Below are 142560 nucleotides of genomic sequence, written 5' to 3'. Positions count from 1 at the left end.
CCTCAGGGACCCCCATCAGACTTTCCATCGCTCAGCCAGCCTGCCCCTGGTGAGGCCCCTCCCTGCTTCCCTGTAAGGATAGAATTCCATTTTCCTCTAGCCGCTTCCACCCTTCTCCCCAACCCCCACTCTACACACCTGCACCATCAAACGGGTTTGTCTTTAACCTCCAAACAGGGAACTTTAATTAAAGAGACAGTGACCCCTTTTATGAGTTTGGTCGAGTTGGGTTTCAGGGCCCTTGTCACTAGCGGCTCACATAACCCTAACAAAAGCTTGAAGGCCCCAAGAGGAGCCGGTCTCCCTCGTAGACATTGTGGTGGGGGCACGGGTGGGATGGGGGTGGGGGCATGGAGAAGGGGGAGGCATCCTTGGGTCAGGATCCCCAGTGACTGCATTGGTGAGGTTGAAGGTTGGGGGAGGGGACAGGTGAGGGGTATAGGGAGGGGGCACTGACACTGTGCAGTACCTTTGGAGCGCAACCTCCCCGCATAGGACAGCCGTCTGGACCCCAGCAGTGTAGCGGCTTCTCTCTGCTTGAAATGGTTAAGTTTCCAAGAGGGACTCCTGCGAATGTCCAGGGCTTGAATCCCATTTACCTATGGACTTGTATTATAAAACTTGAAGTCATCTCCAAGAGGAATAGACTGGATAGAACTCCAAGAAGAGCTGAATTTTTTTACCCACATACTTAAAGGAAAAGTGGTTTTATGATAAAACATAATTGCTAATAACTATAATAACACCATTCAACATCTGGCATGAAACACAAATTCTGTCCTGAACCTGAAGGTGCAAACACCGGACAGCATACACACTGCCAAGAAGGGAGCTGGCCCTCCACACGGAAGAGCTAAATTCAGGCCTCACTGTGCCCCCTGCTGTCCACATTCCCCACCCCCAGCTCCCTTAAGGACCCCAAGTGTAGACATCTAGTGGGTTCGTGTTGTGAGTTTGAAGGGCCCTTATCTTACATCCAATCACCTCTTGTTGATTTTTAACCAAGGGCTTCTCTAGGTCCTGTAAGGGATGTTTGCTTGCCCTTTGATCTGGTACTTTGATATCCTTTGTGAATTCTTCAGCCTGGAGAGGGCTGCCCAATCTGCCACACTTTTTCATTCAACAAACATCAGGGGCTGTTAAAAACAACCAGTGTGTAATTGATTATTTCCAAAGGGATGGGTTTTCATGAAGTGGGGTGCACTCCCATTAACCAGAGGCTGATACATTGTCAGTTATCTGCAAAAGGAATTAGCCACCTAAATGGTAATCCAGGGTTGCTCTGACCAGAAACTAAGGCTCAAACTAGCTAATTTGTGGAGATGAGACTCAAGGCCAAAACTGAATGAAGAAGATTCTCAGCACGCCCTCCACTTCCACCATCACCATGGGATCCTTGCTCCTCCTGGTGACAAGTGTCGTGACCGGATAGGGACACTTAGGTGGAATGTGGGGACACCTGTGGGGAGTCAAATGACCCACAAGGGCATACAGACCAGAACTTGCAATGTCATCACACCCCAGGTCTCCACATTCCCACGCGTGGACCTTCCCTTGTGCACATGCATTCCCATGTGTGGACCTTCCCCTGTGCACCTGCGGCGTCACCTACCCACGTGAGTGGCCTGTCTATGTGTGTGACCTCACCCACAGAGAGAGGTCACAGCCCCTTCCCTCCTCTCTAGGGGAGAGATCTGGAGGCCAGAGGGGCTGGGGAGTAATTGGTTTTGGCGTTTCCTACCTCCGCTGCCTGGGAAGCTTTCTCTGTTTCATCTTCAGCCTGATCAATCCCCAGTCATGTGCCTTTCCACATGGACGCCCCCGACCCCCCAATTCACCATGCTCTCGGAAACTTCGTTAGTGCCATTAATCTGCTGACCCAAGCAAATCACCAACTCTTCCTGCAACACAGCCTCTCAATCCCTCCCCCAGAGACCAGCCCCCCAGGATCTCCAGAGCTGGCTGACTCTCCTCTACCTCCTCATGTTCCCACTCACCCCTTTCTGTTTGGTACCCACCCCCAACCCCATCACTCCCAATCTGGGATTCTCCTTCCTCCTCATTCATGTCTGCACACTCAGCGCTTTCTGAGTCTTTTCCTGCATGTGTGTCCCAGCAGGAGCTTAGTCCATGTCGGCCACCGGCACCCTGAAGCTGAAAGGGTCCCACGCACCTGCTCCTTAGTAGTAGAGGGTGTAGGGTAAGGCTCTGGCCATAGGAACCATATAAGGAGGAAACTAACAGGTACTGAGCCCTTACTGTGTGCCAAGCACTGTGCCAGACCCTTTTACCCAGTTAGATTATTTAATCCTCACAACCCAAGAGGCAGTCATTATTTTCCCCATTTTATAGATGAGGGAAATTGAAGTTTGAGAGATTAATTATTTGCTCATGAGTAGTAGAGCTAAGATTGGGACCCAGATCTGCCTGACTCATAAACCATTTTTTCTGCTGTATAGAAAGGAAGAGCACCCCCATCCTTGAGCCAGGCCCTAAGACCTAGAAACTTCCTATGTGAAGGAGACCCTGACATGAGGTTTGTTTCTCCTTTTCCCTCTGTAATAGCTAGGTCTTGAGGGGTGTGTGTGTGTGTGTGTGTGTGTGTGTGTGTGTGTGTGTTCCTATCCTCTTCCTTTCAGCCTAGGAAGCATTCATGGTACCAGCCCCCTGTTGGGGGCCCCAGGTTGCAGGCTGGTGCCAGGATGCACCCCACTCAGCCGGCTCCTGGCCGCACAGGAGAAGGCCCTGTTTCCTCCGTGGCCTCCATGGCTGATGTGCTGGGCCCATTGTCCAGGCAGAAACAAAGACTGCGGATTTAAGCCGAGTGACCAGGCGGCTCTGCCAAGCAGAAAAGACCGCCCCCCTCGAAGCTGGGCCCAGCCGGGGGTTAGGAGGGGGACCTGAGAGAAAGGGGACAGGGAACCTTTGAAAGTAACTAATTAAAGGGCCTTTGCCTGCCCCCTCCCCCTGGGCGCCTAATCTCTCTGGGGCAGCAGCCAGACAATGTGCCCCTCCACCCTGCCCCCCTCACCCGAGTTTTAAAACAAGAGACAACTTGAAGTTAATGAGCGCCACCTGACGGGGGTCCCCTAATGAGAGGGGGCTGCTGGGCAGCTCACACATTCTCTAGTTCCATGAATAGCTCCCCCCACCCCCTGAGTTTTATTCATCTAGGGCCAGGGGCAGGGGGCAGAAAGGAAGGGGCCCTGCTCAGCTCGGAGCATGTGGACTGTGGTTCAGGGCAAGGAGGGGGCCCCACAACCCCCTCCCCCATGGCCCATGCCCAGCTCTGAGGCTGAGGCTTACCAGGCTTTGGCCTGAGACCTGGGTGGCCCAAGACCCAGCTGGGTAGCTCAGGGCCAGCCCTGCTGCATAGGCTCTTGGTCACTGGCATTGCCACTGGCTTTTCCCAACAGGGCAGTGAGGCGTAAGAGGCATTCTTTGGGACTGCTGTACTTGGTGGTGGGGACTGGGGTCAGGAGTCATTTGGGAGCCGGACTGAAAGCCTCACTTGCATATTTGGGCAGTTTCCACCATCTCTGCCTCATCCATCTAACTCCGAAGTCCTGGTCTTATCTCTGATTCCTCCATCTCTGATCCCTGCCTGGCTCCCATCCCTGAAGCCCTCATTTCCTGCTTCCCTAGATCTGTTCTCCATCTCTCACCCTTCCTTGCCCCCAACAGTTGTTCCTCTCCCAGACTTAGCACCTTTTGCTCCCAGAGTGGGTGGGCAGTTTGTAAACCTCAGGAGACAGGCCCAGCCTCCTCGACGGGGTGTGTGGGTCCTGCCGCTGTGAGTGTGGAACAGCCTGGGGAGTGAACAAGTGTGCAGAACTTTGGGGAAGATGGGAAAATTGTGAATGACTCCAACTCTCTGCCCTCGAACTTCTTCTGCCCCAAATAACTATCCTTAAACCCACTGCCCATCCCTGTTCCCCATCCCAACCTGCACTGTAGCCCGCAATGAGACGTAGAGAACCAAAGACCCTGACTTCTGATAAATCAGAGAAACGGGAACCCAGGGCAGCCTGGTCTTTGCTTTGAGACGAGGAGACAACCAGCAGGGCTCCTCATAGTGATACCACAGAATTCCCCCTACTACCCCAAAAAGGCAGGAGCTGTTGGGGTAGCATTTGAAAGGCCTGAGGTGGAGGTGAGACAGGAACCAGACAGCCTGGGGGTCTCCAGCCAGCAGAGAGCCATGGACAGAGGTGACTAATTTCCCAACTACTCATGGTGAAAATATCACATTTCATGCTTTGTTGCCGATTCATAGAAAAATCCTATTAAAACCCAGTAGATTATTTATACAGTTTAAACAAATGATGATCAAAGATTTTACATGTTTTTAAAAGAACCCAGAGTTATGCAGCCTGGCTGGGGCTTAGGCAGAGTGTGGTGGATAAATGTATGGTGTGTGTGGATGTCTTACTAGGGGAGGGTTGGGGTAAGATTAGCTGGGCAGGCTTGGATGGGGAAGTGGTTACAGTCGTCTTTCCAGCAGGGGGCGACCTCTCCCCGGTGTTGACACCCCCTCCCAACACCCGATGAGAGCCCCACAGATGGGCAATGATTTCATGTCCCTTTTTGTCTGGTCATCCTCCCTTATAGCTCCTGGACCTGATCCAAACTGCCCAAAAGTGTAGCTGTGGGGGATTGGCGATTTAGAGACCATGATTGTGTGGGACTGGGGCTTTGCAAGTGAATGTGCATGATGCAAGCACCATATGCGGCTGTGTGTCCAAGTCTGGCATCTGTGTATGGGGTCAGTGTGGTGCCCGTGAACCGGGCAGTGCATGTGGTGTGTCTCTCTTGTCCGCCTCTGTGATTTACCTTCCTCTTAGTCCCAGGCTGAAGGTCTCTCCATCCTACAATAACCCTGGCCTGTTGTTCCTATTACACATTCACATGCACAGGTCGCACCTGCTCAGAGAGATGCTTTTTGAGAGGCAGTTCCCAGTGGCTTAGCTTGGATGGTGGGCAGTGATAGATGAGTGGAAGAGGTGAGGGCCCCTTTGAACAAGCTTTGGGGAACCCCAGCCTGGGAAGAATTGTTCCCCTACCCAACCTCTGAAGGACCCATGGGAACCCCCTGAATCTGCCTAATCCCACCTGCCTTGGGGTTGTAGCTCCCGATCATGCATCCAAACCCTCCAATGCAGGAACCTCCAGGACTATCCATGGCCTGTCCTGGGGGACCCTAGTTAGGCCCCTCAGAATCTTTCTGACCAGAAATTGAACTAGGCCCTGGCCTGGCCCCTGAGACTAGAACACGTATTGGGGGTGCAGGGTACATTCCCTTTCAGAACAAGCTGCCTGCCCCCAGGGTCACTCCATCACAGGCTGAGGCCCTGCAGCAGGACCCCCCATCTTGAAGAAAGGTGTGCTAAGTGATTGCGATCCCAAGGTGGAGGTCAGCCTAGAGTCTTGTTGCCCTTGTCGTGAGAACTTGGAGCCTAGTTCAGCTCCAGGAGTTGGATGAGGGCCGGAGGGAGGGTGGATGAGCTGATGCCTGGGGCAGGGACAGAACAGCCCTGCATGCCGCACCCAGTGCTGCCTATGCCTGCCCACCAGGCCGTCCTGCCTCAGCAGTTTTATTACTCACAGGGAGATAACGCCCTGGGGGGAGGCAGCTTGTTCTGAAAGGGAATGTTCCCTGCACGCCATACGCGTTCCAGCCTCAGGGGCCAGGCAAGGGCCTAGTTCAATTTCTGGTCAGATGGATCCTGAGGGGGCTAAACTAGGGTCCCCCTGGGCAGGCCATGGATAGTCCTGGAGGTTCCTGCATCAGAGGGTTTGGAAGGGGCATGGCAGGGGGAGAAGAGGCAGAGTTAAGGGGAAGTGTGGTTCCTCCCTTGAAGGGAGGAGGAGCTAGAAACAGCAGGATATGGGGGCATCTGCCTCCTTGGAGAACCCCCCAGCTGGCACAGGGGAGAGCAGGAATCACGGAGGGCACCTCGCCTGGCGTGAGTGCTCAGGGCTGCTGATGGGCCTAGGGGACACGAAGTTTCTTCGCCACTTGGTTTGCTTATGTGTTTATTGCTCCTTCCGCAAAGCTGGCTGCAATAGTGACAGGAGTGCCCAGGGCCTGTGCAGCTAGCTAAGGAGCGAGACCCAGCCTTGGTATATTTAACCATCTCATCATGGAGACCCTGGCCTATTTGTTTTCTTCCCTGACTCTCTCTTTTCTTCTTTCTTTCTTTCTTTTTTTTTTTTGAAACAAAACAGGCCACATTTGGGAGCCTAGAATATCAGCGAGTAGAACAATCGCTTGTGACTGCCGCATCCATCACAGGCTGAGGTCCTGCAGCAGCCCGGCCTGGAGGAGCCGCCACCGGCCCCGCTGCCTTCACCATAGCCCGCACTTTATTAGAATTTATACGTTGCCCCGATTGAGGGGGAAAATAATTAACACCCCTACAAATATATCGTAAACAAAATATTTATTAGAAATAAATAACTCATTTATTTTACATATTTCATTTCAACAATAACATTACCCAATTTATCATTTAACATTTTTGCAAGACAATTTAACGACTACTTATTAGCATTTCCATTTTTCAACCGCGCACCATAAAGCACAGGCGCTCCCCAAATGGCCTGGCACAGGCCGAGCCAGGGGCTCAGAAGACCCTGGGGAGGGCTGTGGACGCCCTGGATCTCTCTCTCTCTCTCTCTCTCTTTTTCATTGAGATGGAGTCTCGCTCTGTCGCCCAGGCTGGAGTGCAGTGGCACGATCTCGGCTTGTTGCAACCTCTGCCTTCTGGGTTCAAGCGATTCTCCTGCCTCAGCCTCCTGAGCAGCTGGGACTACGTGTGCGTGCCATCATGCGCAGCTAATTTTTGTATTTTTAGTAGAGACGGGGTTTCACCATATTGGCCAGGCTGGTCATGAACTCCTGACCTCAGGTGATCCACCCGCCTCGGCCTCCCAAAGTGCTGAGATTACAGGCGTGAGCCACCACCGCACCCGGCCCCCTCTCTCTTATATACCCAAAAGTACGCAGGACAGACAGCCCACAACAAATACATGCAGTCACCTTCGACCATAGGCATCCTCGCCTCACATAAACTATGGAGCTGCTCTCCCCAGAGCAGACACCTCCAGAAGACACATATAAGTATACGATTGACACCCCAATGTTCATGCTCATGTGGACCCCATTATCACCCCCCTACACACATGCACGCACACACACTCACATTCCTAGTGGCCCACACCCAATTGCACACAGACGCAGTCACTGGCTGTGCACTTATGCCAACCTCAGTTCTCACATAAGTGGGTAATGGAGAGAAGGGCAGTGCGGTCTCTTCCCTCTAGCTCCACAGGGGTGGGGTGGGGCATGGACGAGAAGCCCAAGTGCAGGATGTGAGTCCCCTTCAGTCCCCACCTGTGGCCCTTGGGCTTCCCTCTATGTCCCTTTTCTGTTTTCCCCTGCGCAGCAAGGATTTCCTGGGATCATGTGCCCATTTTTACTTCAAACTTCTGCCCCAGGGAGGTCATCCTGAAGGCTGGGTCTCTCCAGTGCCCAACCCCAAGTATATTCTCTGGGAAGGAAGTGTGTAAGAACCAGGCCTCAGCTGCTTGGGTTCTGGGCTGTGAATCCAGGGCTGGGGCTCTGGGCTACAAAGGAGAGGTTAGAATCTGGGTGAAGTAAGGTTAAACACCTGCTGATATTTGGTGCATTTGCGTGTCTCTTCTTCACCCAGCGTCAAGGCCCAGCCTAGCTCCTCTGCCTGCTTCTTTCTGTGGGCAGAGAGAAGGCAGCAGGGAGAGTCAGTATCCTAAGTGACAGACGAAGCTGGAAGACGCTTCTCCATCCTCCTGCCCTCTAGTTCTGACCTGGTGCCTGGTGGAGGTGGAGGGTGTCCCTAAATGCTCATGGAATCAAACTGAAGCCCCCACCCTCTTCTCAATCCTTAAACAGTACTCATTCCTGTGTGTGTCTGTGTGAAGACACGGGCTGAGGGAACAGATGGGTATGCAGCCCTCAAGGACACACAAGGGTACACATATGTGCATGCGTGTGTGCCACTCAGTGTGCATTCTGCCCAGGCTGCCTCACTGCCTCACCCCCAGCACCAGTCACAACATCTGGGAGATTTGGGTCCATTTTGAGGTGTTGGAGGGCCAGGGCTGAGATGTTCCCCCGAGTGCATAGCCTTTCTGCCCTCTCTCTGGGAGGTGAAGGTGGGAGACTGGTGCCTGGGTTGGGGGGGTGGCTGGGGCCCAGGAGACAGAGCAGGGAGGCCCTTCAGAGTCATCTAGCCAGGGGATGGGGGCAGGGCCCAGGGCGAGCACACACAATGGCTGGAGGTTGGAGGGTCTGAAACTGGAGACTTTAATAAAAGCCACTGACAGCAAATAAAGCTGCCAGGGGAGTCCCATTACCCACAACAAGGACCCTTTGTGAGCTAAGCAGGACTGAACTGACCCTTCTCCACCAGCCTGGCCCCATACCCACCCACCCAGGCCCCGTCTCCCTGCAGGCTCCACAGTCCCCATCCCCAGCCCAACCCAATCCAGCTCAGGGGCTTGCCAATGCTGAGGGGATCGGGCTGGGGGATGCTCCACAGCCTGCAGGTCTTTCTCTACACCTACCCCAGTCTCCCTGGTTTCCAGTGCCACTGGCATTTGGTTGTTTAGTGCCCTTCACAAGTGTTCAGTAACTCCACTGCAGGATTACCTTTGGTTAAATAAGTGGGGAAACTGATCCCTGCTGTGGGATCCACTCACCCTGGTCCAGTTGTGGGGCAGGGGACTGATAGCGAAGATTGGCCTGGTCCTGATATGGACCCTGGTATGGGCCTTAACCCTAAGACGGCCCCGCTCCTCCCCAGAGACCAATGCTGACCCCGGTACTGTGGTATATCAGAAAGACTTCTGCACTTAGGGTCCGGCAGAGCTGGGTGGAGTCCTGGAGCTGCCCCTTACCAATCATTTGACCTTGGACAAATCATTTCTCCTCACTGAGCCCGTTTCCTCATCTTTTCAATGGAGCTGGTTTATTTGTTTATTTTTAATTTCTTGGGATTTTTAGACAGGGTCTTGCACTGTTGCCCAGCCTGGAGTGCAGTGGAGTGATCACGGCTCACTGCAGCTTTGACCTCCTGGACCGAAGTGATCCTCCCACCTAAGCCTCCCGAGTAGGTAGGACTATGCCCAGCTAATTTAGTATTTTTTGTAGAGATGGGGTCTCCCTATGTTGCCCAGGCTGGTTTTGAACTCATGGGCTCAAGTGATCCTCCTGTCTCGGCCTCCCAAAGTGCTAGGATTATAGGTGTGAGCCACCATGCCCGGCCCAGTGGGGCTGATTTAAAAGAGTTCCTCTCTGAAGGTTAGGATTAATGACCTAATAGATGTAACACATAAACTTTAAGGCGCCCCACAAATGAGGGTTGTTATAATCACTCACTTCAGCCCCACTTTGAAACCAAATTGTAAGTTGAACTTTGATCTCCACGCAGGTTCTGAGTCTTGCTCTGATTCCCAACCAGACAATGATATTGTTAGGGGCACAGGAAGCTCAATGAACGGCTGTTAAATGAAAAATTGAAGAAAGGGATGGAAGACATTCTAACCCCTGACCTCAGCTAGGAAGCCCACTGATTGCTGGAGGATCTGGGGGAGCCAGGCAGGGAATGGAGAAAGCTGGGGGTCAGAGCACAGGCCTGGAGTTTGGGGACACTTGGAGGAATGGGGGAAAGTGGATTCAGGGCAGTCGGGGTGCTCTGAAGCAGAGTTGGGGGTGCTCAAAGGGCAAGTTCTCTGAGGTTGGGTGCTGAGGAAGGAGGTAGAAAGGGGGCAACCCATGGGGCTTGGGGTTGCTGCTTTAAGGGCAAGGTGGGGCCTGAGATGGGGGCACCACACAGGGTTACAAGATGGGCATCCGCTATCACAAGTCCCTCCTTGGTCCGGCAGGAGGGGATTCTGGTGCAGGGCGGGGAGGGAGATTAGGAGGCGCTCTCAATTGCCTTAATGGGCTCTAAGAGGCGGGATCCTATTACAGCTCGGGGTGCCCCGGGGTGCCTTGCTGGGAAGACAAGCTAATCTGCCATGCAAATTAAATCCTGCCTCAAGACGCAAGGCCTGCTTAATGTGATCCATTACACAGTTTACTTGTTTATATCTAATATTGGAACAGGCAGCCCGGGCGGGCGGCAGCGGCAGGCGGAGCAGCCCAAAAGCAGGAGAGTAAATTACCAGCAAAATGAGCTTTTCCAGCCTCAGCCGCTGCCACCACCCGTGCCTTCCTGGCTTTCAGCGTCTTGGGCGCCCCCTCCCGCCCGCCCGCCCGCAGCGTCCCCTCACTCTTGCTTCCTCCTCATCGGCCTTCAAGTCTCCGTCTTCTCTTTGTCTTTCTCCTTCTTTTTCTGTCCCTTGGCCGCTGTCTCTGTCTCTGTCTGGTTCCTTGTTTCTTCCTGTCTGTCTTGTCTCAGCCTCATCTCTTGAGGCTATCTGGCTGCTTTTTTCCTCCTCCTGTTTGGATTTCCAGCGCTCACTTTGGGCTTTCCTCTGCAGTGCTTCATCTCTTCCTGCAACAGAGATAGAGACATGTGTCTCTGTGGGTGCCGGGTGGCTGTGTGACGCTGTGTGTGGGGAAGTGGAGGGTAAGCCCAAGCCTGGAGGACACGCTTGTGCACACACTCCTGGGGGAGAACTGCGAGAGGCTGGGCACTGGAATGCCCGACTTGCTGGCAACACTGTCCCTGATGGTGAGGGAGCACACTCAGTGACCTTGAGGTCTTTCTATGGCAAGTGTCATCGAGCCCTGTGCATGGGTATGGATGGGCTCCTGGGACCTGTCTCTCTATCTCTGTCTCGTGTGTGTGTGTGTGGTAGTGTTTTAATAAATCTTGCAAGAGGTTGCCTGCCGTCTTTCCCATGCACCCTTTGGCTGGGGCGTCCTTCCCTTACGCCGAAGCTTCCCTCACCTTCCTCACACTTCTTCACCCACAGGCCACACTCCTTCCAGCTCCTGGAGCAGCCCCAAGGCTTGCAGTGCCCCAGGGTCACCTGACTGTCCACCATCTGAGTCCCTGTGTGTCATGTTTTGCTCCGCTCTCTTCCTGGCCCACTTCTTCCACCCGACCTCCCACCTCTGTACTCCTCTGTGGAGTCACTATCCCTCTGGCTAGGTATCTCTGAGGCCCAAGCCTGTACCTCCAGGAGAGTCAGAGGCCAAAACAGAGCCAGAGACAGGCAGAAAGAGAGTGAGGTGAGAGAGACACACAGAGACCCTCACCATGGAAGAGGGGGTAGACAGGGGAGGTCAGACAGAGAGACCACAGGCGTGGACAGACACAGGTCAGGGCCAGGCAGCAGAGAGGCCCAAGAGGGTGGGATGGCCGCGGATCTGTGGCTGGGGGCTCACACTTAAGCTCACAGAGGCCCAGGCCTGGTGTTAAGGGGGCTATTTCAGACTCCAAAGCTGTTTGGGGTTGGAGGGGTATAGGGACGGGGGCTCCCTATCCTCTGGGCTTGATGGGGCACCTGCCCTGTGACCATACTTTGAGGAGGAGACATGAGTGACAATGGCCTAAGCCTCTGGCCCCCTGAACTGTGCCTGTGGTCCTGAGAGAAGCCAGCCCTCCTATCAGGCTCTGAGAGCCTTGGGCCCCCAGGACAAACAGGGGCAGAGGGAGAGACAGCTCCTACAGCTTTCTGTGATGTGCACAGCTGCAGCTCTTGTGCCTGCCCTGCACACACACTTACACACACGTGCCACGTGCCAGGCTGGAGGCTTGCCAGTGAGGCTCTCCTGGCTCTGGTCCATGGCCCTGTGCTGTGGCCCTAGCTACAGTCTTTATGCCTGGGACTCCTAGTTCCCTAACTTCCTGTTCCCCAAGGGTCTTGCCCCCTTTCGGGCCAATGAGCAGTTTTGACCCCCACTCTCCTATTCCTCAGCTCTCTGGGACTACTGGCCCCCCAGTTCCTTGCAGTTCCCAAGAACCCTGGAGCCCCTGGTTCTTCAACTACCTGGCACACGTCTTCTTGTCCCTGACCTCTGGCCCTGGTTGGGGGTGGGGGCTCCTGACGGGTGGAGGGTAGGAGGGAAGGTGTGAGTCTGTATGTCTGTGTGGAACGGGGGCTGTTTAGATAAACAGATGGCAACAAATGGCATAAAATTATATACCCATAATGTCAGTTCATAACATTTTGTTCGACATACTTGATTTAATCGCTTAGCTGACGATTTGGCTTTTGGGCCCATATGGTGGGGAATGAAGCTGCGTGGCACCCGCTCCAATCTGGCTCTTTTATCACCGAGGCTGGGGGGCGGGGATGGGGGGGGGTCAGTCGGGGGAGAAGAAGCGATGCAGATGGAAAGAGAATGAGCTGACAGGAGGGGGCCCAGGGAGGGGGTGACGGCAGGGACTGAAGGGGACTGGACCCTGGCAGGGTGGAGGAGGGCATCTGGAGACAGTGTGGGTGGGGCCGAATCATCCAGGATGGACAGGACTGTCCCCAAGGGACCTGAACCCTATGGCTGACCTCACTGGACTCTGCTAGGGCTGTGGCCCAGATCTGCCTCCATGAGCCCAGTGACCTGACACTGTCTTTTTCTCTCTTCAAAACGAAGACCCAGACCCCCGGGGCTATCCCCATCACTCCTGCCAAACTTAACAATTTGTGTGTGCACACATATGTGCATGCGTGTATGCCTGCCTGCTTGTGCGTATGTGCGAGGATGTCTGGGAGACCAAGAGATGCCTTGTGTGATGAGTTCTGTCTGTGCAAATTGCCTGACTTTCACTCTGAGCAACTGGGATGAGGTGAATCAGTGTTGTTGGGCTGAGATTGTTGCGGTGTGACTGAGTGAATGGGTGGTCCTGACGCACCGGGGCGCGCAGTAGGCATTCCAGCAGTGTGCTCAGTACGTGCCTCACAGAGGTTTCTTCTGGGTGTGAATGCTGGACTGGGGAATGACGTGTGTGTGTGTGTGTGTGTGTGTGTGTGTGTGTGTCCAGGCCCATCAGCGGACTCACCCTGCACTCTCTGCAAACAAGTCAAGCCCTGTGCAGAGTGCCCCCTCTTAGTTCTCTGGCTGTGGTCCCCAGTCGCCATTCACCTGGCCTCTGCTGGGCACTCAGAGAAAAGTCTGGCTCTTCCCCACAGAGATCTCCCTGCTTCCCCATCGCCAGTCCAGCCTGCTTACACCCTGCCCACCCCTCCTCCTGGTCTCAGAACTGCGCCAGCCCCCACAATTGTGGCAAATCTGGGGCTAAATCGGCACCCATCACTCATGTCGGAGTCTCATCTGCCCCCGGCAGGGTGCCACCTGCTGGCTCCAGAAAGGGTGGGGAGCTGGCCCAGGATGGGGGCTGGCACCTGCAGAGGGTTGGGAACCTGCTATCCTCTCCCCAATCCCCAGGACCCTGTCCCCCAACCCCAGCGTGGGCTTTGTGTGCATGGAGTCTCCTGGGCTGTGCTGGGGGCCTTGTCACCCATCTGCCCTTCTGGAGTCTCTGCCACTGTCTCCCCGTGTCTTCATAAGAGCCTCCTTCCCTCTGTCACTCGTTCTGTCTCTGCCTTTCTCCCACATCTCTGCTTCTCCCTCCCACTGCTTTTCTCTCCTTGCACCTCTGAGGATCTCTGAAGGTGGAGACCAGGATTGGGCTGGGGCTGGGGACCTATGCCAGCCCTCTCCACGTGGGAAGTTCTATTACCATCTTCCCCAATCCAGTGGGATCCTTCAGGAATGTTACCGGGCCTTGTGGCAGGGCTGACCCTGCTGGCTGCTCTCTACCTCCTGCAGATTGTGCCCTCAACACTCTGACTCCCATGGGATGTTGTGGTGTTTTTTTTGTTTGTTTGTTTTTGAGATGGAGTCTTGCTCTGTCACCCAGGCTGGAGTGCAATGGTGCCATCTCGGCTCACTGCAACCTCCACCTCCTGGGTTCAAGCGATTCTCCTGCCTCCACCTCCCAAGTAGCTGGGATTACAGGTGCCCACCACCATGCCCAGCTAAGTTTTTGAATTTTTGGTAGAGATGCGGTTTCATCATGTTGGCCAGGCTGGTCTCAAACTCCTGACCTCAGGTGATCTGCCCACCTCGGCCTCCCAAATTGTTGGGATTGTAGGTATGAGCCACCGCACCTGGCCCAATGCTGTGGTTTGACTAAACTCTCAGCTCTCTCAGGCTGCTTGGCCATTCACTTGTTCAACAATCATGGGGCAAATCTGATGTGCCTGACACTGTGCCAGCCAAGATCAGGAGGACACCCATTTGCCCTGCCCTCCAGAGCCTCACCATGTAAGGGAGACAAATATGCAAACACATCAGGCTGCTGGTGTTCCAGCAGGTGGAAGAGAGGTCCCAATGAGGCCCAACGAAAGGGGAATTCTGTGGGTAGGGATATGGAAGCCTGAGGAGAAGCTTTAGAGAGAAGGGGGTTCTCAGCTATATTAAAACATTTTCTTTCTCTAGTTACAAAAATGATATTTGCTCCATGCAGAATACATAGAAGGCACAGAAAAGCTCAAAGGAAAACAAAAATAAAATAGAACCTCTAAAGAAAATTTCAGGGAGTCTGGAAACATGATGGGGTGGTCAGGGGTGGGAGGAAGCCGGGGTCCAGTGGAGTTTGGAGAAGGGCATTCCAGACGGGCAAGGAACAAGGCACCCCAGCATGAATCTGGGACATTTGGTTGCTGTAAGAAGTCAGCTGTGGCTGAAGTCTGGGGTCCTGTAGGCTAGCTGAGGAGCTGACCTTTGCTTTATAAGGAATGATGAGCCTATGAGAATAGTAAGTAGATGAGTGATGTGTTCCTATTTTCCACTTCAGAACAATTGTTCTGGAGGATGGATTGGAAGTGGTGGAGACCCGAAGCAGAGAGACCAGCCAGGAAATCACAGAGAGCATGAGAGGTGGTGGCAGGGAATGTGTAGTGGGAGAGGAAAGAGGAGAAGCAGTAGGAAGGCAGAATGAATGGGAGTGGAGACTGCTGCGATGTGGGGGTAGGGGTGGTAGAGAAGGAAGGGCTGAGAATGAAGCCCAGGCTTTGGGCTTGTCCGTTGTGTGGCTGGTGGTGCCATTCACTAAAACAGGAAACCAAGCAGAGGAGCAGGATTCAGGTGGGCAAGCGGGGAGGAATGAGTTTGGTTTGGGACATGTTAAGTGTGAGATGGAAACGTGCAAGTGAAAAAGTTTAGTTGACAGTGGAATACACAGGTCTGGAGCTCGAGGGTGTAGATTTGTTCATTTCTTTGTATCAGTTAAAAAATATCTACTGAGCATCTACAATAGATTGGGCTGAGGATTCAACAGCGAATGAGACAGACTGCACCTTTCCCTTGTGGGGCTCACAGCTCCCCATGGAGAGGTAAGATCTGAAGCCATGGAAATGGATGGACTTTCCAGAGGGAGGGGAGAGGTAGGTGCCAAAATGCGAGCATCTCTGGGCTGGCAGCGGGACAGCACAGAGCAAGGGCCTCTTCCCTCTCTCAAATCACAGAAGGCCATCCCATGCACTTGCTCTGCTACCTTCTTAGACTCGCTTTGACTGGATGTCTCCTGGGGTCCCTGTTCCCCAGGCCTGCTCCTGCTAGTATGCTCATGGACACTTGCATATGTCTGCGATCCTCCCTGTGTCTGCCCTGCTCCCACATGTGGGGTAGTGGAAAAGAATTTCAACAAACTCTGGTTCTATGTGACAAGTAAATCCTATTTAGCACCTGACATTGTTTGAAAGAAACTGTCCGGGCATCATGGCTATTGCCTGTAATCCCAGCACTTTGGAAAGCCGAGGTGGGCAGATCATTTGAGGCCAGGAGTTCCAGACTAGCCTGGCCAACATGGTGAAACCCTCTCTCTACTTAAGAAATAAAAAAATTAACCGGGTGTGGTGGCGCATGCCTGTAATCTCAACTACTCGGGAGGCTGAGGCAGAAGAATTGCTTGAACCCTGTTGGCAGAGGTTGCAGTGAGCTGAGATTGAGCCACTGCACTCCAGCCTGGGCAACAGAATGAGACACTGTCTTAAAAAAAGAAAAAGAAACCAAGACTCCTTGCTATGGTCTTTAAAGCCCTTCATGGTCTGGCCTCTGCCCAATTACCCAGCCTCATCTGCAGCCAAGCCTCCCACATGGCCCAGGGGCTACCTTTGCAAACAAACTCCCAATCCCTGATCAGCTCTTGCTCTCTCCCACCTCCAAGCTTTGCAAATGCTCTTTCTCCTGACTCCATCTCCTTCTCCCAGCCAGTCAATCCAGCTGACTTTTTTTTTGAGACGGATCTCGCTCTGTCACCCGAGATGGAGTGCAGTAGTATGATCACAGCTCACTGCAGCCCCGACTTGCTGGGTTCAAGCGATCCTCCTGCCTCAACCACCCAAGTATCTGGGACTACAGGCATGCACCACTACTCTCGGCTAATTTTTAATTTTTTTGTACAGGCGAGGTCTTGCTATGTTGCCCAGGCTGGTCTCCAACTCCTGAACTCAAGCAATCGTCCCACCTTGGCCTCCCAAAGTGTTGGGATTACAGGTGTGAGCCACCATGCCCAACCTGCCCCAGCTAACACTTAATGACCTAGTCCAAGTGCTTCCCATCTGGAGCCTTCCCTAGTCTGCCAGAGTGCACTGGAGGCCCCTCTCATAGGTTTCTGTTATGGCACAAATGTTCACGTCTCCCCAAAATTTGTGTTGAAATTCTAATCCCAAGGTAGTGGCACTAGGAGGTGGGGTTTTTGGGAGGTGATTAGGTTGTAGAGGTGGAGACCCCATTCTCAAGCTGGTATTGCTATAAAAATAAACAAACAAGTCAGTAAATAAAAAGAGACACCAGAAAGCTAGCTAGTCCCTTTCACCATGTGAGGACACAGCAAGAAGGCACTATCTATGAGAAGTGGGACCTCACCAGACATGGAATCTGCTGGTGCTTTGATCTTGGACTTCCCAGCTTCCAGAGCTGGGACAAATAAATTTCTGTTGTTTATATGCCACCCAGTTTCTGGTATTCTCTTATAGCAGCCTGATGGACTAAGACAGCTTCGCTTTTGGAAGGCCTTATTTTCTCTACCTCCAGATAAGGAGATCCTTTAGGACAGGGCTTGTGTTGTTTTTGTTCATCTTTACACGCCAGTGCGTAGCATAGTTCTGGGTACATATTAGGTGTTCAGGATTATAAACTGTGCACTGAAGGCAGGCTGCTGTTGAGATTGAGCTCGAGGGGCAGGTGGCCTATGTGTTGGGCAGGGCCGATTTTAGAGACAGAGTTGGTTTTAGGGGGCTGATGTGGGGTGGAGGAAGCCTTGGCATTTGGGGTAACAGCTGGGTGCTGGGGTAGGTGGTGGGAGGTGGGCTGAATGTAGTAGGGGTGGATCTGGTGTTGGCGTAGTGTGGGGTGTTTGCAGGGGTGGTGGACGTTAGAAATGTGGTGTTGACAGCTAGGCAGGTAACTAGGTGTAGGAGAAAGGGGTGAGCAGAGGAGGGAAGGGGAGGGAGCTGAACGCAGGAGCACAGGAGTCCCCCGAGACCTCTCCAGGGTTCTGACTTTTAATGCTGCTGATCCAGCTCTTCCTCAGTAACCAGCTTCTCCCCAGAAGGAGAGGAGAGGAGAGGAGACCCGAGGAGAAGAGCCTAAAAGGGTGAAGAAGGATTTTCATTATGAAGTTAATTAGCTTCAGAGCCGCTGCACCTTTCAGGACGAGGAATTAGAGGGATTTAATTGCTTTATCAGCCTTCCCTTTGATTTTCAGCAATCAGGCCGATTCCATTTAATTTAACTGCCACAGACGAGGAGAAAATTGATGCGCTCACCTGCCTCGGAGCAGAAAGAGAGAGAGTGGGGAAGAGGGAGAGGGGGAGCCAGAGAGACTGGCAAACACAGAGCCTGCAGATTAATGAAAACCAACAGCATTTGCTCACAATTGGAGATGAAGTGTGCCCTCGAGGTGTTTGGAGCTGTACGTGTGGCCGTGTATCCGTGGCTCTGTGTGAGTTTGTGTGTGTGGCCGCGTGGGAGTTTGTGACATGCATGTGTGTGGGGACGTGACGATGAGTGCCTTGGTTGACATGGAGGTGGGTGTGTGGGTGAATGTTGGTATGTGGCTGTAGGTAAGTGATGATGGAGGCATGTGATTGACTGTTGAAGACTCTTCATACATTGAAACGACAGTGTGAGGGAGGATGGCTGTCTCTGTCTGCGTAACCATGAACACAGTGACTGTGTGTGTGTGTCATTACATAAATAAGAATTTTGCTCTGTGTGAAACTGCATACCTATTCATCCATTTGTTCAGCAAGCACTGAATAAACTTGTGCTAAGAAGCAGGCACAGTGCTATGGGGCAAAGGAGACTGAGATGGAGTCCCTGACCTCAAGGATTCCCAGTCTAACGAGGAGAAAGACTGGTAAATATGCATCATAGTTAGAGTACTGTGCTGCATGGGTTGCCCTGGAAACACTGTCTGGAAGGCCTCCAAGAAGAGGTGGCTTTAAAGATAAGAAAGTCTCTAAGTAGAGAAGGCATTGATGGGGTCGTGGTATAGGAAGCGCATTGCAACCAGATCAGACAGTACGGGTCACATAAAGGGAAGCTGGGGCTGCTCAGGTGGGCAGACCCCGAGAAGAAGGACTCTAGAACATGCTAAGAAACGTAGGATTTCCTTCAGTGGGTACTGAGTTGGAGGTATCTCTCAGATATATGTGATAGAAAGATTGTTGGCCGGGCGTGGTGGCTCACGCCTGTAATCCAGCACTTTGGGAGGCCAAGGCGGGCAGATCACTTGAGGTCAGGAGTTTGTAACCAGCCTGACCAACATGGTGAAACCCTGTCTCTATTAAAAATACAAAAATTAGCTGGGTGTGGTGGTGTGCACCTGTAATCCCAGCTACTCAGGAGGCTGAGTAGGAGGCAGGAGAATCGCTTGAACCCGGGAGGTGGAGGTTGCAGTGAGCCAAGATCATGCCACTGCACTCCAGCCTGGGTGACAGAGTGAGACTTCATAACAACAACAACAACAACAACAACAACAAAAGATTGCACTGATTCACTGACTGTTGTGTGGAGGCTAGACTGGAGAAGGCCATGGAATGATCTGGGGAGGGGACAGGGCAAAAGGAGGTGAATATTTCTGAACAGCTAGGTTGTAGATGATTCCATAAAGGGGAATATTAGAGGATGAGGAAGTTGAGGGATGATTCAGTCTGGAACATATAGAGTTCAAGTTGCTATGGGACATCCAGGTTGAGGTATCCAGTAGACAGCTGAATATGGGTTTGGAGCTTAGCAGAGAGGTGAGAGGTCCAGACTGGAGATGGAATTGTCCGCATATGTAGGCTGTAAACAATGCCTTAGGAAGGGATGAGGCGACTCAGGGAAAATGTTGAGATCAAGAAAAGAGGAGGGTCAAGGACGAAAGCCTGGAGATCAGTCATGTATATGAGACTGGAGAAAGAAAAAGAAACGGGAAAGATGGTGAAGAGTCAGACAAAACAAAGGAAAACTGAGAGAAAGTTAGAGAAAAGAGAACATTGCTGAGAAGTTGAGTTCCATTTTTAGACACGTTGAGCTTGAGGTTTGCTATGAGACATCCATGCAGAGATGGGCAGGATCTAGAACTCAGAGCTCTTAATGTGAGTGAATGCTTGGGGATGTGAGAGTTTATGGGGGAAATCTCGCATGGCTGGAGAATAGGATAAGTGGATGGATGCAGAAAATGATGAGATTGGAGAAGTGGGTAGGGTTATGTAGGGCTTTGAATACCAACCTCCAAGTTAGTACTTTAACCTGAGGGCAGGAGTTGTTTGCTGTCTTTAATAAGGAAAATGACTTGATCAGATTTTCATCTTAGAGATATGACTCTGTCTTAGTTTGATTTTCCCCTAGATCAGAGCTTGAGACAAGGACTTAGGTGAAGGCAGTTTATTTGGAAGGTGATCACAGGGAGCAGTAGTGAGGGAGTGGGGAGAGGGAAACAGAGAAGAAAGCTGGTTGTGGCCGGGTGCAGTGGCTCACGCTTGTAATCCCAGCACTTTGGGAGGCCGAGATGGGTGGATCACGAGGTCAGGAGATCGAGGCCATCCTGGCTAACACAGTGAAACCCCGTCTCTACTAAAAATACAAAAAAAAAAAAAAAAAAAAAATTAGCCGGGCGTGGTGGTGGGTGCCTGCAGTCCCAGCTACTAGGGAGGCTGAGGCAGGAGAATGGCGTGAACCCGGGAGGCGGAGGTTGCAGTGAGCCGAGATCACGCCACTGCACTCCAGCCTGGGCGACGGAGTGAGACTCTGTCTCAAAAAAAAAAAAAAAGAAAGCTTGTTGTCTCTATGGGCAACCAAAAAGCGATCCTTGGAGATCCTCTGAAGAATCATGTAGAATGCACTTCAGAATTGTCCCTTTAAAGGACAGGAAGCTGGGTACTTATCTATTACCGGGTACTCGAAGGAGGTCCCCACTGGTTGACAGTTGCTGCCAGGGTCATTACATTCCCTTTCCTGGGCTAGCTGCGCTGAAATCCGAGGTGGGCCAAGAGGAAGAGATGCTAGGAACAATAAAAGCATCTGCCTCATTCTGGCAGCCTCTTGGAAAGTGGATTAGAGAGGGAAAGGTTGGAAGTTGATGATTGTAATTGGAGAGGGAGAGGTTGAAGATAGATTATTGTAATGTCTAGACAATCCAAGATAAAGAACGCAGGAACTGATAGAAGGGCTGTCTTGGAGGCATAGAATTAACAGGACTTGAAGATCAATCTGATATTTGGGGTTTATGGCAGGCAGAATAATGGCTTCCCAAGTGTATTATTCTGTCTTCTGTTACTATAAAGGAATACCTGTTTAGAGGCTGGATAATTTATAAAGAAAAAAGTTTATTCGGCTCATAGTTCTGCAGGCTGCGCAACATGGCACCAGCATCCGCTCAGCTTCTGGTGAGGTCTCAGGAAGCTCTTACTCATGGTAGAAGGCAAACAGAATGGGCATGTCACATGGTGACAGAGGGAGCAAGAGAAATGTCACAGTCTTTTAAACAACCAGCCCTCACGTGAACTAATACAGGGAGAACTCACTCATTACTGTGGGGAGGGCACCAAGCCATTCATGAGGGATCCGTCCCAAACACCTCCCACTAGGCCCCACCTCCAACATTGGGGATTGTTGGAGGAATCTTCCACATTTTAATATGAGATTTGGAGGGAACATTCTAACTATATCATCAAGGTCTATATCCTAATTCCAAGAACCTGTGGATATGTTATATTGCAGAGCAAGGGGGAATTAAGGTTGCCAGTCAACTCCAGGAGATTTATCCTGGATTATCTGAGGAGATCCAATATACTCACAAGGGTTGGCCCTTACAAGTTAAAGAAGGCAGATGGGTCAGAATCAGAGAGAGACTTGAAGGTGCTATCCTGCTGGCTTTGAAGATGAAGGAAGGGGCCACAAGCCAAAGAATGCAGGCAGCCTCTAGCAGCTGGAAAAAGCAAGGTAGTAGATTCTCCTCTAGAGCCTCCAGAAGGAACCAGCCCAGTCAATACCTTGATCTGAGCTTAGAGTGAGACCCATGTTAGACTTCTAGCTTCCAGAACTGAAAAATAATAAACCCATGTTGTTTTAAGCCACTAAGTTTGTAATAATTTGTTACAGAAGCTATAGGAAACTAATAAAGGGTCCAAGAAGGATTCTCTAATAACTTTCAATATTTCTAGCTTGGCCCAGAGAGGGAGGAGGAATTCATGGAGAAAGGGAAGAGAAGTAAATTTGGGAGAGCAGCTTCTGAGCTATTTCATCCATGTTCTTTGTGCAACTGGAGGGATTTCCATGTGGAGCTATCCAAATGGAATATGAAGTCAGGGTGTAGGAAAGGTTTTGGGGGAAGGGGAGGGCCTCATCAACATGGTGATATTTGAAGCTGGGGAAGCAGATGACATTTCCCAGCAGAGGATGAGGACAGAACCTTGCAGAGATGCCAGAGTGTTGGGGCCAATGGAGAAGCTGCTGCTGCTGGAGGCTCATTCTCTTGATCTCTGTTTCGTCTTAATGAGCTTGTTGAGTTCCAGTGTTGGCTCCGTGGCCTCCACTCTGCCTTCTCCAGTATCCTCTGACCTTCCCCAGGACCTTGGTTTCTTAGGAGGTAACCTACAGGGCTGCTCTGCTCTGTTGTGCAGGTTGTACACTGCACAGCTCTAAGGGCATCATTCACATAGACTACAATATAAACGTGGTGCCCTCCTAGCATTGTCAGTGCACAACCTTGTGAACAGTACACGACGGCCTGGTTGGTCTGTTTAGAGAGACAGGGAATTGGAATTGGACTCTCCCTTGCCTCTAACTCTGTATCTAGAGTCTTAGCCCTGGCTTGAATCCAGGATGCAAAAGAGGTCTCAGGAGCAAGGCCCAGACAAAGTGGGAGCAGCCCCTGGAAAGATGGGGCTCTGGAGGCTAGGCTCTCAGGTGTCTAGGCCTGGGCCCTCCGTCAACCCCCCATTTCTTGGGTGGACAGCTCTTCCCTCTTCCACCAGCACCCCACCCTGTTGACTGCCTTTTGATTAGAATGTGGACTCTAACTTGGAATTAACCTGATTAATGTAATGAAGGCAGGGCCGGCTCAGCACCGCCTGGTGATGAGGGGAGATGGATTGGGAGCGAAGGCGCTGGGATGGAGGCGCGGCCGTAATTGCTGCGTTTACTGCTACCTGCCTCGCTGACCCTGCTGTTTAGCCCATTAATGATGATGCACAAGCTTCACTTTCCAGAGATAATGACAGAGAATCTTGGGGGAGGGAAACAGAAGTGGGGGTCTGAGGTCTGAGGGAGACATGGATCTGAGGATGGGGCCATGGTGAGGGTGAGGGGTTGAGGGGCCTGGGGCACAGAAGCATATGACGGGACAGGGTGCAACAGTACAAGTTGGGGGGCTTGCTCTAGGCTCCTGTCCCCTTAGGATAATTCAGGATAACTGCCCACCACTGAGCTTTGGGTAGGGGCTGCAGCAGCTGGCAGGGCTCTCTGTCTGGGCAGGAGGGCAGCACCACTGACTCCCCAATTCAGGAGGGCTTCCTGGAGAAGAATCTTGGAAAGAGGAAAAAAAACCCAGCGGGTGGGCATGAGCTGAGCAATGCTTCTCCCATGCCTTCAGCACCTGCCTGGGACAGGGAGGAGAGTGTGTGGGGGTCAAGGCAGAGCCTTGTAGGGCATGGTGTGGGCACACATATATGTACCCATGTACTGAGCACAAAGAACCTATGCATGTCAATAGGAAGACTTACCACTTCCATTAATTTCTGTTTGATGCCTCAAAGAAGATGAAATTGATGTCCCTAATCTCATCTGCTGCCCCTCTATGTACTTTATCCTTACCTATGTACATCATTCATTCATTCGAGATAGTGGAGAGCTGCCCTAGTTCTACTGCAAACTTGTTGACCCCACAAGGTAGACCCCTTCCCCTCTCTGGGCCTCAGTTGGCTGCTCTGTAAATGAAGGAGAGGGACCAGGTGGTCAGCCCTGATATGTGATGATGCAGAGATGCTGCCCGTCTTTCTCGACACCTGCAGCCTGCCTGGTGGCTCTGGGTGGATGGAGGGCCTTCTCAGAGCAGGCCCAAGGACCATGTGTTCCATGCTGTGATGGATTCCTTCAGAACTGCCCACACCTACATCCTAGCGTTCTGGTAGCCAGTTGGCTTTGTGGACCCACATGAAGCTCCTGGGCACCAGAATTACCTGCTTTTTCTCATACGAGCCACAGCAGCCAGGCCTCCCTCACTGTGCACTAGGGCAATTGATTTGTAAAACAAATTCAGGACTTGACATTTATCCCTTAAATTTCATTATGTTAGTTTTGACCCATTATTCCAAGCTGCCTGTGAGGCCCTAATTTTGTCCTCTGCCATTTAACAAGTTTTACATCTTCTGATGATCTGGCGAACCTGGAGGTCATTAACAAAAACAGGAACTAGGAACAGCTGAGGGTGGAGTCATGCAACAGAACCCTAGAAATTTCCTTTTGAGCTTACACTCATCTACTTTTTCAATACCTTTCTCCATTTTAACTAGTGGTTCTTGGTGAACCTACATTGGTTACTGCTGTGCATAAATGTTCTCTATTTAGTGCCCTTGCATTGTTAATAATGCATTTTCCAGAATGTAGACTCTATGAGGGCAAGAACCACATTTGTCTGGTTCACCACAGGATCTCCAGTGCCTGGCGATCTCTGTCTGAGATATAGACATAGAAGGTAGAGTACAGGCCAGCACGGTGGCTCACACCTGTAGTCCCAGCACTTTGGGACGCCGAGGCGGGTGGATCACCAGAGGTCAGGAGTTCGAGACCAGCCTGGTCAACATGGCGAAACCTCGTCTCTACTAAAAATACAAAAATTAGCCAGATGTGGTGGTGGGCGCCTGTAATCTCAGCTACTCAGGAGGCTGAGGGAGGAGAATTGCTTGAATCTGGTAGGTGGAGGTTGTGGTAAGCCAAGATTGCACCACTGCACCCCAGCCTGGGCAACAGAGTGAGACTCCTTCCCATAAAAAAAAAAAAAGAAGGTACAGAGTACACAGTCATTGAGAGAATAATTGGCTCCTCTAGAGAAATGAGGATGGCAGTTGTGTTCTCATGGAGTGACTAGGAATGTCTGTGCGTGTGACCGCCCCAGTGCTTGCCTTCTGTTCTCTCACATCAGGCTTTGACAGGAAGTGATGAAGAGGAGAGGGAGATTTGGTGGAAATTTTTAAGCAAGTACTGAGGTACTTCAAGAGAGAAATGTGGTGTGTGTGTGTGTGTGTGTGTGTGTGTATGTGTGAACTTTGGGGTCAGGAAGACCTGGATTTGCATTTTGCTTTAGTTATTTATTAGCTGCATGATTGGAGGTGATTGCTTATCATTTCAGAGCTTCAGTTTTTCATCTGTAAAATGGGGCAAATAATATCTAACCCCCCTCAGTTATAAGGATGAAATATAACTAGATGGACGGCGACTGGATGTGGTGGCTTACGCCTGTAATCCCAGCACTTTGGAAGGCCAAGGCAGGAGGAAGACTTGAGGCCAGGAGTTCAGGACCAGCCTGGGCAACATGACAAGACCCCATTTCTAAAAAAAAAATAAAATAAAATAAAATAAAAATTTTAAAATAAAATAAAATAAATGATGGAGGAAGCCCCTAGCACGTGGCTTGGCATTGTGCCTAGGAATGATAGTCTCACCCTCTTTGCCCCCTCCCTCTTCCTTATGTGGACTGAAACTCTCAGGGAGAAAGAGGGAGCATGAGGAATGTTATTTGTGCTCCAAAGTATCTCTGTACAATTACGGAGATACTGTAAAGCCAACCTTGACTTTTTATTAAAAGCTGTTTCCTTAGCTGGGTGTGGTTGTGAATGCCTGTTGTCCCAGCCACTCAGGAGGTTTAGGTGGAAGGATCACATGAGTCTAGGAGTTTGAGACCAGCCTGGGCAACATAGCAAGATCTTGTCTCTAAAATACATGCATAAATAAATTAAAATGAAAAGTTGTCTCCCCTTATTATATGGGTTATCAATGTTAATTGAGGAAAAGCTAGATTGAGATATGCAAAACACAGCATCGCCTGTAACCCTACTGCCCACACATGTGTGGATCTCTGTCTACAGGGGGCATGTTGTACTGTTTAGTTTTTAGATACACTGAATTAAAGTTTTCAGGAGAACTTCCAGGTGGAGGTGTCAGCTAGGCAGATGGAAATGTGAGTCTAAACTGTGGGAGAGTGATCTGAGCTAAAGACAACAGCCTGGGCAGTTGTCTGCTTGCATGTAAGTGGGCTGTTGCAGCTGTAGGAAGGAGTCTGGGGCCTGAAGGAGAGGGTTGGGCTGAAGGCTGAGGGCAGAACCCTGGAAAGCACCAGCATTTGAGGGTCAGGTGGAGTTAGAGGAGTCAATGATCAAGACAGAGAATCACCAGCAGAGAGGATGGAAGAAAGTCAGGGGAGAGTGTTGTCAGGAAGCCAAGTGCAGAGAGAGTTTCAAGACGGTGGAGTGGGCAGCTGCGTGACATGCTGCAGGGATGTCACACAGGATGAAGCCCCAGAGAGCCATGAGATGTGCAGCAGGAGGACATAAAGATCTTAGCTAAAGCAGCTTCCCTGGGGTGGTGGAGGCAGAAGCCAGGTGACAACGGGAATGGGGCTAGAGGTGGGAAGGAAAGTAACAAGTGTGGGCTACTCTTCCAGAAAGTGTGGTGAGGAAGGGAAAGGGTCCTATGGGGTCCTGGACTGTGGGGGTCAAGGGATGGTAAGGTGAGCACATGTGCACACTTGGAGGTGTAGAGGTGGGGAAGGGACAGTGGAGAGAGAGAAGAGAATAGTTGAAGCAGAGTCATTAAAAGCATGACTTAATGGTTTATAAAACACCTCTGAGGCTGGGCGCGGTGGCTCAAGCCTGTAATCCCAGCACTTTGGGAGGCCGAGGCGGGTGGATCAACTGAGGTCGGGACAGCCTGACCCACATGGAGAAACCCTGTCTCTACTAAAAATACAAAATTAGCCGGGCGTAGTGGCACATGCCTGTAATCCCAGCTACTTGGGAGACTGAGGCAGGAGAATCTCTTGAATCCAGGAGGCAGAGGTTGTGGTGAGCCGAGATCGCACCATTGCACTCCAGCCTGGACAACAAGAGCGAAACTCCGTCTCAAAAAGAAAGAAAGAAAGAAAGAAAGAAAAGTAAAGAAAAGAAAAAAATCTCTGTATCTTCCACAAAGTCTGCTGAGGATGTTGTCCATTACGTAGCTTCATCCCTTCCACAAGGAACCACATGAGCGGCGGGACGCACAGTGGTTAGGAGCACAAGCTCTGGAGTTTGCAAACCCTCATTTGAGTCAAGGCTCAGCCATTTACCGACGATGAACTCTTGGGCAACCTCTCTAATCCTTGGTTTCTTCACACGTAAATTGGGAAAATAATACCAAATTTATGTGATTGCCATGCAAATTAGATGGGATGATAGATATTTAACCTGTTATATAGCATCAGGTTCATAGAATTAAAAAGGGAGAAGTTATTACTATTATTATTTCTCATTAAGAGTTCAGTCACAGGAAACAGACACCCATTCTATATTAAGCAGAAAAGAATGTAATCCTGGGAACTGAGGGAGTTCTAGGCTGCTTCTCAGCAATGACTCCCAGGACCTTCTGTGGTTTGTCTCTGAGGTCTGGCTGAACTCTGTCCACACCCATTCATCCTTCTATATGCTGTCTGCAGAGCTTTGAGGCACTAGGTAAAGACACGGAAGAAATTTGGGTACAATAGGATGTGTTGGAAATGATGTTTCATTTTTTCTGGTTTTGGAGTTCATGCTTCCGGAGGGAAAGGTGAAGAAGGCATTTGAGCTGTGAGCTTAAAGATGGTTCTGAAGGCCTCAAGTGGTGGCTCACACCTGTAATCCCAGCACTTTGGGTGGCCACACCAGGAGGATTGCTTGAGCCTAGGAGTTTGGGACCAGCTGGGCAACATGGCGAAATCCTATCTCTACACAAAATCTAAAAAATTTGTCAGCTGTGGTTGCGCCTGTAGTCCCAGCTACTTGGGGGGCTGGGGCTGGAGAATCACTTGAGCCCAAGAGATCAAAGCTGTAGTAAGCTGTGACTGCACCACTGCGCTCCAGCCTAGGTGACAGAGTGAGACCCTGTCTCAAAAAAGAAAAAAAAGAGAAAACAAAACAAGAAGATGATTGTGAAGATTAAAAATTAGGATTTGCTTTTAGGTTCTGTGCAGGGGTGATCAGAGAAGTTTTAAGAAGAGATCTGCTGCCTGATTAAAAGAGCTTTAAACTGCAAGTTGATAATGGTATGTCAGGGAAGGAAAAACCAAAAATCTTTAAAATTGGATGCTATGGGGACTGCAGGTGTGATGGCTGCTGTGGTGTCATAAAACGAGGAAGGCTTTAGGGTCAGGCAGACCTGGGTTTGAATTTAGCTTTATTTACTAGCTGCGTGATTGATTGTCATTTTAGAAACTCAGTGTTTTCATCTCTAAAATGGGTTAGCTTCACCTCACCTTCCTTTGACCTTGTCTCTCCCCAGTCCAGGATCTCATGGTCTCCTTTCCCTTCATCACCCAACTTTCTGGAAGAGTTGATATTATTGGTAAAATTTACTCCTCTCAGTTGTGAGGATTAAATGCAGTGATGGAGATAAAACCCCTGCCCATGGCTTGGCATTGTGCCTACAAATGGCAGCCCCATCCTCTTTTTCTCTCCCCTCCCTCCTCCTTATATTACAGGAAAATGAAATTCTCAGGGAGAAGAGAGAAGCATGTGGAGGAATGTTATTTGTGCTCTAAGATAGCTCTGAATTACCAGAGTCTGGGAAGTCAACCTTGACTTTTTTTAAAAAAAGCTGTTTTCCTTCATTACATGAGTTATGAATGCTAATTGAAGAAGAACTGGAAAATTCAGATGTGCGAAATAAAACATCACCTGTAATTCTTCCACCCATATTACCGCTGTTAATATTTTGGTATGTAGACTTCTGGACTTTATTTTTATGTGTACATAATGAAGGTTTTTTGTTTTTGTTTTTGTTTTTTTACAAAAATGGAATTATAAAATCATATTGCTTTGTAAACTTTATTTTTCACTTAACAAGGTATGGTGGACACTTTTTCATGTCAGTGAATATAGCTCTACAATCCATACCAATATTGTTAATGGCAGCAGAGTAGTCTACTGTAAAAAGGTTCAGATAGGTGTCAAGATGATATGTAATCAGGAATCTGCTGTCAGTGACTTCAGGGGATCCTGGAAATTAGGAGGGGTGCTACGGGGTGGAGTTGGACGAATACTGCCATCATAGCAGCAAGGAGTAGGCTTTGGATATGGAAATTAAAGAGTGTCCAAAGTAATGCTGATTCCTGGCAAAATTCTAGAAATGATTATTATATATGAGGTCTGGCAATGCTTAGCAAGGAGAATGATGTTTGGCAGAAGCCAGCATGAGGTCTCTACAAACACATACCAAAGGACAGAAAGAATATCATGCTTCTTTTGTTGATAAGGATACAGAATGAAGAGGTTAGGGGAATGCAGAAGGCACTGTTTTTATACTTATAACAGGGCATAAAGCAGCTTATCATCGTATTCTTGTGTATGTGATGGGAAAATGTGGGCTGCATGATGGCCCTGCTTGGAAGATTCATAGCTGGTGACTCACTCTACCCAAAGAGACGTGATGACAGGTTTTCTGTCTTGCCAGCATGACGTCTCTGAGCCTGTGACTCAGCCCTGGCCACGCGATGTTTCTATCAGTGACTCAAATGAAGATGTAGGTGTCCAGCTCATCACACCTTCAGATGACACAAAGAGGAACAGGCTTACTAATAGATTGGGTGACAGAATTGAGGTTCAAAATGATCTTGGCAGGCTGGAATGATGACCCAACATGAGCAAATGACATTTGGAGAGCATGGATGTAGAGTCCTGCAGGCAGGTTAAAAAGATCAGAAGTGCAAATGTGGGCCCAGGAGTCTCGGCTTAGAAATGAATCATGTGAAAAAGACAAAGTTTATCTGACAGCGAATTCATTGTGAGTCAATTGTGTGGCACTACCAGGAGCCTGTTGACTCCCAGGCTGCCTTGGTAGATGCAGGAAGCCTGGAAGAAGAAAGGTCAGTGTTCCCACCGGGCCCCATAGTTTGCTAGGTTCAGGCCTGGGGACCCCTAAGAACAAAGTCCAGAGGAGGACAATCCCTATGGTGAAGGATCTAAACACAAAGTCTTGTTTTTTGTTTTGTTTTGTTTTGTTTTGTTTTGTTTTGTTTTTGAGACGGAGTCTCACTCTGTTGCCCAGGCTGGAGAGCAGTGGCACGATCTTGGCTCACTGCAACCTCCGCCTTCCAGGTTCAAGTGATTCTCCTGCCTCAGCCTCCTGAGTAGCTGGGACTACAGGTGTGCGCCATAACGTCCAGCTAATTTTTGTATTTTTAGTAGAGGAGGGTTTCACCATATTGGTCAGGCTAGTCTGAACTCTTGACCTCGTGATCCGCCCACCTTGGCCATCAAACCTGGCTAATTTTTGTATTTTTAGTAGAGATGGGGTTCTGCCATATTGGCCAGGCTGGTCTCAAACTCCTGACCTCAAGTGATCCACCCACCTTGGCCTCCCAAAGTGCTGGGATTACAGACGTGCACCACTGCGTCCAGCCCTAAACAGAAAGTCTTAACGTAGGGTGGTCATTCAAATTATTACCTAAACTGGGACAGATTGGGAGTGAAAGTGTTATTAATAACTAGAATGCATCATTCTACCTTGGAGGCATCTTTGGGACTGGGACTTTATATACTGGAGAAGAAATAACCAAAGAGTTATTATGTATTATATGAGTCAGGAAACTTGTTTTCATAGTTCATTATCTTTTAAAAAATTATTATTTACAGGTCAAGACTGGAGGATCACTTGAGGAGAGGAGTTCAATACCAACCTGGGCAACATAGTGAGACCCCATCTCTAAAAAAAAAAAAATTAAAATTGGCCAGGCATGGTGGCCCCTGCTTGTAGTCCCAGCTGCTTGGGAGACTAAAGTGGGAGAATCCCTTAAACACAGGAGTTTGAGGTTACAGTGAATCTTGGGCAACAGACGGAGACCCTGTCTCTAAAACAAACACATAAATAAATATTTAAAAAGGAATATCTGCTCACTGAAAAAAATTCAAATGATAAACAACTCTCTTCTATCGAATAAGAATAAAACTAGCACACACCTCATCGATTTGCTATGAGGATTAAATGAGTGTAAAGTGTTTAGAGCAGTGCATGGCATAAGTTTGCAAGATAAAAATAAAAATAAAACTGTTTAAAAAGGAAAAAAGCTCTTCTTTTCCTCACCCCTCCCATCTCTATATCAGTCATATGTTTCAGAGGTAGCCATATTATTAATTTATTGTGTATATTTCTAAAATTTTAAAAAAATTTTTTAAAAATTTAAAGTAATGTACTTACATGAAACAAGTGTGGCAAAATTTTGATAAATTGCTAATTCTCAGGGATTAGAATATGAGAGTTCATTGTACTATTTTCTCACTTTTGTGTATGTTTGAATTTTTCATTAAAAGTTAAATATAGGCCAGGCATGGTGGCTCATGCCTGTAATCCCAGCACTTTGGGAGGCCGAGGTCGGATCACCTGAGGTCAGGAGTTTGAGACCAGCCTGGCTAACATGGCAAAACCCTGTCTCTACTAAAAATACAAAAAAAATTAGCCAGGCATTGTGGCGGGTACCTGTACCCAGCTACTCGGGAGGCTGAGGCAGGAGAATCTCTTGAACCTGGAAGGTGGGTTGCAGTGAGCCAAGATGGCAGCACTGCACTCCAGCCTGGATAACAGAGTGAAACTCTGTCTCCAAAAATATATATATAAAAAATAAAAACAAATAAATAAAAGTTAAATATAGCTGGCTGCGAGTGGTAACTCACATGTGTAATCCCAGTACTTTGGGAGGCTGAGGCGGGAGGATGGGTTGAACCCAAGAGTTTGAGACCAGCCTGGGCAATATAGCAAGACCTCATTTCTACAAAAAATCAAAAACTTAGCCAGGCGTGGTGGTGTGTCCCTGTAGTCCCAGCTACTTGGGAGGATGAGGCAAGAGGATCACTTGAACCCATGAGGTTAAGGCTTCAGTGAGCCATGATTGTGACCCTGCCTCAAAAAAAAAAAAAGTTATATACAGTTGACCATTGAACAATGCAGGGGCTGGAGTGCTGACCCATCATGTAGTTGAAAATCCACGTGTAACTTTTCAAATGGCCAAAAAACATGAAAAAAATGCTCAACATCACTAATGATCAGGGAAATGCAAATCAAAACCACTATATGATACCACCTGACTTCCACAAGAATGGCCATAATAAAAAAAATTTAAAAAATAGATGTTGGCATGGATAAGGTGAAAAGGGAACACTTCTACACTGTTGGTGGGAATGTAAACTAGTACAACCACTATGGAAAACAGTGTGGACATTCCTTAAAGAACTAAAAGTAGAACTACCATTTGACCCAGAAATCCCACAACTGGGTATCTACCCAGAGGAAAAGAAGTCATTGTTGAAAAAGGTACTTGCACACACATGTTTATAGCAGCACAATTCACAACTGCAAAAATGTGGAACCAACTCAAATGCCCACCAATCAACGAATGGATAAAGAAACTGTGGTACATATATGATGGAATACTGCTCAGCCATAAAAAGAAATGAATTAATAGCATTTGCAGCAACCTGGATGGGATTGGAGACTATTATTCTAAGTGAGTAACTCAGGAATGGAAAACCAAACGTTGTATGTTCTCACTCATAGGTGGGAGCTAAGCTATGAGGATGCAAAGGCATAAGAATTATACAGGGGACTTTGGGGACTCAGGGGCAAAGGGTGAGAAGGGGTGAGGGGTAAAAGACTACACATTGGGTTCAGTGTACACTGCTCGAGTGATGGGTGCACCAAAATCTCACAAATCACCACTAAAGAAACTTACTCATGTAACCAAATAGCACCTGTTCCCTCAAAATCTATGGACATAAATAATTTTTTAAAAAATCTATGTATAACTTTTGACTCTCCCAAAACTTCACTACGAATAGCCTACTGTTGCCCAGAAGGCTTACCAATAACAAACTGTCGATTAACACATATTCTGTGTGTTATATGTATTATATACTGTATTCTTACAATAAAGTAAGCTAGAAAAAAGAAAATGCTATTAAGAAAATCATGAGGAAGAGAAAATATACTTACTATTCAATAAGTGGAAGTGGATCATCATAAAAGTCTTCATCCTCGTTGCCTTCACACTGAGTAGGCTGAGGAGAAGGAGGGAGGAAAGGGGTTAGTCTTGCTGTCTCGGGGTGGCAGAGGTCAAAGAGGTGGAGGTCAAAGAACAGGAGGCAGGAAAGGCAAGCACATTCAGTGTAACTTTTTTGGAAAAATTCTGCATATAAATGGATCCATGCAGTTCAAACCCATGTTGTTCAAGGGTCAACTGTATTTACATAGCTCAAAAAGCAACCAAATACAAGGTTATAGTTGTCTTCTATTAAGTCCCTATAGGCAACCTTTTTGAAAATGATTAGTTACATCTTCTGATATGTACTTCCCTACTTCTGTGGCCATATCATGCTTATATTGCTATTTTTGACTTTTCACTTTATCTCTAATATTATAGATATCATATATATTATGTGTACATATATATAAATTTTCGGGAACTTTAACAGTTATTATTCTCTGAATATACCTTAAAAACTCACCCTGGCCGGGTGAGGTGGCTCACACCTGTAATCCCAGCACTTTGGGAGGCCGAGGCAGGTGGATCACGAGGTAAGGAGATTGAGACAAGCCTGGCCAACATGGTGAAACCCCGTCTCTACTAAAAACACAAAAAATTAGCCGGGCATGGTGGCACGCGCCTGTAGTCCCAGCTACTCTGGAGGCCGAGGCAGGAGAATTGCTTAAACCCGGGAGGCAGAGGTTGCAGTGAGTTGAGATCACACTACTGCACTCCAGCCCGGGCAACAGAGCGAGACTCTGTCTCAGAAAAAAACAAAACAAAACAAAACAAACCACACCCTGTCTTTTTTTCATGGATGTGTTTCTTATACCTCTCTGAGGTTATTAATTGCAGGTTTGTTTGTTTTTTTAAGCTTTCTTCTCTTCTCTGAATATTCTTTGATTCTTTCAAGTTCTTTTTTTTTTCTTGAGATGGAGTTTCTGTCATCCAGGCTGTAGTGCAGTGGTGCAATCTCGGCTCACGGCAACCTCCACCTCCTGAGTTCAAGTGATTCTCATGCCTCAGCCTCCTGAGTAGCTGGGATTACAGGCATGTATCACCATGCCCAGCTATTAACTAATTATTATAGAAGATGAGGATTGGGATCTCTTATGTCACCACCTATAATCATTTTGTCTTTGGCCCAATATATTTATATCACAATTTGGGGTAAAAATCAATATATCACATTTATGTATATAAGTGTGTAAATTTTTTTTTGAGATGGAGTCTTGCTCTGTTGCTCAGGCTGGAGTGCAGTAGCGCAATCTCAGCTCACTGCAAGCTCCGCCTCCTGGGTTCAAGCAATTCTCCTGCCTCAGCCTCCTGAGTAGCTGGAATTACAGTCACCTGCCACCACGCCTGGCTAATTTTTGTATTTTTAGTAGAGACGGAGTTTCACCAAGATGGCCAGGCTGGTCTCGAACTCCTGACCTCAGGTGATCCACCCACCTTGGCCTCCCATAGTGCTGGGATTAGGGGCGTGAGCCACTGTGCCCGGCCTGGTCTTTATCTTTTATGTTAGAAACTTGTCCTAAATCATTAGCATCTTTTCCTGTCCATCAATACACAAAGGTAGGGCACTAAATGACCGCTTGAAAGCTCTGTGCTAATTTTAGGACCTGTTGATTAGTGGACATCACTGAAGAATGATCAGTTGGAGACCCGGATGTTTTGTGGGGGGACTCTATCAGTATTTAGAGGTCTTTTTTGGGGGGCTGGTCAGTTTGTTCAGTTTTCAGCTTGGAGGGCTGAACAATGGAAGACAGCTGCCAGCTTTCTGAAAGTCAAGATGGGGGAGATTAGCTACTCCCCAAATTTAACCAGCTCATTTCAATATAACACGGGTTAAACATTTTTTTTATTATTGAAAACTTCAAACATATGTAAAAGTAGAGAGGAGTATAATGAACCCAGCTCCAACGGTTATCAATTTATGGCCAGTCTTATTCTATATATTCCTCAGCCAACTCTACCCCCTAGATTATTTGATAGCAAATCCCAGATATCACATCATTTAATTTATAAATATTTCAGTTTATATTTTTAAAGTAAATGACTTTAAAATAACCATAATATCACTAGCACATCTAAAAACTTAATAGTGTCCAGTTAATGCAGTGCTTACATGTCCCTGATTGCCTCATAACATCTTCTACTCTTCTTTCTCTTCCTCCTCTTCCTGCTCCTTCTCCTCCTTTTAATTACTTGCAAGATTCAAATATAATGCAATTAGTTGATATATCTCTCAAGTCTGTTTTAGTCTATCCATTTTTTTCTCTCTTTCAATTTTTTAATTGAGGAAGCCAGGATATTTACCCATAACCTGGAGTTTTTGGATTGCATCCTTGAGGTTCCTCTGCTCACAGTATTTTCTGCAAGATAGTAGTTACATCTATAGGCTTGATTAGATTTAGATTAGATTTTTTTGAAATATCACTTTATTTATTTATTTATTTATTTATTTATTTATTTATTTATTTAAGATAGAGTCTCTCCCTGTTGCCCAGGCTGGAGTACAGTGGCGTGATCTTGGCTCACTGCAACCTCGGCCTCCTGGATTCAATCCAAGGTATATATAGCTCATATAAGAAAGGCAGTAGAAATGCTTGGTTTTTTTTCCGATCAGTTTACCAAATAATGAGTTGGCTCTCTACCATCCTTCAAAGAAGATTAGTAAGGTTTTTCTTTTAAGTATAATGATTATTCATGGATTTAAATTTATTAGATGAGTTTCAATCAATTGCAGTTATTATTCTCACTGATGCTCAATTGTATCATCTTTGGCAAATGGGAGCCTGTAATTAGTGCACAAGTCCTTTTGAAATGACCCTAGTAGTCTTTCATAGCTTCCTTGCTTTCTGGTATAAGATTTCCAGAATGATCTTGTACATGTCCTGTTTCAGATCTGAAATTTTTCATTTCCACCAAAGAGCCCTGGTTCTTTTTAATGCAAAATGGTATTTAAAGACCACAGTCTGGAGACTAGAGGTGCTTATTGCTACTGAGTTGTTTGGTTTCTTGTCTTTTTCAATGCATAAAGCCATGAAATACATTTTTTAAAGATAAAATACATCAACAGTTATTACTGATACTTCCAAATCAAATGCAAGACTATGGGGATTTTACTAATCACTATTGATCTTCCATCTGTTTTTGTTTGTTTATTTCTCCCTTACCAAAAAACTCTAAGAACATCAATCTCATTACTTATTGGCTTTATTAGTGTATATCCCACTAGGGATGTATGTAGAGTCAATTACTGGATTTTAAATTACTTGAAATAGTTTATCTATGTGATTATAATACCAACTTAACAGATAAGTTCATTTGTTTCATTTTGCTTTCGATTTTTTATGGATTACTTATTTACATACTTGATTTTATTGTGTTATTATATAAAGTATCTATATGGTTTTAATCTATTTTTAAAAATCTATTGAAAATTTATACTCAGTGATGTCTACCTTCTACCCCATCCTCTTCACTTTGTTTCCTCCTTTCTCCAATAATTATTTTTAAAACATTTTGTTTATCTTTTCATTTTGAGAAATGTAAGCAAATAAGAATATATACTCATATCCATCCTTTCTTTCTTAAACACTTGCCCATTACACACATTTTAATCCACCTTAATATTGACCTTTTAAAAAATGTATGTCTAGGAATATGTCACTTGTTTATCCTTTGGCTCAACCTGCTCCCTGGTTTTTTTCTCACTGGTTTGTCACACACTTCTAAAAGCAGATACCCAATGACAAGAGCAAGAATGTGTTTTAAAGGCAGGTGTGGATCTGAGTCTGAATTCCAGCTCCGCCCTTTACTTACTATGTGACTTTAGACAAATATGTTTAATCTCTCTGGATCTCATTGTCTTCATCTGTAAAACGAATAAAATAAAACCTTCTTCCTTGGGTTATGGTGAATAATCTGTGGAAGAACAGTGCCCAGCACATAGTAAAGATCAGATATGTGAGTTGTTTTCAATTGTGTTACTCTGGGTTTTCTTTTGTATTCTTGTCAATGTGATGATTCCAAGAATCTTACAAGTACTGAATATGATTTGCCTTATTTCAGCTCCTGAAGGAGCAGACACCTCTCAGGCTAAGTGAACAGTCAAGAGCACTGAAAGGGGTCAGGGCTGCTCAGATAGTATCCACAGTTGGGGGCTGGCTTGCTTTGATCCTGGCCAGCCTAACAGAGCTGCGTCCTGTTCTGCAAAGCCACCACCACTTCTTGCCTTCCTTCTTTTCTTTTCCCCCTCCCTTCCCTTCCCTTCCCTTCCCTTTCCTTTCTCCTCCCTCCCTCCCTCCCTCCCTCACTCCCTCCCTCCCTCCCTCCCTTCCTTCCTTCCTTCCTTCCTTCCTTCCTTCCTTCCTTCCTTCCTTCCTTCCTTCCTTTTTTTCTTGTTTTTAGAGTCTCACTCACTCTGTCGCCTAGGCTAGAGTGCAATGGCACGAACTCGGCTCACTGCAACCTCCGCCTCCTGAGTTAAGTGATTCTAGTGCCTCAGCCTCCTGAGTAGCTGGGATTACAGGCGTGCACCACCACACCTGGCTAATTTTTGTATTTTTTAGTAGAGACAGGATTTCACCATGTTTGGCCAGGCTGATCTTGAACTCCTGATCTCAAGTGATCCACCTGCCTCAGCCTTCCAAAGTACTGGGGTTACAGGCGTCAGCCACTGTGCCCAGCCCCCAGTTTTCTTTCTTGGCTGAGCTCTTTCCTATCCCAGGCTGCAACATCCCTCCAGAATCTTCTTCCAGCCTCTGCAGCATCCTGAGGAAGCTTCCTTTTAAACTTGGAAAGGGCTTTCTTACTCTATTCTCAGAGCCTTGGGGCTTAGGTTAAGAGCTCCATCCTCTTTCCTTCCACTGCCTTTGAGGTTTTATGATCATGTGACATCATTACCACACTCTGCCATCATGTGATTGCATCATTATATCGGTAACCATTACTAAGTTAACACAATTACACTGTCAGATTGTCATTTCAAGTTGCTGGGTTGTGTGCCTTGTTACAGTCATTTCAAGACTACAATATCACTGATTACATGGTTACCTCATTACAGCCCAGTACTGTTAACCTATAGTGCACTGACCCATCATTTCCTGGCTGACAGTAGCAAATTGCCATATGGTTATACTGTTTTTGGATTACATCGTTACAGCCCCACACTATCACTTGTATCTTGGCGGTGATACATCATCTTTACTGTGCTATGGTATTATAGGATTATTTTGGGTTAATACTATACTGTTACTTTGTTACAGAATTAAATTGGCCCATCCAAACTGCAATGCAAAACTGGAGACTAGGAGAATGGGGCAGGAGGGTATATCTCCCCATTCTGCATCCAGAGGCCAATTTACTCCCCTGAGCTACTTCCCTGTAATTCTGTCTATTGGCCATCATGCCCTGGCATGTCAGACTCAGGCACAAATACTCAACATGCAAAGGCATGTCATGATGTCTAGCCCCAAGTTAGCGTCTCTTCTTACCTCTGCTGGTGGCCCATCAGCTGCCAGGCTCTTGGAACACCCTTGGAGGCAATCGTCTTTGCCCTATCTCTCCTCCTCACCTTCATAACCAATTGGCAGCCAAGTCCAGATATGCTACCTCAGTGAGGCTACCACCAGGCCTTCTTGGGCCAGACACTTGGAGATGGAGCCCACCCAGCTTCCCTGTTCCCCTCTGTCCCTCAGGGAGACTTCCCTATCACAGATCTTCCTTCCACAGTTCAACCTGCATCTCTCTCTCTCTTTCTCTCTCTCTCTCTCTCACTCTCACTCCATTTCATCCCCCTATCTCATCATTGCACTAGCCTTCTAATAGTCTCCCTGCCTCAAACTTTCCCTTCAACCACCTTGTCTGGCAGCTAGAATTAACTTGTAAATAAAACTTTGCATCAGGTCACCTTAGAAGTAGTCAGTGCCCTCCCCCCAGTTAAGGATAGGAAAATGGTCAAACAGTCTGGCATTGATTGCCCTTCACAAACTGGTCTCCCTGGCCCTCATCTCTCTCATCCAGTCAGTACCCAAGTCTTGTCAGTTCAACCTCCAGCAAATATATGAGTATCAGTTTTGGAAAGTTCCCTTTCCAACTATTACCCAATATTTCCAACTATTACTTCTCCCTTGAACAACCCCATGCTTCAGCCAGCCCATGTTTGCAGAGAGCCTGCTTCTTTCAGACCCCACTTCCCTACTCTTCTGGGAAGTCCTCCTAACCATTCTCTCTGCCATTCTACTCTCCAGCCCTCAGCAGCCTCTCCCTGGTCTGAGCCCACAAGGCACAGCTGATTTGGGTCAGTTTGATGGGCTCACAAGTATTCTCTGAGGGTTTCTCAGCCTCCAGCCAACCCAGCTTGTCTTGGGCTATCAAGAGAGTTCTGACATTGGGGAACTTGGCCTCAGACAAGGGGGAGAGCCAAGACAGAGCTAGGCAATTCTTCATTCAGTACATTTATTCTGGTATCCATTAAATGCCAGGCTCTGAGAAAAAAGACATTGACTCCACTCTTGTGAAACAACATTTTTGTGGAAAGACAGATAATGCACAAGTACTTGCCAGATGACATGTTGATGAATGAAAAAGTTTGAGGAGCTGTAAAAGCATATCAAGCAGTCAGGGAGGGCTTCCTGGTGGAGGTGACATTTAATCTGCGATCTTAAGGATCATCAGGAGTTAGTCAAGTGAACGTGGGGGTTGCAGGGTAGGAGTACTTCATGCTGAGAGAACAGCCTGTGCAAAGGTCAGAAGGGAGGGGCAGTGGGGCTGGAGCAGAGAGCAAAGGAGCATGCTGGAGGCAAGGCCAGGGCACAGGCTGAAGCTTCGTGGCTTGTAAGTCAAGGCTTTGAACTTGATCTCTTGCAGGCCCATGATGATCCCCAGAAGAGTGTTAAGCTGGATGTTAGTATCAGGGAGGGAGGCGGTGCAGCAGGATGTTATTTGCATTTAAAAAAAAAATAACATTAGCCACAAGCAAGTGCCTGAATCAGGAGAGCAGGCAGAGCAGATGATGGCTCAGCCTTGACTGGTGGCAGAGAGCTAGAAGCAAGTGGACCAGATGTGATGTATTTACAGGAGGCTGAACTCTCAGGACTTGGATTCTGATTGGATGGGAGAGATGAGGGAGTGGGAGGAGTCAAGGATAATGATGGGATTCTGGCTTGAGCCATGGAGTGGATGATGGTGCTGTTCTCTCAGATTAGGATCAATGGATGGGACAAAATTGTGCCTTGGGTTCTGCACACATGTTCACCTAGGATGTTTGAGAATAATGACAGGGGAGTGTGGGGAGTTTGGGCCTCACCCAGTCAAGGGGTTGAAGAAGTCTTCCTGGTTGGACTAGCTGATGGCAAGGCCATGACTAAATGTGGCTGAGGGGCCAAGATAGGAGGTTGGGCCTACGACTGGGATCTGGGGGACCTGGAAGTCAGAGGAGCAGGAGGCCTGGAGGCTTGGAAGGGGACCCAGGGTGGCCCAAGGCTTGGGTGACTCCAGCATTGGTTGGTGACAGACGGCTAGGTTGGGCTGGGCTGCCCTCTCCTCCTCCGATAATTAATCCCGCACGGGGGCCGCGGGCGATGACAGGGCTGTCTAGCGTGCACTTAAGCATTAAATGACCAATTTCTGTCAGACTAACTTCCCCAGCCTCCCCATCCCCTCCCCTGCTGCCCACCCCCTGCCTGTACCCCCTCCTCCGCTCCCTGCACTCTGAGTTTTTCAGCAACTGATGGCTCTTGGTTCATTTCTGTGGAATTAATTGGTCCCTGAATGAATTCTGTTGACAGGGCAATTTATCATGTGTTTGGGCTGACAGTGCGGGTGTTGGGGGTAGGGGGTGGGGATATGGACTAGGGGGGACGGGATGAGGGGGAGGAGGGGGTTTGAGTTGGGGTGAATATTGACCCTAGATGGTACCAATGCAAGGGCTTGGGGTACCATAGAACACCCCAATTGTGGCTTCATCCTCGGCTACACATCCTGACCCCACAAGTTTAAGAGAAAACCCCAAATTGGAGAGGAGCCCCCAAACTTTGTCTGGTCTCTTTCTAACTCGTCAATCAACCCAAATGGGGATATGGTCACTGGGGAAATTCAGCACCACCCTACATTAACACTCATAAGGCTGGAATGGGGCCTGGGGTTCTGGGTGAGAATAAGGGAGAGTATGTGTGTGTGTGCGCATGCGTGTGTGATGAGGACGCTCATGCACTCAGAGTGAAGAACTGATTAGTCTGCGGGGTAAAGGGGCTGGTCCCCAGGGAGTTGGGCGCTCAGCCGGCCTGGCTAACAGGGGCCTAAGGGACTGGCTAATTAGGGTATTGGAATGGTTTGGTCATGCAGAGGTGTGGGGGGAGGCTGGAAATGTTCTGGGCCCCAAAGAGCAGCTTCCTTTGTCTCCCTCCCCTAGTGCCCTACCCTGCACCCTCAGGGGTCCCCTTAGATCACCATTCATCTGCCTCAAGGCTTACAGAGACCCACCCCAGAGACCTCTGGGCAGAGAGTGGGAAGAGAGATAGGAAAAGGCAGTCCTAACTCTCAGATGGGGAAAATGGCAACAATAAATAAATCCATGCCTCCTCCTTCTGTAGATTAAAGAGCTATCCCCCATCCCCTTCCCCATCTGAGTGCACCCACCTCACCTCTACAGAGCTTACTCGAACTCCTTCTGGCCACAGAGATTGCCTGAGCACCTACAGTCTAGAACTATGGAAGCCTAGAATGTCCAAGTGGGAAGGAGCCCTAGTGGTCATCTGGTTTTACATACAAGGAAACTGAGGCACAGAGAGAGTGAGGTCTGTTGAAGGTCATATAGTGACCTTGTGAGCCAGCCTTGTGACTCTCTTGTGGGTCCCTTTTGCCCTCAGTGTGGAGATGCCTCCATACACACATGGTTTTTCTTCTGCCTCTAGGTTGCATGGTGGGAATTCTTTGGGGGGCAGGTGGTGGCTTTCTCACATAAGACAGCTGAGGCTACACCTGGGCACTTGAGGATGAACAGTCACAGATATCAGACTGTGAGCATGGGCTCAAGGTTCTGCCGGAGTCCAGTCAGCTAGGGAGGCCCCTTGGAGAAGGGAGATGTGGATGGAGTTTGGGAGTGGGGGCAGTGTAATCTTGGGGGCCTGGCTTCTGTGTCTTGAAGGATGGAGCCCAGGACCTCCCCACAGTGTGAGCTCTCCCTGCTGCTGTTGGCCATGTGCTCCTGCTGCCCTCACAACTTCCTTCTGAATCCCCAGAAGAGATTCTTCCAAAATTCTCTACCCGCTCAAGGCAGGATCCAGTCCTGCTCCCCTCACTCTCAGCAGACAGCAGCTGCGGCTCCTACAATCTTTCTGAGCAAATCTAGTGGACCCTGTCCCTTCAAGACCTTCCTCTCCCAAGCAGAATTTTCCGGTTCCTCTCCACCCCTCCCCACATGCCTCCACCCCATTCTTTCAGGCCCCTCATGTCCATCATGAGCAGCTTCTCTTCACATCCCTGCCTTCCACCCTCTGCCTCAACCACAGGCTTGTCCACACAGCCCTCGGCCAAAAAGAACCTTCTCTTGAGCTCACAGACCATACAATCCCCAGGCCCCTCTCCTGTTCTCCTCCTTTCCAAATATTTGAAAAGAATCAGTTACACTCTGCCCCTTTCTACATCCTTACATTTTAGCCACCCCCCACTTCCATCTGCAGAAAACACTAGCTTGGAGGTCACCAGGTATCTGCTATTCTCCAAATCAAATGGCCTTTCCCTCAGTCATAATAGAACATCAAGAAAAGCCAAATTTGGCTTATTCATTATGCTTATATGTGTCAAGGACCTGGTTGTCTCTTTACTTTTCTTAATTGAAATTTTATTTTTCATTAAAGTCAAAATTAGGTTTTAAAAAATTATAGTCACAGAAATGACTATACTTGCCCTGTCCCCGTCCACATAGTTCCCAGCTCAGAGACACCATTTTATCTTTCTGTTTATGTGTATATAAGCAAATGTGAGAAAGATTCTTATTTTCTCTTTCTCATGCAGCAGGTCTTCTGATCTGCACTTGTCTTTCTTTTTTACCTAAAAATAAAACTGTGTCATGCTTCCTTGTCAGTTTCCTTCAGGAGCTAATCTAATCATTAGCATAGCTTCCCATCATCTCTTGCCTCGACCATGGTAGTGGTCTCTTACAGTTCTCCCTGCACCCACTGTCTCTCCTTTTATTCCACTTCTTCATTATGCATAGAGCACTCTTCCAAAAATGTGACTTATTAAGCTATTCTCTCTTGCTCAAAAACTTTCCATAGCTCTCGTTGCCTCTAGGGGAAAAAAATAAAAAATCCAAAGCTCTTAACAGAGCATGTGTGTCTTCCAGAACTGCTTAAATCAGAACTTTTTTGGTTGCAAATGACAGACCCAACAAATTTGTTTAAGCCAAGAAAGGAGAAGGTATTGAATTTTGATCCTGGAAATCCAAAAATGGGGCTTGCTTTGGGCCTAGCTGGCTCCAGAGGTTTGAATGATAGTACCAGAGTTGGTGTTTTTTTTTTGTTTTGTTTTGTTTTTTGTTTCTTTCCTCTACCTCTCAGCTCTGCTGGTCTCTGTTTGACTCTGAGCATGACTTCACCCTTGGGCAGACATTTTCCACGTGGAGTCTCAAGCCCTCATCATTGCAGCTCACAGGCCAAAAACCCCTCCTCTCTTCCAGGACTCCATAACAACGCTCCTGAGAGAACTCCCATTGTTTCTAACTTTTTATCTCTGTGCTGTGGCCAGGGACATGGGGTCCTCATTGGCCAGAGGAGCGTCACAAGACCAAATATGTGGTAGGAGCTGATGGGGCACTGTGATTGACAGTCCCACGAGAACTACACAGGATGGTAGAGGGGCAGCTTCCCAATGGAAGGAGGGATGCACTCTCGATGACCCCCACGGGGACTGTGAGAGGTGCTTTGAGTTGTAAGGAACAGAGAGTCACCCCAAGGAATGGTGGGAGTTATTTGAGGTGTTCAGTGCAGTTTGAGTCTCAATCCTCTGCACTGCAGGAGAGGCAGGAACATGTGCCCTCTCAGTCCTCCTCATTAGCAACTCAGCTACTCTCTCTGTGGGTCATCCTCCTCTTCACATGATTGAGGGCTCCTACCATCAGGCTCAGAGAGCACGGTGAGCCTAGGGAGGTGATGGGAGGTGAGTTAAGATGGTGGTGGCGATGGGGAGGGATTTTGACTTTGACGCTGAGAGAGATGGGGAGCCACCGAAGGTTTCTGGGCAGAGGAGGGACATGAATTGCCGTACATTTTGGGGGACCATTCTGGCTGCTGGAGGGAGGCAAAGATGGAAGCAGGAAGGCCAATTAGAACTTTCTGTTTGCAAGCTCAGGTGAAGGACCACAGTGGCTTGATCCCGGATAGTCCAGAACAGGTAGTTGGAAGAGGTCATGCTCTGGATAGATTTTAAAGGTAGAATTGTCTGGTTTTGCTGATGAATCAAACGTGGGATGCAAAAGACAGGAGGAGTCAGGGAAGATGTGGGTTTTTGGGCTTGAGTGATACAAATGGAGCTATCCTTTACTGAGGTGAGGAGGACTAGCGGATGCCCTCAGGGCCTCCTTTGGGCTTTTCTTTTCATGGTTAATGGCCTCTTTCTTTCCATACTTCCTAGTTTTGTTTTCCGAAAGAGGAGGATTGATTGGTTCAGCGTGGACTTGTGTTCCAGTCCAATTCTGTACCAGTAACAGAGTCACTGGTACAAATACATTGTCTACATGGGCAGGAAGTAGCTGTGGGTAGGGCAGCTTCCTTAAAGGAGCTGTGTGTGTGACAGGTACCATTTTGGAATGCCCACGACAGTGTTCTAATTACATTTGTAGCTTCATCTCCTGCCACCTCCCTCCACAACCCCCCCCTCCCCTGGCACCTGATACCCCAGCCACATTGTATCTGGTGTATTTTCATGACTTCCTGTCTTTGCTCCTGCTCTTCCCTCAACCCAGGACACTTTTGTTCATCTGTTTCTAACTGTCATACTTGGTGTGCCTCAGCTGGGAACTCTGTAGAGGTAGGATGGGGACAGAGCCAGCAGAGTCAAAATGACTTCTGGAGAAAACAAACTGAAGCAGGAGAGCAGGCCTTCTTTGTTTCTGGGGTGGGTGAGTGGGGTTGCAACTGGCCAAGGATGATAGATCATGTTTTCGGGCCCTCAGGCTGATTCCAAGCTGAAATCAGTATTCTAGGAGGGACACCATATGAAGCTTCTGGGCAGAGGTGCTTACTGTAAACAGTGGAATGTTTGCTGTCCATCCAGTTCAGTCTGGGAGAGACCAGAAATAGAACAGAAGAGGTTCCAGTGAGACCCACATAAGAGGCCATGGCTCCCAAATCGATGGAGTGGGCAGGGCAAGGCTCCCTGTCTGGGGTGGACCTGGAGGCAAAGCCAGGCACTGGGGGTCTGGTACCCACTATATATGATGAGGGCAGTGTTCACTGGGCTGCCCTGGCCCAAGCCAGTGCCCTGGCAACTTCCAGAAACGTACTCGCTGGGCACCAGGCAACAGTCAGGAGTTCTGCCATGCTGGGTTTTCATGGGTTATGACCAGGATCTCCAAAATGGGGTGCACGTCTTCCAGGGAGTGCAAGATAATCCATTTGGGTGTGAGAACATTAGAACTTCTATTTTCACATATTCCAAACTCGTTCTTTTAGTATTTTATCTTTTACACGATTCATAATATGTTAGTCCAGTAGTATATTTATGGAATTTGTAAATCAGTAAATATACTTATATTGGGAGTACACATTCAGAATTCTTTTGGCTGAGAGGGTGTATGACCAAAGAAGTTTGAAGGCCACTCTTCTAGGAGGCTGGCGGTCAAGACAGCCAACACCAGGCAGGGTGAAGGGTGCAACTGCCATTTGCTGAGATGAAGAATAGGGAGACACAGGTGCAGAGGGAGGGGGAAAGGAATGGACTTTATTGAAGGTTTGCTGATTTGTTGGGGTCCTGTACATCCCCTAGAGGGTGCCGTGATATGGGTGAGCCTGGGCAGATTGACTTGAAAGAAAGGTCTCTGGGATTCTGATGGGAAGGAGGTGTCTAGGAGACACTGTCCCAAGCCAAAGGGGAAGGTCACTTCTTAGTCTGCCTCAATGTCCTGCTTGCATCCCTGGCAGCTCAGAGATTCAAGAGCCTTTCAAGTGGGAGGAAGCTGTGGTAGAAGCTGGGCTGGGAAGGTGTCCCAGGGGCACAGAAGGAAAGTTTCCAGGTGGAAGCTGGGCCCTTTGTGTTGACAAGAGTGTGGGAGGACCAGAGCTGGGAAGCTGCTGAAGGGATGGAAAGGCGATCCTCCCAAGTATCTCTGATGCAGCAGAACAATCCTGGACAGTCACCACATCCCCCTTCCCCCTGCAACCTCTCCTAAACAGAGAACAGAGAGGTGGAGACATACAGATCTTTCACTGGACACCTGGACACAAGAACAGCAAGGATGGCTAAAAAAACAATTCTCCTACTACCACACCCCCAGACCCATCCAGGGACATGTAGACGAACACATAGATGAACAGAAAGCCATACCTATGCAGGAAGCCGCCGACCGTCCCGCGACAGACATAGGCGCCTGCGCGCCCTCTCTGGGACACACCCAGACCACAGCACAAGGCGCACCAATTTCAGCCGCTGCTTGCTGGGGCTCGGGGCTCCGCAAGACACTGGAGGCGCGTGAAGTCCCATGAACCAGCTCCTAGGGCCTCTGCGGGGCATTCTTCGGGCCCAGAAGTAAACGCAGAGCGAGGAAACTTGCGGCAAGCGTCTGCGGTCTTCGCGTTTCATTGCAGACTTCGGGGATAAAATTGCTGCTGCGCCCACGCGCAACTGCACTGGATGGGGAACGGAGGGAGGAGATAGGACAGACGCCCACCCCTCCACCCACGTGGAGAAGGCCTCAGACTTCGGGTTCTGAGAGCCAGCACCCTAAATCTGGGTGCGGGTGTACTGGTAGGACCACAGAGTTGGCCTAGTATAGGCAGGCGCCTAACTAGGAGTTATTCTGAAGTTTCGGAGAGTAAGAACTCCCTGTCCCCAGGGCCGGGGTGCGTGGGGGAGGGTGGCTACTAAAGGGCAGGCTAGTCTCGGCCTTCGCCGTGGTTCAGCTGCCGCCAAGGGGGTCTCGGCAAAGGAGTTGGAGGTCGCAGCGGGAGTGTAGTTGGGAGGATCATTGAAGGGGCTTTTGGGGATCGACCAATGGAGGGGAGGCCCATCTCAGAGACAGGGAGAGACAAACTTGGAGCCATGGGGAGTGACATACAAAATTTTATTCTTTATTTATTATTATTATTATTTATTTCTTATGTGCACAAAAGAAAAAGAATCAAAACGAACCGACCCACTGAAAGTGGCCGAGGAGACCAGAACCGTCCGGGGACATTTAGCAGGTTAGGCCTGGGCCTGGGTCCGGGGTCTCTGCTCGGCCAGCTCCACAGGACTGGGATGGGCCGGACCTCGGCGCCCTCGCCGCCCCGTTCGGGCCACTGGAGCCTGGCTGGGCGACGGGTTCCCTTAAACGATTCTCTTTTCTCTTTTTCCTTTTCAAATAAAAAAGGCTCGCAGGGGAGAGAGATCTGGGCGAGGACTCCAAGCCTTTTCTGATTTGTTCAAGGATTTTTATTTATTTTCACTTTATTGACTTTGTTTCTGTTATTTCGAGTCGTCACGATCCACGGGTGAAGAGACATGCAGGGCGCATCGCCACTACCGAAAGAGCAACTACGGGGCGGGACGGGGCGGCCCGGCCTTCAGCCGCCCGGGGCGCGCGGGGCACGGCCGCGAGGGGGCGAGCCCGGGGGCTGGAGCTGCCACCTCGGATCTAGCCTGCGGAGACAGGGCGGCCGGGCCAGGTCTGGGGAGAGAGGCCGAGGAAAGAGCAGAGACAGACAGACAAGAGCGACAGAGACGGAGAGAGACAGAGACAGAGGGGGAGAGAAGCGGAGAGGAGAGAGGGGCAGAGGGAGAGAGGGGCAGGGAGGAAAAAGCGAAAACACGGAATTACAGAGAAAGAGCCAACAAAACAGGCCAGAGGAGTCCACAGGACCATGTTCGTCATTTTGCATAGAGATTTCTTTTCTTTCGTAATTTTTTTTTGTAACATAAAAAATGCCCCCCTCCCCCAGGACGTGCTGTGCTTTAATGGGCGTGTAGCTGTGTCCCCCCCTCCCCCCCAGCGAGCGGCGACTCTCATAGCACAGACAGCGGGGCGTATCTACAGGCAGGGCCGGCGGGCGACAGGGACTCTACGGGGCCGGGCGGGGCGGGGCGGAGGGGGAGGGGTTATGTACACCGGGTTTCGCCTTCACACGACACACACCGTCTTTCCACAAAGCAGCAGCCTGGTAGGCTTTTGTGTTGTTTTGTTCCTTTTTGCAAAGACCATCATATTAAATAAATGTAGACTTTTTGTGGTTCTGTTCAGTTCCTGCCGGAGGAGGAGGCTGGGAGGGGATGGGAGGAGTGGAGTGGGCAGCCCCCCACTTCCACCCCGCAGCAGCTCAGACGCCAGCTCAGAACCGGTTCTTACCACCGGCAGATTGAGAGTCTGTGTCGGGGGAGGGGGCATCAAGTAACTGCTGGAGGAAGACCCCAGTCCGCAGTCTATGGAAACTGGTCCTGCGGCGGTCCCGGGAGAGCGTCCGATGGGGCTGCGAGTCAGGGAGGAGGATGCAGGGCGTCAAGGGACAGGCGAAGGACTGGCAGGAGGGGAAACTGGGAGGCCAGCAGGTGGAGAGACGCTGAGGTAGGGGCAAGGCAGGGCTGAGAGCCGGGTCTCGCAGCAGGAGGTGCCGGGCCCTGGGGAACTAGGCAGGCCAGGAGGAGCAGTGAAGAGCCGAGAGTCCGGCTCGATCGGTGCGGGCTGCTGGGCCCCCCGATCCTTGGGTCCCAACCTTGGAAAGACCTGACGCCCCCAAAGCCCGTTCCTAGAGCCGGACCCCCACACCCCCATTCCACCTTCTGGGACAGGGCACACCCGGAAGGCGAGGGCAGTCCGGCTGGCACTGGGGGAAAAGAATTTTTCCCAGGGATTCGGCAGCGGGCTCTTCCTCCTTCTGCAGAAAGTCGTTTTCTTCTTAATCTCCTTGGCCCAGCCCCTCCAGCGAAGCCTCCTGGCGCCCGAGCGTCCGAGGCGGGTGCCCGGGGCTGGGCCGCGCTGCGGTCCGCGCTGATTGTCACAGAAACATCCGGCGCGCGCCAGCAGGTCGCGCCCGAGTCCGGCGGGGTGGCTGGCGGGCTTCGGGGCTGGCTCGGTGGAGGCCGGGACGAGCTGGGCCGAATCCCCCTCACGGCGCCGCGCAGTCCAGGCAGGCGGGGAGGGGCGGCAGGCGGGGCTGGGGGCGGCGGGCCCGGGCCTGAGGGTCCCGCCCGCGGCTCCACCCGTCCTGTCCGACCTTCGAGGGGGTGATGTGAAGGGTTGCGGGGGTCGTGGGATGGGGTGAGGCTGGGGCGGTGGCAGGGAGGCATCGCGTCGCGTCGGTCCTCCCTCCCTCCGGGGTGGGGTCAGACGGGGACGATGTGGAGGCCGAAGCTGTCGGCCTGAAGCTTGATGTGGTCCCCGCGGTAACTAGTGGCGGTCATAGGCAGCGGCAGCAGCGGCAGGGGCGGAGCCCCGGGGGGCGGCACTATAATAATAAGGGGAACCTGGAAGTTAACACAGGAGAAGAATGGGCTGGGTGAGAGGACAAACAGGAGAACAAAAAAGGAAAGAAAAGCACAGAAAAGACCTCCCCTGGTTGGGGTCCAGCGGGATCCGGACTGGGAGACCTTGGCTGGGCAGTGGAGCCAGTTGCCCCGGAGAATAGTTGCGTTCACGGGGCATGAGAGGGACCCGATCTGGTGACGCCCGGCTGCGCACCCTCCAGGGGATCCGAGGGCGAGGGCCGCGCAGAGCCTTCGAGCGACCAGGGAGGGCACGGGAGGGCAGGAGGTGCGGGCGTCCTCGAGGGGTCCCCGGGCCTCAGTGCTGCACTAACAAGCCTGTCCCCCTGGCCCGGCCGGGTCCCCAGAGGTCGGGTCGCCGGGAGTGGGACCGTGCCCAGAAGCCGCGCGGCCGCGCTGAGCCGCCGGCCAGCCAGGTGGCGTACTCACTTAGTAAGGCGGGGTTGCTGAATCTCCAAGCCTCGTTGTAGGCCGTGTACTGGGGGTGGCTGTACGGGTTGCCGGAGAACTCGCTCCCTGCGGGAGGGTCGGGGAGTGGGGATCAGACGCCTGCAAGCCGGGGCGGACCCCACGAGTCCGGCCGGTGGCTTCTCCGCCCGCTCCTCCCGCCGGGTCTCAGGCGCAGGTGTCGCGGGCAGGGTAATGGCCGTGGCGGGCGGGCCGGGCGGAGGTGGGGCGATCACCGCGTCCGCGTGGGGAGAGCCCGGGGAGGCGGGAGGCACCGACGCGCTCGCACACCCACGGGCGGGACCTGTGGGCCGGTGCCCGCCCAGGGCTTCCCAGCGGAGGCGCTCGCGGCCACCCACGAAGGGTTTGTATTGGGGAGCGTCCACCCTGTCGCGCTGGGGGCCAGGGCCTTTATAGATGCCACTCCGGTTCTAGGAGGCATGGCCCCTAATGGGTGGAAATGGGAGTGGGGGGCGGTGGCGAAGAAAGGCCTTCGGGACATTTTTCTCCCAGAAAGTCCTAAGAATGGCATCAATGTGCGGTGCCAACACAAGAGGTGGGAGCTCTTTTGGGAGACACCGCCCTCCCGCCTTTCCCTCAAGAGGTTGGATGCGTGGGCTACGCGGCAGGGGATGGAGGCGGCGCAGGCGGACTGCCCGCTGGTCCGCTAGCGGTGAGCGGAGGGCCCGTGGGTTGGGAGCCGTCGTCGGAAGCTACCTCCCTCCCTCTGCGGGAGAAAGGCCAGGCCTCCAGGTTTCCCCCTCGCCCTTTCTCCTGTGTGATGACCCCAGACTGTTTACAGTGATCCCTAACCGCGGGTTAAGTAGAGGAGAAGGGGCCCCTCTCTGAGAGGGAGCTGGGGTGGGGGTGGGGGATGCAGCCACTGGAAAGCCTGTTTATTGACGAGGAGGGAAAGCATGCGTGCAGCAGGATAATGAGCTTCTGAGCTCAACTGTGACCAAGAGGAACTGAGCTATCTCCTTCCCCATCGCTAATGAAACAAGTGTAATTTCCTCATCAGCACTAGATTCTGTTTAACGACTCCCCCCTCGACACCACGAGCTCTCTGCGGCTCCCCTCTTCCCCACCTCCCTGCAGACTCCCTGCCCCCACCTCCCCACTCTTCCCTCACCCCACCTCTTTAAAACCTCCTCCAGCCCCCACCTGCTCACTGCTGGGAGCTTCTCCCTAAAATCTCCTTGCCTCCCAACAAGGCTTCTACTTCCCTTCCCCTAAATCTGGGCAGGAATCCCTTTACCCACACCTCTAACTCCCTTCAGCCCCTAGTCCATAAGACCCAGCAGCAATCTCCCTCTTTGCCGCTGCCCCTACCCCAAGCTCTGCTTACCCAGGGTTATACCTAAATGTCCCTGGATGGATGGGGCCAACCACTCTCTTCTATCCTCCCCATTCCCCATACCAATGAGAGTTGAACTTCAGGGAAAGGCCACATAGAGGGCGGCCAGAGGGAGTGAGTTGCTGGCTGAGTGAGTCTAACCCTCCTTAAGACAAGAGTGTTTTGGTGTTTGTGCACATAGGAACTTCAGCTCTCTTTGGCTTCAAGCCCCTGCTCCCAATCTGGGGTTAGGGGTTAGGTATAGTACAACCTCCAGCTGCAGTCACCAGACCTTAAATACAGCCTCTGTCTCTCTGATTCAAACAACCCAAACCCAACTCCTCTGATCAGGGATGGGTCAGAGCCCCAGGGAAGCAATGGAAGGCTGGGTGCCTCTGAAGAGGTATAGGGGTGTTCTAGCCTGTCTCACTGCAGCGAGTCTCCCTGCTTCCCGCCGCAGCCTGACCTCCATTCCTCTTAGGGACTAGCTCCCTACTCTCTCTGGGTTGGGGTTGGGGTTGGTTCTCAACATTGGTCTTCCCTTGTGTCTTGGTGTGGACCAGGGTGGCTTTGTCTGAGTGACTGACATGCCCCTGGAAATGGTTCTTGGCTCCAAGTTTCCATGGAAACCAGGGCAGGCTCTTCCAAGCAGTGTCAGCTGGCTGGGGTGGGCTGGGCACTGAGGGTGGAGCTGAGGCTGAGTGCTCCTCAGGCACAGACTTGGGTGGGTGGGCGCTGTGGAGGGGCCATGACATACAGTGGGTTGCACACAAGGGGGCACTTCTGCAAGCTTCCTCCCCGGCTTGCTCATGAGGGAGGATGAGGGACCAACTGCAGCCTCTAAGGAGAGAGAGGGACAGAATAGCAGTGGTTTGCAGGGAGGGGACATTGTGTCTCCCCCCACCCCAGCCTCAGACTACAGACCATTCAGCAGCTCACCCACAATTTAGTTCCCCCCACCTAGATTAGGCAGCTGCAGCATTGTCACCTACCAGGCACCATTCCTGCCAGGGTGGAGGTGGGGTAGCTTCCCTGGCCAGTGGGGGGCACGTGAGGGGGGTAACCAGGCAGAGTGGTGCTCGCCATGTCACGACCTGGAAAAACACAAAGGGGAAGGGGTGAGGCCTGGAAGAAAGGGGCCTGCCTCTACTCACACCAGGGTACTGCACGGAGAGGAAACTCTTGGAGAGGAAAGAGCTCTGTGCAGACATGCAGGGGTATGTGTGCCACTGTGCACCTGAATGCGCCATCTGAGTGTGCCTTTGCATGTGTCTAAGCTAAATGTCTATGATCAGCTGTGTGTACACATCTCTGTTTTGTGTAGCTCTTTGTGTCTCTGTGTATTTGTGTGTGTGTGTGTGTGTGTGTGTGTGTGTATCTGCCTTTGCCTGTGTCTCTGTGCATTCCAAACCCAGATGGAGATGGGAGGGAGATGACCTGGTTTTACTCCTCCTTCTCAGCAAGATATTCAGCTGTGGTCTCTCCAGCAGCCAAATGGACCTCTATCATCTTGCTTATCTTTCCTCTCCCTAACACCCCATCTTTCCTTCAGGCTTGGAGGATACCCCACCATCACCCCTACAGGGACTGATGGCTATTCCTTGTCCTCTCCAAGTGGAGCTGCAGGTCCTGGTCCTGGCAGGTGTGGAGAACAGGGGGGCAGCCAGTGGGCTATTTTGCTGTTAGTGTTTATGGCATTTACATGATAGAAAACCACCCTGAAGTGAATCAGGAGCTTTGAGCCAATAGTGCAAGTGGACCAGATAAAGTTCCAATGAGCAAAATCTGCTCCCCCACCAGCTGCTGGACTTCTGTCCCTGGAGGGCTCTATCAGCTAAAGCCTGGAGGGTGGGAGACAAAGCGAGTCAAGATGAGGGTGCTACCCCTGGTCCACCGACATGTCCTCTGGGACACAGCTGCACATGACTGGGCTCCTTACCTTGCCTGCATCCTCCATGGCTATGAAGGGGCCACCACCTCCCTTTGCAATTTAGCATGCTCTGATCTCTAATAATAATTTGCTTTCTCCCCCCTGCCATAATCTCTTTATCCTCTCCTGGACCTCCTGGAACCCCCTTAACCCCTCCAGATTCCCCTTATCCTCCTCACTAGCCAATGCCACTCTATTACTCTAATGCCTCTGTCTATCCTTGGGAAGGCAAGGCATGGCTGGAGAAAGTAACAGAACTATGCGTACCTGGGCCCGTTCACTTTCTTTTCATCAGCTGGGCCATAGTCATTATTCTCCCAATGGCTATTCCAAAGCATCTCTCTCTCTCTTTGCTACTCTCCCTTTGAAGATGGCCTCACCTCCCTGCATTCCAGAGCTGTATGAGTTTCCTCATCCCTACCTTGACACATCTGAGTGATTCATCCTTCCCTAGCTATACAGAGCTACAGCTCAGGTTTTTGCATTTCTAGTACCCTGCTGAACATTTTCCTTAGCTGTCCCTCTGTCACCTCAAACCTAACTGGAATAAAAACAGATTCATCTTCCCTCTGTCGGTTCTTATGATCTTGAAGATCATAAGACCAAAAACTTTGGAGTCCTTCTCGACATAGCCTTCTTCCTCCCATTCTAGATGAAGTCAGTCACCAAGTATTGTCAATTCTCCTTGGCAATGTCTGTTACATCTGCTCAATTTCCATTTCTTCCACTACCTTCCTAGCTCAGCTTCTAAGCACCTTCTTTTTGCCACAGAATATTTTTGCTTGCATTCCCTGACTCCACATTCTTCCCCTCCTGTCTGTCCTAAATGTGGCTGCTTGGCTAGTCCTCATGAAACTTTGCTTTCATCACACCACTTCCCTTGTAAAAACTATTACTGATTCCCTGTAGTCTATAGTTTGAAATGAAACTCTGTGGCTTTTAAAGCTGCTAAGGTACTCTCTCCATCCAACTTAAGATTCTCACCTCTCCTGGTTTAGTTTGACTGTTTTCATGGCTTGTGTGATGTGAACCCCCTATGCTTTTGCCATGACCTTTTCTTCTTCCTTATGGTTTTCCTCTCCTTCCCCACTGAAGCCTTAAAATCCCTACCATTCTACCCATCAGGGAAGTTTCTCTCTTCCAAACTTCCACAGCGTCTGTGCTGCATGGTTTACCATGCCATTATATTTCATAATATATGAGCCCTGATGTTTCATATCATAGCTTGCTTCTTCAAACAGATCATAAGCAACCTGAGGGCAGGACCCTGTCTTCTGCTTTATCCTGCATAGCTGAGAACGTGGTAGATGCTCAATAAACACTTGTTGATTAATCGTCCATCAATCTATTGCACTTAACAGCCAATTCCTGATGGGTTATAATTTTTTTTATTGTTTCATGTATATTGGTCTCATTAAAGAAGTAAAGGCTTGGATAAAATGTAAATATTAGAATATGCTTTTTCTTTAAAAAACAATTTAAACAATAGATTATGATTTTTTATAGGCTGATAAGAGGTTTACAGTGAGGGACTCATATATTGTGACTTTATTATGCAATAGAATGACTTTCCTCTATACCTGTCTAATATAGCCAATATCTTTCATTTCCTAAAACTCGAGAACAAGTAGAGTAGAACTGCCAAACAAGAGATCACTTTTGACTCCTAGAGAGACAGAATAAAGGATTTGTGTTTGCTTTGATGTGGGTTTTCTTTTATTGACTTCTGTTGTCAATGAAAGCTACACTCCTCCTGACTGTCTCTCAGTGGAGTGGACCTGAAGTAGACAATGACAGCAATATCAAAATCAATTCCTAGAGAGATTAATAATATGGCATTTATTGGTCAAAAAAAAGAGAAAGGCCCAGGACAGGATCGAGTTAGGGAAGATGCAGAAGTTTTGAAGCTGAACAGATATAGAAACCTAATTCCTCCTTCCCTGTCATCATAAAGTCTGCAAAGCAGCAGGAAAAGGGGTGTGCCTCTTTCTTAATAAACAGGAATTTAAATGCATCTGAATTCTGGTTTTCAGTTTTATGATTCCCACAATCTGTCACCACGAATTCCTTGTAATCTAAGGTTTTGTCACGGAATCTCCTACCTCACTTCAGGAGGAAGGAAGAAAGGCTGGATAACTAGAAAGATGTTTCCAGCTAACCTGGATGCAGTCCTATTGGAAAGTTTTATTTCTACTGGCTTTCTGTCTTGCAAAATGGCAACTTCCCTCAGGTAGGAACTTCTGCATGCTGAAAGTCACCCACTGAACAGCTGATTGAAAGGCACATTGCCAAATTCTATTTAGAAAACTGAAGCTGGGCAGTGCCATGTAGAAATTTTTAAAACGTGAAAGAAGAGTCCCAAGACAAGGAAAAAGCACGCAAGCTTCCTCGTGTTCTGCATACAGCTGTGCACCTGCTGCTGCGGAGTCTATAACACCAGTATCTCCACAAAGGAGTACCCTGTTCAGGACCCCTGAGCCAGCAAAGGTGCTGGCCACTGCATACAAAGCACTCTCAATTGCTTCATTAGCACACAGGTGACACTTAAAGAGCAGAAAAAATTGACCAAACTCTTGCCAGAGCCATATATTCTTCTGGAACACCATTGTCAATAATGGAAAACACATACTGCAGGAAGTTTTCAAATTACTAAGACTGTCATACCATTTGCCCAGCAGCATTCTTTGAGCAAGCCTCTTTTAGTGAAAGAATATGAATGGGTAATGGAATCTGTGCAAGCAAGAATCGACAGAGCACTGGGCCTTGCTGTACTATAGATGGATGGAAAAACATGAGTGCAGACAGACTCTAAAACTGTACAACAGCACAGCCACCTCCTTTATACAAACAAGCAGAAGCACAGAAAAAGGAGAAAACAGCTATGTGGCAGAATACATCAGTTATAAAATATGTGCCACCCAACAGAAAGCAGTAGAGGATTTTTGTTGCTCACTGACAATGGCCAGTAACATAAAAACAGCATCAGAAATTACAAATGGACAAAACCCCACATATTATTACAAGAAGATGGGCATTTCATGTTGGACACTTGCTTTCCAAGGTTACAAGGTTGTTTTTTGTTTTTCGTTTTTTGAGATGAAGTCTCGCTCTATCGCCCAGGCTGGAGTGCAGTGGTGCGATCTCGGCTCACTGCAACCTCCGCCTCCTGGGTTCAAGTGATTCTCATGCCTTAGCCTGTAGCTGGGACTATAGTTGTGTGCCACCATGCCCGTCTAATTTTTGTATTTTTAGTAGAGACAGGGTTTCACCATGTTGGCCAGGCTGGTCTCAAACTCCTGACCTCAAGTGATCTGCCTGCCTTGGCCTCCCAAAGTGCTGGGATTACAGGCGTAAGCCACCGCGCCTGCCCAAGGTTACAAAGTTTTTAAAGATGAATAGCCTTCCAGGTGATGAGGTAACTTCCTTGTTTCAAGGGTGAGACAATGAAGGCACAAGGATGCATCACAGTTTTCCCATGACTACACAGCTAGTAAATGATACAGCCAAAATTTGAAGCCATGTTTATACCACACTGCCTTTTAATAACACGAAGCCAGATACTCCCCAAAAGAGCCAAAGAAAAGGAAAAGAAGTCATCTGACAAACAAAGTCTCATATCGTCATGGCTGTGGATAAAAAGGACTCAGAGAATAAAATCCTGATGCCAAAAGTCTATAATAAAACTCCATGGGGTGGAGTATTAATCTCCTGTGAGAGTTTTCTGAAAAACAAAGAGGGTCTTCAAGAAACAGTGGTAGTGGAGAATCTTAAAGTCCCCAGAAGTGTTCAAAGCACTGTACTTGATGAGGATGTCTTCTCAGTTCAACTGCAGAAGTCCCTGAAGATTCTAAAGCCAATTTCTACAGCAATCACTACAACTGCATCAGACAGTGCACTTTCGTCAGACATTCCTTACCAAATGGGCCAGATCAAATCAACTGTTTTGGAGAATCTAAGTGCAGCTCCTCTTACAAGTACAGAGAAAAGCAAAGTGAAAGACTTTATTAAGAAAGTTGAAAAATTGTAGTCATCAGGTAATTTGTGCTACTTTCACCATCAGGTCTAAGATTCAAGGTCAGAGCTGTGTTTCTACTTGGGCCAGGACTACCTAGCATTCATTGAGCACCTTCTATATGCTGGGCGGTGTCCTTAACATTTTATATGATGTATTATCTCATTTAATCTTCATATCAACCCTATGATGTTGATGTTTTTATTTTTATTTTTATTAAGACGGAGTCTCGCTCTCGTCACCCAGGCTGGAGAGCAGTGGCACGATCTCGGCTCACTGCAACTTCTGCTTCCTGGGTTCAAGTGATTATCTTGCCTCAGCCTCCCAAGTAGCAGGGATTACAGGCACCTGTCACCACGCCTGGCTAATTTTTATATTTTTTAGTAGAGATGGGGTTTCACTATGTTGGCCAGGCTGGTCTCCAACTCCTGACCTCAGGTGCTCCGCCTGTCTCAGCCTCCCAAAGTGCTGGGATTACAGGCGTGAGCCACTGGGACCAGCCATTGATATGTTTTTAAACCCCCGCCCCCACCCCCTTTTTTTTTTTTTGAGACAGAGTCTTGCTCTGTCTCCCAGGCTGGAATGCAGTGGTGCAATCTCCACTCACTGCAACCTCTGCCTCCCAGGTTCAAGTGATTCTCCTGCCTCAGCCTCACGAGTAGCTGGGATTACAAGCGCCTGCCACTGCACCCAGCTAACTTTTGTATTTTTTAGTAGAGACGGGGTTTTGCCATGTTGACCAGGCTGGTCTCGAACTCCTGACCTGAGGTGATCCACCCACCTCGGCCTCCCAAAGGGCTGGGATAACAGGGTGAGCCACGACACCCGGCCTTTAATCCCCATTCTATAGATGAGAAATAAACTCAGAGGGGCCAAATATTACGTCTGAGATTTCACTGCTAGTAGATGGCAGAAACTGGATTACAGAACAGGCTGTATACTTGGGAATTGATCCTGGAATGATATTGTTCTCAAATAGTACAGACCCAGAAAATAGATAGGTGTTTGGTCCAGGAAAGTAATATGGGATCATGCTAAGTGAATCCTTCCTATAACAGAACATCTTGTCACTTCTTGTTTCTTATGTGTTTCAGTTTCTTCCACTTTTTTACAGTGGGGGTTTTAAATTGGGGTTAACTGATCCCTCAAGAACCCATAGATCACTTCAAGGGGTCTATATAAATCTATACATAAAATGTTATGGACATTGTATATCTGTATCTTTCTGTGTAGATGGTACATGACTTTTATCATATTCTCAAAAAATATGGTTTAAAGATTGATAAGCACTGTTTATAAAAAAGTGAAAGAGCCCCGTTCTTTGGCATAAGACACTGATTTGTTTGCAACTACTTGAATTGTATCAATAAACAGGATGATACAAAGCACAGCAAAATAACATGTGAAGTAGCAGGGAGTTGTATCTCAAGTCAAGGAAAATGTCAGCATTCAGAAGATCAAGGAAATAAAAAGGAAGCCACGAAAGAAGCAGAAACTGCTGCTCATGATGGCTCAGATGAGACTTATTAGACATAGATTTATATAGCAAAAGTTCTATCGAGGAGTTCAGAGATGCTTTTCCTCAGCATCTTTCTCTGAAAATGAGCACTTTTGCTACCCACTTGACACTGTGGAGGACCCTAAGGCCAGAAAACATAACTCTTGTTTTACTGCCCTATCCCCAAGTTCTGTCTGCTTCTCATAAGGTAGCGAAAATGAAGACATTAGATTTCTTCAAGGCTGGCAGTCTATGCCTGCATTTGACATAGGCATTTGTAATACTTACAAAAATACACAGTTATTAAATTTGTAATTGCTGCCTAAATATATAAATGCATAATTGGTATTTACTATAACAATTACGAGCACCTTATGACCAATTCAACGTATATCTATTACACTAAAGTAACAAACTTTAAATCCACACAAGATGTTTTAAAAGGAGAGGAAAATAACTATCTACATATTTCCTTTCATTTCTTATTTCCCAAGCTTCCAAATCCTCCCAGGATTTGAGTTGTCCTCTAGGGCAGAAGGGACTATGGGACAGCCCACAGCCCCAGGCTCTGCCTCAGCCCCATACCCCACCTGAGGCTTGCCTGCTCCAGGTTCCAGCAGAGGGGGCTGTGCCTGCAACTCAGGGTGGCTGCTCTTCCAGTTGATCTCAGCTCCCACTGACACCTTGAATCCCTGGTGTGTCCTAGGCAGGGATGTTACCCAGATCTGCAGGGGCTTAGTGAGGTCTACACCTTGACAGCCAACCGGCCGGACACAACCAGTCATGCTGTTTCCATCCCTTCTCCCAGCACCCCGCCCTCCTCTGGGCTGTGTAGCCTGTTGGCTCAGGGCCTCACAGGAGGTAGTTTCCTTCTAATTCAGCTGGACCATGGATGGAAATGCAGCTTCAGCATCCTAGGATAACACCAGGGAATGTTGGGGAGAATCACATTTTCAAAGGACTGAGAAGGAACTTGGCTATCTTCTAGTCCAACTCCCTTGTTTTACGGAGGAGGAAACTGAGGCTCAGAGAGAGGGGAAGACATTTCCAGTCCTCTTCCCAGTTGGCAACTTCCCAGTCCTCTTTCCAGAAGGCAACGTCCCTGTGTTGCCTTCTCTGGCTCCATGAGCAAATCACAAATGAAGATTGGAGTTGGGCAGGTACTGGCACTCAAGAGGTTGGGCCCAGGCTCAAAGATGGGCTCAGAGCATGAGAGACCCTCATGCTGGGTGGGCAGAGGTTAAGCCTGTTTGCACAGTCTTCTGATACTCCAGGCCTCCCAGTTCCTCTCTGGCTTTATTTTGTTCTCTGAGAGCACTGAATTGTCAGCTCTAATCCTTCCAAAAGCGCAGTGTTTTTCAGGCGCTCTGTGTAAGTGAAACCCTAATCCCAAGGAAAACGGCCACTTAAGCCTCTGCAGCATTAGGCTGTTCTCCGAGCCCTGCAGGATTTCCTCCTTCCCTGCCTGCCAGCCCAGCCGCCACCACCACTGGGGAGAAGAGGGGAGGATTCAGGCTGAAGGCATGCAAAGCCCTCTCAGAAGTGACAATAGTGGCGGAGCTTGTCTCCCAAAGCTCAGGGTTGCAAAAGCACTAGCTTGTTTGTCCTGAGGCTACAGCTAATTGTGGAGGTGGAAGGGATTCTGGCTACCCTGGGAAAAAAGTGGGGGGTCTTCCTGTCACCTTGGAGGTGGCCGGCCCTCTGGGGGAAACAGGTTTTCAGGTCTTGCCTAGGTGGCTTCGAGGCCACTGGGACATTTCTGAGCCCTTGGTACCAATACATACCTGTTTCATTGGGACAGCAGTCTTTAGGATTTCCGGTCATTCAAAAAATGTTGGGTTGACTGACCTTACTTTTACTTAGCCAACATTTTCTTCTTAAAAAGTACCAAATAACGGACTAAAAAGCTTAGTGCTGGGAGATCTCTTTTTTGGAGAATTCCTCTGTGGGACACATCAAGTATCTAAATGACATGTACAGAAACCGAAAGGGTCCCATAACCTGACGAATCATGAAAGCAGTGGCCAGTATTCTCAACTGGGCAATCCTTTATTGGCCTGAGTTGGCTATTGTTACGCACTTGATAGCAAGATCATTGATTTCTTAGAAAATATTTTGATTCAAATTCAGACTGGCCCCTTTCTCTCTCTCTCTGATCTCTGATGAACAAGTGAGGCCATCCTTGGAGGAATAAGCACTCCATTTGGCATGTTCAGGTTTTTGGGCCTCACGGACAGAGGGAGGAGATGAAGGGAGGAGGTAAGAAGAAAGGCCCAAGGTTAAGGGCCAAATTTGAGCTCAGCGTAGAAAACACCAGAACTACATCTTTGCTAAGACACCCCAAACCCTTCCTACCTTTGTCACCCTCCCTACAATGCTCCTCCCTCTGCAGCCCCATTCTCAGCCAGGGTACTTCTGCCATGGCACCCTCCTGGGAAGGGCAGCCCAGCAGCACAGGGTGGCCGGTAGGCACAGACAAGGACATGGGATTGGGACCTGAGATTGAGGTGGCACAGCTTTTATTCTGGTCAAATATGGCCTGACACTGATCCCGACAGTGGATTAGTGCCTCTTCTTTTCCATATCCTTTACCTCTAGCAGTGGACTGGATAAAGGAGGAAGGGAAAGAGGCCTGATCCAATGACTCCCTAGGCTGCAGGCCGAGAGCAGCCGCATATCTGTCAATGTCTCATTGCTATGGAAATGCCCCCATAATTAAATCAGAGCTGAGGCTGGGGGCTGGAGGTCCTTGGGGATGTGGCTAGCAGACTCAGGGATGTTTGAAGGAGGCTAGCCTCTTTTCTTGGGACCCTCACAGCCTAAAGGAAGGGTCTAGGGCATGTGAGCACTGAGGAGCAGCCCTCTGGCTTGCTTTGGCCTCCACAGTAAAGGGATCTCTGACTTGCCACACGTCTGAAGTTGTCTTAGCCCTCTCCTTTCAAGGAGAGGAACTATGATGTCTGTGCCCTAAATTCCTCTAGCTAATCAGGGGCTTTGAGCTGACAGACAAGACTAGGAGACTCCCAGCCTCCTTGAGAAACATTTCTCAGTCTTTATTGCCCTCTCCTCCCCCGGGGGCTGGCCAAGGGCTAAGCTGTTTGTTTTATGGAGGGAAATGCAGTTGCATTGGAAGGGGGTTGTTAACTACAGGAAAGAGGCAGTTCCTGGAGGTCCTCAGGATGCCCTGAGTAGGAGGAGGAGGTTTCCCAGGGTCCACACCTCTATCTGCTAAAAGGCCACTTTGCTGACCATCTCAGATGTGGGCCAGGAGGCCGAGCTTCTGAGTTGGCAACCCTTTCTCAGAAGCTACATCCACACTGCTCACACTGGTCCCTGCTGCTGTCCAGCTGTGAACTTTGCCTCTCTGGCCTCCCCCACCTCTGCTCAAATCAGCCAGCTTCTGGGAGACCAGCCTCTTCTGCTCCCTCTTCCTGCCTTGGGCACTTCCCTCTTGGGCAGCATCCACATCTCTTCCTGGATCTTAATTACAGCTTCCTTCAAAACTGCAGTCTTCAGGAATTAAGAGACATTTCTCCCAAGCTCTTGAATAAAACCACCTTCCCCCAACCAGGATGGGGAAGCTACGGAGGCTTCCCACCTGCCCCCACCCCACTGGGGAGAAAGGTACTGTCCCCGTCTCTAGCTCTCTAATGTTCAGACATTTTCCCAAAGAAAATATAAGATTATCTGCTGAGGCTTAGCAGTCTGGGAGCCTGGACAAGCCTGGAACAGGCTCTACTTTCAGAGTTGCCTGAGGCTCAGCTCTTTCCATGCCTCCTGGACACCAAAGCAATAATCTATAGGTATGGTCCTCATCCTTTGCCCTTTTTGATCTCCATTATCTGACAATTTGGTGAGCAGTGGTGGGAAGGGACTGGGGCATCTGGATCTGTGATAAAGATACAGCTGATACTTCCTTTGATCTTTTTTTTTTTTTTTGAGATGGAGTCTCGCTGTGTCACCCAGGCTAGAGTGCAGTGGCACGATCTCAGCTCACTGCAAGCTCTGCCTTCTGGGTTCAAGTGATATTCCTGCCTCAGCCTCCCAAGTAGCTGGGACTACAGGCGCCTGCCACCACGCCCGGCTAATTTTTTGTATATTTTTTTAGTGGAGATGGGGTTTCACCATGTTAGCCAGGATGGTCTTGATCTCCTGAGCTCGTGATCTGCCCGCCTCAGCCTCCCAAAGTGCTGGGATTACAGGCGTGAGCCACCGTACCCGGCCCCTTTGATCTTTTTTAGAATATTAAACATGCTGAGTTTATAGCACTTTTGGATTATTCTATTGTTCCCAGGTCTTGGGGGGATGTTAACTGTTCTGTTTATTGCTTCTACTAACTTTCCCTTTTGAAAGTTTGTATTCACATGAGATGTGTACTTTTTTTTTTTACAGTAAGCTCATCATTAGTGGTGGGGTTTTTTCTTCCCCCTGTGGGAGTCCCATGTGCCCTGGATTTTAGAATGTCTCTATAAAGAAGGTTTGTCATTGCTCCTGGTGAGGTTTCAGAATGGGTTACTATCCTGTACAAATTTTTATGTAAGTTCCTGGCTTGGGTTTCCTGCAACATACTCATGGTATAAATTTGGACTCTGATCTGGCATCAGGCTTGGGGTCTCCATGTCTCATGGTGACCTTCCATTCTGCCCCCTTCCTTGTTTCCCTGGGCTACTCAGACGAGTGTATGTGTTTGCCTTTCATGGACAGTGTGGTCCCTGTTCTGTTCCTTGCTTTATGCAGGATGATACTCAGTTCTGGCTTCCTGATTCCCAAAGTCACATTCCCTGACTGGTGTGCTACAACCCCATCCTCTCCCAGTCAGCATCTCCCTCCAGTGTGATGCCAGCGGCCTCTCCAATACTGATCTGGCTTTGAGTTCCCCTCTATTTCTGGCACCAAAGAGTGAGATTTGCTGCATATTAACATTTTTGTTGTTATATTTTATTCAGTTATGTTTTGGTGAGGTAGCCTGCCTGGGTCCCAGACATCAATCTCATTCCTCCTTTACCTCTCTGTGACTAAAACAAGGGCGGTGAGAGCTGCACTTGCTCAAGGCTCTGCCAGTGCGTGGCAGCAATGCCCACTAGAGGCCAGTGAAGCCTGTGGGTGCAGTGGCTCCAGGGACTGGTGCTTTCCCTAGCTTCTAGAGCGAGCTTGTCCAATCCACAGCCCACAGGCCACATGCTGCTCAGGACAGCTTTGAATGTGGTCCAGTGCAAATTCGTAAACTTTCATCAAACATTATGAGGTATTTTATTTTTGTTTTTGTTTTTAGCTCATCAGCTATCTTAGTGTTAGTGTATTTTATGTGTGACTTAAGTAATTTCTTCTCCTTCCAAAGTGGCCCAGGGAAGCCAAAAGATTGGCCAACCCTTTTCTAGAGAGCATGGAACTGCACAGTCTCTGACTTCTCCAGCACTGTTCCTTGCATCTGGGCTCTCTCCTTCGGGGTGGACTTGCACTGTGTCAAGGGACTCTCTAATGCTCAGAAACATCCCCAGTGACTTTGGGAATCCTGGAGTAAGTTCTCCTCTTCTCCTCCCAGATCAACATCACTGCCAGTGTCTCTGCATGCTCCTTTGTCACTGCAGCCCCGGCCAGACATGGGGAGGGGGGGTCAAGGTGAGAATGCTATGGAGAACAGGGACTATCTTTTCTTCCAGGGATGGGAGACTTTAAGGAATGAAGCCTCCAGCATGCAGTTGGAGCGAGTCCTCACTGCAGATGCCCTGACCCGGAGGGCCCTGGGACTACTGAGAGGTGGATGGCAGCCCCTCTGGGCTCCTTTGGAGGGTCAAGAAGGTGATGAGAGGTACCAGCCACAGCCAGCCAACCTGAAAAAGCCTGGGGCCAGAGTGCCCGTGACCCATTCTCTCATGTAGCTGGTCCCTCTTTCTTTATCACTTAGGAGAGACGAGGCTCCGTTCCAGACCAGCAGCCTAGAGCCGTGGGCTGGAGAGAAGAGATGCCGCTGAGCTAGAGCAGCCCAGCGGCGGAAGGGAAAGTGGGTGATAAATTTAAATAACCAGCTTGACTTGGCAGCTTGCTGAGTTGTGATGCAGTGAAATTAAAATCTCGGCAGAACTTGCAAACACTACCCAGCAAAATCAGTCTCTCTCCTCGGTTCCCTGATGGAAGGTGGGGAGGGGAGGCTATGGGGCTGAGCCCTAGCCTCTGGCAGCCACCCTTGCTTGCAATGTGATTAGCTGTGTCCTGGCCCACTGGGCCCCACTCTCCCCTCCACACAATAGTCTAGGTTCCTCTCTCCTCTCAGTCCTGACCTTGTGGAATAGCTGCATCAAGTGGCTGGTGAAGTTTGAAATCAGCCTCCAGTGCCAGGAGGTGGCAGGAATCTCAATAAGGTCTGGCTTTTCAGGTTGGGCTAGGGCATTCCCTCATCCCCTAAGGTTTGCAGCCGCAGCTGTCAGTCCTGGGGAAGAAGATGAGCAGGGTGCCTGAGACGTGGAGGATAAAGAGGGCTCCTTGAACACCTTGGCACTCCTAAGCCAGGCTATGGGCACTGGGTGACCTAAGAGCTCCCTTACCTTTAGCACACACCTCCCCAGAATCACCTACCCACCTAAAAGAGCCTCCTTTTCTCTTCTCCCACCAAAGCCCTTAATATTTGCCAAGAAAATAAGCTTTTAAAGACTCTTTGAGGGCAGTGTCCACAAATACACTAAGGGCCTCTCCCGCACTCCAGCTCTGCCTGGAGCCCAGTTCTCACAGATGCCAGTATCTTTCTAGAAGAACTCACCCAAAGTCCACTCTCCTGTTTCTGTACTCCTTGCATCACTGCTCACTACTACCCACAATATCCTGGCCTGAAGGCCAACATGCTGGACCCACTGCTGAGATGGCCCATGGAGTCTCTGAGCAATGCCCCATGGCTCACCTTGACAGTACCTCTAGCAAATTCTGTTTGTCCCATAATAAACACATCATAAATCATTCATCTTTAATAGATTATGCAAATTAGGAGGACATAAAATCAACAAAGATCAATAACTGCAGCAGTTTAATTGCCAGCAAAAACATTTTAAGAATGAGCATAATCTGCAGCTCTTTCTTGGGTAATGGCACTATTAATCCAAACAGTGGATCTTGGCCTAAGTGTGGAAAAATCATTCCCTACCCCTATCCCCATCTTCCCTCCCCCACCTCTCCACACACTTCTCTCTTTTTGGTAATTTCCAGTTTCTGAGCGAGTTTCCCCATCATTACCACTGGTGAACAGCTCCGAATGTTAATGGTTCTGCTTTTGTTACTCCTCACTTGATTGAAATGTCGCATACAGATTGAGATGTTAGTGCTAACTTGCCACCTGGGAATGTCAAGCTGGGTCTGAAATGAACTTTTCTCACACTTGGATCCAGATGGATCAGCCGGAGATGTTCCCAGGCTGAGCTGGGACTGTTCCAGGGCCATGGTGGGGAGGCGGGTGGGGGCTGCTCAAGGTGGAGGCACTTCTCTGTACCAGCCCCTGGGTCTCCTGTAGCAGGAGCCCTACCCTGAAGATCCATAGCTCCACCCTAGGAAGTCCTTGCCTTCTAGACTATAGCCTGAGCGCTGGGCAGCAGACGGGGTTAGAGAAGTCTCCCGGGTTCTCTTTGAACAGTGCCTGGAGTGGCCATCTTTGGGAAGTGACCACTGTACTTCTGAGCAGGTCAGGAGAAAGGTGGCCTGGCCTGGGCCGTCTCTCTGCCTTGGGTCAGAATACCTAGCAGGTCAGAGAGCTTCCCAGCTGGGCGAAGGATGGCTCATGCTGAGGGCCATTTGGTCATGGGCTGTGTCCTGGCCCAGCTAACCCAGCTAAGGTCGTCACTCCCGAAAGCCCAGTCCAGGTCTCCAACACTTCTAGAATTCAACCTCTGACTCCCTAGCCAAAGATCTAGGCTGGAAACAGTTGTACCAGTACAGCCCCTTAGGGAGAGGCTGGGAAAACTGACAGGGCTCTCCTAAGCCCCCAGGTGGAGGCTGGGTGGCCACTGAGCCCAGCTCAGGCTCAAATGCAGCCACACTCAGACCAGCTCACAGGCAGAACCAGGGCCCAGTCCTAAAGTGGGTGGTGCCTGTTCCCTGCCTTTGCCGCTGGCTCTGCAGCCCTGCTGCTGGGTCCGCAGGCCACCTCCGCTTGCCTCGCTCTGCAGGTAACGCCTCAGTGTCTCCCAATCCCCACCGAGACCCTTCTCAATCATCCTGTCTCCCAAGGAACAAACGGCACATTGGCTTTAGTGTCTCCAGAATAATTAGGTGAATTTTAATAACACCTCAATGCGTGTCTCTCCCATTTGGGCAGTCTCCTGGCCTGGAAACCCTTCTGCAGTGGCACGTGCCTTCCACAGCCTGGAGCTCTGCGGCCTTCCCTGGACTCCACCTCCCCTTCCAAACTAACTGGCCCTGCTGCTCTTCATTTGTAGGGGCTCCTGGCCATGGCGCCCCTAGCTCTGCATTTGATTGTGGGCCAAGCCTGATCCTACCTGGCCTTGAAATCAAGCCTTGGTGTCACTGACCTCTCTGGGAAGCAGGAGGAAGGCTGGAATAATTGTACTCATCTCAAACTCCACAGAGCTGGGTGCCATGCCCTCAAGCCCAAAGCCATGGTCACCCATGCTGCCTGGAGGGAGCGGTAAGCGGGTCCCCCAGGAGCCTTGGAGACCCAAGTGTGGAGGCTGGACACTGGGTACCCATGCTCCACTCTCACCAGCCTGGCTTATTTGCTTTCTGCAGACGTCCTAACAAGAGGCTCATGATTCTGGGCAACTTGGGAGAGGGAAGAGAAACAGACAAAGGGAGAGGCGAAGGACAGGAGGAAGAACTGGCAACAGCCCCTCCTAGCATCAGCCTTTCCAGGTTGAAGCCCACAGATGCCCTGACCCCAGTTTTTTTCTCCCCACATCTGCACACCCCTGTTCAGGAAGCACCCTGGTTTTAGAAGCCTCGTTCTCTCTGTAAATATCACGGTGGGGGACCTGCTCCTCACACTGGGCCTCAGATGGCATGGGCTGAGGCACCCTCCACTGAACGCAGTGCCCCCACCCTCCTGGAAGCCCCCTTACCAGTCACAACGGGGTATGTCTGTGTGCCTGACACGTTGCTGCCCAGCTCAGGGTTGGTGGATGCAGATAGACTCGACTTGACTTCATCAAGCCCAGGGGTCAGGGCTGGGAGGGAGTACTCGTTCCCCTGGGAGGAGAGAGAAAAGTGACAGCTCTCTATTGATGCACGCACAGAGAAAGGGCTCGGTGTGCAGATGGGGAGGAGGAACAGGGGAGCCCGCCCAGATGGGGTAGAAAGAGATGGTGGGGCAGAGGGGAGATGCGGGGGCTTGGTGGATGATGGCAAGTTTTGTGCGGGTAGTAGACCTGACTTGGTGAAACCGGAGGCACAGCACCCTTTACACATTTTGGGTACTTATGCCAGCACCCTTTATGTTTCTGTAGCATCTCCTGCCTAAGCACCCCTGTGGGTAGGGTGTAGTAGTGGGGATACCCTTGTTGAGAGGCATGGGATGTTGAGGAGCCTTGGGGAGGAGGGGGGAACCATGACATGACTGGCAGAGCCAGTAGCTGGGAGAAGGGCCTAGTGGGGCCTTCAGCCTGGCACTGCTGGCTGATTGGGTATGGGCGCCCCTTTTTTAAAAACAAACAATGACAGCCCCATGGGCCCCTCACTGTCTGCCTGTGCACTGGGGTATGAAATTGGGGAGGGGGAGAGTCCACATGGCTAACAGAAGGGTAGGAGGGGGCCAGTCATTGACTCTGAAAGGGTGTCCTGCCCGAAACACTCGGGTAATTGCCTTTTTATTGCAGCCACGGCCAAGCCAGACCCCAGAGCTGGGCAGACCGGGAGCCTGCACAAAGCAGGAAAAGTTGCTCTGATTAATATTACGTTAAATTAAAACTGATTTTCTGCTCTTTCGGGTCTGTTTTTTTCCCTTCCGCTTCCTGGCCCCCCTAGAGTACCCCCTCCCCTCCATGGCTGGATGGGATTGCCTCGTCATTTCCAATTCCTTCTCGTATTGATCTTCCTGTAGAAATCAGTTTTGTAATTAGCTGCAAATTAGGCCTTCTACTGGGGGTGAAGCTGCCCCCTGATTTATCACCAGAGTAATTCGCTGTGATCGGAGAGAAATTAAAATGAACTCAATTAGGCTTCGGATTTGCTTTATGGGCCCTGCTCCGAGTTTCAGGGGGAAAAATGACTGTGCTGGTGTTTAATAGTCTAATGAAAGTAAATAAAGGTTATTCATTGTAATACAGCCGGGGACTCAGGGAGGGTGCACTGAGCCGCCCGCCTCGGCCAGCTCCTCCTTTGTTGGTTTATGGCTCGGGGCACCTTAAAAAGACTTTTGATTTTTGTTTTATGAAGACAAACAGCTTATGGGATAAAAGGACGGGCGGGGAGAAAGGCGAGTGGCTGGGAGCTGTTGGAGTCTTAGAGTGGAACTGTAGCGTTTGACGCTGTGGGGCTGCACTGACGTGCATGTGTGGGTGCGTGTGTGCATGCATGCAAGCACAGCAATGCTGTCTTGTGCTGTGACTGTGGGCCTGGCCTGGGCTGCATGTGTAGCAGGGATGGGAGTGTGCCCCTGTGTGGGAGCAGGTGTGCTGGGGGCTCCACCCAGCGTATGTGGGTGGAGGCATATGCTAGGGGTATGCTGAGCTGGTGATCTGGGGGCAGCACACACCCACTGGCTCCATGCGGCTGCCGGGGTTAGCTGTGAGTACCGTGGGCTGTGGGTGGGGGAGCAGGTGGGCGGTGGTGTGTAAGCACAGTACCGTGGGCTGTGGGTGAGGGGAGCAGGTGGATGGTGGAGTGTGAGCACATGCACACCGGCACATAGAAAAGTTCGGAGGTGGTTTCTGCGTTGTGCGTTTTGCTGGTGTGTTGCATGCTGTGCCCCATGCTATGTGTCCTGGGCTGCTCAGTGTCTGCAGAAAGTGTTGGGTATAAGTGGGAAGCTGCCAGCCTACCTAGGGTTCCATTGAATTGCTGGCTTGGGGAGCAGGAGGCAGGCACAGGCAGGCTCTCCTGACACTGGGCAAGGAGAGCTCGACAGTCTAGCGTAGACTTTCTGTAGGACCCTGAGGGGGTGTGGGCAAGGGACACAGCAAGAGGATGCCCCTGAGTACTCCATGCAAGAACCACAGCAAAGCAGAGCTAGAAGGGACTTGACAAATCCTACATCCAAGTCCTTCATTCTATAGATGGGGAAACCGAGGCTCTGAACAGAGATGATTTACCCAAGGCCATACTCTTGCACCCAGAACTCATTTCTAATTACCATATACAGACCATAATGATTTGTCTTAACGATACCATACTGTCTCATGTGAGCCTGTTCACACTGCACACACACAGAACACACGTGTGTAACACATACAATGCTGGCTATGCATGTGGTGTTTAGTGAACAAGTTTTTGAGAGGCCTTGCTCTGCCGGCTCCTTTCTACTTCTGCAAGCAGAAAGCTCCCTCCTCACCTGTTCTGATTTGATGTGCTCTGATGCCTGGAAGACGTCAGGGTAGGAAGGACGCTCAAAGACCCGATCCAAAGCTTCCAGCTGCTGCTGGGTGAAGGTGTCAGCTCGCAAGTGCTTCCGCAAACTGTCCACACCACTCTGGGAATCTCCATTGGGGACTGAGCCCTCGGACACATCTGGAGAACACATGGACACTCGGGGCGTTAGCGCCAGGCCAGCAGAGGCACAGGAACAGTGCAGGGCAAAGAGGTGGGCATCTGGTTCCGGACCCCGGAGCTCTGCACCCCTATGGGACCCCTTACTCTCAGCCCCTGGGCCAGCGGGGCTGACACCAGAGGGTGGCCCTGCCTCAGAGATCTGGCTGAGGAAGCCCAAGGAAGAGAAGGACCTGAGGACCTGGTAAGAGATGGAGCGGTCACACTGTGGGGTCAGGAAGGATTAGGCAGAGGTGGAGCCAGGGGGCTCCCAGGAGCCAGCTCCCTGGGGCATGTCTCCCTGAACCACCCCCTGCCCCCAGGCCAGGGCCAGCCTGGGGAAGAAAGAAGCTGGGTGTCTCAGACTGGCATTACTGAGCCTGTGGAGAATTGAACTCGGCTCCGAGATGAATTTCAGTTCCACTAATTCCAAGGGTTGAAAACCATCAAATTTCCGAGGCCGAGTGTAACCCGGAGACTGGGTAAAGTAATCAACTTCGCCCTGAGGGAGGAGGGGCTCTGAGGCAGAGCTGAGGCACTCTGCTTGGGTTGGGCCAGGACTGAGGCCAGAGGGAAACCAAGTGGGAGGAAAGAGGTGTCGCTAGAGCAGCAAAGCTCCCGCTTGGGCAGAGCCCACAGAAGGGCCCCTGTGGATGCCTCTGTGCCCTGGCCGCCTTCTCGGCCTCTGTCTCCAACCTAGACCCAGGCTCAAGCCTCCTACAGGAGCCAGTTTCTTGGTCACCTGGTTCCTCCTGCAAGTCTCCAGAGGGAGCAGAGTCTTGTCACACCGGTGCCTGCTCCCCCGAGGCTACAGGCCAATCCTGTCTCCATGTCCCCTTTCCTCAGGTGTTCTCAGCCCTCCCCTATCCTTGCCTCCCAGCGTCGGTTCCTTGGAGTTTTCAAGGTGTACAGTAGGCAATGTGCCTGCTCTGTGGCCTCTGTCTGAACCCACACCTTGCAGCTCCCCAAAGTGGGGTTTCCCCCCCAAACCCCATACCAGCTTGGTCACTCCAGGCTTCCCTCAGCCCAAGACCAGCTGAGGAGCCTTGGGCCTGGGGCCAGCCCATGCCGGAGGCCCCAGGGTGTTCCTCTGGGACTGTTATATATATCAGTTTATAGGTGATTATACGATATGATATAATCAATATTGCATTATATATAGTAACACCATACAGTATCATTCAGGAGACCATAGAAAATATTACATATTGATTAACTCAACCTGCAGCCATCCTCCCTTGCTGGCCTCCCAGACCGAGCGTGGGGTCTGCTTTCCTAATGTGACCTCCCATCTTCCCTCCATATCTATTCTGGAGGGAGTGGGAAAGCAAAGAAAGTGTGTGTGTGTGTGTGTGTGTGTGTGTGTGTGTGTGTGTGTGTGTGTGAGAGAGAGAGAGAGAAGGAGAGAGAGAGAGAGAGAAGGAGAGAGAGAGAGAGAGAAGGAGAGAGAGAAAGAGAGGGAGAGAGAGACAGAGATCAAGACCAGGACCACATCTGAAGAAGACAGACAGAAGCAGCTTCAATGGTATTTGTTCCCATGAACACAAAACTTGGTGGTTGTGGTTTCTTCTGCATAAGGCTCTGGAATCATTTCAGTCTTACGGGATGTATGCATCAACATATGAGTTGGAAGTTGAAGTGTGGTAAATTTATTTTTCCCTTTTGTGTGAGTATTGCGTGTCTACGTGCTTGTACATATATAAACGTCCAGATAAACAAGGGTCTGCGTGTGTGGAAATAGAATGAGAAGCTTCCTGAAAGAATGTGTGTGTCTGTGTGTGATTGCATGAGGACTGTGAGGCCACATGCCCCATTTCTCCTGTGCCTACTTCTTTTTTCAGGATGTGCCATCATCCTCATTTCACTCCCTGTAGCTATTTGCGTGTCCTATTGTGTTTGATTCTCCCTTTCTGGAGCCCTCCTACCTTTTGGGGAAGCCGGACTCTCAGGGCTGAGGAAAGCATCAAATATCTTCATATATGGTTATTGTAGGGGCAGAGAGGGTGTATTTGTGAGCGTGTGTTCACACATTATGTGTGTGCGTGTGTGGCGGACTCTCCTCATGCCTCTGTGTAGATTTGTATATATGCCTGTCTGTGTGTGGCTTGGCTCACTGTGTCTGTGTGTGTGTGTGTGTGTGTGTGTGTGTGTGTAGGGGCTGAACTGAAGCTTTGTCCTCAGGTCACTGGCTGGAGGAGTCTCTTTGCCTTCATTTATTCAGGGGCCCTTCAGATCTTGACAAATCTGTCACTCTAAATTTGCGAGAGATTATGGTGCTCTCTCCCCGGCCCGCAGAGAGGTGATATATGATATCTGCTGCCCCTATTGATTGCCTGATCTGGTGGCAGAGGCCGGCGAAATGAACTTGAAATGAACATCATGCCTCAACTCATTGTGCGTATAATACACTACTTAATCCCACATTTTTCAGCCGCTATGGAATTCAATTGATCAATCATGTTCCACAGATAGTACTGTTTTAGGGGTTATTGCTGCTCCCTCCACTCACTGACCTTTTTATTTATTTATTTATTTTTTTGTATACTCAGGCCCTGGTGGTAAGACAGGTTACAGAGGCAGCAAAGGAGGGGAAGGGGGAGGGAAAGGAGGCAAAGGCTAAGGAAGCCTGCTACTGGAAGAGGTGGCAGTGGGAGGCGGGGAAGCAGAAGAGAGGGAAGTGGGGAGGAGAAAGGAGGTGTTAGAGGAGAAGGAAAACAAAGTGGTGTGATGAAAGCATGCGGAGAACCCCCACCCCACAGAGAGGCTGGAGGAGGCTTGCGGGAACTCCTGTAGGAGAAGGAAGGCAGCAGTCATGATGAATGGCGAAGGAGCACAAAGAAACTTATGGGGTGCAGGGAGGTGAGCCGCAGGGCCCAGGAGAGGGCAGTGGCATTACTGGTGGGGGACAGCCAGCCAGCCCTCCAAATACACCACACGTACCATAGGCTCTCAAGGGCTCTTTCCAGAGGAGGGGGTGGCATCCTTCCATCAGCCAGGGAAGGAAGGGAGGAATGAAGGCAAGGAGAGAGGGCAGGAAGGGAATGAGGGAAGGAGGTTGGGAGAAGCCCTGGATCAGAAGGTCCAAGGAGGATAAGCTCAGGGAAGGAGGAAGCCCAGAGGCATGGAAGGGCAGAAAGAAGGAGGGGAAGAAAGGGAAGAAGCCTTCCGCACCAGAAGCTGGAAGTGCTGGCTGGGGTGAGGACACTTACTGCAGGAATAAAACCAGCTGGCTCTGCTTTCGCTGAAGACTGGGTGTCCTGATACCTGGGTGCCCAGGGCCTGGATGAGGGTGGCTTTGCAGGGGAAGGAGAGGAGGAGGAAAAGAAGAAGAGAGTAAAGGAGGAAGAGTCAAAAAGGAAAGAAGGAAGACAGTTGTCAGTGCTGACCACCTAGAGGGTTCTCCCGGGAAGATGGGGAGCGAGCTCGGCATGGGACTTTCCAAGGGCAAAGTCTCAGACGGGACGGCAAGGAGGAAGAAAGAGACCACTGTTAGGCCCAGCTGTTGAAGGGCTGTCTGGCAGAGCTGGGCTGAAACAGAGGTGGAAGCAGAAGCCGATCTTAATCTAGGTTTCTAGGATGTAAAAGCAGATCTTAATCTAGTGAGCAGGGAAGGAGAGCGCGTGAGTGATTAGACACCATCCATTTCAAAGAAGATCCCCTATCCAACAGCCCCTTTGCCCCCATGCCCAGCAGCCAGTCAAAGAGCACCTTGTGGCAGGGACCGTGACTAATGCATTTCTGCAGCTCCAGCATCAGGAATGGCCCCGAGTAGGTACTCAGACTCTCCTGGGTGGCATTCAAAGCCATACCTCTGGCAGAAGGTTTTGGGACTGGCCACCTGACTGGCCTGGCACCCAAGGACACCCAGTCTCTCATCAGGTAAGCCCCGCACATCCCTGGCTAGCAAAAGATGTGCTATCCCCACTGCTTGTTAGCCTCTAACAGCATCAGCTCTGACGCACAGGCCTTTTCCACTCTCAGCAACACCATCCTGCCCATCTCTGGTGCCTCTACCAATAGACAGAGAACACTGTGTTCCTGGTGAGCAGCAGAACTTAACCCCGGGGCTGCTGAGCTGCCATCAAAAGCAGGTGGCAGAGGCTGCTTGAGACTGGGGCCTGGAGAACACATCTACATTTGAACTCCCTGCACCAAGAGGGCTGGAGGCTGCTGATCATGTGTCCTGGGCTTTCAGGAGGAATTCTGATTTCCAGTATTCTTCCCCATTCTCTGGCCACATTTTTAGATTGGGGCTGGAAAATATGGTGGCTGTGGGTTTAATAAGACCAAACAGAGCAAGGAAGGGACCGTGTGCTAGTCAGTCCCCATAGGGGGAGGGTTCAGCCTCATTCTCCATCTGCCCCCTGCCCAGCTCCCATTCTGTAGCAGCTCACAAGTATCAAGAACTCATTACATGCCATTGCTGTTATTTACAGAGCTCATTTAATCCTTCCGACAACCCTGTGAGGGAACTACTATGATAACCATTTTAAAGATAAGGAAGCTGAAGCAAAGAGAGGTTAAGTAGCTTGTCAAAGGCCATGAAGCTAGTAAATGACAGCCAGATTTGAATCCAGGTCTGTCGGAGTACAGAGCTTGCCCTCTAAATCATTTCACTCTGCAGCCTGGGTGCCAAACACAGTGGGCCCAGTTGAAGGCCACTTGGCTCCATCCAGGGCACAGCCTTCCTCTCGGCATCCCTCGTTCTTTGCCTGGCACCCTCCCCAAATGGAGGCTACAGCCTGTGGCACAGGTGCTGGCTGAGTGCAGACTGTGCCCAGATGATTAGGGGATGTCTGGTCCAAATTTTTCATGTTACCATAACTAGCAGGGGTGGGCAGTGACTTTTCCAAGGTCACACAACTGGGGAATGGGACTCCCAGGACTGGGCCATTCCAGGTGCTCTGTCCACTGTGGCATGAGCACTCTCAAGGGGGTGAGCTACTACAGGTCTTTTTGGAACACAGATAGTATGTAAATAAATTAATTCAATTAAACAAACTGCTGAGTCAAAACTTTGACATAGATTATTCTTTCGAGGATAACAAAGCTCATATTGTCTTCTTATCTGACTGTTTCCTATTTGCTTAGCATTTAACAAAAGGTATTCATAGATCTTAGGTTATATGGGCTTCCCAACCACTCTCCAAGGTAGGTAGGGATTTTAATCCCTTTTTACTGGGGAGGAAACTGAGGCTCAGAGTAAATGAGGTGCAGGTGAAGCGAGGGCAAGTGACTGGCTCAAGGGGACATTTGCTGGGGATCCTGGCACAGGGCAGGTGCCCTGAGAGCTGTGGACTAAACAGATGGACAGAGTGGCTGCCTGCCCAGCCAGAGCCCAGAGTGTGGGGCTACTGACAGCAGGACCCTAGTCTCCAGGCAAACGAAGAGAACTCCAAAACCAAAGATCAACTTGACTGGAAGGAGAGCTGCCGGCATGGTGACAGTGGTTACTTCCTGATCACAAGCAATTTTTATTTTCTTTTCATCTAAGTTTTTCCATACCATCCAGGCTTTGTGCAATTAGTATGTGCTACTTCTAAAATCACTATTAAAAATGTCTTTACTCCTCAATCAAAATATCTCATCTCCTCATTCATTCAGCCCTGCGCTCACTCCCCATCTATTCCTGGGTGGCCCTGGAGCTGGGCCCTATCTCACACCTCTCACCCCAGGTCAGGGCCCTGGCACTGGCCAGTCATGAATGGAGTTGTCCAGTGGGGTCTCAGCAGCTTGGGGAGGGAGACACCCCCTGAACCCTGTCTTGGGAACAGGGCTAGGGACAGAAGGGTCACTGCAAGGGACAAGAGACAGTTGGGGGTGGTGGTAATAGATAAAATGAAATAATGGGCCAGGCATAGTGGCTCATGCCTGTAATCCCAACACTTTGGGAGGCTGAGGCTGGAGGATTGTTTGTGTCCAGGAGTGTCAGACCAGCCTGGGCAACATAGCGAGACTCATCTTTACAAAAATAAAAAATTAGCTGGGCATAGTTGTATGCACCTGTGGCTCAGCTACTCAGGAGGCTGAGGCGGGAGTATTGCTTAAGCCTGGGAGGTCAAGGCTGCAGTGAGCTAAGATAGTGCCACTGCATTCAGCCTGGACAACAGAGTGAGACCCTGTCTCAAAAAAAAAAAAAAAGAAAGAAAGAAAAGAAAAGAAAAATAAAGAAAATGAAAATGAAATGATGTCATTTGCTTGGGCAGAAAGCACCAAGGCTCATCAAAGTCTACAAAATCAGGGTGGGATGAATGGGGTTGCCCATCAAATCCCAGGAAGCAAGATGAGGTATTTGAGAAGAATTTAAGTATAGCAAAGAATTACACTAACTTTGGCCGGGCACGGTGGCTCACTCCTATAATCCCAGCACCTTGGGAGGCATGAGGCAGGTGAATCACAAGGTCATGAATTCGAGACCAGCCTGGCCAACATGGTAAAACCCCATCTCTACTAAAAATACAAAAAATTAGCTGGGTGTAGTGGTGGGCGCCTGTAATCCCAGTTACTTGGGAGGCCTGAGGCAGGAGAATCGCTTGAACCCAGGAGGCGGAGGTTGCAGTGAGTTGAGATCATGCCAGCCTGGGTGACAGAGTGAGACTCTGTCTCAAAAAAAAAAAAAAAAAAAAGAATTACACTAACTTCAGTTTTCTAAGCTCAAATACAAACATCTATCTGTCTATGGAGAAAGTAATGATATTAGGGCTTTCACCTACACTCATCAACCTCTTCAAACTTTACGAGGTACTTATTATTACTCTCATTTTCTAGAAAAGGAAATAGTCTTAGAGAGGCAAAATTATTTGTTCAACACTGCATAGCTAGGAAGCAGCAGAGCCTGGATGTGAACTCAGGGATGTCGGACTCCGAAGCTCTCTCCACTCTACCATGTTTGCCTTCTCTGTCAAGGACCCATCATCATTTACTGAGCACTTACTGTGTTCTGGGCAGGCTCAAGGTACTTTATACACATTATCCACAGTCTTCACAGAACGCTTGCAAAAGTGATACTGTTAGTTCAATTTTACAAACGAGGAAACAGGCTCAGGGAGAGTTCAAAATATGTGCAAGATTGCACAGCTGGCAAGAAGCAGTCTTGGGAAAACTGAGTCTTCATCCGCAGGCAGAAAATGACCTCAAAAAGTGATATGGGAAGAAAAGAGAAAAGCGTGGAGGCGGGGGGACCAGTGGGTGATGGGCCTTGGGCCTCAAGGGCTGGGGGAGCAGTGGGGCTCAGGGGCCAGCTGTGCTGGGGATGGGGGCTCTGCCCGTTCTGATGGTGGCCTCTGCTCAGAAGGTGCTCTCTCTGCCTAGCTACTCCACACATTACTTCCGCCTCTGAGGGGTTCACCCCCAGGCTGCCCCCCAGTCTTCCCAGCTGCCAGTTGTTGCAGTTTCAAACTCAATTGTTCTCCTCGGTAGTGAGGCAAATGGAGTCATTAATTACCTTCTATTGGCTGGGCTGAGTTCAGAACGCGATCAATATCCCCGCTTGTCATTCAGGGCAGCCTGCCTGTGCAGGCCCAGCCCCACCCCCACGGCGGCACAGCAGGACCAGGGAGGTGGAGGTCCAACTGGGAACAGGGAGTGAGGTTTGGGAGCTGAGGAATGGGGTGGCTCCCCAGAGGTCAGGTGCTGTCCAGACTGGGAGAGGAGGGAGGATTGATGGATTGGGTGGGGGGGTCACAAGGGAGAGTGGAGGAGGATAGAAAAGGAAGGAGTGTTCAGGAATGAAGAGAGAGGTAAGGGAGATAGGAGAAGGGAGGGAAGAAGAGAGGATGAGGGGGAAGTGGGATTCCGGGAGTGAGGGAGGAATAGATAGGAAAAAGGAGAGAGGAGGGAAGGGGCTCCAGAGGGCCGGGCTGGGAAAGGAGCTATGGTGACACTGCTTGTCCAGGGAGATGGATGATATGCCCCATTGCCTCCCATCTTTAAACTGGACATTCAGTGAGTCTGGCCTGGCCACAGTTCCCAAGCCAAGCTCAAGAGGTGGGCATAAAGTGGGCCGGGTGCAGCGGCTCACTCCTGTAATCCCAGCACTTTGGGAGGCCGAGGTGGGCAGATTGCTTGAGCTCAGGAGGTCAAGACCAGCCTGGCCAACATGGTGAAACCCCGTCTCTACCAAAAATATAAAAATTAGCTGGGTGTGGTAGCATGTGTCTGTGGTCCAGGCTACTTGGGAGGCTGAGATTGGAGGATCACTTGAGCCCTGGGGATGGAGGCTGCAGTGAGTTGAGATCATGCCACTGCACTCCAGCCTGGGAGACAGAGTGAGACCCTGACCCTGTCTAAAAAAAAAAAAAAAAAAAAAAAGAGGTGGACATGAAGAAGGCTTTGGAAATCTGGCCCAAACCTTGGCTCGGGGCAAGACCAGGTTCTGCCCAGCCTTCTAGCCCTGGGAAACTACCTGCTGTACTTGACCAAGCCTAGCTTCTAAACACTCAGTGAGTTCATGAATAGGGAGAGGCTGGGGTGGCTGTGGGCCTGTCTGACCTCAGGCTTGCTGTACCCATTCACACCCACCGGCCTCTAGGGACACTAACTGTACTAGTGACCCTAACACAATGCTGGACCAGAAGTAACATCTCCTGGATTGAAATCCTAGTTTTGTTGCTCACTTGCTATAAATCTCCTGAGCTTTTCTGGATTGAGTTTCCTCAGACATATACAAGAGGGCTGTTAGCTCCTCCCTCACCATTAATTTCTCCTTTCTCTGCATTCTAACAGCCATCTATCCAAACCTCTATTGTAGAAATAGCACTAATAATAACTAAAACAGATCCAGTTTCTACTTGGATACCAGACACTATGCTTAACATGCATGCACTGATGTAATCCTTACAATAACAGCAACTAACATTTATTAAGTGCTTAGTATATATCAGGCATTCCTCTGATAATCTTACATATATTAACTCACTTAATTTTCACAAGAACTTAAACATTATTGTCCCCATTTTGTAGATGGGGAAATGAAAGTGCAGAGATTAAGGAACTTTCCCAAGGTTACATGCCTCACAGATGGCGGAGGAGCCAGAACTCAACCCTGGCAACATGCCTCTGGCAGCTAAGCTCCTAACCTGGGGAAACTGAGGGATAGAGAGATTAGGTAATTTACCCAGAACAACTTATGATAGCCAATAAGTGGCAGAGCCAAATTTAGAATCTCTTCGTATCACAGTTATTATTTAATGTTTGTTTTCTCCTCTGAACTGTGAATTTTGAAGGCAGGGGCCCCATAGTTTTCAACTTTATAAACTTCATGTAGAGAAGGTGATCATGAATGTTGGCTGATTTGTTGACAAGAATTCCAAAAGCAAAGATTGGTCAGTTCTTAACTTGTTATGCTCAACATTTTACCTTTTAGAAGGAAAAAGAAGCAACAAAGGAGGCTGCTACTCTGAATTCAGTGTCACTCATGTTCTACAGCTGGAAAATATGAAGAGAATTTAATTGGATTCCCTCTTAGATATTTAAAATTAAGACAAAAACCAAAAGCCAGGCTCAGAGAAGTTAGGTAATTTTCCCATGTCACATAGCTAGTCGTCATAAGAATGGGAACTGAGGTTCCTAGCTCAGATCCCTTTCCACTATTGCAGGCCACTTAATTCTGACCAAGAAAGAAAAACTGATGAAAGGGAAATGATGGGGATGCAGGGAGAAAGCAAGCATGTCTAGAGTTGGCAGTAGCTCAGGAAGGGGGTGCAGGGCAGAATCTGAATTGAAGAAAGCAAAATGCTCCATGCTGGGGGAAAGACATGGCCAGGGATTCCATGGCAAGAGATTCTAAAAGAGACCATAATTCCACGAGGATGGGATGCTCTAAAAATGAAATTCTGCTTCTATAAGCTCAAATAATCAACCCGACAGCATAAAGGGAGTGGGAGTGGGGGAGGGGTGAAAAGAGAAGGACATTTAAGGAAAATCACTGTTGTTGCACACAGATAAGCTTTAAAATATGATGAGCCCAGATTTTAAAAGGACATGTACATCGAACAGCGGAAGATTATGCAGCCATTAAAAAATCGTGTTTTCAAAGAATATTTAATGATATGTGAAAATGGTCCTATATTAAGTAATGTTAGGTGAAAATGGCAAGACATGAAGCTGTTTATATGGTATTGTTCAATTTTTGATTAAAAAATTATATATACACAAAAAAGAAAGAGAATGGGAAAATATACCAGATTCAACAGTGGTTATCTCCTGGTGACGACATTGTGAGTGAATTTTTAAAAATTTACTATCTCTTCCAGGTATTTCCCAATGAGCATGTATGGCACTTAGGATCATAGAAGTCACTTTTTTTCCTCTTATGCAGGATACATGACAGATGGAAGGGGGGACCATAACCAAGGATGGATATGAGGGTGGCATGAGCCTGTCAGGAAGACAAAAGCTCAGAACAAGCTGAGACAACAAAAAAGGGCCTTGGAGAAAGAAAGAAAAGAAAGGCAGGTTTTGGCTCAGTCCTAGGGAAGAGGATGTAATATTGAGAGAGAAGGCAGAACTTCTCAACCTTAGCTTGCTTTTGTCTTCTCCAAGTGAAAGAATCTTCAAACTGAGCCCAGTAGGAGGGCACTAGTGCCCTGGTCAGGGAGGGGCCAGGCAGGTAACCTCTGGCCATTTCAATGAACTTTCCCAGGTCCACACAGGACCCTAAAACTGCTGTTGATGATCCCTGAGATGTCACAAAGAAAGGGTGAGGCAGTGACAAGCCCAAGGCCATCCTGCCTGTCAGAAAAGGGGGAAGAGGTACACATATGCAAATGACACTCAAAATCATAAATTCAGGATCAGGCTCTGGAAATCCTTTAAATGAAATTATTATACAGTTAATTTATGGGCAACAGAAAAGAAAATGGTGATACCCCAGAGCTTGCACGCACTCACAAAAATAAGTTGTGGCATATTTACTCCATATCAACGCTTAGATCAAATACCTCCCTCATAAACACTTCCCTAGTTGCCCTGAGTGGAAGCAACTGCTCCTTTGTTTTTTTCGTTCATCATATGACTTCATGCCTTGATCACGGCATTCATCACATTCTGCTTATATAATGATGTGTATGTCTACCTCCCTGCTAGACTGTAAGTTTCTTGAGGTCAAGGACTGTGTCCTATTTACCTTTGTAAATCAGTCCTGCCATACTTTGTACACAGCAGGCACTCAATTTGCTCATCAATGTAAACCAGATTTTTAAAAATAATTTATTAAGGAAATTATGTGGAAGTAGTGAGTGTTAACATTTAACAAAGAATCTCCTTCCTAGCATAATGGACAAGATGAAAACAAGAAAAATGATTGACGGCTGTTGGGCTCAGTAGTTCCCGAAGCATTCATTCACTTACAGCAGCCAGGAGGAGGGCCCCATTGGTGGGCCATGTGGCTTTCCTGTGTTTTCAAGGAAAATAACTCTTTTGCAAAAAACTAGTTGGATGATGATATAGAAGACATCCTTATGACCTTAATCGGGTAGAATTAAGAACCCAAACCAACAAGATGAAATTCAGCAGGGATAAATGGAATGCCCTATGTTTAGGCTAAAAAAAAATCAATTACACAAGTGCAGAATGGGGTAGACCTGGCTTGATAGCAATTGATGTGAAAAAGATCTCGAGGTTTTAGTTGACCACGAACTCAATATGAGCTTGAGTCTGACATGGCTGCTAAAAAATCGAATGTAATCTTAGGCTATATTATGGATGTAGAGTCTCCAGATGGGAGAGTGGCAAGGCTCTACTGTGCCTGGCATTGGTTAGACTGTCTCTGGAGTTCAGTGTTCATTTCAGAGGAACTTTAACCTTCAATAATGAATTCTGAGATGGGTAACCAGGATGGTGAGGGAACTCCAAGGGCAGGAACCATAACATGTGAGAATCTGAAATCCACCCAGGACCCAGCCCAGCATTTGCCAAGAGCTCAGTAAATAAGGTGGAGTGGATGAAAGGGAGGGAGAGAGGATAGGGAAGGGAGGGTGTCAAATGGAGAGCTTTACCACCACCACCATTCTCTGTGGCAAATGCCATTACCTCTATTTTAAAGATGAGGAAACTGAGATTCAGAGATATTATGTAATGAGTCAAAGTTCCCAGAGCAAGTAGGGAGTGGAGATGGACCCACATCTGGACATTTGGATCCCACGTCCCGTGGTCTTCCCTCAACCCGCATGACTTGGTATAAAGTGATGCTGCAAACAAACAATGGCCACTGTCCATCTCTGACATATGTCCAGGCAGGGCTGTGGCCTTTCAGGCAGAACTGTTGGAGGAAAGAGTTCTATGGTGAGTGGCAGATAAGACAGGATGACCCTTAAGAATCTGACACTCTGCCTTGTCACCATCCAGCCCGGCCAAGGCCTCTCTCAATCTCAGCCACTCCCAGGCTCCCAGGCTGAAGCCCCATTTCCTGCTTGCCCTTCTAGTCCATTTCCCCAGATTCCTATGGAACACACAGCCATGTGTCTGGGCATTTAATGAACAGCCAATTGTCTGAGTGCAACAGCCTTGCCTTCCCCAGCAGGCTATAAGCTCCTGAGAGTCACTTCCTGGTTCTCTGCTCCTCTCATACCTCCCAACACACTGGGCACCTGGGCCCACATTGATACAAAGATCCCCAGAGAGGCCAGAGAGGAAGGTGTCAGTTTCCTCAGTATCCTACCGATTTACACACCAAAGCAGTCAAGGACTCTTAGCTCACTGAAAACTGCCGAGGACAGAGGGATTGTCTGAGGGGCCCCTTAGGGCCCTGGCATTTCCTAACCAACCCGTAGAGAAGAGGGAGATATGGAGGAAACCTAGAACCCCAGGGAATTGTACCAGCACATTTACTTTCCTCACTTTGAATAACTTAGCTCCCCCGAAAAAGAGCCCCCAGGTTACCTGTGGAGAAGAAGAGCATGGCACCCCACTGCCAAGTCACAGCCAGCCTAGATGTGTGCGATCCATGTATGAAGAAGTGGAACGGTGGAGAGTGGGTACCGACAAGGAGGGAGGTGAAGGCCAGAGGCCTCAGGAAGGGAACACACAAGTTGTGGGAGAGGGAGGACAGACTCAGGGGAGGAAGGAGAGGGGTGAGCCTTGAGTGGGTTTAGGGGAATTGCCCGAGGAGATCAACTTTCCTGCCTGGGAGCACTGGTATGCAGTCCTGCTGGCCTGCTGCAGGGGCTGGTGGGGAAGGAGGGCTCACTGAGCGTCTAGCTCCTGGGACCCTAGCCCTTTCCCAGCCTTCTCTGGGCTCTCAGGGAGGGGGTGGGGCCCTCTGCCTGGTGCTGTCCCCGTTTGGCTCCAGCAGGGGCCAGAACCAGTTAGAAATCTCTGGAACCAAGAGGAAAGGGGGCTTTGTTAGCTCAAAGGACACAAGCAAGGCGAAAAATTACATACCAGGCCGCCCTAAGTATGCTTGTTTAGAGAAACTGCTTGCATTTATGAAGTCTTTGGTGCGGAAAGCAGGGTTGCAAATGACTGCATCAGAGCGACAGTAAAGGCCATTAATTTCCTGTTATGTTTTCCTGTGTTGGGGGCTTTATTAATTTAATTTTACACTGTCGAACAACAGCGAGAGCTGACACTGCCACACCGCCAGGGCTGGGGTTTTCTTTTTGTGTGTGTAGCAAGGCTTTGCCTGACATGCAAATCAACGCTATTACCAGAACCAATAAAGATGTGTGGAGGGAAGAGGGGAGGGAGGGGGAGGGAGAGAGCAGGGGGGAGAAAGGACCAACGCCATCCTTGGCCAGTTTCTGCCTCCTGTGCCTAGCACCTCCTGGCTTCCCAAGGCGTCCTCTACAGTCAGCAATTTCTGAGCATCCTTCGCTATCCTTCTGCCCTCTTCTCCCCATCCTCTGCTTCTGGATGGTTCTACCTCTGTCATCCTCTTCTGTCTCAGTTCCTGGTAGAATTTGAATAGAGCAGACATGGAGCTCCCAGAAAGAGAAGGGAGATAGACTTCTCACTGTCTGTCCCCAGCTGAGGTATGTCGCAGAAGACATAGGGGCAAGCAACATGATGGTGCCAAGCCCACAGGCCAGAGCAAAGGCCTATGCTGCGGACTTCCTCTCCAGGCATTTTCTCCCCCACACTCCCCTTTCATCTAAAGTCAAGGGTCCTGGCCCACTTACACATTATTAGTGCACACACGCACGAACCCATGTGCTTGTGCACGTGAAGAAGAGTCCAGAAGAACAGATACTCCAATATTCCAACTTGCTTTTAAGTCCTTCTGTGAGCTTTCATACTTCAACATTGTCAACCACTTATTTCCTTTGAATTACCAGGAAAAAAAATACGGTCTCTATTTCTCCTTAAAAGACTCCAATAACTATCTTCAGTAGCTGTAAGGCACCCACATGGTTCAGACCAAAATGCCAGAGAAAAATGGATCCCCAGCATCCGAAGAAAAAGCAAGTCCCTAGAGGTTCCTTTGTATAGCATTCTGGTCCCTTTTGCTGCCTGGACCACATACCCACTGCCCAAGACCACCCACACTGTCCCTCGCCCAGGCGGCTCCTACAAGCTGGCTGCCCCAGGTGGCCCACAGTGCCCTCGGCTCCCCACACCACCAGTCCACCCAGGTGCCCACACTGCCCAAGGGCTCATGCTGGGCACTCTGCCTAAAGAGATGGAGATGGCAGGTGAGGAGGGAAGAAAGGAGGAAAGAACGGCTCCTGGAGTCACTCCTACCAAACCTACTGTCTCCATCCCTCCATCCCAGGCTTCCCAGGCTGCCTGGGCCGAGGGAGATCTGTGTGAGCCAGCAAGGGTGTGTGAGTGTGTCCGCGCATCTCTCCCTCTGTCACTGGCTCGCTTGCTCTCCTGCTCACACTTTCTGCTTCAGGAGCTGTTTGGCAGGCTCTGGGAGGCTGTTGGATGGAATCCAGCTCTCCCTAGGAGGAAAGCATAAACTTCATAAACTGCATTTACTTTAATGCAGGTTCCTGGAGCTGCTTTCCTCTGGCTTCTCTTCCCTCCCCTTGTCTGCTGTCTGGATCACATTCTACCGCTGCCCCTGTGTGTACCCCAACCTTACACACATGCACACACATACACATGTACACACATACACATGCACACACACTCTAGCCAGTCCTCCTGAAAAAGGTGAAGCCTGGGGCAGAAAGAGAAGGGCAAGGTGTAAAAGCTCTGCCTGCAGGATAAAGCCCCAGCCCCAGTCCTGGAAAGGCCCCCAGGAGATGCCCACACACTTGTCTCCAGTAGAGATGAGCACAAAGGGTGCTTTGAAGCAGGCAGGCGGAGCCTCAGGGAGGGAGGGGATGCTGACATTTCATGGGGGCAGCCAAATTAGGAGCCACCTGGAGGATGGGCCACAGGGCTCCAAGAATGGGAGGGAGGGAAGGCCAGGCCTCCGTGCAGGTTGAGGTTTGTGAGGCCTCTGTTGTCTAGTGCTGTCAAGGTCAGCAGGTTCGGGTTCACCGAAGGGTCAGGATGGTTTGAATTACTGGCTCCGCTGCAACTCGGCTCTGAGGCTGCAACTCGGCTCTGAGGCTGCAACTCGGCTCTGAGGCTCGTGATCTGTCTCGCAGCCCCTGAGCCAGGCCCAGCCCTCCCCCAGCCCTCTATGCCTTTCCACCCCAATGGGGCAAAATGGAGAGGGTCCCAGACAGCCCTAAGGCCACCATGGCTCTGAGGAAGGCAGGGCAGGAGGGGTCCTTTTCTGGGCTCCAGGGCGGGCAGCAATGGTCAAGGAGGCTGCCAGGACCATTCCGCTGGCAGGCAGGGATCTGGGGTCTCCCTAGCCTACATCCTCTCCAAACCCTTTTTCCAGCTGCCTGCGCTTCTCAGCTTCCTGCTTGTCTGCAGAGGAAGAGGCGCCCAGGGAGGTGAACTCAGGAGTAGCAGGGCCCGGGGATAGCTTCAGCGCTCATCTCCTCCTTCCTGCTTCCGTAGCCTGTGCTTGGGGAAGAAGGGCAGAGCTGAGGCAGCGGATTTCCTGCTTGGTGCCCTTGCTGGGTGGGAAAGGAGAACAATGCCTACCTGCAGGGCTGGAAGGTAGTTGCCAAGTGAAAGACTAGGAAGTTGAAGATGTATTCTGACAAGATGGGTGCTCGTCCACGAGGGTGCAAACATGGAGCTGGGCAGGAGTACCAGACAGCCTTTGCTGAGACAGTGGTATACCTACACCCGCCCACCCCAATTTCCAGTGGTGGATGGACACATACAGTCTCCTCTAGGGCAATTCTGTATATTCTCTCCTGGTAGGGTGGAATTGACCTCTCTATTCTGAATTTCTGGCATTGTATGAAAAAATATATACTCTTTTGTGCTAAATCCCAAAATACTTCCCCAAACAACCAGATGGAATTCTTCATCCACAACAGCATTAACTAGTTGGGAAGCAAAGGTAGTTGGTGATTTGGCTGCTGTCTCTGATATAAAGGCAAGGACTTATATGCAGATGCATGCACCTATGTTGATCCACACAGCCAGGGCTAAACCCCTGTACTTCCCCACAAAAAAAGTACAAATCACCTATGTACGGGGCCCAAGATAAAGGTCCTTCTAAAACATCGACAGAACCTACACCTACCTCTGGATAATGACATAGTCAGTATTCAACAGGCTCACGGCCAACTCTACCCAGAGAGTTTGGCTAAAATATGTGATCCAACTAAGACAGAAAACCTCCCCCCTCAAGTATGAACAGTTTAATTTCCTTGGTTACTAGGGAGATATAATCATAGCAATGAATGTGTGTTCATAAATGAGTTTTTTTTTTCCCCTGTATTTTGGTGAGTGCTGACCTTTGAACCTCAGCTCTTTCTTGGACTAAGTGGACCTTAGCCAGGTTTTGGGTATGGGTTGGAAAATGAACATAGGTTGAGCCAATGCAGTTAAAGTCAGACACTTGTCTAGACAGATGGTTACCATCATATAGATTTGGTTTCTGGACTTTCATAGGGCCTGTCTCCTAGGGAGGGGAGAGTCTGTGATGTGCTAGATAGTACAGTGTGTGAAATCATAGAATCCCACCAATAATCCACAGAGCACCTCTCCTTAGAGAAGCACAAACTCAGGCTGGGCACAGTCGCTCATGCCTGTAATCCCAGCACTTTGGGAGGCTGAGGTGGGTGGATCACCTGAGGTCAGAAGTTCAAGACCAGCCTGGCCAACATGGTGAAACCCCGTCTCTACTAAGAATACAAAAATCAGCCAGGTATGGTGGCAGGTGCCTGTAACCTCAACTACTCAGGAGGCTGAGACAGGAGAATCGCTTGAACTGGGAGGCAGAGGTTGCAGTGAGCTGAGATCTTGCCATTGCTCTCCAGCCTGGGCAACAAGAGTGAAACTTCATCCAAAAAAAAGAGAGAGAGAGAAGCAAAAACTCTGCTCAGCTGCCCCCTACCAACATAAATGTCTTCTTACAGTGCTGAACCAGGGTCTGGGAGGAGAGCAAAAGCAGAGAGAGGCCCTGCAATTCCCTACCCACGATGTAAGCTCACTTTAGAAACCTGGGAGCACACTCCTTCTCCCCGTCTTCTCTAGCAAAAGAGTCGGATGGCTGGGTGTGCATGTGTGTGTGTCGGTGTGCGTGTATGTGTGTCGGGGGGGGTGTGTGTGCATGCAAGAATTAGGTGGTAAACAGACATAATTGTATCCAAGTGCTGGGTTTTTGTGTACCCAATATGGTGCAACCTCGCCAAGTCTCCTGGGCCCTCCTCAGCCTCTCTCCAAGCTCCTTCAGGCTGAATCCCATCCCACTAAAATAGTGTGTACTCAGCAAAACTTCTCCAAGCTCTTCCCAAGCAGGGAGCACTCAGATCCCTCTCTGGTTCTGCCAGCCCCCTGCATCTGGACCAAAATGCCGCTGAGAGACTCAGGCCCTGTCTCCTTCCTCTGCCCCCAGCCATACCCAGCCCTCACTCAGTTCAGAGCAAGCCCACCAAGGAGCGCTCACCCACCGACTTCCCCCATCAGCCTCAGCCAACACGGCAGGCTGCACCCGAGTGCCCAGGGCCTGGGAAGCCAGGCAGTGGCAGCCTCTGGTCTTCCTCGGGGTCCTCCTTGCCTGCCTTTACTGACCCCAGCCCTCCTCCCACTGCCCCTCCAGAAGGAGAGCTGGGAAGAGAGCTTGGTGACCAGGGCACGCCTGGTTTACATTAATGAGATACACCGAGTGTAATCCAGCCATGGAGGCAGCCTACAAAAGGAGGCGATCGCGGGCGGCCAGGAGCAGAGCTGCTCAGGTGATTGGTTTATCTATCTGGAAGCAGGGGGAGCAATCTCAGCACAGACTAGCAGTAAAGTCTCTTCCTTAAGGCTATTTCCTTTGTCTTTTCAATTGCTTGCACATCCATGTGAGAGAGGGAGAGAGTGTTAAAGAGAGAGGGAGAGGGAGAAATGTTAATTTGTGAATTAATGGCTTTTCTCAGCGGAATTGTAAATTCAAATGTCACCTCACACGGTGACACCACGGCTGGTCTGCTGAAGAAGCAATGATAAGATCCCCCACCTCCCTCGGTGCCCCTCCCTCCCCAAAGATAGCTGTGGAGTGGAACATGCTACTTTTAATTTGCAATAACAACACAACAGAGGTATGCAGTAATGACTGCCTTCTTCCACCCTCCTGGCTTCCTTCCCCCATAGTCCAGTGGCTCCCCCATTTCCTCTCTCCTCACACCTTTCTCAAACAACACCTCACTTTGCCCTGGGTGCCCCCCACCCAACCCCAGCCAGTGCCCGATCACATGGGGGGGTGCCTTTGGAATTGACCATGCTGCAACCCTCTCTTCTCCTTCAATAATCAGGGAATTAATGACCCTGAAGTTAAAGTGAGGCTGATACCGAGGCCCTGCCCAGCGTTGGGAAAAAGCCTTCATTGTTTTCAAGCAGGAGGCGGGCACCAGTGAGGGAGATTCATGGATGGAGATTGAATATGCAATTTTCTTTCACCTTGCCAAGAGCTGCCCCTGGGCTGTGCCTGGCCTAAATTTTTCCTTTTACCATCTCTGCCTTATCCGGCCCTCCCACCTCCCTTCCATTCTTTCCAGAAAATTACCTTCAAAATTGATTTCCACTTTTACAAACAAATATAATGGGAACACAGGAAAAAACTTGGGCTGTGATGAATTAGGGCTGTCAGGTGCTTCCAGGTCTCCTTTGCTTTTGTTTTACTACCCGATCTGCTCTTTGTTTTTCCAAGGGCTAGAAAAAGTGACCCCCCATCCACTGAGTGCCTGACCCTCCAGGCCACCGGGGCCTCAGCTCCCAAACCCCATCAGTGGCCCATGGCGGAAGTAATCCAGGCCCTGAGACTCTGTTAGCCTCCAGGTCTCCCAGTGGAAGCCTGAGCCAACTCCTCCTTTTCCATGCTCTGGCCCTTAGGAACCCACTCTCTGAATGTTCTCTAACCGCCACCCCCAAGCTATTTCCCTTGACCCCCACGCCATGTTCCCTCTGGCCCTCATACCTCTTAAAGTCCAGACCAGATGCAAACCTCCACCTCCTCTAATGTGGGCAGGATCAGTGTATACCTCAACTAGAGCAAATAAGAGACAGACAAACACTGAGAGATCCCGAAAGACAGGCAGGCAGAAGATTGGGGGCAGGATCCCAAGATCGGGAGACCAGACTCCCCTTCTAAGGGCTACAAGGGTTCTGAGCTGCAATTCCCTCACAGCCTGGCTGTAAGGGCCTTAGTCTCCCTAGTCTTGGGCCCTAGGCCACCCCTGGAGGCAGGCTCAGGACAGCCCCTCCCTTTATCAGCAGAAGGTAGGGTGATGCCTGTGCCCAGGACCATGGGCGCTCAACACACTGAGGCCTGGCTTAGAGCTCTCCCCGCTCACACAGTCACACCCGGCACTCTCTCCAAGCACGCACACTACCCAGGTAACTGCACACCTTCCCAGTGCATGACATTCCCATCCCCTTACACCCAAAGACCTCAGAGCGGTAGAACACATGCATACTCACACTTGCATAAACTGTGTAAAAAATTACATTTGGGTTTATAAAGCAAACATACATTTTCCAAGGTAAAGAAATAAACTTGCATGTGGGAGCAGAAATGTCCACAGATGAATAGAGGGAGAGATGCCCACATGTTAGAAAAAGAAGAGGATCTTATATTTATTTATTTATACACAGCTAAAATGCCTGTGGAGGCTGAAAGATGACATGTGGCCCAAGTGGGTAACCACAGAGTAAATGAACAGATAGAAATGGACAAACGTTCTCCCAATCCCGGGTGTGAGGACGACAGCTTTCCTCCACTGCGCTGGTCCCATCCGGGTTAGCTAATCCCAGCATCCACTAAAGGCTGCCCTAGTTACAAGGAGCTGCACCAAGGTTAGGGCGCCTATGCCCAAATAAATTTCTTTCTAACACAACTTCATTTCCTCATGAAACATAAACCTGCCAATTAGGCTTTCTTTCCCAGATAACACAAGGATGCATCTCCAAGATGAAGTCAGCTCAACACTAAATTCACGACCTCATGGAATCCTCTCCACAGCCCCCAGGAAGGAAGTGCCATTACCATCTTCATTTTACAGAGGAGAAGATTGAGCTGATGAAGGTTAGGTGACTTGCCCAACTAGTGAGGGGCACCAGGATTCAGACCCTGCTGTGCTCACTCCAGAGGCCACATTCATTCCCACTGAGCCCCACTGCCCATCCATGCCCTGCTCTAGGGATGGCATGCTCACTCCTACCCTGTGCCTTCCTTCCTGGTGGGAGTCTCTGCAACCTTCTGCTGCCTCAAGCCAGGCTCGTAGACAAGGGCAGGTGCTTCTCATTTCCACGGCTTAATCCCCTCATTTGCTCCAAGTCTAACCTGAGCAACACTCTTGGGGACCTCTAGGATGGTAGCTAACTAAGGAAATAAACTGCTTCTTCCATTTATGGCTTCATCCAAAGCAGAAGGGAGCTATTAAAGGCAGTGACAGGACTCGGCCATTTGCAGCCATGCAACCTGCCCTGCCTGCAAACGCACAACTGCACCAGCTTGGCACCACTCAACGGCACAATTCATTGTACACCTAATGAATGGAATGCAAAATCATGGCCCCCTGCAATCTCACACCTCAAAGGATGATCCCAACACACCTCCCTCACACAGACCAGCAGATTCTCACCATATGACTTCATTTGGATTCTTGGACAAGTTGTGTAACTGCCCTGCACTTCAATACCATCAATATCATCAATACCATCAAAAACAGCAATGTTTTGGGCCCCAGCCGAAAGCAACTGGGTAAAGGCGAAGGACTTCCAGTTTTCAGCCTGATTGTAGATAGGGAAATACAAGAATCTCTCTCCTCCGGCCACATAAACCAGCTCACACAGTGTTCAGGGAATTGGCATCCCTTCAAAGGGCCCAGGGAATCCAGCACTAACATGCCCACCCATAATTACAGCTAAGAAGTGAGGATTTTTGCATGATATGAATGGGGATTCTACCTTCTCGGACTGATGGACAGCCTGTCTTCTGGGTGCTTCAGAACATAACTTCCTCATCTATCTGAACTGTCTACCTGTCTCATTCTGGGAGCTCCTGGGCTCTTGGGATGAGGGTCAAAGCCTCTTGACCAGCACATTTCTCAAGGGAAAGTCAGGGGGTGTTTTCCATACTCTCAAAGGCCAAGCCATGGGAAGGGGTCTCAAACAGGCTCACAGTCACTGCCAGTTTTTCCCCAGAGTCACAGCTGATCAGTCCTTTCCTAATATCCCCAGGGAAATGATTGCTGCAGATACTAATAACACTGTCCATATTCCGAGTGCCAGTGCCAATAATGTTCTGGGCGTTATCACTGTGAACACCAATAACTACTGCTGAGATTGTCTCCAATAATGCCAGCACTCACTGCAGTGATTGTCCTCACTAATGCCCATCACCGTGACATTGTTAGAGCTGAAGAATAGGCCGAACTGTACCCAGAGCAAAAGAGGAGCAGCTTCCTGGAGGACAAAGAGGTTCACAGCTTGCCCTTGGGGTATGACACTCCTAGGAAGATGCCACAGTGCTTGGGGCCAAAGGAGGGCCAGTCTGGCAGGGTCTTTAAGGGTCCTCCTGGAGGGAGATGAGCCCCTCCATTCCCTCTAGGGTCTAGCCCTTTAATGTGCGTGCTCAGTCCCATCCCAACACCCCTTAGTCCACTGGTCAGTATTCTCTTTTGCTGCAGTCCCGGCCCAGTCACTGAAGGACACACCTGGGTGTCTGCAGCCCATGCCCGAGGCTGCCTTCTGTGACTGGCCTGCCAGCTGCTTTGCTACCTTGGCCTGACTGCAGAGTTGGGCTACATCATCTTGACACATAATTATCTCCCCTATTCTTAATCATCTGAGCTGCTCCCTAATGCAAACTGGGCCTGGCTCCTTAGAAGCATCCAGAGTGGGGGAAAGGGGAGGAGGGGCTGCCACAGCTCTACCTTTGCTCTCTCCTCTCCCTTCCCACCAGGGGCTGGTGGATCAGGATTGGAGGGGGAGGTCAGGGAGAACTGGTCTCCCTCATAGGCCAGGCCTCCACCAGGGAAAATACATCTCCATTTGGCCTGGGGTTGGTCAAGAGGAGTTGGTAAGAGGAGGAGAACCGTCTCTCAAAAAAGAGTGAGGCCTCTGATATGTCTTGCCACCCGGATAGGCCCAGCAGGTAAATGTTTCAGAGGAAACTTGGGGGCCCTGTAATCTCTTGCTTTGAAGGCTTTCACTGCTTCCTGCAACATGGCCCTGGTGCATCACTGTCACACTGCTGGAGCATGAGCTTCCCAAACCCAGCCCTGCTCCTGTCCCTTCCTGCTCAGACTACTCCTGCCTTCAGAAAAAAAAAAAAAAAAAAAACCCAAACTCCTTCTATGGTCTAGACCTGGCCTGCTATCCTGTGGCCCTAACCTGTCTCCTCAGCCTTACTGTCCACCACATCTCTTTGTGCCTTCTATCCCTGCTAAAGCTGCCCTGCAGTGGCTGGCCAAAGGGCCTTCTGGTCACAAGGCTCAGTCTATCAGATAGAATTTCAGGCTACCATTGTCTCTGAACATTCTCCTCTTCATCCCTCAGGCCCCTCCTCAAAGAGCAGCCCTTCCTGGCCATGTACTCCCTCCCCAGCCCAGTTCCTGTGGCCCGCCACCAGACCTCCATCGCAACAGGATATCTGATGGGCCTATCTGCTCTTTGAGCTCACATGTTTAACATGCCCCACTAGAATGTAAGCTCCTTAAGGACAAGAATCATATCTTGTTCTGCTTTGGGATCCTATAGTACCAAGCCTTTCTTGAAACTGATGTCCAGGAAAGGTTCACTGAACTGAATTGATTAGAAACAATGAAGGCGATCAACCACTCAGGAGAGCACCCTGTTCTGGGCCAGCCAGGCGCAGCCCTGGGTGACCACAACCTCATGCCAGTGCCTCCCTACCCCCAGCCTTTCTTGCCCCACAGGAGCCCATGCAGCAGAGGGCATACTTGGCCACGAGGTTGGCATACTTGGCCACAGCCTCAGACTGAAAAGGGAGAGTACAGAGGGGTATCTGTGGCCTCCCGTGGGCTGCTGGGCCTCTCACCCCTAAAAAACACAGGGGCTGCTGGTTAAGGGAGAGACCTTTAGGGTTTGAGGCAGATTCTACCAAAGCACTTGGGGTGCCAAGGAGCTTGGCCAAGGCCTGAGCACAGGGAGCCTCAGGGAGAACTGGGACTTAGGGCCTTTCCCACAACCTCCCCCTGCCCATCAGGGGCTGCCGCCAAAACAACCACAATGAAATTTAGTGAATGGCAAAGGCCGTGGCAGCCTAATCGGTTTGGATATTTTGGAAGAAGGAGAAATAGAGCCAGACAAGCTGTTTCCCTGTGAAACGAGGCCATTAGGGCTTCTGGAAGGAGGCCAGCGCCAGGTCATCACTGTCTTGCCAGGCCTAGGCCTCCCCTCCACGCTGTCCCTTCCGCTGGGGGCCTGGCCTCTCCCACTCTCTTCCCTCAGCCTAGGCTGGGGGATCTTGCACTGTGGGCCCAGGCACAAGCTCAGTGTTGTCCCTTTTCTCTGCTCCTCACTCCATTAGGCTTCCCCTACCGAGGGTTTGTCTATGTGTGGAATGACCACATAATTTATTGTCCAAACACGACATTTTTTGAGAGAAAAGGGAGATGCTGAGATGCTGACTGGCCAAGATGCAGAGACAACAGGCATAAATTGGGACTGTTCTGGGCTAATGGGATAGATGGTCACCCCTTTATGCTCATTGTTTGAGGATTCTGCCTCTTTCCTGGGAGATGTCTTTAAAATCCTCTGAAGGCCAGGAGGCTACCACTTCTCCAGCGGGAACCATGAGAAAATGGGGGCAGGACGCAAGCCGGAGACACTGGTGTCTCTGTTGTTCAGGGTCTGCCAGCCCTGTGCCCCAGCTTCACGCATCAGAAGAGAACCAGATGGTCACCAAGGGACCCCCAATGTCACGACATTTGAAAAATACTTTGTCCCAGGATCATCCCTACCACTCTCCCCCTTATTTCTTTTCTTCTCTACTCCTCCTCTTCCTTCCCCCTTCCCTTTGACACCCTTCCTAATAGCCTGGCTGCACCTTGAGGCATTTCAGGGAGGTGAGGGAGAGGGCCAGGGGATTTGGAGTGGCATCTCTACTCATGGAGAAGAAGAGGAGAGAGGGGTCCCATGTCCAGCTCCCTGTGAGGTTTGAACTGGGGGCGGTGTGCAGGTGTTAAAGAGAAAGGACACCAGGGTAGGCTGCACATGACATCACTCCCTCACCTCCAGACAGATTGGGATCAGGTAAGGACAAGGTAGGTTGGCCTTTCATCCTCAGGTCAGAGACCAGCTGTTCCCCCAACTCCAAAACCTTCCCAAGGTAAACGGTTCTTGCTTCTCCTCCTGACATCCCACAGGGATCGATAGGGTGAGCCCTAGCGGCAGGTGAGGCAGCCGGGGCTGCTGAGCAGATGGTGAAGCTGATGGCCCCACTAGCAGCCACCCTCCCTCTCTCCAGGAGCCAGCAGGGCAGTGGGGGGACCTGGGCTTTGCTACTAAAATTGATCTCACAGCAGAGCAGCTGCGAGGCCAGGCCGAAACCGGAGCTTGGAGTCCAAGGACAAAGCATGTGAAGGGGAAGCCACACCTCTTCCCTCCTCCCTACCTTCATCACGTTTCCTCTTCTCACCATTGGAGCGAGGAATCCCCAGGATCCCATTGATGGAGTAGGATCCCACTGGGTCATTGGAGGCGCTGGAAACAGGAGGGGAGGCCGTGCTGGGAACTGGATGAGAGGAAGGAGGAAATGGCATCAGGATAGCAGTTTAGCAGTTGTGATCGTAGGCCAAAGCCCCAAGGCTGGGGGGCAGAGAGAAGCAGAGGACATAAGGAGGGATGAGGAGCACACGTTCCTCTCATTCCTCTACTTCCTCTGGGGTCTATTTAAGAGGGGACTGCATTACCATATACAGGCTATTATTCACTTCTGTCCAGTCCTGAGGTAAGTGGTGCCCAGTTAACCCCAGGCCTTCTCTGCAGACCTGTGGATTTCACTGGGGTTCTCAAACTCACTCTCCTAAAGACGGATGGAGTACAGGCCCAGGAAACAGCAAACCTGTCTCCATCTAGGCAGCACCTCCATGGTCCTCTAGAGAGCACAGCTCCTTGGATACCCCCTTGCACAGCTCATCCAATCCCTGGGGCTGGGCAAACCCTTCTAATGAAGCCCCAGCTCATTGTTCTCAGTCTCCTGGGCTGAGTCTTTACCAATCCTGATTTAGAGTCTGTGGCTTTCTAAGATCTGTCTCTGATTCTCCAGGAGACACAAGACTGGTCCTGATGTTCCCCAGGAGTGTGCATTTCTCTCTCTCAGCTGCTTTTGGTCTTGAAATCACTTGAGAAACTCCTAATTTCCCCCTTAGGGCAAGATTAGTGAACCCATTCGCTCTATGGTGATCAACTCAGGTACAGCCTGGCCCAACCCTCCCTCCCAGCACACATTGTAACACTGGCCTAGTAAACAACAGCTCCTGCCAACTCCTGGAGGGCTGGAACTAGTCATTTCTATTACCTGCTGGTCAAGACAGAAGGAGACAACTGCCAAGAGGAGCAGCAGGAAAAATGTCACCACATCCCAGCCCCTCAAACCCCGGGCCTCATCTATGGCTACAGTAGCACCAAGTTTCTCCTTGGGCCAGAGGGAAGCTAGTCTGTGTGCGTTGGGGACAGAGGAGGAGTGTTAGCAGGTGTTCTAGTAGGCCTGGGTCACGTCTTTGAGAGGTCCTAAGCATGGCTCAAAGAATGAGGAGGATGGAGAAAGGATGAGAGATACAGAGTGGGTGAGACAGAGGCTGAGCAATCAAGAGAGAAAGGCCAAGAGGAAAGAGGCCATGAGGAAGGAGGAAGACAGAACAGAGCCAGAGCTACACCTAAGAAGAAGAGAGAAGAGAGGGAAGGGCAGAGGGAGAAAAGAAAAGGAGCCAAGGGGAGAAGACAGAGGACAATGTTAAGAACAAGATGGAATGTTAAACAAAGATGGAATAAGAAAGTTGATATAAAAGAAAGAGGGCACAGGTAGGGAGACAGAATCAGATAAAAACAAAAGATGTTGGAGAATGAGGGAGAGGGAAGCAGGAGGAGGAGAAGAAGAAAAAGAAGAAATGCTAGAAGAAAAACACTTAAGAGAGAGGAGAGGAGGGGAGAGGATAGGGACTGACTAAAGCAGGGCAGAGGGAGGTGACACAAGTGGGAGGCAGAGAACAGTCCTAGAGAACCAGTATCTCTCAGGAAGACCCTATGTGGACAGGAGCTCAGGTGAGAGCAGTTGGCAAATAGGTTGGGCTCTGGACCTCAACCGGGCAGGCAGTTCCCAGGGGTGGAGCTGCGTTTCCTGCCTTTCTCTAGGTGGGATCTGGTTTCCTCCCCTTCCCTGAGCCTTCTTACCAATGGTGTGGCCAGGGGCGGTCACTCCTGTCCCAGCCCCATCCGGCGTTGGGTGGAAAGGCTGCTGAACTTTGGTCCGGATGATTCTGCAACAGCGTCACAACAGCATCACACATCAAATGCCCACTCCTACCCCGGCCAATTCCAGCCCAGCCCTGCAAAGGGGCTCTCTCCCAAGTTCCTCAGCGATTTCCTCATCCATCTGCTCCCTGAGTCCCTGCCCTCACTGACTGCTGCAAGGCACAGGGTTTTCCTTCTGTTGGCTCTGCAGATCCAACGTAATGCAGCTCTGGGTGAATGCAGCTTGCCTTATGTCCTGCTATGTGCATCACCCAAATTATTGTTTGATTTTTGGTAGCAAAGATCAGGGCAGAGACCCAGTGAGCACAGCATTCTTTCTTTTTCTGCAGGGTGAGGACTGCCTTAGTGGCTTGTTGTCCACCTTTCTCTCCTCAACCACACACGCATCTCTTCCTGGTACCAGGACCTCCTGGGTTTTGAGATCATTTTGGAGCTGGCTTTCCTACTTGGGACTGTGTCACAGTCCTTCAGAGTCGAGAGGATGAGATTTCCCCATATCCTGAAAGAATGAGAAGTAGCCAGGGAGGGGCTGGGTCACAGGTGACCCTTTTGTCCCCAGGACTCCAACACAGCACACAGTCCCTTTGCCAGATGTCAGGCTGAACAATCTCTTCTTGAGCCCACTTACTGCCCTCAAACAAGTCAGAGCCCTGTTCCTATATGGCTGGCTGGTTTGCTGGCCTCCTTTTCTGAGGTTCTTATTTGGATTGCAGCGTCTTTGCCAGCCTGGTTGAAAGGTCTGGTGCCCTCCCTGTACATCCTGGGGAGAAGGGGCCAAATCAAACATTCCAGGAGTCTGCTTTTCAGGGATCTGAAAAACCGAGGGCTCAATGATGCCAAAGACCAGTCCCAGGGCCAAGACGGAGGAATGCTCCCCCTACCCACTGGTCAAATGAGGGGCCTTTGGAAGCCACTTTTCTGATAGCGTTCCTTGTCCCCACAGAGAGGCATGTGAGCCAAGCTCACCTCAACCAGCCAGGTGAGTCACAAGCCATGAGCAAGTCAGCTCTAAAAGCTTTTCCTGAACACTTGCAGGCAGTTGGGATAAGGCCCCTAGCTCACAGTGCTGGATATGAAGGTGGGGAGGGGAGACTTAATCCCCGAAAAAGCTCAGTTACCCGAGGGAATCAGGTAGTTAGTGCTGGAAACTTGGAGGAGAGGAACCATTCCCCTTGCAGGAGAGGGAACTGCGGAAGAAGTTGCTGAACAGAGGGAAATTGATGTAGATCTTCAAAGCCAAGTAGGGCTGAAATCAGAGGCACAGAGGATGGCGGAAAGGACACTGGGCTGCATGGCAGAGGCCCTGAGTCCTGCTTCTGATTTTGCATTTAAGAAGCCACATAGCCTTGGTCTCATCTCTCAACTTCTCTGGGCCTCAGTTTCTTCAGCTTTAAATGAAGGGGTTGGACTACAGGATCTCCACTGTCTCTTTCCCCAGTAAAAAATAACTTGATCCTAAGATGAACAAAGAAGTAGAGGGGAGGGCATCACAAGCTGGTGGAAGCGGAAGCCACGCGAGCCTGCTGCCTTCTGGGTTAATGCCCAGAGCGGTCAGCCAGAATGAGTGGAGACAGGCAAGGGACTAAGAGGAAACAAGAATGAAAACTTGGATGTGATGAGAACCATCACCATTTTCCACTTACTGAACATCTACTATGTGCCAATATTATACACAATTTATATGACATATATATTACTGTTAATTCGCACAACCACCTCCAAAGTAGAGACTATTATCCTCATTTTGCAAATTGAAAACCAAAGCTGAGACAAGTTTAAGTAGCTCACTCAAGATCACACTACTGGCTGGGTGCAGTGGCTCACGCCTGTAATCCCAGTACTTTGGGAGGCCAAGGCGGGTGGACCACCTGAGATCAGGAGTTTGAGACCAGCCTGGCCAACACGGTGAAACCTCGACTCTACTAAAAGTACAAAAATTAGCCAGGCATGGTGGCAGATACCTGTAATCTTAGCTATTCAGGCAGCTGAGGCAGGAGAATTGCTTGAACCCGGGAGGCGGAGGTTGCAGTGAGCCAAGATCAAGCCACTGTACTCCAGTCCGGGCAATAGAGTGAGACTCCATCTCAAAAAAAAAAAAAAAACGGCCAGATGCGGTGGCTCATGCCTGTAATCTCAGCACTTTGGGAGGCCGACGCAGGCAGATCACGAGGTCAGGAGTTTGAGACCAACCTGACCAACATGGTGAAACCCCAACTCTACTAAAAATACAAAATTAGCCAGGTGTGGTGGTATGCGCCTGTAATCCCAGCTACTCAGGAGGCTGAGGCAGGAGAATCGCTTGAACCCAGGAGGCGGAGGTTGCAGTGAGCTGAGATTGTGCCTCTGCACTCCAGCCTAGGCGACAGAGTAAGACTCCGTCTCAAAAAAAAAAAAAAAAAAAATCACAGTACCAATTAGGGAAGACTCAGAATGCAGCCTCTAAAATCTATGCTTTTTGTTACTTTGTCATCCTGCCCCCAACATGTAGGAACCAGGTTTAGAGGGCCTTAAGCCATGAGTGATTTCTAAACTAGGGGGGATCTCTACAAACAGATCCCAGTAAAGCAACATACATATACATGAGGCATGAGGCATGAGGCATGAGGGAGCTGGTCTCAGGAAAGAAAGGGAAGAATTTGCAAGACAAGAGGAAGGCAGAATGGTCAGAGTTTGGCAACCAACTGGAGTCAACCATGGTTTTACAAACTCAGATTTGTGTAACTGGAAGCTTGGTGGAGTTTACATCAGCAGGTCAGGAATAAGGCTATAGGGAGGTGACTGGTTTTGGAGGGAAGTGGTGATGTTGGTCCTAGATGTGCAGCATTTGAGGTGAAAGAGGAGCATCCAGGGGCAATGCCCCTGCATCAGCAGGCACACAGAGGTATGGATTTAGGAGACTGTCAGGGACCGGGGAAAGGAGTGTTTAAAAGACAAGAGGCCTAAGGAGTGGATACTGGAGGACATTTATTTCCAGGGACTGGGAAAAGAAACTGACCTTGCAAAGGATTCAGAGAATTAATTGCAGAGGAAATGGCAGAACCAAGATAGGTCAGTTTCACCTAAGTCAATGGAGAAGAATGTTTCAAGAAAAACACAACCTGCAGTGCCAACAGCAACATGGGGACCGAAGGGAATTAGGAACAAGAAGAAGCACAGATTTGGGATTCTGGTAGCCATTAGTGACCTTGAGGAGGAGTCTCAGCAAAGCGACTGGAGCAGGAGCCAGACAGAACAAGGTTAGGGAATGCATAGGGAGGAAAAGGAGGCAGGGCAGTAAACAGAGACTACTGCCTCAGAAGTTTTTGGAAAACGAAAGGAGAGGAAAGTATGGAAGGTGGAGGATGGAACTGGCAGCTAAGTGGAGGGAAGGCCTTCTTGGGTAGGAAAGACCTGGATAAGCTTGTAGACTGAGGAGGAAGAACCAGTGAAGAGGAAGAGACTGAAGTTGCCTAAGGGACTGTGGATGATTAACAGAGCAAGGGAGAACAAGGAAAAATGGAGTGCAGACTCCAGGGAGGTGTTAGCCAGAAATGGCATATTTTCAGGTGGCCAAAGCTTTGAAAAGGAGCCTTTACGGCTTTTATCTCTCAGCAAAGCAGAAGGCAAGGTCATCTCCCAAGAGTTGGAGGGAAGATTTGGAGTTTGATCACAATGGAAAAGATTGGATAGTAGCTGAGAGGTGGTGTACAATAATCTACAAGAAAAGTCTAGAAAGATGCTGAGCAGCTCAGAGCAGCTGCTCCTAGTTTACTGCAGCAACAGCTTCTGTGAGCTCACTGGGCCTGTGGGTGGCTCTGGCTTGAGGGCTGATGGGCTCTTGACTAAGGGAACCCCAGGGGTGGGGCTGGCTGAGAGAGATAACTGGACGGGCTTGAGGAGTTTCTGTCTTTGTTACCCAGAGCCTCTGACCCCTAGGGCACTGGCGCAAATTTAGCTGAGGCAGCGAGTGATGGAAAATCACTACTCCCTGACAGCGGCTTGGTGGTGCATGGGGGAGGAGCTGGGCAGGGTGCCTGCTGTGAGTTACTAATGCTCTTGGTGTCCATCCATGACCTCAGGCAGTGGGCACTTGCCAGTCCCTAGAGCTGATCTCGGAGAATTTAAGAACTGGAATCATGGAAATCTGATGGTCATCCATTGTCCTACTGTCTCCCATACAGCAACCCAACAACTCATGGCAATTTCACTCAGGGCTAAAGGATGAATGAAGTAAAGCAGTTGTTGATGATGACGGCCTGATACCATTTCCCCATGTTCCTCCTCCTCTTTCTCCAATTCTTTTTCATACTTGGCCTCACAAGACAGCCAGACACACATCAAACCTCCACGGCCCCAGGCAGGTTTGACCTGGAAGGTCAAGTTCTGGATATAGATCCCTGGAGGGTGCAGCTGGGACTCTGGAGGACACAGCTCTGCTCAGAAGCTGGGAGGTGTCATTTTTCCATTTCCACTGAGAGACTGCCCTGCCAGGGTGCCTGCTCCCCACTTCTCTTTCCGTCACAAGATGCTCTTTCTCCTCCACCATTTCCGATGAGAGCTCGCCCTTTCCTGGGGACCTCCAGGGCTTTGGTCTGGGCCCCGCATGGGGACTTCCAGGCACTTAGAGTCTCCCACACTTCCAAGGGAGTGAGAGCAGCAAAAGGAAGAAGGACATGGGTTCTGGGCTCAGCCTGCCTTAGTCGGAATCCCGGCTTTGTTACTTGTTTCCTGTGAAACCCCTGGCAGTTTCTTATTCCCTTCTCTGTAAAATAAGATAATACTACCATACACTTCATAGGACTGTGGCGAGGACTAAATAGGGACACTCCATGTAATGTGATTACTATGATGGTTGGTTCTACAAATGCTACCTATAATAACAATGATGACCAGTATTATTATTCCTATGGGTGACCCCTAGGCCCGGGTGCTTTCAATTTAGGCCGATGCAGGCAGGAGACCTCCCTACCCAGTATGCCCCAGCCTGGTCAATGCAGGTGCCACTGAGACCCTGGGAAGAGCACTGAGAAGACAAGAAACAGCAGCAGTGGCGGCGGCGACATCTGACCCAAAAGGAGGTTGCATCAGACTCTCAAGAAGACAGACTGGGGGCTGGACCAAGACCCACTAGGGTCACTGGCAAGGATCCACAGGGGACCCAAGGGATGGCAGGGGGTCGTGGCAGGACTTCAGAGCAAAGGATGACAGGGCAGGTGGGGAGGCCACTCCCTTAATGGTTAAATTCCCGGAAGACCCCCACCTCTCACCAACTTGGATATCAACACAGTCTCAGGCTCTGTGAGTAAGAATGAAAGCCCTGCATGAAACTCCTATTAACACTGTGTTAAACTCAAGAAGAAAGAGAGAAGCGCTCCACCTTTTAAGAGAGCACCAGGCATTCTTACTCATCTAGTTCAGCTCTCTCTCTTCCTCCTCCTTCCCCATTCTTTTCTCTGTGTTTCACTCTCTGTCCCTCTCTTCTTCTCTTTCTCTGCTCCTCTCTCCACTTCCCCTCTCTTTGTCTGTCTGTCTGTCTCCTTGCACCCTGAAGTCCCACCGTGGCTATGTGAGTTTATTGATTCCTGGGAGCTGGGGGAAGCAGGAGGCAAGGCTGGGGTGCAGGCTCAGGGGTGGAAATAGAAGGCTATAAATTATTTGTGACAGGAAAGCAATAGTGGCAGAGTGCTGAGCACAAGTCCTGTGTCACTATTAGATTCCTTTTAGCCTGATGACACTGTAAAAAAGGTTAAGTGTCTGCTGGAATCATACACCTGGGGGGCCGGGGCAGCCTGGGAGCAGAACAAGCCACTGAGAGCAGGTATATCAATTCTCCAGGCCAATAATATTCCTCTCATTGATCGCCACGCAAAGTTCAAAAATCTCATTACAGCCAGGCAGACCGGGAACTTTTTACAAATCAATAGAATGATATAATGTATGTATACTTAGTACAAATGTATCTATTCATCTATCCATCCATCCACCGTCCGCCTCAGGGTTTCCAAGTTAACCTACCCATCATATTATGTTATGTTATGTATGATATTATATTGCATTATATTATATGATAATAAATGGTGTGCAAAAACTCCCTGAGGTGGAGACAAGAAGAGGTCCTATTAGCATTGAGGTGACCTCAGACAGCTCACCTTGGGAGGAGTGAGGTGGCAGCATTTACTGGACTAGGCTGGGCAGGCTTTCTAGGAGCAATGCTTCCTCAGGAGAGGCTCCAGTTTAAAAACAAAAACAAAAAACTGTCTACTGAGTATCTACTATGTGCTAGGCAATGTTCTATGTACTTCAAATAAATAGTTCACTCAATCCTTACAACAACGCATTTTGCAGATAAGGCTTATTACAACTTGCTCAAAGTCACCCATTTAATAAACAGTAAATCTGGGATTTGAATTCACATAGACTAATCCCAGGGACTAATCCCTTACCTGCTAAATTATACTGCCTCCAGGGGAGAGACACCCAAAGGCACCAAATTGAAACTTCTATTTTCAGTCCCTTCTGAGAAATGAAGGGTGAGAGGTTTCCCTGAACCTCAGTTGTCCTCACTAGAAAATGGGAGTATTAACACCTGCTGGACCCAATTGCTGACAACCCCTGTACATTGGATCTCCAAGTATGTCGCCATGAAATCCTTTCCTGCTGTCTAGAACAGACTTCCTTCCCAATTTTAGAATTATTCCCTAGAGGAACAAAATTACTTCCTAGCAGAGCTTGAACAAACCAGTGACATGACCAGGCTTGGGGCAGGCTGCTCTTAGGAGCAAGATGTCAAGTATCTGGACATATGTGTTATATACATGTATAAATCAGTTTAAATTGTCCTGGAGTAAACTGCCCACTTTAGAGTCTTTGCAGAAAATATTTAATCCCTGGTATGGGGAGGGTCTTTCCTGATTCAGTAAATCAAAGGCACTCCAGGGTAGAAAATGTGCCAGACTAGCTGGCCCCATTGCCCACTAAGCCAGACGAGTGGTCATGGGGGCCTCTGCCAGTGGTCTCAGACTGCCTGGGCATTATAAACTCAATCATCCTAGAGAACAAAATGATATTTGCAGCCAGGCATGGTGGCTCATGCCTATAATCCCAGCACTTTGGGAGGCTGAGGCAGGTGGATCACTTGAGGTCAGGAGTTCGAGACCAGCCTGGCCAACATGGTGAAACCCCATCTCTACTGAAAATACAAAAATTAGCCGAGCAGGGTGTCACATGCTTGTGGTTCCAGCTACTCGGGAGGCTGAGTTGGGAGAATCTCTCAAACCCACGATTGCAGTGGTGAAGTGGAACCCACGACTGGAGTCGGTGGAGGTTGCAGTGAGCTGAGATGGTGCCATTGCACTCCAGCCTGGGCTGCAGAGTGAGACTCTGTCACACACAAAAAAAAGATATTAAAAAGGATATTTGTGGCCGGGCACAGTGGCTCACGCCTGTAATCACAAAACTTTGGGAGGCCGAGGCAAGTGAATCATGAGGTCGGAAGTTCAAGACCAGCCTGGCCAAGATGGTGAAACCTCGTCTCTACTAAAAACACAAAAATTAGCCGGGCATGGTGGCGGATGCCTGTAATCCCTGCTACTGGGGAGGCTGAGGCAGAGAATTGCTTGAACGCGGGAGGTGAAAGTTGCAGTGAGCAGAGATCGCGCCACTGCACTCCAGCCTCCGCGACAGAGCGAGACTGTGTCTCAGAAAAAAAAAAAAAGAAGATATTTGCTTCAGCAAAGGATATTTTGCCCAGCTAATGCAGGTGGTTATTGCTTCACCACAAGTCTTTGAGAGCTGCCTATATCAGGCACGTATCCATGGCTTGGCCCCGAGGCAAGTCAGCAACACTAACAGCGGGAGACTTTTCACAGCAGAACCTTGAGTGAGATGTCATAGATCACCCAGGAAATGTTTACCTCTCCTGGAAATGGTCCCTGCTCCTGAGAACTCTAAGGAACTACAGTCTCCCCCTTTGTATACCCCAGGAACTGAAAAATTGAAATTTACTTCCTCCTCTCCACAGAAACACAAAGGAAACAGCATCTCTCCTGCACGTGGCTTCCTTTAAGGCAGGCCTGAATCACTTAACACACTGTTTTTGTAGCCTCTGGCTGCAGTTTGGGCTGAGTTTAGAGGGTTTTTTGCCCATGCTCACTCATATGCCCTGCAGGTTTCAGTCTGGATAACTGACCATATGTCAGGCAGGGTTCTGAACATGGCCACTGATAAGGGCCAGGCCATTCTTCAGAGCTGTGGGCAGGACCTTCCATTCTGGCTGTGGCAGGATGTTGCTGGAATACACAGGTTCCAGGTTACCAGGGTTCTTCCCAAATGTGTCAACTCTTGTTGACTCTCAGAAGTCATAGCTGAGCTCCAAGAAATGAAAGTCCTACCAAAAAGCTGGCAGAAGGGTTTCCTCAAACTACTGCCCTTGAACTACCTGCATTAGAATCCCCTGGGGTGCTTGCTAAAATGCAAATCACCGGGTCCCATCTTAGACCTGAATTAGAGTTTCTGAACTCTATTTGAGAAGACTAGCTTAAGCCAGGAGGTGAAGAAACCATCCTTCTGGTTGGTTTCTCAAGGGGATCCTTGGAAGAGCTGGGAATAAGTCTTAGTGAGTTAAGAAAGTTCCTTTCTCATACTCTATCAATCCACATTTCTCTCCATCTATTAACCCTGACTCCAGCTGACATAGTCACCAAAATTCAATAAGCTATCAGTTGCTCTGTGGAAACAAAACCATAGGTTAAAAATTGAAATAATTTCAAAATGGTTTTTGGTACATTCCAGGATGATAAATTCCCAGTGGGTTACTTAGATACCAGGCATATATTCTGCATCAACTTAGCCTTCCAAGACTGGCATTGAGGGCGATAATCTTTCCACCACGTGCCCCTGAGAGCCCAGGCCAGAGACAATTTACCAGGCTAGATGGGCCATGGGGCTGGCCCAAGGGGGCAATAGTGATGGTTTATATGATGAATGGTAAGCATATGGATTGATTTAACTTCAAGATATGCATAGGTTTAAAAATTAAGGGGCAATGTGTTTAACTAACCATTTGGAAACCAGTCTGTGGTGCATGCCAAGCCCAGAGCGTGACAGACTAGCGCCTCTCACCACTGGCCCTGCCCTCATCTGTCAGAGCTTCTGGCTAGAGCTGGAATCTACCAGCTGTCCACCCCCATGATCCTGTTTGGGAAGCTCCAGAGGCTTGAAGACTGCTTGATATAAGGTGAACAAGGTACTGCTATAGATTCATTGCTGGGATAAAGTCTCCCACTCTGCACCTGTCCATCCCCCAACCCTGTCCCACCACAGGCATGCTCACCTCCCTCTGCAGTCACATGAGCAGCAGCAGATGTAGGGCCTGCTAGTGACTGCCTGGCCTCCCTACCTCTAGCCTTTCCTACCTTTCGCCTACTCAGGCATTCAAAAACAGTCCGTCAGTCTTTCTCTGTCTCCTGAAAGAATGTGATATTCTTTCAGGATAGATTGTAGGCTAAACCCTACAATCACTTCCTATCACCTATAGGATAAATTCAGAATTCTTCAGCCCGGCCTTCAAAATCTTCCCTTATCTGGCTCTATCCTAGCTTTCCAATCTATTTCTCTCTGTTTCCCTCTTCCTCTCAGGGTCTAACACAGAGCTGAAACCTTGTTTTCTTGCTTACTCAGTTCACATAGAGTCCACCCCTCCGAGCTCTGAGAAGGCAGATGTCACTGCTATTTTTCTCACGACTGTCTTTCCCCAGCACCTAGCAATGGTGTCTGGTATAATGTAAGTACTTGATAGCTATTTGTTCAATAACAAATGAATATTATTATTAATAATAATAACAATAATATACTCTTGTTTTTTGTTTTTTATTTTTTTATTTTATTTTATTTTTTTTTGAGATGGAGTCTCACACTGTTGCCCAGGCTGGAGTACAATGGCACAATCTCAGCTCACTGCAACCTCTGCCTCCCAGGTTCACTGCAACCTCAGCCTCCTGAGTAGCTAGGATTATAGGTGCACACCACCACGCCCAGCTCATTTTTGTATTTTTAGTAGAGACAGGATTTTACCATGTTGGCCAGGCTGGTCTCAAACTCCTGACCTCAAGTAATCCTCCCACCTCAGCCTCCCAAAGTGCTGGGATTACAGGCATGAGCCACTGTACCTGGCCAATAATAACAATGACATAATCTTAAGGGACACAGTGGGCCAATATACACTTACTATGTACCAGGCACTGTGCAAAGCACTTTATATGGATTATTTAACTTAATTCTCACAAGTACCTATGAATATTATTGTCCATAATCTACAGATGTGGAAGCTGAGACTCAGAGAGGTTAGGTAACTTACGGAAGGTCACACAGCTGTTAAGTAACAGAGCCAGAATTTAAACCTGAGTGTCTCACTCTAGAACTTATGCAGCTAACCATTGAGTAGAATGAGTCAGTCATATCAAGAACAGATGGTAGAATCTATGAGAGGCTAGGCCTGAATAGAAGAGCTGAATCTAATAATAGTAAAAGCAATAACTATCGTTTATTTCATATTCACTGTATGAAAGGCATTATAATGAATGTGTTTTCTCATTCGAATTCAACTATCAAATAGCCATCCTCTCTATTTTGCCTAAGAAACAATAGAAAGGCCAAGCAACTTGCCCAAAGTCACATGCTTAATAGCACTGGAGCCAGAAATTGTTTGTTTGGTTGGTGTTTATTTTTTTCAATTGACATATAATTATACATATGCATCGGGTAAGAGCCCGACATTGGATCCAGGCTTGTGACTTCAATGTCTGTAGGCTGAATCAGTTGATCTCTTTGGGAAATTTATATATATATTTATTTATTAACTATTTGGACACGAACAAATTTTTCCTTCAGCCTTTTCATATCCATGATTTTGGAAAATTGAGCAATTATATATGTAGACAATTAACAGAGAGCACAGGTAGCTGTGATTTTAAACACGCTTATCCTCTCCCATGCATGTGCCATAGCTGTATTTGATAAGCATCATGTCTGTGTTACTAACAAATCACAATTTTAGATTAAGTGGCTATAGGCTTCGGTGAATTTTATATGCACTGGTAGGTTTGGGGGGCAAATTTTCCAAATTATTTTCATCTATCTAGTTTCCAAATCATGTACATGATTGCAGGATGATACTACATATAGATGTGTTTCTCAATTTCTGTTTTGAGGATCTATTTCTATGATTAGTTTATCTTTATATTCAGGTCTGCTCCAATGCATTGATCTAAGATTTATAATAGTGGATATATTTATCAAAACCTGCTTCATGAGTATCTGCCAAGTTATGCCCATTTCTGTCAAATATGTAAACTACAGCGAGACTCTACACCATCATTGTTCCCTTCCTGGGGTGTTTGAGATTTTCACATCACAATCGTGTTTTTATATTGGTCCATGCACCAGTATTGACGTACATAAATGTGCATTTGTATACCTGTGTATCTCTCTGTCTATGGCCAGGATGGGGTGGGGGAGGGGGATGTGGAAATGAGAATTATTAAATGCCAAGCAGCTGTGCAATAAATTCCATTGATTTTATAAACTCCAACTTGTCTTCAGTCTCCTTCCATTCTTTATCCTGGGGGCATTGCAACAAAAACCTATTTTAAATACCTTTGCTTCCCACCTCCCCCTCCCCAAAAAAGTGTCAATATTTTATTTGGATTTTTAACTTCGCTCCATAACAGTTGTTTGACCTCCTGACTCGTGCGAGTCACAATAAATTCTGGGACTTTATTCAGGAGCCATGTTCCTGCTATTGAATAAGCAATTTGGGAGGGTGAATTAATGACTTGTGCTGTTGCTGGAAAGTCCCTGAAGAAATATTAAAATTGCTTGCAGACTGAATCGATACTCCGTGAACACCCAGCATGAGGGCTTTGGCTCTGGAATGGCCACAGAAGGTAGGGCTGGGTAGAGGAAGGGGAATTCCTGCACCCAGCTTAGTGAGCTCCCCTCCCACCACCACCTTTCCCTTTATGCCTGGAGCTCTGTCATTTTCACTAACAACGAAGTCTTATTAAACCCCAACCAGGATAGAACTGAATTGTCCTGTCTTGGGAAGCAGGCTCAGGGGACAGTTTACTCTCTTACTAGCAATGAGAGCCCAGAGGCCTTATTAGAGGTGATGGTCTGGACACGTCCACCTGCTGGAGAAACGGCATGGTACTGCTGCTTTCTGGCAGGCTGCATCGTGCTTGGGAGGACTGCAGCTGTGATCGTTTTCTGCTGGGTGTGCAGGAGAATTGGGTGCTGCGCTATTGGCTCTGTCTCTGTGTGTGTCTGCCCATGTGGCTCAAGTGGCCACATGATTTCAGCCTGTGGGTATGGGTGTGCCTATGGGATACAGAGTTTGAACTGTGTTGTGCATTACCGTGTATTATTGCATTGTGTTGACGCATTCCGGCAGCTAGCTTAATGTTTGTTACTTGGTGTTTTGTGGTATTGTATTGAGGTGGCTGCACTTTGTGTAACACTGAGTTGGAGGAATTTGAGTATTGTTTGGTGGCAGTGTCTGTGTTTCTGCTTTGAATTATTGTGTTCATTGATCATATCAGCATCTTTTTTCCCTAATGTATGTCTCAGAGATTAGGTTAATGGGTGTCTCCTTGGTGATGTGGGTTGAGTAATGATGCTGGATCCGGGTGGTGGTGTATGATTCGGTAATTGCTTTAATTGCCTTCTTGGTGTGGTTGTGGGTGAGAGGATCCATCCTTTAGCTTTTTTAGCTTACTCTGGCCTGGTCATTTGCACTGCTGCTTTTCAGAAGGAAGATTCTAGAGATGCAGGACAAATCTCTTCTTGATAACCAAAAATACAATTCTATTCTTCTTGGAAGCAAATGTCCCTGCTCTGCTGAACAGTTACGACTTTACCAAACGAGAACAGGTCTGCCTGATTTGGAGAGTTAAGCCCCTAGTCCAAACCTTATGCCAATTGAGAGTCTAGATCCCTGTTGGAGCTGGAGGAGGATGGACGGGAGTAAACTTGCCAATCCCAATGGGAACAGCAATATAAACTCTAGTTCCAAGAATCCCCATTCCACTCTACTCTGTGGCTCTGGCTATTAGCATCTTCTTCCTTCCCAGTATCTCTAGATGATGTGGCTCAGCAGTGGCCTGCACTGAGGAACACACACCATGGAAGAGTACAGAGATACACAGAGGTGTGACCATCTGCTAGGGTGCAGGTTTCCTGTTTTGAGCTTGTAAGAGACTGCAAAATATACAGAGTTCCCCAGGAGATTGCCTGTGCCTGCACTTCCCTTGATCCAAAGTAGATATGAAGTATGGCATAGGGGATAAGCATGTGGGTTTTAGAGCCAGGACTGCATGAGTTCAAATCCTACTTCTGCTACTTAGTCTGTGACCTTGAGCAAGTTATTTAACTTCTCTGTACTCCAGCTACCTCATCTATAACAATCCTATAAAGCCCTATGGGGTTGTTTAGGATGCTTAAATCAATTAATGCATGAAACATGCTTGTAACGGTTCCTACTGTAGTAAGCACTTGTTAACCACTATGACGATGATGATGATGATGATGATAAATATAAAGGCTTTCTGAGTAAAGCAGCCATAAGATTGGCCTGTGTATGTGTATAAACATGTACACATGTGTGCTAGTGTACATAAAATCCTAAGACAAATTAAGAGGTGTATGTGTGTGTGTGTGTGTTTTAAGCAGAGAAGTGCAAAAATTGCAGCCAGGTAGCACAGGGGCAGAGGGTAGTTCTCTCCCTGCCATCTGGGCAGTGGCAGGGGCTGGGGATTGACAGAGCTCACCACTGCCTATGCCCACACAGAGGGCAGCATCTGGCCCTGCATCTGGTAATGAATAGGCAGCCCTTGACTTGTTTCGTACTACAAGAAAAATGTAAGGATGATTGAGCTTTCAGGATTCTAATTTTGCTCATTAAAAACATTTACTTTCTAATTTGAAAATCAGAACCTTTACCAGCTAATAGGCATAAATGACGAATAATGAAATCTAGGAATTTGAGAATGATGCAAAAGGTATAAAAGGTATCAGATAAGTGACTCTGTAAGTATTTGGGTGTGGGTCTTACGGCCATCCATTGAGCTGAACTTGGTCACCTAACTAAGCCAAAGGGGCAGGGAGAACTTGAGGCAAGAATGGGATTGCACCTCAGTCTTGTTCCATGGAAGTTCCCATAAAGATGAGAAACACATTGTCATGAGTTTGGGAAACTGGGCTTCATATTTGCTCTTGTCAGGCAAAGAATAAATAGAATTTGCAGTTGTCCAGTTAGTTGGAGCCATTCATCAAATAGATTAAGCCCAAAGTAATTTTTTCCTGAAATTTTTTTCTTAAAAACTTTTACTCCTTAGCAATGGAAATAACTGCAATGATTGTCAAACTCCCATGCTTCCTTAGAATATCCAGACATGCCAGACAAGAATAGACAGATTTCATTTGAATTTGTTAAGTATTTGCTCACTTCTCCCTTTCCTCTTTCTTCTTCCTTTGTCTTATCTCCATTTTCTCTCCTCTCTTCCCCTCCTCTTCCTGTTTACCTCCCTTTCCTCTCCCCTGTATGACATTTAAGAATCAGTGGAACCCTTCAAATGCATCAAATAAGGACTTTTTCCCCACTACCATTTCATTTTATCTTTTAAAAAAACTACAAAATGCAAAGCACCACAACCTACGAAAATGCCATGAAGCCCAGAAAATGCCAACCTTCAATTCCTCAAGCAATAGTAGGCTTCCAAGAGAAGGAATGTGCAGTTATACAAAGTACACACACACACACACACACAGCCACAAGGTCTGGGCTCTCAAAGTTGACAAAGGGGCAATTATCTGACTAATTCTGCTCAATGGTCAGATTACTGAATCATAGAGGGTCTTTTTTTCTGGAAATACACTGAGTGGGCCCCCTTCCTAAATCCATCTGGGCTCACGAGGGACCATGATTCTCACTGGCATTCATGATACACAATTCTGTTCACAGAATATCCTTTTGGCTCTTCAAACTTTTTTATTTAAAAATATTTCAGGCCGGCCACGGTGGCTGACGTCTGTAATCCCAGCACTTTGGGAGGCCAAGGTGGGTGGATCACAAGGTCAGGAGATCGAGACCATCTTGGCTAACAGGTGAAACCCTGTCTCTACTAAAAATACAAAAAATTAGCCAGGCGTGGTGGCGGGCGCCTGTGGTCCCAGGTACTCAGGAGGCTGAGGCAGAAGAATGGCATGAACCTGGGAGGCGGAGGTTGCAGTGAGCAGAGATGGTGCCACTGCACTCCAGCCTGGGCGACAGAGCGAGACTCTTTCTCAAAAAAAAAAAAAAAAATTCAATGTTTGTGCATACACAAAGCAGAATGCATACACACTGAAATAGACACATAACAAGAAATACAGACTTGATTATTACTACTGCAATAATAATAACTAGCATTTATTGAGCACTTAATACCTGCCAGGTGCAATTCTAAGCTGGTTTATGTGGACTCACTCATTTAACCCTCATGAAAACTTATGAGAGACCTACATAATTATCCCCCACATTTTATGAGTGAAGAAACTGGGGCCCACAGAGGATATAAGGTGGACCCAGTACCCTCTAGCCAGTGAGTAGGGAAGCCAGCTTCAAACTCTGGCAGTTTCTCCCCAGAGCCTGCTTTCTAACACTATGCCACATAGCTTTATGTGAATTGCCTAGCACATAGTAGGTGCTTAGCAAGCACCTATTTGCTTCTGAATGGATGAATGAAAAGATAAATGAAGAAAAAGCCACATGTCTTAAGAACCTGACAGTCTCCCTTAAAATGGCAAAATGGACTCCCTTAGAGAAACCAGGCCTAACAGGCAGCCTAAGCTTATTTGGACAAAGTGATCTGCCCTCCTGGCCAACTTTCGGGGGAAGGAAACCTCTCACCAGCTGTGCTCGTTCCAATACTAACTACTCTAACCACCAGATCTCCATCTGACTTAGAGCCCAGCCCAGTCTCCTTTCAAGCCAGAAATCAGACTTGAACACATCAAAGATGCTTTCTAATGAGAACACTTTGTTTCCTGGAATATTTTTCTCTGAAAACAGGTGTTTCCCAATGTGTTGATTCTGTGCCTGGATAAAAAACTGAGAAATTCAATCAATTATGTGGACATTTCTAAATCGCCAGATCTTTGGCATCATATCGACAACCTTTATAGATGATTGACTGAAGTTTTGGTTTCTATCCAGATGTTTGGGAGTTGCCACAGTCGTTAACCTGTTTGTCAGCAAGTGCTCATGCATTTCCAAGAGGCATAAGTGAACACTAAAAAGGAAAAGAGTAGCCCAGAATAAAACAGAAAAAGGAGGACAGGGGTAGCAGCTATTTGACAAAACCAGTCAAGCAGGCAGTGTTCTGGGAATGGGTTGCTACCCTGGAGATCCATTAGAAGGTGGATCCAGCTCACAAGAGACTCATGTGTTTAAAGACCTTTAAAAACCTCATACAGCTGTATCCTCGACTGCCTACCGAACTGTACCCAATCAGATCCCTGCAAGGATGAACTGATGGATCAATCCCAGAGTCCAGCACAGACAACAGCTTGCCCATGGTGCGACCAATCCACCCTCTGCATACTGACACTCTCTGGAAGTCTGCGTGCCTGTGTGTTTAGCATCTCTATGTATTGTCAGTCCAAGCTGTGGATTCTGCAAAGCTTGGCATAAAGCCGGTTTGTGACTTCGTACATGTACCCCTATTTGTGATTTAGTGCTCTGTCTTTTATCATTTCTCCTACCTCCATTTCCTTTCCTGCTTGACTTTTTAATGCTATTTACAACTTCCTTATCCAGAGAGCAGCATAGCTATCTTTCAGTGTCTCTAACTGATATACCCTACTAATTTTTCTTATGCAGGTTTTCTCTCCCCTCGACTTAATTTATGTTCTTAGTAAATAGGAAATTTAGATTGTTCCATTCAGTAGCATTTAGGATTACCACTTTTATCAAGGGATCACGGCACTAAATGACTCCTTGCAAGGGACATTTGTTTATTCTTATGAGAAACCGGCTCTCCTTATGTGCAAGAAGGCTGCGTGCGTGCAGGCGTGCATGCACAATGTCCTCCTTGGTTTGTGCCTCTATGCTTCACTGCCCCATGTCAATGCCACTTGGAACTGGCAGGAAGAGCCCAGTGAAACCCCGATGTGGACAGCAGATGACCCTCAAACTGCTGGAGAGAAATCCAGGCCCTTGACCCTTCCTGATGGCCACTTAGTTTTGTTTTTTTTTTAATAGAGATGGGCCTTACTATGTTGCCTAGTCTGGTCTCAAACTCCTGGTCACAAGTGATCCTCCTGCTTCAGCCTCCCAAAGTGCTAGGATTACAGGTGTGAGCCGCCATGCCGAGCCTGGCAGGGCTGCTTCCTCCAAATTCTCTCTCCCATGTACTCCTTTGTCTCATAGCTTCAGAGGAGGCTTGTGGTGATATTAACAAGTAAGATTTTGGGGGTCTATACCCCTAGAGATGTGAGTTGGTGGGGAAGGAGGGTGGGAAACCAGAATAATGTCTCCCTATATTCCTGGTAATCTATTGCCTTTTTCTCCTTCTCTTCAATTCTTTCTACATCTTCTCCCCATTTACTAACTCTATTTGACCTTGAACTCTGGCCTCTCCCTTCACACAAGAATCTGTCACAAGGGGGATAGCACCTCCAAAGAAGCAGTCACCTGACCTGACAGGCCTGGAGACCAGTAGCCAGAGGGGCCAGCCCATCACTCCACTCCTGGAAATAAATCCCATTGTATTTGCATTTTAATTTTCCACATAAACAAAGGCCCAGAGTACTCGCTTGGGCAGCATCACTGGACAAATTTAATTAGAAGTGAAAAGTTTATAGGGCCCTCTTTAATGCGATTAATGCTCAGTTAGCATTTATCACATTCGGATGCTGGAATCGCCTTTTCTAAGCAGCCACTGGCCATGAAATGAATTTCTCTCAACTTTTTTTGTACCCACCCTGGGAGGTCATCTCCTAAGGGAGCCTGCATGGCCTTCCTGGCTGTCTCCATGGGGCCAGGAGTGGCCTGATCCACAGAGCCAAGTTCAGAGGAAACGAGGGTGGGGAAAAAGAAAAGTGTATGTGCTGGGTGGGAGGGCGGAGGGTCGAGAGCTCAGGTGAGCATTGTTTCTAGGAGGAGCTGAACCCTAACCAGGGCTGTACTCTCTGCAGGAGCTAAGTGCTCAGCCCCAAAGATGGGCTAAATGGCTTCATAGCCCCTTCCCTAATTAAAAAAAAAAGGTACCACACCCCACCCCGTACAGTCCATTTCTGTGGCCAAAAACTAGGACTTAGCGAGGCATATCTGTGTTGATCACATCTGGCTCCCACTTCTCTCTTCCTGACTTCTGCACTCTCTCTTCTACCCTCCCCTCGCTCTCATCTGGAGTCTGCTAGGGTTTCCCTTCCAGGACCATTGCAAATGGGTAGGAACCCGAGTCCCAACCCCAGTCATACCTCCTTCTCTCTGGCTCTCCCAGACTCCAGACAGTCACAGTCGGAAGGCTGCCTGCCCTAGTGTCAGCTCCTCAGAGAAGCAGCGGGGAGTGGGGAACATGAAACCTCCATTGGTCCCTAGAGGAAGGATGGCCTTCCTTATCTTATCAGATTCTCCTCACTCTTTAATTAGAGTCTTCTGAGATTGGCCCCCTAACCCAAACCAGCTAACCTGAGGAACGAGGAGGAGGAGGAGAAAGAGGAAGAAAAGTAAGGGACTGGGGGAAGGGAGAGTGGTATCCACTTTGCAAATGATAAAAGGAGGTGACTATCTTGACCTTTGTCTCTACCTAAATACGTGCTCCCTTTGAGGACGTCAGCAGACACACAAGAAACAACTGCTTCCAGTTCTCCTAGTGTGATACTACACACACCCTCCACCCTGGCCATCACACATGGCTTGGTTCACTCATCCAGCAGAGCAAATGCACACTACTCACAAGCGTTCACATCCCCAAACTTGTGCATGCACACAGACTAGATGTGTCGGGACCCTGTGTGTACCTTTCAGAACCCCCGTTCATTGACCCATCAGGATGTCTACTGTCCATTCAACCACGTGCTCTCCAGGGAACATTAACTAACATCCCAAACAGGCAGGCCATCAAAGTGATAACAGGGACTTTCATTCTGGGACCAAACAATCCCTTTAGCCGGAAGCCTTCTGAATAGCAAACCACCAACTCCCAGTTTGACAAGACTGACTCCTTTTGAGAGCTCCCTGGGAGCCAGGGCCATTTAGACAGCTTCCCAGGGCATAGAAGCCAGGCCTAGCTAGATACCACCAGCACACATAGTCTTTCCAAAGCAGAGCCATGCACAGAGGCTCCCAACACATCACCAACTTCTCTTGGGAAAACGCACTAAGGCAGGCACCACTGCTTGCCCTCCAAAATCAGGATCAAAGCTTCTGGACTAAGAGGCTGAATGAGTGTCTCCTTCCTGATCGCCTCCATGTCCTGCAGGCCAGAAGCTTCCTGCAGACTCCTCATGCCCTTCAGCTTCTATCATCTGCCTGCCAGGTATGGGCTGGGCAGTTGGGCCCAGCAAAGACCCCCAGGCCAAGAGGGAGCACCAAGACCAGGGAGAGCAGCCCCCAGTGCTCACTCCCATTTGCTCATGCTCAGGGGCCACTTTTGTTCTCCCTTTCTGCCTGCTCCCCTCTCTCCCAGTCCTCTCCAATCCTTCCTCTCTGATTTCTTGATTCTACTGTGCCTGCAGGGTGAACACAGATCTCCTCCCAGCCTGCTGCCCTGCCTCAGCCCTGCCAGGAGCCACCGGTCCTGTCCCTGGCTTGTTCTGTTCCCAGGTGGCAGCAGAGAGAAATCTGTGGTTCAGGCAGGACTAAGGGCAGGCAGAGGAGGAAGTCCATAGCAACCTGGCCAAAGGCTCTGGGTGGAGATGGCTCTCGAATCTGCAACCCCCAGCAGGCAGGGGCCTGCCTCCCTCCCTTTTGGCTACTCTCCTACTCTCCCTCTCCAGCCTGCCAGGGACTAGGCTGGAGCCACTGCTGGCCTGCCTCACAGCCTGCCGAGAGGGGCCACAGCCAGACCATTGCGGCACACTCATGAGGTTTCCTCTCAGAAAGGGCTGCATAGCTCCAGCCAGGCCGCTATTCCTCCCATGCCATTTCCTTCGCTCCATACTCTTCTCAGAAACCTGCTTACCTTCCTCTTCCCCTTTCTCCTTCATCACCTCTGGGCCCCTCCTCAGGGCCCATCAGCCTGTACTACCAGATGCCTGGAGCTCAGGCTTCCTCCCACCACCCCCAAGACCTTGCAGGGCCACTGAAGGCCCCAGCTCGGATGAGCAAATCCAAGCTCCCCTTGCGGGCTCTGCCGTGCCATTTCCTGCTCAGCCATGTGCTCCAATCCCGAACAACCCTGTCCAGCCCAAGGCAGCGCCCTTCCTTCCACCTCTCAGCTTCATCGCTTCCTGCCTCACTCTCCCAGTCCTCATCCTCACTTTCTGCCCCTCCCTACCCACACCCCACCTCTCCTCCTCCGGCTATAGGGAGTCATAATCTCTCCTCCACTCCCTTCCCCAGGAGCTTCTGGACCAAGGGACCCAGGAAATGTCCCATCCCCTTCCACTTGCGTGGATGTTACTGCCCTGGTCTAAAGCAGAGAGATAAGTCCATCCAGTCAGGTCAACCAAAGGCTGCTGAATGCTGGCCAATGGACGGAATCAGGCCCAAAGTTGAGTTTTATTCGGTCAGCAGAGAGTTTTTTAAAATCCGGTCTTCCTGCATCACTGCCTGCAGGCAGGGCCCATGTGCTCCGGCTGTTTGTCCAGTTCTCACCACTTTTCATCTCATATTCTGGAGCTTCTTCCTGCTGGGGCCTGGGAGTCTTTTGTGCTCATGACTCCTGCAGCCACAGCGCATCTCCATCATTGCTTTTGGCAAACCCCAGTCTGGACTTCTGGGCACTGCTTTCCTTCCCCCAACATCCCTACAACAAATCTGAACGTTTCTAGAATAGAATGGCACCTGACGGCCGGGCGTGGTGGCTCACGCCTGTAATCCCAGCAATCTGGGAGGCCGAGGCAGGTGGATCACGAGGTCAGGAGATCGAGACCATCCCGGCTAACATGGTGAAACCCCATCTCTACTAAAAATACAAAAAATTAGCCGGGCGTGGTGGTGGGCGCCTATAGTCCCAGCTACTCGGGAGGTTGAGGCAGGAGAATGGCATGAACCCGGAAGGCGGAGCTTGCAGTGAGCTGAGATCGTGCCATTGCACTCCAGCCTGGGCAACAGAGCAAGACTCCGTCTCAAAAAAAAAAAAAGAATGGCACCTGACTCGCTCCCCCTGCCCTGCTCTCTTTCTATCTCTTTCCTTCTCCCTTGGAAAACACAAAATCTGTTCTCATTACATTATCTCTCAGAAAACAAAAGAAAGGGCCTCATTTCTCCCATGGTTGATTGCGGATGTGCCATGAGGGGACCCTGGCTCTACGGCCTCGCCTGTCTACCTCTTTCCTGCACACTTCCTCTCTTACCTGAGAGTTCCCAGCCTACAAGAGGCTGCTCCCTCTCCTACAGCGCCAGACCATTCTTCTTTAGCTTCCCATACCCTCAACAGCTCCCCTGTGCCCAGCCTTCCTCAGGAGACCTGAGGCTGCCTCTGCCATCATGCCTCATCTACACCCCAAGCCTTCTGCAGTGGCCAGCTCTGCATTTCTCACAAACAGTAAGCCTCTTCCCTATGCCCCTCACACCTGGATGATTGAGGAAAGACTTTCAGGCTGGCCCTGGGGTGAGCTCTGCCCACCGTCGTGTCCCAGGGCTGCTGCCATGCCTCCCACTGCGGGACCACAGCTTTGGAGGAAGGATTGTGTTGGGAAGAGCGCCTTCTTGGCTGCTTATGCAATTGGTCCCTAACTAATCCTGCCAACAGGGCTTGGACCCAAGTATCAAAGTAAGGATGGACAGCTGGTCGCACAGCTCTTGTGGCATCATTGTAGCAAAGCCCCTCTTATCCAGGGTTAACTGGACTATAGAGTGTTACAATGCAAATAACTGAAGGAAAATGTGGCTCCAATTTGCCTAGACTGTGAAATGAGGAATCTTCAGCCTAGCCTTATTGCTGCTGCCACCTCGCCCAGTGGCCCAATGACTACTCGCCATTTGATCTGATGGCCCAAGTACAAGGTGTCCAGCCTTGCCTGTGACTGCAGGTCATGTCCTGTGAGCCTTCCTCCCTTTTCTCCTCTTGGCCTCAGAGCCTTTTCACCTAAAAGCAGACATAGGTAGGTACCCACAAACACACACAAATCCACACGCACAGAAGATATCAACTTCTACACTGCAAACCATCATGAATATATTCAAGCCATGCCTTGCTAGCCCCAAAACAAATAGCCTGTTCCACAAGAGAAAACCATCTCAACCTAGCAGTTCAGTGGTAGATAGAAAAACCAAACGTGATTTAATTTTTCAGCTAATATTTCACTTGCTATTTGGGCATTGGTTGTGAGACTCTATTTCCCACATCTCAGTTTCAGGAGCCCTTTCCCCTTCTCTGGACTCACCTGCATGGCTGGGGAGCTGCACTGGGGATAGCTGCACCTGAAGCTGCTTCCCCTGCAAGAATCTGAGCTCTGGACACCTGGCTTGGAGGGGTGGGGGAAGTGTGAGAAGAAACAGCAGGGATGCAGAGAATTGGCAGGTCGGATGAGCATTCTTTTAAAGGACAGGAAGTGAAAAATAAATTATTTTCAGTGTACAGATGCTCCTTAACTCACAACAGGGTAATGGCTCGATAAGTTGAAAATATTGTAAGTTGAAAATGCATTGAATACAGCTAATCTATGGAACATCATAGGTCAGCCTAGCCTACCTTAAACATGCTCAAAACGTTTACAGTTGGCCAAAGTCATCTAACACAAAGACTATTTTATACCAAAGTGTTGGATATCTCATGCAATTTATTGAATACTGTATTGAAAGTGAGAAACAGAATGGTTGTTTGGGTACTTGAAGTATGATTTCTACTGGATGCTTGTCACTTTTACACCATTGTTTTCTTCTTAATATAAAAACTCCAATTCCAGGTAGACACAAGGAGGGGGTGAAGATAGACTTGAGTATTAAGAGGCAACCTGCAGAGTAGCTATTGTTGGACACCTAAGAAGCTGGGAGCGGACAATGGGGCTCCTTCATCAGTCCTGCTAAGAAGAGTGGGAAGCAGGACCCCTATCCCATGTGGGCTCATAGGAACCCCCTTTTCAGAGGGGTTTTAGGGGGTATGGAGTGTGATTAATCTTCCACACCAGTTACTACTATTGTTCCTCTTTCTGTAGAAGCTGTAACATTCTAGTCTGCAAGCACATGCCATCATGCATAGTCACACTATCCCATGTGCACCAGAACAAGCCCATTTCCCAAATGCTGTCCAAAACACATGTTCCCTACCACCTCAACTTCCAACATTGCCTGTCATTCCCTGGGTCTATTTTGCACAATACTCCCCATCTAATACCAACATGCATATGAAGCTATTGCTCTCCCCTGCCACATCTCCACCCCTTCCCTAATCTCCCCTACTCCAGGCACCCCTGTTTCCCTTCTCTAGGGGCTGCTCCTGTTTGGCCCCATCTCCACTTGGCTAATTCCCCCTGTGGCCCCTCTATTGAACTGTTGTGTTGTCCATTTCCCTGTGACAAGGGCTCTGGTTACAGAGTTATTGATTGGTTTTCATGCAGACAGATGGGCCCTTCCTGGGCTCCCATCGAAATCTCTGGTTGTATGGGCTGATTGTTGCCTCTCGGGGTGTAGGATTGCACCGGAGACCACCCTCCACGCAGCCTCCTTTGCCCAGGCCATGAACGGTAATAAATGGAGGCAGCCTGAGTGATAATAAAAGCAATTGAGTAGGTTACCTGTGCAGACACAAGATTTATGCCTCTTCATATTTGATATGATTGTTTTATTGAGTTCTCAGAACAGTTGGGACACTATTTATTTATTCATTTTGGGTTTTCCCTCTCTTTTCTTCTTTGCGTCACCTTCTGAAATGCACCTGGAGCTGTTGTCAGGCCCAGTGCCTCCTGTCTGCCTCTTCTCGAGAGTTGCCAGCTGAGGTAGGAAGGCAGGGCAAGCAGCAATTGCTCTCACCAGAAACCCCTTTTGTAGCCTGAACACCCACAGAACCAGCCAACAGGGAGACAGTCAGACCAACAGGACTGCGGGCCAGGAAGCCCAGGCTAAAACAACTACAAAAACAAAAAGAGGCTTTTCAGGAGGACAACTCCAGCTCATTTTAAGGAATGAGAATTTCAACCATCATGCCTGTTTCAAATGTTATTCCGATGATGGGCAACCTCACAGTAGGGGACTGTCTCTGGGAAAGGACAGGTGAGCGAGGCTTCTCTGACAGAAATTGGCGTGTTGGTCTGCTATTTGTGGGCCCAATCTGCTAGGCTCAGGCCACAGAAGGTGAGTTCCCTGTCCTTGTTTCTCCCATTCCTCTGTGGATAGAAGTCTTTTTCTGAACTCTCCAACTTGTCCTGTCTCTTTGCCACGAGACCAACAGCCCTGACCACCAAACAGCTACAAAGATATGGAGATGTGGTAGGCAGTACCACCCCTCTGGCCAAGCTTCATGCCAAGCCAGGTCCAAGAGTAGAATAGGCAATGTTCTGGAACCTGAGTTTCAGAGAGGGAGAAACAGACCCTAGCCCGGAACATATCTTCAACATTCACGGGGCTAGGATTAATAGCCCCCAGCTTATTTGGAAAGGTCTTTGAACGAACAACTAGTAGACCATTGTCACCCCACTGCCTGACCCAAGGGGAACAATGACCTGAGAATGACTCAAAGACCTGAGAATGACAGAAGAGGGACACCCAAATGACACAGGATGGAATTCCTTAACACAGCCCTGGGCTGCCACTGCTAGGAGAATGAATGTACTCACCTAGAGCCTAACAGGCTAAGAGAGAGTGTGGATAGTGGGAGATCCGTGAGAAGTTGATTCTGGCAGGGTCCACTCCAAAGATCTAGGGGCAGAGAGTGCCCTGACTCCAGAGAGTGTTAGGCAAGCTAAAAAAGTTAGAAGGTGACACCCTTATTGTCAGCTCTTCCCAAAAGAGCACCCTCAGGGGATTGTCAGTAACCCCAGACTCTATTTGGGGTCTGTGCCTGTTCTTTCAAAGGAGGTGTATTCTCTGCCCAGAGTAACAGCCAAACCAGAAGATTTTGGCATATAATCAGGAAAATCCCTCCTGCTTAGACAATTGCTCAGCGATGTAACTAGACGACTTTTTCCTTTTTCAGTAGCACGGATCTCCCTCCACCTCTCCCCTCTCCAGGCCATGTCCCACACCAGGTTTCAATCTAAAGTCCCCTGTTTATAAACACCTGCCCTTTACAGCAGCGGTGTACTAACCAAAAAGCTGGCAACTCCATGCTCAGCCATTGGTAACCCAATGTTTAGAAAGATTCAGATAAATTCCACATGCCAAGGAGCCCAGTCAAGCCTTGGGATTTTTGACAGTGGTTTGTGGCAGTGGGGAGGCCTTCCTGACCCAGTCCTCTGGTTCAGAGAGGCATTTCTGAGGATTTGCTAGTGGAGAATACAGGCTGGATGGCCAGGCCTTTATCACAACAGAATCAGAGAATGCCAAAACCATTTTTAAAGAGTGAAAAAAGCAATTTAGTTTATAACCATAACAGCATATTTCAAGTGTGGCGACAGCATCTGTTTTGGGAAGGAGAAGATGAAAAACCACTAGCTCAGGTGGGTGAGCATGTGTGGACTTCTTTTCTTGCCAACCACCAGCTCGTGCACAACCTTACTCATAACTGTTATAAAGTACCCAACACAAGTGGGCAGGTCACTACCAACAAAGCTCTAAACTCAAGAACCACCCGTTCCCCGGTGCACCACACTTTCTGCACACAGGAAAATCTCCGGGCTCTTCCTACAGTGAGTGAGAATTCCCAGAACTGATAAAAGGCAAAGTTTCTGATATAACCAGCACTAGCAGAAACATCCTGTTTTTATCAGGCTTTTGGGTGAAACAATACATCTCAGATAAACCTTCCCTCTTCAGAGCAAAAAGCACCTACAGGGATGAAGATGAGAGCGTGGTTCCCCAGGTGGATTTCTCCAGCCGCAACTCAGCAGCACACAGGGAAGCCCCCAGAATTCTTTCCAAAATATGAACCATGAGAGGATTCTGGCCAAAAGCAAAATTGGGAATAGTTTTCCTGCTCCTTGTAGACAAAGCCAGCCATGAAGCCTAACTACGGACCCAGGGTAGGCTGCCCCTGTTGTTGGTGGCTTACCTGTTCCTCTCCTCCTACTCCCTCTCCATCTCCAGCAACATCTGCCCACAGGTGGCTATTTCTCCACACCCAAAGGAAGCCTGTGTGCCCCTCAGGTGATAGGGCTCTGTGCTGGGCAGGTTCTGCAGCTGTCACAGCTGTCAAGCTGAGGCTACTCTTTCCCCACCCTCATCTCACTTGTGGCTCACTTGTCTACTTTGTCCTAATTCTGGTGGGTGCACCTCAAGACCTCTGGAGCTTGATCCTAGGGTCACCTGGCCCTTGTTCTCCATGGCTTTTCAGGATAGAAGTATTTCCAGACTTATGCCTAAGCCAGCTTCCAAAATCATCTCAGCCAATGAGGAGTGCATGTTGTTGAGGGGAGGGGCAGGGGGTGTTGGACGGGGCCACCACACCTGACTTGTTGCACCACTCCTCTACCCCATTCAAGAGAAACAAATTACCTAAATCCTACATGACTTGGGTTTCTCCAAAGGCTTGAAAATTCTGTTACTGACAACAAGCATTTCTCTTAAATGTTCTGCAGAAGACCACTACCCAGTCCCAGCAACACTGCACACAGCAGGGCCACTCTTGGCCCTTGGCTGCTCTTCTCTTGAGATCTCAGTTCCAACTCACGCCCAGGACCAGCAGTCAGCCAAGAGACTGAGTCTCTACATGGCTCATAAAACAATGCTTTGTCCCCTTCCCCTCCCGAAGTGCCACTCTTGCCTCAGCCCAAAGCTGCCCCAGCCTCCTCTCCTGGCTTTTAAAGCAAAGGGCTTATTCCTCTCCCAAACCACCCAGCGTCTTTCTCCAGCTCCTTTGGAAGGTATCTGAATATCAAATCGCTATGCTTTCAATACCTGGCTGAGCCAGGCCGAGGGAGCTGGAGGGTTTTCGGAGGGTGTATAATTAGCTGATCAGTATTATGTTACCCTGTTCATAACTGAATAACCATTTTAATACAGATGGCACACACTGGGATAATTTCTGGGGTCGCCTCGCAGTACATTACAGCACGAGTGTGGCAGAGGGAATCTTCTTTAGCCAAGGTACATTCTACCAGCTAATTTTACCTGCTGTTTTCAGGATGATTTGGGATAATTCCATATCATTTGCAAAATATTTAAAAAATCCTTGATATGTGATGCCAATTTCAGAATAAGGCACCATGTGAATTATTAGTTGCCCTGATAATGAGCTTATGAAGAATGCAAAAAATAACAAAGGTATGAACTGCTTAGCCCTCTTTTCATTTTGGGGTGTCTCAAAATGGGGGGCCAAGGCTGGTGTGTGACTTGTGCAGGGACTCTGTGAACAACTGTCAGTTTGTACAGTTCTGTGATCTTGAAACCAGCCTGGGTTCCTGAGCCCAGTGCTGCTTGTATGTTCTGTAGCTACCACAGATAGGCATATTGGCACACTGGCTAGGGTGGACATGCATGGAGTGTGCACATGTATTCTCCCCGAGAGCACACTGGAGGGGTTTGGAGACCAGGAGACCTAAATATCCTACACGTCAAGCTGACTCAGCCCTGTGTTGTCCTCACGTGTGTGAGCCTGTCATCAGTGCAAAGACTTCAGCCTGGAGACAGGCACCTTAGGTGGTTGAGGGTATCACCCAAGGTTCAGTCTCAAAGTCTGGAGTTCTCCCTCCCTGCTTGGCACTCCCTCCTTGTCCAGCTCCTCTACTCCCTGCCAGTTGCTGGCTGGTGGTTGGCATTTGTTCTGCAAGCCCGGATCCCAGTGCTTACAGGCCAGAAATTTGTGTGGAGCTGGCTAGCAAGACCAGACTCCTGGGAGGTGAGCTTTGTGGGAGTTGGCAGGGAGGGTGAGGGAGCCAGGACAAGCGGCGGCCCCTGGGGAAGGAGCAGCCTTTAGAAAGGGCAGTCTGTTTGGAGGGATGAATAGACACTGGTCATTTTAAAGGCTCCGGCTGCAGGCTGTGATTGTCTCAAGATCCCAAGGCTGGATGCTCGTAATCTTGGAGTCTTAATTACCACAAACACTTGGATTCATTTCCAGGACGCCGGCGGGAGAAGCCTGGCAGGGAATACCCAGCCCTGAACTGCAGACAGCCCTGTCTGTCTGTCTAACTCTCTGCCTCACAGGTTCCCTTTCTCTGACGGAAGGATTTGGGGCTGGAAGCAGGGAGAAGGGGCAGAGGCTGGACAAAGAGCAGAGACTGGGCGTGGGACACCCCTGCAGGCAGGAGCCAGGAGCTGGAGTCCAGCCCTGAAAACCCGGGTGGCTTACTCACCTGTTGATGGAAGAGACGCTGGGCACTGTGTCATTGTCACAGATGCCCTCGGCCAGGAGCCGGTCTCGAATCTCCCAGGCGAACATAGTCGGGTTCTGTCGTTTGTATTCAGCAATCTTGTCCACCACTTTGGGCGTCGCCACTTTGGGCTTGGAGCCACCGATCACACCCGGCTTGATGCTGCCGGTCTCGTAGTACCTGCGCCGGGAAAGCCGGCGGGGTCAGCCAGAAGCGGACTGTGGCGGGGCAGGGGGGCTGCAGGTTCCAGAGCTGCTGAGCCACTCTCCTGCCCGGCCAAGGCAGCGGAGTGGAGGGAAAAGGCCCAGTGTGGCTGAGCTGACTTCCTGAGGGTGCTTGGCTAGGAGGAGCGCCGCGGAGTAGGAGGACAAGGGGTACCATCCCTCCAGGGAGACGGCCACACCAGGGGCTGGGTTCGCACCAGCCCAAATAGGAACCCGTGGGAGTGAAAGCCCAGCCTTTCACTTGGGAAGAGCAAAAGGAACAGCGCTGCAAGGTCTCTGGGAGGCCAGGGTTGAGGCACCACCTCGAGCCCTTTCCCACTGGGCACAGAGCATCTGTGGGAACCAGGACCCTCCTTCTGCCTCCCAAATGCTGCTGCTTCTCCTCTCGGGGACCCATTTTCACTCCCACCCCATTCCTCTAATGTCTCTCACCCCATATCTGCCTTAACTCCATTAGGAAAGTCATCCTTCCCTTTCTGAAGCCAGAAACGGGCTGCCTTCTCACCAGGGACCAGGGGCAGGGCAAGCACTGGGTGACACTGCGCCACCCTCGCTCCTGGGTCTTCAGCCACCATCTGAACACTCTCTCCAAAAGGAGCACCTCTCCAGACCCCTTTGGGGATCTCCCTCTCTGGCTTGGCAGCTGGACTTTTAGCCACGTCCTCCAGCTGGAGACCCAGGGCTGGCCGGGGAAGTAGGCAAGGCGTCTCCCGGGACAGCTGCGAAGCCCTCACCTGCCCAGGATTTTGCTGACACAGCCGTGGCTGACCCGCAGCTGCCGGGAGATGTCACAGGGCCGCACACCCTGGTGGGCCAGCTCCACGATGCGCTGCCTCACCACGTCGGGTAGGGGACGGCCGTTCACAAACACCCCCCCGAGCTGGTTCACACCCCCGTGCCCTGCTGGGGAGAGACAAGAAAAAAACACAACACCCCACACACAGCAGGGACCGGCCATTAGTCAGGGTCCGCGGCCCGGGACGGGCGAAGGAAGCAGGCAGGGCGGAAGGGCATGTTCCCGAGCTTGAGAAGAAAGGTGGTGGACCTCCACGACCACGCGGAGGAGTGGGGACTGGAAGCACGGACGCTGGGCTGAAGACTGGGGGCTGGGCGAGAGGGCGACTCAGGCCGTGCGACGCAAGGTAGAAAGCAAAGGGGGGACTGGAGAGAAACCAGATGACAGAAAAGAGGGGAGAGGGGAGAAAATGCCAAAGGGGAATTCATGCCAGCGGAAAGGGCGTAAGAAAGCGAGGAGAGGAAGGGCCTGGCAGAGGACTGGACTAGTGCGAAGCAGCATCCCGCCTGCGCCGCAGGCAACCCGGGAGCTGTCCGCGCGTGCGGGGCTTGGAGGCGGACGATTTGGGGGCGTCGAGGCTCGGCTGACTGTTTATCGGAGCTCCTAGTACAGACAGGGGATAAGTGCCTGACACACACACCCCCCTTTGCTCTCTGCCTCTTCTTTAAAAAGTATTAAATTGTAATCGGAATTTTTCTACCTCTTTCCTGTGTTGTTTGTTTTTGATGGGAAGTTTTTCTAATGTTATTTATCTGTAGGGGGACCGTATCTCTCTTTCACCTCCTTAGTATCTGAAGTAGAGCAAGGAAGGCGGATGAGGCAGGGGCCCGGGGTCTGCTGCGCTCAGAGACAGGGAGGCAGAGCGGCTCCAGGCAGCAGGCAGAGAATGCCGGCTGCTTGGGCTCGCCTGCCTGCCGCGCCGCGCAGAGCCTGGTTGGGGCCCACCGTCTCGCCCAGGTGGCACGGCATAGGCCTCGCTGGCGAGTTAATAACTCTCGGGGCGCCCTGTGTAGCCGACCCAAACCCGACTCGCGTCCCTTTGACCCTTCAGACCTCGGCAGCCCCCCCAGGAAACCGAGCGGCTCGGGCTTTTGCTCTTTCGGCCAAGAGAAGGGCACGGGGTTTCCAACCCGGCTCCAGCGCGGGCTCCCGATCTCGGAACCGAGGCGGCCACTGGGTGCCAGGCCTGAGGGTGCTTCCTGTGCCCCATTCTCCCTGGCCTACAGCAGTCTAGAAATCCTGCACCCAGAGCGATCAACCCGTAGCCGCAGGTACTGAGCAATCCAAGCGCAGAGACTTCTAGCGGCCGAGTCGGGTCGGCCCGGACTGGCAAGCTGCAGCCCCTGCCCCGCTAGCCTCACGCGAGTTTCGGAGAAAGCGGGGACATCTGTGCCCCCCTCATTTCTCTCCCCTCCCTTTCTCGGGGGGTACCTAGAGCAAGCTCGGGTGAAACCCTGGGGAAAGACCTCTGATCGGGTTGCTGGGAGAGACTGACACCTCTTCTTTTACCCCCTTGCCCACCCCGTTAATCTCCCTATCTCTAGCCCCACTCCTCACCCTCCCCTCCCTCCAAACCCCAACCATCAATAATTTAGGCCCCGGGAGAACTCGCGTTACCGGTATGAAAAGGCGGCAGCTGCGGGCAGATTAAAGATGAATAATTCAGCCTCCCCGGGCTCAGGGCCCGGCCCCTCAGCCCCAATCTAAGGGGTGGGGATGGGAAGGGGACACGGCGGGAGTCCAGGGCTGGGGGACTGCAGCGAGCCGGCGCTGAGTCGGGCCTGGAATGCGCCACTGCCGCCAGCACCGACTCGGGCTGCGGTGTCTCACCCACCAGTCCACCGGCCCGCGGGCCCGCGCTGCGGCTCTCTCCCTCCGACCTCTGCTTGGCCGTGCAGAAACCTTTGGGTTTCAAAGTGGCTGCCCGCGGGCAGCCAGGACTCGGCGGACCCCCGGCGGAATCCGCAAAAAAGGAGAACGAGAGCTGTGGCAGCGGGCCGCGAGGCAGGCTGGCTGGGCGAAAACGGCGTGTGGACCCGGTTCCACTCCTCCCGAAAAGGACCGAGGCTTTTCGGCCCGCTCGCCGAGACCCGCGGCGGCCTGATGCCCTCGGCGCGGCTTTCCTGCGCTTGGAAATTACTTAGGAAAATATATTTTATCCCAGAAGTATTTTTAAACGCCCCCCCCCACCCCCGCAACGCTAAATATATGATTAGCGAAAAACACAGCTCTCCCTCCTCGGCTCTCTTGTCCTAAACACAGGTCCAAGCCAGGTCTAAAGTTTCCTTGTGAAAAGTTACAAATTATCCTTAATTATTAATCTGCAGATAGGGAGGAGTTTTCTATTTAGAATTTTAGCTTTTAAAAAAAAGCCTGCAAAAAAAAAATCTCAGAATAGTTTTTCAAGCTAAAGACATGGCATAAATTCAAATTTTATTAAAATAATTCCCTCTTTTCTCTATTTTTTTCTCCCTTCTCCCTTTTCTTCTGTAACATCATTTCAACTTTCTTTCTTTAATTTCCTTTCCCGTGTTTGGATTTCTCTTTTCCTTTCTCCTCAGCTTTGGCATTTGCTTTCCTTTTGTTCTTTCCCCCTCATTTTTTGCTCTTTGCTGACCCCCTGGCCAGGTTGCTGGCTGCGTGATCCTCAATGGGGAGTCGGCAGTCTAGGCAAGGAGCCTCCAGAGCTGAGAGCAGAGCTGCACTCTGCCGGGGGCCCACCTGGAAGGCTGCGCTGCTGGCTCTCTCCCTGACTTCGATTTCTTCTCGGAACCCCTCTTTGTTTTTAGAGCATCCCCCAGGCAGAGGCAGGGAAAGATGACCATCGTGTCTTGACAACCTGGGATTCCCAATGTGAAGGGAAGGGAAGGCAAGGGAAGGGTGGTGGGAAAGAAAGGAAGAGGAAGAAAATATTTCAAACCAACCCACAAGAAGCCTATGCTGGGCTGGAAGGGCCTGGAGATGCTGAGAGATGAGGGTCAGAAGGGGGCACCCCACCCCCACAATCTTCTGCCCAATTGTCCTGACACTGAGGCTGAATACTCTTGGAGTCTCCTGGACCCCACGACTCTTAAGTTTGAGAAAGATAAAGATGTGGGGAGACAGGAGAGGGAGGCAAACAGAGGAAGAGAGAAAGAGAGAAAAGACAGAGAAAACAACAAAACAACACCCTGAAAACTGCCTGCTAATTTGCCCCCCAGCCCAGGGCAAGAGGCTGACTAGGGAGAGGGTGGCTGGAACCAGGGCTCCGAGGCCGTGGATCCCATGACCTAAGAAGGAGCGGATAGAAAGAGCAAAGGCAGGTGATAGGGATCAGGGAAGGTAGGAAGGCAGGCAGACAGAGAAGTAAGAATGGGTGACAGAAGGCAGGAGAGAAACTGGAGGCATTAGAAACACCGGGGGAGGGAGAGAAAGAACGAAAAGAGGGACCAGAAGCCAGGGAGGCCTCCAAGATGGGACCTGAGCGCGAGGGGCCGGGGCCACGCTGGGACTGGACAGGGTTAGGACGGAGAGCCCCGAGCCGGGACAGGAGCCGGGCGCCGGTACTCACGGTGCATCGCGGAGAAGGGGTCTGCTTTGCAGTGCATATCCATGGGGAGGCAGAGGAGCGGGAGCAGCGCGGCCGCCGCCGCCGTGTCGCCTCTCAAACTCAACTTCAGGACTTGAGGAGAAAAGGGAGGGACGGTGGGGGAGGGAGGATGAGTGAACGCCCGGCTGCTGCGGGGCGCGCGGGGGCGGGGAGCGCAGCACTGCGCTCCCCGCTGGGGCTCCTCCGGGTTGGCCGGAGCTTGCAACCGCAGTAGCCGCAACTTGCCACTGTCGGGGCTCGGGGCTGGGCGGTCAGCAGAGTGGCCCCGGGGCGGTGGGCCGGGCCGGGGTGCACTGGGGGCGCATGGCTCGCGCTGCAGCTGCAGCCAGGGCTGAAGCTGGGCGGGGGAGGTGACTCGCTCAGCTCCCCTGGAACCTGGTCATCCGAGAGGCGGTGGTCGGAGAGCGCGCGGGGCGGGGGCGGCCAGAGGGCGCCGGGAGGGGAGCCGGGCCTCTCCAAGTGCTGGCGAGTTGGCGAAGTTGGCAGAGAAGTAGCAATCCCGGGGATGTCCGAGGTGGCGCCTGCGGGAGGGGAGCGCGCGGGCCAGGCCCCCGCCCCCGGAAAAGGCAGGCGCACGCCGCCGCGGCCGAAGGGCCGGGAGGGAGGGAGGGAGCCGAGCGGCGCTGGCAGCGCTGGGCTGGCCCCAGGTGGGTTGCGGCTGCGAGAAGACTCGGCCGGAGACTGGAGCCTCGGCTCCCGGTGTGTGTCTCTCTAAAAGCCGCAAAGCCCCCTCCAGACCCCCTCCCCCTCCCCGCGCCGGGAGATGGATGACTTGTCAGACAAAGGCAATAGATTCCACCACTCTGTGATTCGCCAGCGCTGGAGCCCCGAGCTTCGGCGAGGAGGGCCCCGCGCCTGTCACTCCGGTGCCGGCAAGGGGAGGGCAGGGGAGGGAGAAATGGGAGGGAGCAGCCGGCGAAGGAAGAGGGAGGGAGGGGAGCGGACCGGGGGAGGGGGAATGGGAGCCCGGGATTAAAACTACACTGAGAAACGAAACTCGCCGATAAGATAAATGTTAGATAAGGATAAAGAGCGGTCAGTCTAATGAATATTCAGGTAACGACAGAGGGCCTCGGAGCGCGCTGCGCTGTGAAGCCGGGCTCTCAGTTCTAACTCGCCCAGCCCTGCCATCCACTGGCCAGTGCCCGCCTGGGCCGCGCGGCCCCGGGCCCAGTGCGCATCCCTAGCCCCAACCCCACCACCCTCGGCTCTGAGTTCCCTTCCGTTCCTTCCCGGCTCTTCCTTCCTCTCTTTCTGGTCCTTCCCTTTGGCCTTTCCCTCCGGAGGTACCTTCCCACCCACGCACCCCCCACTTCTCATTCCACGGAAAAGTGTCCAGCAGTTTGTCTTGTCCCCTCCCGTTCCACGCGACTGTGCGCAGGGCCTCCCCAGTCCCCTTGCCCACCGGGTCTGGGCAGTCCAGAACGCTTGGTTCAGAATCGAGCTGAAGACCTCCGGCGAGTACCCACCTGCCTCGGTGGGACCCAGCGGATGGCGGGAGAGCCGGGGGACGTGGTTTCTGAACCCTCGGGTGACTGGGAAGGGGGTACAGAGGAGGGAGACAGTGCGGAGCCGCAGGTCGCTGGCGGCAGAGGATGTGGGAGACGAGGCTGGCTCTCCCCGGCTGGGGAGAAGAGGAGGCTGCGGACGCGGCTGAGCGCCGCCCGCTGCTAGCTCGGTGGATCCGGGGCGAGCGCAGGAGGCGCAACCACGGGGACGTCCCCACTCCTGCCGGAGCCTCCGCAGCTCTCTCTGGCACTAGCTCCCTTGCTCGCTGGGGTCCGCTCGCACGCACCAGGCAGAAACAGCCCTTTGTCTCCTAACTGGTTAAGTACAGAATATCCGGGAGATCTTCATGAAATATTTTCCCTCGTCTCATAAATCATCTTGGCACTTCAGCTGATGTTTTAACTCTCTCTCCCTCCTTCGCTCCCTCCCCCCGCTTCCCTGGGTCTGCGAAAGGGCGGCTCGGCGAAGCTTGCGCAGCGCTCTTGCAGCCCGAATCCGAGATTCCTCCAGCCCCTGTCTGCAGCTCCGGGCGCCCCGCGGAAGCGCGGCGGACTCGCGCTCCCCTCCCTCTGGCCGGAGCCTGGGCGGCAGATAGCATGGGGAGAGATGCACCTGCCTGACTCAGCCTAACTACTACTACTGGGCGTCTTGTACCCGGGTTTTTGGGATGCCCTTATTCCTCAGGAGGAGCTCAGGCCAGGCTCAGCGGGACGAGGTTCTGAGCCTCTCACTCCTGTGGGGCCTGGGTCCGCTGGGATCCTGGCATTTGCCCTCCCTCCTGTATCCTCCAGAGCCCAATAAGCTTAATCCACCTGCGGGGTAAAGTCTGGGAGGAAAACACTCCTCACCGCCTGCCCCTCCCAGCCCCTATCCCATTTCCCTTGGGTGGCTAGGCAGGTTGGTTCCCTTGGGCTAGAGGTTGAAGACGCAGGGCCTAGCCCCTAAGGTCAGTCTCTTCCTCTTGAGGCCTGCAGATGGCGCTCCCGGGTTTGCTTTGGCCTCACAACCCCACGAACACGCACTAACTTCGTGTAGGGACGGAAGAAGAAAAACAGTTCGGGCAGCCGAAAAGTAACAGCTCCCAGGCCAGAGTGCAAGGGATCTCAGGTGGTATTAGCTAGCACAGCCTTGGCTTTCCCCTCTGGGAAGTAATTAACCCAGAACTGGGGTGAAAGGAACGTTGAGAAAGGGTCCTTATTTAGAGGAGCTCAGAACTAAAGTAACCTTTGCCCCAGGTCTCTCCAAGTTGGTCATCCAGGAATTTGTCTCGGGGTGTGTGAACTATTGAAGGAAGAAAGCTGTGAGTAGACCCCCCCTTCCACACAGACACAGATTTTTCTAGAACCAGCTAGACATGTCCCTATGTTACAAGTACCATGAAATGTGGGTGCCCACAACAAGCATTTTCACATGTTGGGCGAGAAGGATTTTCCATTTTGTAGAGAAGGGGACTTAATGCGCCAAGTGTGCTGGAAGTTGTCCTCACACACCTGTCCTTCACATGCACCTTCTGAGGAGTGAAGACCCTTCTGATAGTCCCATTCCCAGGTAGCCCCTGAGAGTCCCCCCTGCTCCTGGGATCGTCTCCCCAGCACTGCACTAGCTGGACACTCACTCTTCCGCCAGGCCGGCTCCTGGCCGCTTCCCCATTAGCTCCAGCCCATTCCTGGGTCTAGAGAGTCAAAGAGTAATGCTCCCTAGAGATTAGGAACCCCTTTTCTCCAAAGCTCTGCCTTCTCCTGGGGCTCCAGGATGAAGGGCTGGCCTTCATCCAGTCACTGGCCGCTCCTCTGACTCCCCCTTTTCTGTTCTCTTTCTTCTATAGAGTCTAGTAGAGGGGTGAGGGGAAGCAAAAAAGCAAAAAAAAAAAAAAAAAAAAAAAAAAAAAGGAAGAAAGAAGAGGAAAGGGGAAAAGAAAGAGAAAGAAAGAAAACAACCCAACCCCAAACACTACCCGGGCTCCGACCTGTCAGGGTTGGTTGCTTTTCCCGTCCGCCTCTAAATGAACCTTTTCTCTCTGGTGTTTTCAAAGCGGCCCTTCCACCCCCCAACCTAGGGGCATTTACACTTCAAACAAGGAGCCCGCCTCCCTGCGGAAATTTAAAGGCAAATAAACTTTTGGGGAGTTGCTCTGATACCCATCTCGGGATTTGCTTCATTAGCCGCCTCTGTGCATCTGATCTGCCCAATAAATCTTCCTTGTGGATCTCGGCTCCTTTGCCTTCTCGGCTCCCTTCCCTGCCAGGCTTGCCCAGGCGCCTGGCGGCCCCCAACCTTGCCTCCGCCCTCCAGGCCGAGCTACTGCCGGCCTGGCTGTCTGGCTGGGCCGCGCCTGCTCTGCCTGGGTGTAGGTGTCGGGGTGGCGGATAGGCACCCCGCACCTCGAGTGTACCCACGCACCGGCGCCCCAAGCCAAGCCAAGCGCGACTCCAGGGCTCTCAAATGCGTTTCTGGGCATGTTGTGCAAAAGTGAAGTGCCGGTGTAGACCTAGTCCACTGCCCGCTGCCCCGCTGCCACCCACTCCCGCTGCCTTCCAGAAACCCTTTCTCCTGTTTTCCGGTTTCCAGTTCCCTGGCCCAGCGTTTTCTGCCCAGGCGAGAAAAGGCAGAGGCGTGGTTGCCTCTCCTCCTCCTGCAGGGCCCTGACCCGGGGCCCAGGCGCCCGGCCTCCAGTAGCTTGGGAAGGCGGCTGAGCCTTGGTGAGACGGAGGAGGCCGCGGGAGCATCCCAGCCGCGCCCCTCCCCCGTGGCCGGGACCTGCCTTCCTCCTTCCACTTCCCGGGGAGCGGCTAGGGGAGCTAGGACCGGGGTCTGAGGGAGGGGATTAGAAATTCCGAAATTAAATGCATCTCCCCAGGAAATGCTCCCCACAGCGCGGACCAAATTAAATGCATTAAAGTTCAGAGGGGGAAAAGCTGTTTAGAACCAAGGGGAGAAAAGTAGTCCGAAAGGAAGAGAAGCAGAAAGGGAGGGGAGAGAGGGAGAACAGAGCTGCAGCTCCGCAGCTGAGCTTCATTTCTGGATTATTCCCACTTTTAGAAGTCACCACCAGAAAGAAAAATAAAAGTTCTTCTGACAACCGAACTCCAGAGCCGACCAACCGAGGCTCACTCGCCCTCTGGGTCCCGGCGCACCCCAGGGCGCATACCCTCGGCTGTCAGATCCCAGGGAGCCGAAACTTACACCCCAGCCCCTTCCGCAGAAAGGCCTGACCGGCTCCTGCCCGGCCTTTCCCCCTCCTCCTCCCCATTCTCTCCCCGCCCCTCCCCCTGCCTCTGCCTGGCCCTCTGGTCACGTTGGAGGATGGTTTTTTTTTTTTTTTTTTTTTTTGGAAGAGCTTCTGGTACAATATGGAGCACCATGGGCTGCAATTTCACACTCCACAGCACATTCCCCCTAAAGCTACTTTCTTTTTTTTTTTCATCTAAGACCCCCTAATTTCTGCTTCCTCGCTCCCTCCCTCCCTCCTGCTCTCACTCTTCTTTTCCTGCTTTTGTTCCCAATATTTGGGCTCCCTGCGTGAAGCCCGGGGGGCCTGACTCCCAGCTGGCCCCGCCCGCTCGGTCTGTTGGTCCTGTGGAGTCCAGGCGCACGTGCTGGGCCTTTATCCTCCAGGATCCCTCCCCCTTTAATCTAGCTTCCCCTCACAAGAGGTCTTTGCGACCTGCCCAGCCCTTCACAGGCCCTTTGAGGAGCAACAACAATGCAAGCCACTTGGCCACCAAAGCTGCCTCTTAGTGGCACGGGCCAGCCAGGTGGCTGCCGCCCATGGGCCACTCTACTAGGGAACTGAAAAAATAGTGAAGCTGGGAGAAACCCAGCCAGCAGGTCTAGAGAGTAAGAGTGAAGGTCCTGTCCAACAGAGAACAAGCTAAAAGGGCTAGGAGCCCCGTGAGGCCCTGGTACTTCTGGCTCAGACCTGGACACGGCCTGTACCGCCTCCCTAGATACCCATGGACCTCTGCACAGCTAAAGGGGCCACTCACCCCACAGCCTACAGGAAAAAGTGACAGCCACTACATACACAGTCCCTTTGCTTCTTTGAGCCTCAGTTTTCTCACCTGTAAAATGGGGATAATTATGCCTGTCTTGTCTACTCCATGGAGCTAATCAATAGGCATTTTGCAAACCCAGACATTTCTCTAGTAGATTATGGAGTAAATGGCCAGCTTTCTGAACTCTTACCCTTCCACAAAGAGGTAAAGGAGGGATCTGAGTGCTAAGGTAGGGCAGGAGGTGGCGTTTTCCACCCAACTTCAATCCTATAAAGGTTACTGGGGATTCCTCCCCGCTCCGCCTTCCTGTTTTATTTTGTTTCCCCTTCTATTGGCTATGCCACACCTGTCCAGGTTTATCGTTCTTCCCTCTGTCTATCCCTCCTGCCACTCCTCCATTCCCACTTCCTGCACCCCCCTCCCAACTGCACCAGCGCAGCTGCTAGAGGATCGGTTAAATTCCTCATTGCCCACCCCCCAACCACCACGACCAACAGCCGGGTTAATTGTGGCCTCAGGCGCGGTCCTCTTCAGCCAGTCCGCCAAAACCGTCGGGAGGAGCTGGCCCATTGGCGGAGACCTAGGGAAGGAAATCCCGTCCGGTCCGGTTCCAAACAAAGAAAGTTGGTTCTCCCAGGACCTGCAGTTAATCAGTCAAAGCCAGACCGGACAGGAGACGGTGGGGAGAGGCCTGGCTGGGAGGAGGCTCGAAGGAGGGAGAGACAGGAGGGGAAGAAAGAGGACCTTAGAGAGTTGCCGAGGGAACTGAGAAGCCACCACCTGTCTCTGGGAGGCCTGAAGAGGCTGGTTTGTGCGAAGCCTAAGTCCCCACCTGGCCAGCTGTCCCCTCCCCTCCTCCCCTAGGCCGGGCGAGAGAGTCGGAGGGAGGCTGAGTGTCGCTGGCGAAGTAATGATTAACTCTCTTAGCAGCCGGCCCGGAGCCCGCGGCCTCATCGGGTTGTGGTCGAGGGAGACGGTGCAGGCTGACCCAGGACGTCCCCGGCGTTACCTCCACCGTCATCGCTGCCGCGACCGGGGGACCTGCGGAGGGTGGGGGCAGGCGACAGCCGGGGGCGGCCGAAAGGGAACGGAGTGCAGGGCCAGGGAAGCACACTCCAGAGGCTGGGAGACCAGAGGGAGCGAAACAGCCACAGCCGAAATACAGGGAAAGGAAGGGTCCCCGCGGGTGAGCGCGCGCGACCGGGCCGCGCTGGGCAGAGTTGGAGAGGGGCGGGAGGACCCGCGCTGAGTTTCCCAGAGTTGCGAGCCGGCACCAAATCTACCGTCTCGGATCCATCCGCGGCGCGCCCGCCTTTCCTTCCTCCTCTCCCAGCAGCTGTGTGGATGTGAGGAGCAGGCGGAGAGCGCGCCACAGCCGGGAGCTGGTAAGGCAGGGGGACCCGCCAGAGACACTGGGAGGCCCAAAGGGCAGGGCCGCCTAGGCGGGGACAGGCTGCGAGGTGGCTGGAGACAAAGGACCCGAACGCAGGGGAGAGGGGACCAGGGGCGAGAGCAGCTGGCTGAAACAAGAAGAGACCCGAGGAAAGGGGCGTCGTGGGACCCGCCTGGGTTTGTCCACTCCTGCCACCTCCGCCTACGTCCAGCCTGGAGCCAGGACGTCTCAGGGGTTCCTGGCCCGCCGTCTTGGGGCCTCGGGTCGGGGCTAGGGCTGCTGCTGAGAGTTGCGGTGGCTATGGGGGCCGTGTGTGTGTGTGTGTGTGTGTGTGTGTGTGTGTGTCCGCGTGCGCGCGCGCGACGGATTAGGCCCTCGGGGAGAGGGGGAAGGAGGGCCCTCTCTGTAGGGTGAGACCCCTGCCCCAGGCGACTGCCAGCCTCTGCCCTCCAAGGTCCAGAGCCATCCGTTCCCCGAACTTGAAAAAAAGGGCTGAACTGAATCCCTCAGGAGCCAGGACAGGGTCTCTTTCTGGAAAAAATGCTTTGGTTTGAGACTAGCATCTCAAGCGTCACCTGCATCCAGAATTATTTCTTAACTTTGTGTAACTGTTCCTAAAAAAAGAAAAGCTGCAAGGTAAATATTGGAAAGAAAAAAATCCCTCAGGTTCCAGGAGTTCGCTCCGCTAGGTCTAGACGGGCTGGGAGGTCTAGACCCGCGGATAACGAATACATTGAAGAAACTGATGGAGGGAGGAAGCCCCTTTCAATTTCTGAATCAATTAAGGAGAATTTCTGATGTGTCTCTTTGGGGGCTGAGCGTCTGGATGAGGGGATCGTAGGAGTGTGCTTGAGTGTTGTGAGGGTGTGTAAAAAGTGCCAGGGGGTGGAGAAGGTAGTATAGGCAGACAGCTGTGTTCCAGGCGGGGCTGAGATGGGAGCTGGGGACCCATATCCAGCACCTCCCCCTCCCCCTCCCCCTTTGCCCTAAGCAGAGGCTGCTCCGAGGCCAAGGCCTCCGCAGCCTCTTCCAGCGGGGCCGCCAATCAATCCTGCAGGTCAACACAGCAGTTAATAACGGGGTGAGGAGGCCTGGCAAAAGAGGGCGGGGAGGCATCAGGCTGTGTCTCCCCCAGGCTCTGAAGGCCTGGCGCCCGAATGGGGAGAGGGAGAGGAGAAGTCTCCCAAGGTAGAAAGAAACCTGGGAACTCAGTGCAGGCCAGGGAGGGAGCTCAGGGCCCCAGAAGGCAGAGGCAGGGGACCAGCGTCAGGGAGCCAGAGAGCCAGCTGGGACAGAGCAGTGCAGAAAAAGGGAGGGCATCGAATAAACGGCTTATTTTTGTAAGTTCTGGGGGTATAGGCAGCGATAGCTGAAGACCACAATTGCCCTAGTTGCTGATTCAATCCCCTTCCTCCTTCCCTCGCCCTTTCCTGATGGTTTTCGCTGCTCCGGAACAGGCTCAGCGAGACTAAGTAAAACCCGCATCCTTCGCAAACCCGGCTGCGGCAGTTGCGCCAGGACGTCCGGCAGGCACGTTCGGTCACGCGCCTCTGTCATTGTCATTTTAAACTAGCCGGATGAGGTCCAAAAGGGCTCGGGGCCGTCTAGGGGGGCAGGGCCTCCAGGGAGTTGTGCCCCGGCCAAACGTGGCTACCGAAGAGATGAGGGAGGGGGCGGTGAAAAGAGAAAGAGGCAAAGGGAGAAGGCGGCTGGGAGGGCGGAAGACTCTGCAGCTCTGCTCTGCGGAGCCGCCTCGAAGTGCGGTTTCCTTTTCCCAAACACAGCCCTGTCTCCTGCCCAGCTCCGCAGCTCCTCCCCGCCTTTCCCGGAGCTGCTGCTGCCTGGAACACGAGACCCGCACCCGCAAAGGCGGGAAAAGAGGGAAGGGAAAGGAAGTGCGGTGCGGAGTCCGGCCGCTGGCCGCTGTGCCACGCGCGCCGGGTAAGCGGCTACCCTAACCCGTCAGGCCCAAGTAGGTGCAGGCGCCCCTGGGTAAGTGGAGAGTGCCCTGGTCTCTTCTGTAGTATCCTGAGGGCCAGAAAATTTGGAATAAGGACCCTGACAGGCACTCAAGGATGCCCCCCATCACACTGCCTTCTCTTTCCCGAGGTCCTGGGGAGGGGGCCTAGATGCCTTGCTGGGAGACTTGCTGGGACTGAGAACCTGGTTCACAAACCTCAGGCCTGCAATGCAGGCAGAGCGCCTGCCCGGAGGGAAAATGGAAAAGTTGGAGTCTCAGGAGCTTGAGCAAATGGGAAAGGGAAAGAAGGAGGGCAGGGGACAGGAGGTATCAAGGGGCAAAATAGATTCAGAAAGAGTTTGGGAGAGAGAAGCCCTGTGCAGAGAGGAAGAAAGGGGAGAGAGGTTCTCAGGAAGGCCCAGACGTTAGGTCTGTCCTTGGGCTGAATATTTATACGGTCGAGGGGGTGCACAGATGGGCTCTCAATTGAATTCCATCTTCAACACCATCAGAGATTGATTTTGTACTCGCTTTTAATTTTGCCATAATTAATTAGATCATTACAACTGTTTGCTATTGATCTCCCTACTTAAACCTCTGGTGCAGAGGGTCTGCCCAGAGCCCTAAAAGCTCAGGTGGCCACAGTTGACACTCCCGGGGGTTCAGGTTTCCCAGTGGGGACAAGGCCCTAGGAGGGGAATTGGGTACAGCCCAGGGATTGGGTCGAGAAGCTAGATCAAGGGTAGGGCTGGGGGTGGGACCCGGGTTATCAGCTGAAACAACTGGAACCTGAGCTGGGGGAGGGGGGAGCAAGGAATGAGATTTGGGAAAGGTGAGGAGTGAGGCAAAAAAGGCCTCAAATTAGGCCTTGACCTCTGTGGAATTATTTGGAAAACTCTGGAAACCTGTTCCAACCCTCTCCCTCCCCCGAAGTCCAAAACTAAACTTGGGTGCCTGGCTTCCCACCGCTGTACAACACCAGGGCACCTAAAGGGCAGTCCAGAGCTGAGTTGGCAGCCTGGGGGACAAGCGAAGGAAGGAAGAAAAAGAGAGCAGCACTCTACTCCCTTAGCCCTTTGGGTAAACATTTTCAGATTCCTCTCCCCACTGGGTCCCCTGGGGCCTGCCACCTGTCCCCATGCTGCCCTTGATTTGGGGTTGGGGGGACACAGCTTTCTCCCTGCAGAGGTTAGGCTCATCTACATTAGTGTTCATAATCGAATACATAAGACCCTACACACAGGTACACACAGAGTTTCCCCACCCACTGGCATAGGCGCTGGCCCAGCTCACACTCCCTTCTTACTGGAAGCGAAGGCCTTCCCAATGCTCCCAACTTGGAGGAAGTTGTGCAAAATATCTGTATGCCCAAAGTAGAACGAGAAAGTCCTCAACACACAACAGAAAGGAAAAAGCCAAGTTCTGCAAGCGAAGTTGTAGAACTCACATTTTCTGAGTGGAAAGTTTTCAGAAGGTTTAGAGGACACTGGGAGGGACGGCCCAGGAGGCCCCAGAGTCCGCAGAGCCTCAGTCCCCAGCCTTCACGTCGCCCGCCGGGTACTGAGCACAGGGATGAAAGAGGAGAGGAGCCCGCCCCGGCCATGGCCGCCCCCATCCCTCTCCCCTAGTCCTCGCCCGCGGCGCGGACGGGTCTCTGCCGCTCTTACCTGCCGGACCCGCGCGCTCTTCCATGCTAGGCTCCCCGCGGCCGCCGCGTCCTGGGGCTGGGTCTGGCTGTCCCGCTCCTCCGCGGCCCGACAACGCGTCTCGCCTTCGCCGCCGCCGCCGCCGCCCGGAGATCTGGGCGCAGCCACCCAAGACCAAGCGGCTCAGATAACCCGAGCCGCCCGCCGCCTCGGCTGTGTGCTCCGCCCGCGCCCGCTCTCTCACTCCCGGCCGCGCAGAGGCTCCGGCACCCCGAGGAGCCCGGGTTCTCCGCCCCGCGCACACGCGCGCACACGCACCGAGGCCCCAGCCAGCCGCAGGCAAGCAGCCACCCTCGCTGCCTGAGGCGCCCACGGACCGCAGCCCAGCCTAGACGCCGGCACACCCTCTCACCCAACCCCCTCTTCTTCACTGTCACACGCCCCCCTCCAGACCCACAGCCTGGCTTCTCGCCTACTTCCCAACTTTGTGCGGTTCCCCTTCCCCACCACTCTCAGCTCTCGGCTCATTCCACTTTCTGGAACGTGAGGCTCCACAGCCTCCCTTTCCAGGATCTCCACAGACATGCCCTAACTTTCTCAGGCCACACAGTGGTTCCAGAAGGGCCCTGTCCCCACTATGTTCAGGGTGGAAGTGCTCGCTAAATCCCTCACAGGTTCTCCTGCTCCAGGAGCTTATTTTTAAACTGAATAAAAGAAAAAAGTTCTGGCTTCCTTGCCTTTAAAGAGATGGCGAGGGCGAGGGGGAAAGGGAGGAGGAACTCACCCCTTCCAAGCTCCTGCCACACTCACAGGGCCACCCGCTTGAGCCATGCCCGTCCATAGCATTCTGGTCCCAAGTCTCTTATACCCTCAGACTCACACCCTCCTCTTCCAGCACACTGATACTTCCAGCCCTGATGAAAGGCCCACTTTATCTTTGCCCACATCACTCCCTCCCAACCTGGAATTTACACCTCTCACACCTTAGCCACAAGCTCTCCCTCAAAACTCTCACACCCTTTGCTCATCTGCACCCTCTTGTACTCCTACTTCTGACACACACACACACCTTCTAAGCACCACAGCTCCCACTCCTGCTTGCCCCAGGGTTCCCCTTCTTCATTTGCTCCACTTAATACCCCTACCCACATACCCTGGGCCTCCCACTTCACAGCCTGGCTCACACTCACGGGGGAAAACTGACAGGCTATCAAGGAAAGTGCTGGGTAAACCCCCGTGGGCAGGCAGAGGCTGGGGCTGGCCCCATCTTGAGCATACTCCACCAGGCCCCAGGCAGGAAGGCACCAAGGCAAGCCAGGCAGCAGGTTCACCAGGCCCACTGGGCCAGCTTCCCTCAGGAATTGGAAAGGGACTCCCACCACTTCAGCTGAACTTCCTCTAGAAAGGTTGTATAACTAGGGACAGGAAGCCAGAGGGGCACAAGAGCCCAGAGGCAAAACCTATATCATGGTTCTGTGACTTAAAATTTAAATATCTTTCTACAAGAATATGATATTTTTACCCTTTCAGGCAAATTATGGCCAAATTATCATCGTACTAATATTTGTGATTTAAAATATCAGACCATGGTGGTGTTTTTT

General features: G+C 50.4%; 1 protein-coding gene across 4 annotated transcripts; it reads right to left on the bottom strand.

Moving 5' to 3' along the window:
• Nucleotides 1-46906: 46906 nt before the first annotated feature.
• PAX2 (paired box 2) lies at nt 46907-141321 on the bottom strand. Of its 4 annotated transcripts, none has more exons than XM_057298974.1 (10): nt 130418-130570; nt 126806-126971; nt 125830-126027; nt 97177-97262; nt 95399-95518; nt 70118-70293; nt 67692-67818; nt 52188-52289; nt 49842-49928; nt 46907-49394 (listed from the first exon to the last, which is right to left on the bottom strand). In XM_057298974.1, the coding sequence occupies exons 1-10, from the start codon at nt 130458-130460 to the stop codon at nt 49318-49320; spliced, it is 1182 nt and encodes a 393-aa protein (XP_057154957.1). In that variant the 5' UTR covers nt 130461-130570; the 3' UTR covers nt 46907-49317. The 4 variants fall into 4 exon arrangements, with proteins under 4 accessions (XP_057154957.1, XP_057154958.1, XP_057154959.1 ...); XM_057298975.1 differs by having other exon boundaries at nt 46907-49375; XM_057298976.1 differs by lacking the exon at nt 46907-49394 and adding an exon at nt 51953-52035.
• Between the last annotated feature and the right edge of the window lie 1239 nt (nt 141322-142560).

Source organism: Pan paniscus, chromosome 8 (assembly GCF_029289425.2).
Source record: "Pan paniscus chromosome 8, NHGRI_mPanPan1-v2.0_pri, whole genome shotgun sequence".
In the NCBI taxonomy this organism is placed as follows: domain Eukaryota; kingdom Metazoa; phylum Chordata; class Mammalia; order Primates; family Hominidae; genus Pan; species Pan paniscus.
Note: the sequence above shows the minus strand (reverse complement) of the source record. Positions and strands in the feature narration are given on the sequence as shown.

What these genes read in the sequence shown, in the direction of transcription:
- PAX2 (XM_057298975.1), bottom strand. Translation starts at nt 130,460, where the DNA reads ATGGATATGCACTGCAAAGCAGACCCCTTCTCCGCGATGCACC. An exon ending in GAAGAGGAAACGTGATGAAG is followed by an intron (nt 70,294 to 95,398) that starts GTAGGGAGGAGG and finishes TGTGTTCTCCAG; the next exon opens with ATGTGTCCGAGGGCTCAGTC. An exon ending in CAGCAACCCCGCCTTACTAA is followed by an intron (nt 49,376 to 49,841) that starts GTGAGTACGCCA and finishes TTATTATTATAG; the next exon opens with TGCCGCCCCCCGGGGCTCCG.